The sequence below is a fragment of the Eucyclogobius newberryi genome, unplaced genomic scaffold (assembly GCF_026437365.1).
Source record: "Eucyclogobius newberryi isolate DKJ021-1_F unplaced genomic scaffold, fEucNew1.0.hap1 SCAF_5, whole genome shotgun sequence".
In the NCBI taxonomy this organism is placed as follows: domain Eukaryota; kingdom Metazoa; phylum Chordata; class Actinopteri; order Gobiiformes; family Gobiidae; genus Eucyclogobius; species Eucyclogobius newberryi.
In genome coordinates this window covers 18,545,730-18,689,908 of record NW_027316167.1, presented here as the reverse complement: position 1 = coordinate 18,689,908, position 144,179 = coordinate 18,545,730, and the positions used below count along the sequence as shown (strand labels likewise).

General features: G+C 39.8%; 1 protein-coding gene and 1 long non-coding RNA gene across 5 annotated transcripts; both read right to left on the bottom strand.

Moving 5' to 3' along the window:
• Positions 1–27,500: 27,500 nt before the first annotated feature.
• Positions 27,501–29,536, bottom strand: LOC140381728 (uncharacterized). Its single transcript, XR_011931263.1, has 3 exons — positions 29,339–29,536; positions 27,932–27,993; positions 27,501–27,665 (listed from the first exon to the last, which is right to left on the bottom strand). It is a non-coding gene; the product is annotated as an uncharacterized lncRNA (long non-coding RNA).
• Positions 29,537–42,741: 13,205 nt separating this feature from the next.
• On the bottom strand, positions 42,742–139,876 carry sox6 (SRY-box transcription factor 6). Of its 4 annotated transcripts, none has more exons than XM_072465407.1 (18): positions 139,768–139,876; positions 135,877–135,985; positions 124,421–124,491; positions 119,804–119,854; positions 108,508–108,748; positions 106,337–106,547; positions 93,932–94,021; positions 85,370–85,542; positions 83,373–83,441; positions 73,950–74,073; positions 70,884–70,963; positions 65,121–65,267; positions 63,534–63,711; positions 63,132–63,316; positions 54,429–54,534; positions 49,434–49,607; positions 48,500–48,716; positions 42,742–47,561 (listed from the first exon to the last, which is right to left on the bottom strand). In XM_072465407.1, exons 4-18 carry the CDS (start codon positions 119,836–119,838, stop codon positions 47,249–47,251), a joined length of 2,343 nt encoding a protein of 780 aa, XP_072321508.1. In that variant the 5' UTR covers positions 119,839–119,854; positions 124,421–124,491; positions 135,877–135,985; positions 139,768–139,876; the 3' UTR covers positions 42,742–47,248. The 4 variants fall into 4 exon arrangements, with proteins under 4 accessions (XP_072321508.1, XP_072321507.1, XP_072321509.1 ...); XM_072465406.1 differs by lacking the exon at positions 139,768–139,876 and adding an exon at positions 138,079–138,176; XM_072465408.1 differs by lacking the exon at positions 139,768–139,876 and adding an exon at positions 138,079–138,175 and having other exon boundaries at positions 73,950–74,070.
• Between the last annotated feature and the right edge of the window lie 4,303 nt (positions 139,877–144,179).

Sequence of the window (144,179 nt, the reverse complement as noted above, 5' to 3'; positions counted from 1 at the left end):
GATGATGTTGGCATGATTTGTCTCTTATGTTGTTTATGTCTGAATGAAGCTGAATAAGTAGGCCTCATGCCCTGTTTGGCAGAGACAGTGCTTCTGTGTACATCAATCACACAACTGTTGGAACGATACTGGGACAACTGAATTCACCACGGAAAACTGACTTTTACCAAGAAGGTGGTGCACTTTCTCCAAATCCTTCCTATTTACCACTCATTTAGATCATCCGCCCTCTCGCCCTCCCAGCCCGGCCCCACCTGAGCGTGATTAGGAAGAGCTGAAGTAGAGCGTTGAAAGGCTGCCAGCAGACACTCAGCCCCAAATCAAAAAGAGAATCAAAAGAGTGGAGTCTTTCTCTGCATAAACATGAGTGCTGTGGAGGTGGTGGTGAGCGGCACGACGTGAACCACTTCTGATATCTCTCTGTGCTTTTGGCATGCTGTGTTGTCATATAGCCTTCCTCTAAAATGAAAATCTACGACTGAAGTGCAGACAACATAGCAGGAAGTTCTGGGAGAAGTTTTGATTTAGTGAGGTAAGACCACTTTCGATACATTGATTATGATAAAACATATGTGAGAAAAGAGATATTTTAATGTAGAAAATGAACAGAATAAAAAAAAGAGGCCTTTGGAGAAAATATTTCTCAATGGAAATGATTGCCCTGACATGAACTCAATTAAAGGCGTCAATTACTCTAGAAACACACAATCTTTCGGTGAAGAAATAACTATATAATTTGTTCCTTTACAGATATGTACTTTATATGGTTAATTAGTAATTAGTATTGTTCCCCTATAATACAGATCTAAATATTGACAACTGTTGCACACTTGGCTGATCTCTACACATGGTCTGGTTTGTGTGGCAACGTTTGTACTTTTTATGGCAATTACTGTACATAATTCAGTGGCCACATTTATAGTTGCATGACTTGAAATCAAGTTCAGACAATGTTAATGTAAAACACCCCTGGACTATACAAGCGTTAACGTACAAATTTCACATTAGCTCATGCTATGTTGCCTGTCATCCAAAGAGACAGCTCATTTACATTTTTGATAAAATGGTTGTGCATTTTTTATTTGTCTTTGAAATTAAAGACTTCTTTAATCATTGTGGATGGGGGGAGACTTGGCCGACGTACTCATGTGTTTCTGATTGCATTAGAAGTGATGTGGCGTGGCGTGATGGATATTTAATAGTTGGTGCTGTCCCTCTGTATCATGTCAGGAGGCTCCGCAGCTCTTCAGTCCATATAGAATTGCTTTAATTATTAGTCCTATCATCTTGAGAGGGGGAGGCTGCAGAACAGTCAAGGCAAGGTGCTTGTCAGAGTCTGTGGATGACTTTATAGACATTTGAGCGTGGAGATGAGGGATTAAACTCAATCCACATCCTGTTTGCTTTCTTCTTCACAGGCTTGGTGGTGGTAGGGCCTAATTGCTGAGTATATCTTGTGAGGCCTGTACCAGAGCCCAGGGCAGCCCTGTTAGAGCCCCAGGCAAGTGTGCTGATCCCACCTCACTTCACTACTGTCATTTTCTACGCTACATGCTCTTAAGATTGCAACAGAAAGCTGATTTTGCCTGATTAAAAAGATCAAATATTGGTCATGCCAGTATAAGCTTCTCCAAAAAAGTAAACGGCACAACTGCGTCACTAGAACTGGAAAGTCTATTCTCGACAATCCAAGTGCCATAATGAATGAATATGAAATGGCCATAGAAATTTCCGAAGAATACTTTTTTGGTGGGATAAAGAGGACAGATGAGAGCAGAGGCCAGAGCATGATTATGCGAGGGGAGAACAGCCACTCTGACGCTGGCACCTCCAGCATATGGGCCATCTGGATGACAATGCTAATCACTGCCATGGAGGCCTGACTGGTGTGGATGAATGGCCATCTCCAGCTCATCAAGCACACAATGTTTTTGTCTGGGCTTGCCAGGTCCGCGAGCCCTCCAACGGCCCCGCCTCTTTCCTGTACACACTCCATCACTCCGTGGCAACATGTGTATGGCTTCCTGTCAATTCAGGAAGTCTTGGTTCAAGTCCCAGACACATTAATGGACCAGGCAGAGGATACTTAGTAATTTCCTATTTCCCTATTGAAGCGATTGTTATTGGCGATTTCCATTCATCGCAAAAATTCGGATCATTATAGTCTCTTTTTATTTCTGAAATGTTCTTGGTCAGCGATGCAAAAGCTGTGAGGTGTTTGTATGAATTTATGCTTTGTAATGGAGTCTTAACCTTTGTCACAATAACTACATAGCCATGGAGCAGCCCCAGGCCAAATCCCATATTCAAACCTAGTGCAATTGTCTGGAGGAAAAGATCAATGTAGTGACACATGTATTTTCATGACTGATCAATCAGAGGCCCAAATCCAATAAACATGCTTTCAGTAAAAGCAAACGTCTTGCTTTATTTCTTTATTTATGGATAATGAGGAGAATAAATTGACAAAGACACAATGACCTTTGCTGTAACATTGCGGGTTTGGTTGAAAACGGAGGCCTTCTGTATAAACTGTTCATTCTGATGGTTTCCAGCTGTAGCACTGAGCATTGTTACAGTGCTGGTTTGGGGCAGGGTTTTTATGGGTGTCCCCAGAAGTGAGAATGGAAAGGACCAGCTGCCTGGCACTGGGTCCTTCCCACCCACGGGGCTAAAGAAAGGGATGTGTGTTGGTATTGTAAAGGCGTCTAAAAAATAAAGATTTGGTTGATTCTCCAATGTTAAAATGAGAGAATGAGAAATAAAAAATATAGGAGATAAATACATTGAAAATTTGAACCATTTAGAAAAAATGCTATTAATAATGATTAATAGCAATAATAAGGGGGGAAATAGTGTTATAGATGATTATTAAGAAATTAATGATTGTTTCCCTAACTTGCTGTTTCTGGATAAATAGAAGTGTCCCTGTCCATTGATTTGGTCAGAAAGTTAATCTGAGTTCAAAGAAAATGTTTAATCAATGAACACGAGATTCAAGTGAATACGAAAGGGCAAAGAAAAATCATCATAAATATATCATAAACTCAATTTGGTTGTTGCTATCATTCAAAGCTGAAACAGAATATATATAGTTTTGTTCACCGCACCACTCCAAAGTTTGTGAACAGCCTCCTCCATCTTGCAGCTGGATGAGCACTGTCACAGTTCAACTTCCATGTGGCTCTTGTCGGAAGCCACTTTATTCTAATGTGCTGTGGCTTTTCAAAATCCAGACCCGAGCAAGAAATAAAAGCTGAGGACAACTACATTACTGTCCGACTTGTCAGCTTTGTTAAATATACGCCACCATCGTCCTGCCAGGGCCTTAAAAGCTGAGTTGGCAGGGCTTGAGACTGACAAAAGCAGATAGCTGCAGCTGTGAATTTGGGGGAGAGGAGAAAGGACACTTAAAAGCATTTTCATACGTTTTTACAAGGAGCTCTTTCTGTTGGTCCATGAATAAATAAGGAGCAGCACGCAGGAGAGCCAAGATACAATTATCCACTCTCCACAGCGTCCCATGTCACTACAATGAGAGTTAGAGTCAACGCGCTGTCAGGTGCAGTGGCATTCAAGTCCTCCTCACACCACTCGGGATGGTCTCACAGGGGCACAAAAGAAGAAAAAGCAGCCTGGACACATTACACATGAGGCTTTGCAGCGTAAAAACATGTCGAAGCTAAAAAGTCAATCTAGAGGAGCACTATACTCACAACAACCAAAACGAAGCACTATTAAGGTGTTTGAAAAAAAAGTTACATTTTGTTTTAAAAAACTAAGTGAACCTTTGTAATGAGAGCAGATGCAAAGGTGAATAATACGCTGGGGATACAATTACGTTGGACTGTTAAGTTTGAAGGGTGCAATGAAGTCAACACTATTTAGAGATACAGATCAAACGACTAATAAACAAAATAAAATAATGTCCAGTTTTTTACTTTGGGAAGGTCTTTTATCATTATATCGTTATCATTAACAAATGAGGTCCGAAAAGGTTAGAGCAGACGCTCTGAGTGCATTTTGTTTTAATTTGTTTATCATCTATTTAGAAGCGTTACATTTATTTAGATCAATGCATCTCTCTTTTACAATCTTTCTAATAATCAGTTTGGTTACTGAGCACATAGTACAATTAGCAGTGGTGGAAATAGGATGTTTTATGGAAAACAGTACTACTTACTTTGTTACATAATTCAGTAACATTAGGTCTTTATAACATCCATAGCCGTCTGCTTATCGACGGAGGCAGCAGTCTGAGCAGGGAGGCCTGATTTCTCTGTCCACACACACTTCCTCCAGCTCCTCCAGGAGAACCCTGAGGCGTTTCCAGGCTACAGAGAGGCATAGTCCCTCCAGTGTGTCCTGGGTCTTCCCTGGGGCCTCTCCTCCTGGTGGAATGTGCCTGGAACACCCCCCACCTCAGCTGGCTCCTCTCCAGGAGGAGCAGAGGCTCTATTCTGAGCTCCTCCCGTGTGACTTAGCTCCTCACCCTATCTTTAAGGGAAGGCCTTGTCACCCCGCAGTGAAAACTTCACCTCACCAGGTGAAGTTATTAGGAAGATAGATGAGCTGTAAATTGATAGTTTTGCATTTCGGCAGTTCCGGCAGTTCACAAGACTACAATATAGTTTAACTTCTCCACTTTGGGCTGGGAATCCTAACCCTAACCCTAACCCAAGTCCTTGACTCATGAAATTACACAGTTCAAAATTAAATTACCAGTAGATTGTTTCAAGCCACAATCTGCATATTCTCTAAGCTTTGATGAATAAGAGGAAGTAAAATTACATGAGAGAGTTATAATTCAAATTATTACTTTGTTACTTTCCATCCAGCTTATAAGATATTGCATACATTTAGAATAATGCTGCATGTCCTGTCACTTCTCATTCCCATATTCCTAATTGGATCTTAATTACAATCATTTTTAAGTAAATCTGACAAGTATACAGTTGTTGACTCCAACGGTCCACACTTCAGTAGAAAGCTCTGTCTTTTGGATATTGAGATGTTTCACGCAATTATGAAGAGCTCATTGCTCACGTAAAGAAGCTATGAATTCAATTACATTTGTCTATAGATTGTGCTGCACCACATCAATGCTTAGACATGGCTGTTCTTATCTAATGAGTTGTTTGATTGATCTGAGAAGAATAGAGGCGTGTAGTGGATATGATATGAAAAAAGGACCTGGGGGCGTTGTGAGGGAGCAACTATGGGCTGAATAAATAAATGAAAAAAATGCCTTCAATTGTATACTAGGGATACAATGGTATTCCCTTAACCAAACTGTTCTCTGTAGGATTCAGAGATCTATAAGCTCATGGTTATGGACACATTTGAAGGCACGTACGGTCAATGCATGTTTCAGTACTTGTACGGTCTCTGAAAACTTCTACAGGCTCAGTGAGACTTAGAGTGAGAAAATGTGACAAGGATTTTAAAAATAAATCCACATTTTAGTTTATTGTTGTTAAATGAAAAATTACACAAACGCATTCATCTGAAGAATGACTGAAAGCCACTCGATAACATAAAAATATAAACATTCATATTAAGAGTTCAATTCATTTGTTTAAAATTATTACATATTTTATAAGTCAATATTTATATTTCATTTTATGATATCTGAATATGTTCAGTTGAATATCTTTTTACAAATGTTTTTAAATTAGAGTGGCATTCACACAGTTTTAGTAATATAGTGGTGTGTGGCTAGTTCATATTTTCATCTTTCTTTATTTACATGCTGGCATCCCATTGAAATTGCTTTTTGAGAATTGATTTCCGCAGAAGCACAAAAAGCCTGGACGAATGGTCCAGCCACAATATGCCTGAAAGACGAGGAACTCAGCCCTTTCCAGCCATTTACTACAAACCTTTTCTCCAAAGTGCTCCAAACGGAGCCATTACACCATTGAGGTGAAAATATTTGCTTTTATCACCATCTATTTGAACACTGGCCACTGGCAGCAGAAGAACGCTCACTGTGTGGCAATCACTGTGTGCTTTGCATGTCATCATTTCCAAATAATTTACCAGCTGCAATTAGCCCAGTCTGGTTGTCAGCGCAGTGTGCTCGTCTTTACAGGAGGAGTTAATGTATTAAAGGGACTAAAATACAACGTGCATGTGCTGTACATATGTGTATGCATCACTGATTGCATATACCAAGTGAATATAAAAATGACCTCCGGCTGACATATTAGAAATAAACCTGTTTGACAGGCCCGTGTGTTAGAACAAATGTGAGACATGAAAAATTGTTTGACACACTTTCATAAAAGCAAGTGGCGGCAACCCATCCTTTAGCATGTGGTAATGGCCTCTCGTTGTTAGCTTCAATGGAAAAAGCTATTCATACTGTTATGTGATTGAAAAGAAAATTGAATCCCTTTGATGTTATAAATGTGTCTATTACCGCATTTGCACACTAAATTTCTATGGAAATTATAGAGAAAGGAGTGATTCTCTGGTGGAAATGTTTGGGAATGACATATTGAATTCTATTCAGAGATGACTATCAATATAGAGCATACAGTACAGAGCAAGTCTCAAACTATATGATTTTTCACTGGGTTGAAAGGCTAAAATTACTATATGTATGAAAAAGGTTAATGGATAGATGCTTTTTATGTTCTAATGACCAGTCTCTCCATTTACTGGTGAAGTTATGGCAAACTTTACCTCTGTATGTGATGAGGTCTGTGTGGCCTTTGAGTTCAGCTTAAGTTCATCTGAGGGACAGGTCAGGAAAGGCTGTTCAAACATTCACAAACAGACTTCATCAAAAATGATTCAATTATATCACTTCTATAATTATAAAAAACAATATAATATAACAACAACTATAATTATATACATTTCTTTAAATTAAATATAAATTATTCCTTTTTTAACAATATACTAAACGTATTATAATGATTTGGCTCTATGAATTCCATCTTATAACGACTATGTGATGACACTGAACATGGATCTGTATTGGAGGAGCTGTGGCTCTGATTTAACCTGTGGTTGAACACGAGCTGCTTTCTGATCACTACACCATAACATTATTCAATTGCCTTAATGAGTGCATTTAAAGACTATTCAGCTATGCTCACATTTGATGTTTCAGACCTGTTGTAAAACATTTTGAAGTCTCAGCAAATGGTTGTAATAGGCTCCTTTCAGAACGGTGATAATGATTATGGATGATGGTATTCAAATGAAATTAAATCTCAAAGAGAGGGATGCAAGTCAGTGTGACAAACTCCAGCACATCAATCATGCTTCCAGGACAGAGCAGATCCAGACCCAGGACTTTTGATGTACCACACAAAGGAATAATCATCTACTTCATTCAAAAGGTACAATTTCAAAACTGGGATCAAAACACTGTTTTCACATTATCTCATCTCAGGATGTGAGGAACAGATTTTTACAGAATGTAAATAGAAAAAGCAGATGGCTCGGCTATATCTGCACTCATTAACAAGTTTTACGCTCCAAAGGACATAAACTGAAAAATATAATTAAATACAGAGTGTTAAATGTAATATTAGGAAATATATATTGTAATGTAATATTAGGAAATATATATTGTAATGAGCCTTTCCTTGTGACCTCTACTTTTGGGGTCACCAAAGTAAATTATTGAAACTTTGCATATTAATTCTTCTAAGATGCTACATCTGGAGTTCAACTTTGTCCAGTAAGATTTTATAGATATAGAAGTGCCCCATTATTTTTGTCCAAGAATGCAAAATTGGGAGTATGTAAAATGTAATGTCTGTACGTATATACATAACAAATAAAACCTTCTATAACATTCACTCTGCAGATTATAGTTTTCTGAATTAAAATAAAACTTTTCTGCCACACATATCCTGATTTATTGACACATCACTGTACTTGCACTGATTTGGTAACTCCGAAAAAAAATCCTCCAGCTGGAATGGAAAGACGTTGCATGTGAAGGATTTCGAGACACTTTGTGAACATGACTGCTGTGACCGAGGACAGTGGGATATTCATTAGCATGTGATTAGCGCTCCGGTGATGGAGAGGCCTGACGAGTGGCGTGCTGTGCTGCTTCAGTGTTGTGGCGTGGTGTGGCGGAGCGCATCTCTCTGTCACACTGCGGGTTTGGGTTTAAAGCACGGCTCAGTGGCTGCAGGTGTGAAAGTAGCCCGGGCTGTGAACTCCTCGTCCTCCTCTCACTTCCTGTTCCCATGATTCCCTGCTTCATTTGCATCTGACACCCCACACCCACCACCGCTACTGTCTCCGTTCACAACTGAATCTATAAAGAGACTGTGTCATGTCAAATATGTGTTAAAAGTATGTCATGCCAGGAACAAGATGTGTTGTGGAATTTCAAATAAATATTTTGAATATTTTATCATTTATAAGTGGTGAATTTTGATCAACTGCTGAATGAAGTGAACCAGGTACAGAGGTCAAGATTTTAATGAAATTAAATTAAATTCTAGACTTTACTTTTAGCATTACTTGAATTTAAGAATAATGCTGTAACATGTTTTCTTGCTGGATGGCCTTCCAACAGTGTCTATAACTCCGAGCATTAGATTGGCAAGTAAATTATTTTGTATTTAGTTCTTTGTATTTTTCTTTGAGTAAAACTTTCTACTTGTTAGTACATTTTCCCTCTTTGAATACAGAAATGTACTTTCTGAGATATTGCTAGCTTTAATTTCTTGTTTATGTAGCATGCACAGCTTCAATCAGTCACCTAATGGAAACAAGCTCATCATTTAGTAAATGAGACAACATTATTAATCTAAAGTTATGATACAAAACCAAATGAAAGCGTTTGGGGAATTAGACCAGTGCGTCTGTGTAAAAAGTTACTGGTGCGTCCTCTTCATATTGCTTATTCTGAGTCTCTGGTGTGAGCAAGTGTATAATTGGGACTCGCTAACATATGTTGGTGTTTATTCCCAATGTGTTTACTGTGCACATTTCAGCTCGACTGCACAAAAGGAACTGGTAATCAAACCTTTAATCCAATTAATTTATCCAGGCAGCAGAATGAGCGGATCCATCAGCCTGGCTTTATAGAGCGTTATGTGTCGAGAGCACGCAAATGAAATTCAATTAAGGCACAATGTAATAATTATAAACTGCCTCCAGAGACCGAGATAGGGAGAGTTTCACACAGCAGCTTTCTTATGAAGAATGAGCCCGTTTTGTCAAGGGGAAGATATGGGAGACAAAACTGGATGTTTCAAATGTGATCAAATGGGTTTATAATATTTACACCTGTGTTTCCAAATTTGGGGATGTCTAATTTGCATGTTAACAGGAGAAATAATATTTTTACCATAAAAAAAGTTGAATGCATACTTATATTACCTTGGACCAGCTTTACTATTCGCAAAGACTTGTTGCAATGGTCTAAGATTTAGTCAATTAGAGTAATCTTATTTTTGACAGGTACGGTACTCATGGGCAAGTTCAATGTTTTTTTGTTAGTTTGTTGTCATTTGTTTCATGTTGGAGCCAAGGCTATTTGAAAATGTGACAGTTGTCTTGATTGACCCAAGAGCCAGACTTTGGACATGGCAGATACAAAAGGTCAAATCTGAAGAGTTTCAAGAGTTTCATCATTTTACAGTGAATCTTTTTCATATCGACTGCTATTCATTTTACAGTTTAATATGGTTATTGATTTATTCTAGATTTTAGTTCTGTAACTTTTTAGGAAACATGTATTCCAAGTAAAACATTTTGTCCTCATTTTGTGGAAACTGTCAGTGCTGAACAATCCTAAGCATTTATGAGTCACAGGTCAGCCTAATTACGTCTTCTTATGAGAAATAATCCTGACCCGGCAACACTCGTACAATCGCACATTGATTTTCTAAAGAGTGCACGCTTAATAAATTTAGCTACAGTAGCAGGACCAGGTGGTCAATCATTGTCCCATTCTCAAAGCCCTTGATGAGGGCCCAGAAAGATCACACAAATAATACGCCATTGTTCTGTCTAATTGCAGTGTGTCACAGACAAGAGCAGATTTGCATTTTAAACAAGCGCTCCTTCTGATTGAGCAACAATTGTTATATATTATCCTTAAACGGGAACCGCATGGAGGCCAGTTCCTTCCAGCTTCACAACTCGCAATGCCCCCATCACAAACATCTCGCTCCTATCCGCTCCACTGAGAGATATCCTCCTAGTATATGTTTGTTTGTTTTCATTTCTTTTACACTTATGCATACTTTAGTGATATTTTTCCTCCCTCCACTGATTAATTTCATCTCACAGCTCCTCTTTTCAAGGTCCCCCCTCCTCCGCTCCATCCCAGTTCAAGCGCAGAGGGTCTGAGGAGAAAGGGAGAGGAACTAAAACTGAAAAAAAAAGAGAAAAAAAAATCGAATGCGCTTTAACTGTTTTTGACTTGCTTTAGCGCTATTTTTCTAAAAGTGGTTGTGAAGCAGGGCTGGGCCGCTTCCTGAATATCTTACAGCCTCCTCAGTGTCTTTATCTACAATCCCCACTTATTTACAGATCACTGGAGGAACATCTGCTCCAACACTTGCCCCGAATCTAAGAAGTGATGTTTTTGCAATATACCATTTAATTTTTAATGCTCAAAATTCAGTTCTCCTTCAAAAACACAAGAAGTTTTCATAGATGGGGGGGTTGCCTCCCTTTTGATGACAACCAAACAACATCCCAATACCCGGGCAAATAAGGCTCGAGATTCAAGCGATAAACAAAACTCCGCCAAACAAACATGGCTGTAATGGTAAACAGTGGCGCGAAAAGTTGACAATATCCTCAAAGCTAAAACGCGCTCTTATCTTAGTCATAAACAAGTTTCAATGGGGATAATGAAATAAGTGCAAGAGGAAGGAGCATAAGAGATTGTTGCAAGTTGATGATAAGGTCACAGATTTGAACACCTGCATTACAAAGCCGTTTACAGCCATGCACCCGGCACAATCACTCTCCACTCAGCAGCCTGCATTGTTACCACTCAGTTCTCTTCCTGTCGCGTCGCACCTGCTTCTGTCCCAGCGTTCGGGGGGGATGAACGCTCTGGATGGAAGCCAAACTCCCCGCGATCGCTCCCGACAAACACACACCATATTTGATTTGCAGTGGCACATAATAGGCCATCAGCTTCATTATTACGCCGTTATCATCCTGAAGCCTTTCTCTGCGGAAATGCCGGATCTCTTAGTAATGACGGCGTTCGCGTGTAGTTAGACAATAAGAGGCTTTTTTTTGCCTGAAAACTTTGTAATTGTGTTGCTGATTTCGATGAGTAATTAGGGCTCATCGCAGAACATGGAGTACTATTGGAGCGGAAATAATGTACTCTGTTTTGAGGATTACAATTGTTAGACGGACTACACAGCAGTCGGATTGTGATAGTGGAGGAACAGAAGAATGGACTCAAAGAATACAAGATGTTTATTATGATGTTTATAATAGTGATGTTACAAATTACAACATTAACATATTTTGTTTTTTTACAGCCATAATAGAGTTTACTTTTAGTTTAGTTTACTTTTAATTGTGGGTTTTTTATTATATTTTGTTATGCTCTGTGTTCCTGTGATGTTGTTCACCTTAATGAGTCAACTAAAGAAATGATTTGTTGAATAAACTATGAATTCCTCTACGATTTGACCTTGTATCTGAACTACAATAATAGAAAAGTACTAGTAAACTTGGTATTCATGTGTAAAAAGGGATGAATAAACTCTCAATTTACTCCCAAACTCTTAAAACCCCTTAATTAGTCGATGAATAAAGAATTAGCAACCTAAGACTTCGACTGATTAATCAACTAAACGGTTAAAGACCGTCAGCTCTACTCGAGTCAAACAGAAATGGGTAAGAAAGAAGTTTGTTATTTTTGCTACTCCCTCTGCACAAAATATGTAGAAACATTTAATTATTTCAACATTTCATTATTATTAAATTAAAATGTGCAACCCTTTAAACATTTTTAACTATTGGCCAAATCTTTGTTTTCAATAGTTTATTGTGCTATAATATCTAGATCCAGAGTTTTCATTATTTTGGAATTTTTACAGATGTTGTATTAGTCTGTTGTAATTATTATATTCATTGTAAAGACTATGTGTGCTGATGAAGAGTAAAATTGTTTGGTGTAAAAGATAATTATGATTATCACTGGGTTTTTATTTATCTTAAATATTAAAATATACATAAATCTTGCCACACCAAGTTTTGATTTTGTTTTTGTTTCATCTTTCTTTTTAATTACAGCATTGAAACTGTACATTGTTGCATATGAATAACATATGACCATACTCACGCTCTTGTGTATTTTCGCTCCATATCTGCATGCGGTAAATAGGATTTATTTTGCGCGGTGCTGCTGATTCTCAGCAGTGCTCTCAGAGGCATTAGTCCAGAGACAGTGAAGCAGTCAAATCTAATGTTATTGTATGGAGTGAGACAGGGGTAACACCCTGGGCTCTGTGAATGCGGCCCACAGAGGAGTCATGTAAGGCTGTTTGTACTGGACGCAGGTCATGGAACACATTCAGAACAGTGCACAGTGTGGAGACTGTTAAACCTGCCCCACTCCAGCACCGCCTTGCACAGACCTAAATACACAGAGGCTCAGCCATTCAGGGCATTTATCTACACACAAGACTTTCACTTTGCCCTATGTCACTGCCAACACACATACCTTTACCGGTTATCAAGGATCAGGCTGTTATGTGTTTCTATGTAAGAATTCCTCTACTATGGTCCCAGATGGGCAACCAAAAGAAGGCTATATGGGCCTATGTATGTTTACCTTTTCTTCTGGTTTGACTGGCTAAACATCAGATGATCAGGATAAACAAGACAGTGAAATGTGAATGATAAATGCCAGCAATTTAAATATCTGTATACTGGATACAGACAATAAGCAATATTGTGAAAATAATAAAACATTAACAATATTTAAAATATATATCTGTTGGCACCATGCCAGGTTTACTTTGGCAGCACTAAGGCTAGATTGATCTAATTTATTTATTTTATTTTTTAGTTGATAGTACTTTTACTGATGATGTATGGTTTTTAATACAGTTTTTTTGTAAATAATTTGATGGCTTGAATCTTTTATATAAATTGTAAAAGCAAAAAAAAGTCCAATTTACACCCAATGATTAATAAATATTATATTAATATCTATTTCAAGCTATATATATATATATATATATATATATATATATATATATATATATATATATATATATTATATATATATAATATTGCACTTTGCCCCAGAGTTCTTACCTGGTTTAAAGAAAGGTTAATAAATAAAAAATAAAGCAAGAAAAGCAATTATTTTATATAGATTTTAGATATTATGGCGCTGGAGTGTTCTGATTTACATTCACAAAAATATAATAATATCAATAATAATATCAATAGATTATAATGGTCAATGTCGCACCTTAGTAGTAAGTCAAAGGTGTGGTTTTGACTTTTTTAAAACAGCCTTTAACTCATTTGTGTGGTGGTTTACCTTGTGGACCACTGTCTTGGTATTTTGGTCAGTCGTAGCTAGAAGAAGCTGATGTGATACCATGGTACTGTTCAGAAAGACTAAAGGGGAAGTGTCCGGGGAATGGGAAGTCTGAGCATCTCTCATTTCCCTGTGAAAAAAGCCAATGGATGACAAATGAACAAAACATTTAAATGACGTAAACATAGCCCAATTATGCTAATATCAAGAGACACATAAGTTTCCACCGCACACTTTCACATTTATTGTTTTACCTGCACCACTCATACCACTGAAATTCTAAATAAAATTGTAACACGTTTTTATATCCAGACAGTAGTAAAAATGTGAAATAGGCTGTCTGTTCACACATTTAGTGTATAAAACCGAGACAGAGACAATGATTTGCAACAGACCATAGACGGAGCACTTTCCTACAGCTGTAACAATCCCCTGAGGGAGCACAACTGTTAAACTGGTGTGGAAGTGGAAACAGGTGCTCCTGTGCAGCACTGACGGACGATTTACATTCTCTGAGCAAAAGTGTGGTGAGCTCTGACAGTGTTTACACTGAACAGCCCACGGGCCACGCGCATGTAAACAGCAGCTTCACTCTCCCCATGAATATACAGCAGTCGTGTGGCCACTCTGCTGTGAGTGATGTCATTGTCAGAGGCCTGCAGTTGCTTTGACAGCTCCTAATCACACCTCTTGTGTTGCTGGAGCAAGCATTGAGCCTGGCGCCAGCCCTGCTTCTTTTATCTGTCAATCACTGCCACATGTGATACTTGTGCGGGGTGTGGCTGTCTATCAGGACAGAACAGGTCAGCGTGCTCACATGTTTCCTATCAATTTCCCTTAGATTGATACCATCTCAATCTGACTGGCCCCTCAGTCTTTATTTCCCTTACTTTAGCTGCCTGTGCGACCTCACACAAACAAGAAATAAGCTGCTCGTCTGGTGTGGACAATGCAGGAGCTGGATTCAAACCAAAAAAATGACTTTACAGTTTCATCTTTTCAGAAAATGGAATCAATACATTGTGCAGCAGCAGAGGTTGCTCTCACAAAGGGGAGAATATGTAAACTTTTGTTTTACACTCTCTGTCTTTGGAAAAACTTCAAATAGAGGATACATCAAACAGTGGAGCAGAACACTTTGATCTGACTTTGAATGCAATGAAGTTACGAAACATTAAAATTTAAGAACTGGACTTGAAAATAGAATACTGTAGAGAAACCTGTATAGCAAAGAGACTTGTATGCTGAGGAGAATATTGTACAGTACTTTGGGGAAAGTTTTTTTTTACTTCAATAAAACAAGGATTGTAGACAGGCCCTGCAGACCTGAGAGCTGGACTTTGAAGTACTGTACCATACTTTGACTTTGTAGTTATACACAAAGTAAATTACTGTTTTTGTTAATACCACAAAATATAACCAGAGGGTTCTCCTTAATTGCACAGAACTTACAATCCTTTAGGCATAATCTCCAGTCGCTATGATGAAAACAGTGTATGAATTTACTACTTGAACCAACTATTAATCATCGTCGTCACAGCAAGGGATGTGGACAATAATCAAAGAGAATGGTAAAAAATGAAAGCCAATTTGAAAACTAATTTTCATTCAGCTCTTGTCGCTGTATGCCTTAAATAAAAGAACAATTTCAGGAATGTGAGGCCAAGTCCGTATGCAGATCGACTGTATTGGTCCACAAAGGTTTCCTACGTCAGCTTTTGGCAGCACGCATCAATATGTGCTGACAAATGACTGTGGCGAGCAGGACAGTATAATTTACCACTGATTAAACAGCAGGGCTCTTAACTGGGAGCCAAGGTTCATATGGTTAACACAACTCATCTTTATGCAAGCATATATTATTACCTTACAAGAGTGGCATGCCCCAATACTCCAGTAAATATGGCTGCTTTTCCTGTCATGGGGATATAGGGCCAATGAACATAACAATATGCAGTAATGCAGAGGGAAAATAAAGACGCAATGGGTCGCAGGCAGTTTGTTTAACTGGAGTGTAAATCAACTGTCAATGAGAGAAAACAAAACATGCAGGAAATAATTACAGGAACAAATATAGGACTAATGTGATTGATATGCTGACACTGTGTTTTTAACAGAGATAAGCCTGTCACAATAACAAACCTTAAAGTACAATGTATTGCTACAGAAAATACCAGGGTGAATGTTCATGTTGAAACTAGTTTATGCCACTGACACAATGACAAAGCAGGATAATCTCAGTAAACTTTTGTTTGTATTTGCTGTACTGTTAAAAGGCATTAGCTGCAAAAAATAAATAAGATGGTTGTTTTAGAAGTTACTTATTCAGTCTTAAAATAACACACATCTCCCCACAAGAAAATGTATAAACGTATGTATTGAGCCCCAAAATGTATTGTTGCATCAATTATTTACTGAAATATTACTCTATATACCAATAGTAATTATTGTAAAGTGCTTAGCTGGAGATTAATCTGATGATAACTTACCAATAAAAATATTTATCTCATAGGGCAGCATAATATTAGACAATTGTGAGTTCACATGTCATAAATACAGTTACGTGTTTGGAGATTCAATTCATCATCTTTTCACATGATCAAAATTCAAATCTAGTTACTATTAATTAACTTTTAATCTCCAAGTTTGTAAATGTTGCTTGGCTGTTTTTTTGTCAGAAATGCAGCATCAGAGACAAGAGCCACACAAACACTTCAAATTTCAAATTATATTTTTTTGCATATTATATTATTCGCTAATAGCTCTTTTTTTTACATATGAACATATAATAAATCAGCAAATGAGAGTACAGTCTTTGCCTCGCTGCAGTTAAAAGCCAGGACAGATACGTCGAGTGCATGAAGTTTACAGTTACAGCTGTTAACACGTTTGAAAATGATTAAGTTTAGAGGTGGGTCTATATTTGGGGTGGGGATCTTTTCCATTAGGGGATGATTAAATAATGATAAGCTTGTGAATATTTACTGTGATATTACTGTGAATGTAAAGTGTGACCCACTTTAGACTTTCACATCTGAAAAAGGATGAACCCTTTGATAATTCTTTGACTGCCGAAGCTTCCTGACAGTCGGTTTTGGCTAATAAAATATGCTGCTCCATTTTTTTAAGTTGTGTTTGTTTGTGTGCGGGCAGGACTGGGAGCGGAGAGGTGCGGTGAAGTGACTGAGTGATGTGTCATATAATCTGTTGGACATATCTAAAGGACGTTATTCCAGAAGAGGATACAGCCATCGTCTCATGAAACATTTATCTGGGAAGAGTGGCCCGGAGATGGAGTGACAGAATGGAATGAGGTAGAGGGAGGATAACAACAAGTAAAGTGTGTCTGTACATGCATGTTGTCCCATTTGTCACAAAACCATACAGCAATCTACGATAAAATCATACACATTTGGACTTCACAGCCTTCATTTACATGGGAGGTAAAGGAGGCAGTAACCTGGAGGTACATCCCCTTATGGTGGTGGTCCACATGCAGCTGGGGCTCAGAAAAGCTTTGACTGTGATAATTCCTAACAAAAACCCTGAGGCGCACACAAAGCTTATAATCACACCAGTGTTTGATGGGGACACGCTGGTGGACATAAGCTCCTCTATACTTCATAATGAGAATATGGACTAGTCTGTGTGGATAACGTTCTAGTCCAGGATTCTGTCTTTACACTGATGGTGATCAAATCCTCATCGTTAGTTTACTAAAAGTTGCATTTTATTTATTATTGTCCTGCAATTGACAATTTATTTTATTGATTATTTGAAAAATAAAGAAGTGATAGATGTATGGTTTTAAAATGTCCCATAGCCACTTTTCAGAAATAAAAACATAACACTCCACTGCTTGTTACAATAAAATGCCAGTATGAAGCTAATCAGTTCTGCAGTTTTGAACAGGAAGTCACTGGACATGTTTCTAATAAAGCCGTTTCAGATCAATAACTAGAGGTTTTGTCTACGGGAGTTTTTGTTTATAGGAGATCTTCTACTGAGAGTGTTTTTCAAACTTCCTATAAGTGATCTGTTCTTTTCTTCTGTATCTACCTCTGTATCTACCTGCGTTGCATCAATGAAATTTCCCCATGTGGGACAATAAAGGAATATCTTATCTTATCTTATCTTAGTTTACAATAAACACAATTCAAAATGATGATCTATTGACTGTATGTTATAGTTCAATACTGAGAACCAGAAAAAAACTTTTCTCCTTTAAAACATATATATATATATTTTATTTATATAGATATATAGAGACATATATGTATTTTTTTTTTTTCAAGCTCTATACCATCTTAAGAGTTGTGAGACAGATTTCTCCCAATGTGCTAATACCCACTGTATGTCCTTGTCCTTTACCCACTGTAATTCCCCAGTTAGAGTCACTTTCAAATTTTTGTCCACATTAAATCTGCAGCATAAAGAAACATTGAGCACAACAGACAATGCAGTGCAATATTGAATTATATATGATATTGATTGATATATATATATATATATACAGTATGTATAATATATATATATATATATATATATATATATACATATATATATATATATATATATGATAGATAGATATATATACAGTATGTATGATATATATATATATGATATAGATATATATGAATATATGAGATATATGACATAGATATATATGAGATATATATTATATATATATCTATATCTATAGATATAGATATATATATATGCTATATATAGATATATAGATATATATGACGTATATATACGTGTGATTACAACGTGTCGATCTGTGGTATGAGGTGGAAAAAGTGGGCGGGGCCGAATAAGATGACTATGAACAAAAAATATATACTTTTTGGCAGTAAAGTATAAGTAAAGTATATTTATGCTTTCCAAATTAATTCCAAACTAAGATGGCAAAACAATTCCTTTGTAATATTCATAAAATTGTGCACGCAGATTACATTTTTAATGTTATCAATGTTGTAATATTTTTTCTTGTCACCACCATCTAGACACGAGAATAAGTCTAAAAGTCAACATACACACACACACATTTGTTTATTGAGTTCCAGGGCAGAAATGTTAATCTCCAAAAACTTGTGTGTCACTAATCATTCTTACATGTACACAGCTCAAAGTAGGATTTATGGCAGGAGCTGAGAATGTTCAAGATGAATGTGGAACAGGTCTCTTCAAGACAAATACACCTTTTACTGGACTTTAAACTGAATCGCACTATATTTTCTAAGCCAACTCTTATCACAGAACAACAACAGCCTCAGAGACACATCATTTATATCACACAATCCTATTGTTGCTGTTGGTTTAGCCCAGACTGATATATGACTGTGGGCAAAGGATCATGGGAAAGCCTGACGGTGTAGCCTGGGATGCGTCTTCCCAGCCTCCCGGCCGTTGTGCTTGGCTGGCCCACACGGAGCTTGAGCCCGGGACCCTCCGACGCACCGCTGAGTCCAGACCGGGGAGTCTACTGCACCGGCCTGTCTCAGAAGAAAAACCCATCCAAGGTCACGCGGGCCTCTTGTCATTATCCTCCGAGAAGACGGGGCCACGGCATTTTCTGACAGACGAGCATTACAGCCTGGCAGAGACCAATTACCCACAGGCAAAGGCCAAACTGTAAACGCACATGAATGAAGCTTACAGGCCATAAGAAGCAAAGGCCAGTGTTGTCAACATTTGAAACAAGTTAGAGTTGTAAATAGCTGCATGGACAGAGGTTAGATTAGGTTCAGTGATGGCTGCTGAGTGCAACAAATGCGCTCCATTAAGCCTTATTGCTGCTATAAAGAAGCATTATTGCCATTATTCGAAATGTATAAAGCAATGGACTTTTTATCAAACCCTGCTTTAGATACAGTGTGTCTAGTATTATCCTTGGACAATGTCAAAAGCCAAGTACATCTTTATATAAATGTCACAAGAATATACAGTAAAAACAAACAAACAGCTACTTTAAACTACTGTAATTTCACCAGTTTCAACATCAGTGCCGTATTTTCCGGACTATAAGTTGCACCGGAGTAATGAAATGCGGTTGCAAGTGTGAAAATAACAAATAATATCACATATAAGTCGCTCCGGACTATAAGTATATAAGTATAATACAAGTATAAGTCACACCCCGCCCAAAACTATGAAAAAAGGTGCGACTTATAGTATATAGTATATAGTATATAAAGGTAGTTGTACACACACATAAACACATTCTGATACTGTGACGTACCATATCTCTTTCATTAAGTTGTTTTAGAACAATATTGCAATTTAAAAAGTCCAAAGAAATAAAATAATAATCTACTGTGTCATAGATTATGTTATGTGACGAAGAAAGAAATTGAGTGCAGTGAATGTGCACTTGTTTTATGCAGATTAGCCATGTGCTTTTATTTAACAAAACACTTTTTAAAAGCTTTTATGGGGAGGATGAATTAAACTTTATAGAGGAAGCTTAAACTAAAATGCACCAAATGAGCCAAGTCATTTTCACAGTACGGTGCTCATTTCCTGCTGTTTGCTACTGTTCCTCAGTGTTGGCACCACTTTTTGCTTTTGTCTACTGTTTATAATACTTCACTTTCTGTTTATCAGAGCTTGAGACCAGCGCAATTATGAATTCTATATCACATAAATAGGTACTACTACTTTTTTTAAAGATAAACTAATAATAATTCAACAATCGTCATGAATGTCCGGACTGATTAGATGCCAGCACGGTGCTTAACGAACAATGTCTCTCTGAAGGAGTCTGAAGAAGGCCCAGATAATGTAGTCAATTATCATACTGAAGAGCAGCCAAATCCAGGGCCCATCCATCATGATGAACATTAGGTAACTGTCCTCTTTAGTATCAAACATATTTCCAGACACCTCCCAGTCTGCACTTTGATGTAACACAGGGGTGATCAGCTGGCGGAAATCAAACCCCTCTCTAAATTTCCTCTCAACTGATTAAGATAAACTGCTTTTCAGCCATGGTTACCCCCCAACCAATCAATTAAAGTAATCAATTAAAGGCCTGCCGGCTGAGCCTTTGGTAATTGAGGGTTGAATAAACACAGGCTGCTGATCCCAACGATAAAGCCATAACAAAACCATGGGCATGAAACAGGCCTGAAAAATGTAATTGGTGGGATTTGACGAAGTCTCAATTGAAGGATATCTAAAAGAAAAGGGCGTTAAGATATTTATTTCATTTCCTAGCCAGAGCTGTGGTGCTTGTTTACCCCACACTGCCAGAGATGCTGCCCTAGGATGTTAAATATTGAATAAAATCATCAGCCAAGCCTTTCCAGTTGGCCATGGACACTATTTGAAAAAAGTGCCAGTCCAAATTCAAACATGGCTCTGTGTTCCAGCGTGTCCTCCAGTGAGCACACATCCTCAGAGGAGGGTGAAAGAGTCTTTGGCCAGCCGCGAGCCCCACTCCCCGGGCCGAGAGGTGAGGGGGGGCATACCACACAGGTCTGCATTTAACTACTGCCTGCTCTGCACTCGCCAATTAGCAAAAAGTGATAAGCACATAACAGCACAATTACGTTGTTAAAGAATATCACATTTCCTTTTAACAATCATTTCTCTGGAGCACATGCACTCACAAGAGAGCGTGTAATGGCCAAACTGTACATGATCCCTGCTGTGCCCTTGTCAATTTGTTCCTTTTTTGTTTTTACAGCCACAAGGGGGGCTCAGAGACAGTATACTTCAGACTGGAGTGAAATGTCCTGAGCTCTGTAGGTCAGTGCAGTGCACACTACACATTGAAGAGGTGCTGAGGACTGCATGTGATGGATATGACAAACTTTGATATAGGCTCAGTGTAGTTAAAACAGTATTCTCCAGAGAAGTTTCTTGTAAAAAAAAAATCTGTAATTATGCAAACAACTTTCCAAGCTTTTAACAACCATAAGCGCCGTATATACAGTATGCACACAGAATGCCTGAATGCTTGGCTGAAAGTCTATTGCTGCTCTAGCTCATTATCTAACAGCCACGTAACATAATTTAACATTTCCTTTGTGTTCAGGGACACAGCAGCAATTAGCTAACAAGTGGGTCATCCATTAGGCAGATCCATGGCCCTGGGAGAGATATAAGCCTCCAGGGCAACACTCAACAATTCTCTGTAATAGAATGGCTACGGCCCACAGTCTGTTAGTAATCATTTAGGAAATCAGTGAGAAGAAAGGTCTCCATGGGTAATTATATTACTGATTATTTACAGCAAATACACTCGCCTCTTTATTGTGCTGCTCCTTTCTCCTTTTCTCCTGATTGTTTCTGCGCTGTGTGCACTTCCACCGGCTCACACACTGATTGGATTAATGAACCAGTGCATCGTAAATAAAAGTGCGTCTGCTTTACTCACAAAACGTCAGATAGTTTTCTGAATGTCAACACTACTGTTAACTGTGTTTTGTGTGATGCATTCTGTTATTGAACCAGGAGTGGACTTATTTCCCCTGACAGTATCAGACAAAGAGATACATATTACATGTCAGGGCCTCATGATATTCTATGGGTGCCTCTTTGAAATAGTTTACTTCAAAATAAATACTTAATGCAGCATGCTTTTTCTGATGAAATAATTCATCGAACACACTAACATTTGTAATAGCTAACCAGCCGCTCACAACAGTGCAGAGTAAGACTCAAGGTTGATCAATAGAGGCCTTAGGGGTTTTATTTTCTGTTCCTTGATCAAGGCTGTCAGATTAGTATAGGTACAGTGTAAATAGGACTGGAGACGCTGGATGTGCAGCACAGATCGGCGCATCGCCGCCTCATTAATATGATTAAGAAAACTGCCTACGGGCACTGAGGATGCAGAGCAGCGCACAGAGAGCCTCGCTGGGCACCAACAACAGTACAACGGCACAATGGCAATGCAGTGTGTGTAGCAGGGCCCAAAAAACAAATTCACAAAACTATACAGATATATAGTGGACCTGTATAAAAGTGCAAACATGTAATGAAATGAACATTTTCATTGAAAAGCTTGAGTCTACGACACTGGTGATTATTTATTGTTTATGTCATTATTATATTATGATATGGTGCTATACTGCCAAGTAAAATGTAGCAGAATAAAATCACCCACATATTCTGGTCTATTTTGTACAGAAATCAACAACCTTTACCCCTCATTCCACATGGTAGTCTGTCATGGTGTGAGTAATTATCATTGCTCTGTGTCATAATCCAGGAAGGATAGTGACAGTTCTATGATCTATTTATCTTTAAGCGCCAATAACGTTGTCCCACACACACCATGCTCCTGTCACCTCCTCGGTCCCTCAGACTCACAACACTGTGATGGCAGCGCGATCCACATTCAGCAAAACCAGTGTAAGTGTGAACGTGCTTTCAATTCCACTCCTAAGCTGTTTGTCGCAGGAGTTAGGGACATTAGAGTTGTTATATTTTATATGTTTTCATAAATGTCCTTTCTATGCAACTTTTGAACTTAAATCTAATTCTAAGTTAAGTTCTTGTTAATATTGCTTAATCTTAGGTGACAGTGATACATTTTTTACTTGATGTTGTTGTAGTCTGACATTGAGAGGTAACAGAGATCTAATGCCAGGCCAGTTGTCCAGACAGTTCTACCAGTGACCAGTAGATGGCACTGTACTAAGCAGAAAAACATGCACAGAAGGTGCACACGCATAAGTGAAAGCGCAGGGCCCACTGAGGTGTATGAACCATGCAGGGTCATTAGGCTGGGTGTGATTAGGGGACTTATTTTTACAGAAGCCTCTCTCTGTTATTTGTTAAGTTGTAATAGCTGAAAAGATAGCACCCGTTCTTTCTATAGAAGTAAGTATGTCTTTACTTGTGTGTGCATTGTGTATAACAATAACAGGTGACACGTGGTACACCTCTGCTTGCCCCATAGAGCAACTGTGTTGGTTGAGGTTACTTCAGTGCCCGATGGAAACCCAGATTAAGCCTTGTCAAAAAAGTATGCAACAATGAAGGCAGCTGCTTTGTTTGGCTGCTTTCAAAGCCATTTGTTCTTTGATAAGGTAGTGGAAACAGTTAGCGACATGCTGGTGGGAACCTATATGGAAAAGAATACACTTTCTATCAATTGTGTTTTCCTTATCCCCCGTGGCGTTCACTGGGTGTGGGAATAGGCAGCATTCTGGGTGCTGGCGCTCTGAGATAGCATTCACAAGAACGAGCTGCATTCACGCTCAAGGGAACCAGGGGCCCTACATGGCAGAATTGTACACACAGATGGACAATGTGGACTATCTGTGGACTGGACACAAAGAACCAAAGCAAAAGATTTGATTGTAAGGTTTGGCAGGTCCGCTGTCTCGGTCTCCTCTCCAGACTAGTTCCTTTTTGCTGCCTTCCTGTTGAAAAACTTCATATTTTGGGATGGTTTATTGATGCCATATTTCTAAAAACGTTTTTTTTTTATTCTTAAAAAATACCCAATGAACAGGGTATTGGTATTCATTTTAGAGTTACTTTTAATATATGACAGAAGTATAGAAAAAGAGGTGGTAAAGCCCAATACTCATATTCATACTCATGTAAACATCTTGACATCTACTACTACTACAACTTCTCTACAGGAAGCATTGTCAGATTTACAGTTTATAAAGAATATTATTTAAATGTGCCTCTTTAGTTGTTATTTAAAAAAGAAGCCATCCAGACTAAAACATTTTGGGTGCTCATTTTTACTGCTAAAATGTGTTGCGAAACCAGGGTCACCAAATCTGCATGTTGATATATACATAATTGATTCTTGTTAATAATTGGCGTTCCTTCTTCTTCATGTTTGTGCTGATTTGTGATCCATTCAAAACGGGGGGCTCATCAGATGTTGTGAAGGTCTAAGCGTTTTAATAGAAGTTAGAGCCACTGCCGCCACCCGCAGAGCCAGCCCATTGCATTCGGTAAATTAGTATTATGATTTTAAGGGATAAATAGCCGTTCCACCTAATTAATCTGGAACATCACAGGAGGATATGACACCATGGGCCCAATAGATCAAGGACCTCACATCAAAGCCAATCGCCACTGTTAGAATCCCACACAGGCCACCACAAGAAGGTTGCTTGTTTATTTTTATGTAAAGATGCCCTATGAACTAATGACTAAAGAATACGGCAATATACGCAAATTTGTTTATTGGTTGTTGAATGTGTGGCGTCCAATAAGATGCATAATTAGCCTGGGGAGGGAGTGGAGGAGTCTTTCCACCAGTGCAGTTTTAATGTTGTTGTTGTTGGGCATCTTAAATGGTGCATTAGCATAACGTATGATTTTAAATGAAGGAATTAAGCTACTATTTGTAATTGGCAAATGTGATCAATATTCAAAAAGCAGTATTGATTTTGGGGTTTGCACCCTGAAGCAAATGAATGTAAAGAAACATAGACTGAGGCATTATTGTCCTATGACACCAAATGAAATGTTAGATTTGGAGGAAAAGTTATTTGTAAAGGCAAAACAAGGGTCATTATCATATTATGCTTAAGATTGAATTATGCTACAACTGATCAATATACCAAAGGAAACTCACACAAATCAATGTAAATAGGTATACTGTGCACATCTTGAAGTATACAATAATAATCATATACTATAAATTATGTATTTAATTTTAACCTTGGTGGTACAACAGTATATGTGTTCCATGATAATAATAAAAAAATTGAAATAAAAAAATTATCGTTGGTATTTTTCAGTAATAAAGAATCTGTTTCCAAATGCATCCACCTTAACTGTTCGTAGTGTAATTGTGCTATGACATAATGACACCAAATTAGGTACCGGTAAGCTTCATACAGGCTATATTCTCTCCAACATTAGCATTATACTGCAATAACTTTTTAGACACAATAAAGTAACAGGCTGGAGTTGAGGAGCCAGGGCCGTTCTGTTGCTATGACGTCTTGTTGTGGTTAATCATATTTGGGGCCGCACACACACACTCGCGGACGTCAAACGCTGGGCCCTCTCTTTATTTAACACACTGGCAGTGCTTTTAAAAAAATGTCTGTGTCCTGCCAAGTTTACCACATATTCACTGTTTACTGATGGCTGTTACACATGTGGTTTTTGCATATGCTCTGCTCTCCCACTTAAATCATCTGCGGTCCCTGGGCTTTCTTTTGACATGTGCAGCGTTGGTGCTGCCATTGCGGCTTAAATTTTTCAAGCAAAGAAAAGGCATTTGTATGAAATAATAATGACCGTTTCAGACATTTTATTTTCCCTGCATCTGACTGTCATCACGTCTTTTCTTTTCTCTCTCCGTCCACCACAATATCCCAGACCTCCTGTGTGGCTCCATCGTCCTCTCACTTATGCAGTTATGTATCGAGTGTTCAGGGCTTTTAATGTTTGTCTTGGCACACATACTGTATGATGGCATGCATGGCTGGCTGACAAAGCTTTAACTAAGAGCATCTTCATTCTTTCCATCTTTCTGCTTAATTGCAGCTAAAGTAAAAAGCTACAACCACAGTCTTTAACAAAGCCAGGCTTTGAAGGACTTTTTCTCTTGGGACCTTTTCCCAGAAGTCCTCATCCTGGACTGACAGACTGACTTGGGACCACCGTCTTGTCGTCAATAATTCATTCAACAGTATCAAGTGCTTCATTAATATACTATTACAAGCCATGCTTTCAAAACAGCCTCATCTAAAAACACAGCATCATATTTAACATACTAATACAATAGTTGTCTCGGTCAAATGTATTGACTTTCTTTGTTTAAGATACAATCTGAAAACACTCCACTCCGCCACTCCAACACTTTCCATAATTTATTGAATGCAGCATTGTGAACATTCCCACTTGTGTCAGGCTACATCAGTGTAAGTGATGTACACATGTCTTGTGGCATCTCTAGAAGAGCCACTATTTGTTTTGTCACTGCTCCTTTGTGTCAGGCGCCTACTGTCTCAGTAGAGTGTTCATGTCACAAAGCATTAGGAACTATGTGATTCAGGATGTTCCATTTAATCTCCTCTACTTCCCCGGTTAGCAGAGGAGCAGCGCGAGAGGCAGCCCAGGGAGCCCCGACATCCTGTAGAACAAAGCTGTTTGCCTGAGGGGCCTGTGCGGCGCACGCAGCGCCTCTGAGAGCAGGGAGACAATGAGGAACCAGTCAGCTGACAGATAAACTAAGCAGCAGTTACTGTGAATGACAACGAGCCTGTGAGTGTGGGAGCCAGTACAAACAGCTGTACGCACAGCTGCTATCAGTCACCAGTCTCAGCGTTCTATTGTTGTTTATCACCGTGTTGACACCACAATATTTCTGTCACTGCAAGGACTCCCCTAACCGCGCCTGTCACTTTTATGTGCTGCTTTTCATGCAGCACAGTGGCCACTCTGATTACACAGAATGCCACTGTGGCCCGGGGTTAAACGGGAGCAGATGCCTCTTTCCATCGAGACGAGAGGCTTTACCTCCAGCTCAGTTCAGTTCATTTTCCCTTTCTGAGTAAGAAGGGTCCACGGAACATGACACTTTTGACCCTGTGACCCAGACGCTTTCTGAAATTATAATCAGGGGAGTTGTGGAGACTCACCTGATTTTAGCTCATGCACATTCTAGATCTATGTCAGGACTAAGTTTACAGAGACAATTGGACTATTCTTACAGCGCTAGGCTATCATGACTTAACAAAACAACGATATTTTTAGACAGCTGTTTCAATCTACAATAAGACCCTTCTTGGAAAACATTTTCAGCACAGAAACTTTTTGGGTAGGCTGCCTGTGTCAGGAGCCAAAGAAAATCATACCCATTTCATGTCTTAGACTAGAGCCCTTGATATTGCAGAATGAAATGAATGTTATCTTACTTCTGCAGTTGGTATTTACAAAATGATTAGTTCTTTATCGTATAGTATTAATATTATTATAATAAATTAAAGTTATCAAGATACAAGTGTATGCAGTTGGACGTTCTCTTACCAGGTAACAAATTTCTTGGCTTGTAGAGACGCTCTTGTGTCTCTCACGGGACAAGAGGATTTTGGGCATCAGGCTCTCGCTTCATTAGCACAAGCCGGGGCCGCTAGTTGCTGCGACTCAATCCAGGGCATGTCAGGAGCCACGTCTAGGAGCCACTCAAAACGGCAAGACGATACTGAGGGCCAGAGAATAACATATGGTCCTGATTAGCAGTCAAGTTTACACGGTGCTCCATCCAGAAAATATCATCAGAAATACACCAGCATCTTGCCCACCGCAAATCTCAACACTCTCCATCGCCTTAAATCAACTACATGACCCCCAAAAGTCAATCATGTTCTATTATTATCAACTTCAAAAACTTACAAATGTGTTTGATGATTTTCTTGTAGACAGATCTTTTGGAATTAATCAAAATGAAAAGCAAGATCTCGGACATACCCTCAGGGACTTTGCCCGGTGTTGACGGATTCCTGTGCGCGCTGACAACTGAAACGTCATATCTCGAAAAGAAAAAGAAAAAATATACACAAAAGTTATCTCTCTATCAACACGATTGGAAAGTGCGTCTCACAAGTCCACCAGGAGCACACGGCACAACTCCCCTCAAACAAAACTTGGGTGCCACAGTCGAAGCAGCGCATCTGGCTCCTCATGTAGACACTTATTAGGATCAAATTAAGTAGAAATGAATGGGATGATACATGACAGGGTGCAGATGTTCAAAGATGTGGTGTGAAAATCCGAGGGCAGAAAACAGCTTAATGAATTCGGCTTCTTACAGCAGGGGTGAGTCTCGGGGTTCACGGGTTACACAAAAAAAGGCTAATTAAATTCATGAGCAGACGCGCACCAAAATAAATGTTTGTTACTTGTCGCTTCATCTTATTTACCCGTGGCACATTGGGGGACAATGTTATGATTTGCAATTAATCATGCAAAATGTGGGCTTTTTACCAAGTGCCCTGCTCTTTTGTGAAACAGATGATAAAACATGTCTCGCAGATAAAGGGCTTGACTCTTTATTAGCCGGACAGTTTATTAATTTGGATAATTCATTTGTGCTAATAAGAATAACAGAGATATTTCAAAAGATTTAACTATTCTGGGCCAATAAATCACAGGTAAAATAACTAAAGATGGACTTTGCTTCAGCCGATATATTGGACTGATATAGTTATATATTCTAGAATAGCAGTTATCAGATTTATTTGTTGCAAGCGCCTGACTAAATAAAATTTACAACACTTCATATTTATATTTTTGAATTAATATATGATTGTTTTGTTTTTTATTTTTATAAACTGAAAAAATATGAATAAGTCGCAAATAACACAAAGAACAATCCTTTTGTTCTTTACCTCAAGAAGCTGCTGCAGTGAAACACCTGCCCCACAGGCATTGTACTGATTCACAAACTGAATGTCTAAAGAATTGCATTTTCAACATAATCTTGGATAATCAACGTAAACTATCCATACATTTTCCAATTAGATTAATAATTCCTTAATTTTGTTGACGGATATTAACAAATGTAGGATTGCCAAGGTCTTTGAGTGCCAACTAAACCTAAAATAATCATTTACCACTGGGTTCTGTACATCAGCTCATAACATGTCTTGCTGATAAAGGGTTTGATTCTATTAGCTGGAGTCTTGAATTGGTATTCATTGTAACTGCGCCCTCGCTCCAGTGCCAGGAGTGAGCTGCTGTTTGATAGCAAGTTGGTTTCGGAGCCGTGAGACGTTGTGCCAGCCAGGGGAAAATTCAACTGAACATAAATGATGTCATAACACATTTAAACATTACTTTTAGCTGCCCGTTGTGGCTCGACAACTTGATAGTTACCTCATTGTTGAATCACAATTCTCCTAATTACATCCTTGAGGTCTATTATTTGGGTGGTGTGGTGCGGGGCTGCTTCTCGTCTCCCCTTCCTCGTTAACGTCTGCCGTCGCAGGAGCTCAGAGCTGCACAAGGCCAAGTCTCATTTGCACATTTTCACCAGACGAATGTTTAAGGCTGTTTTTCCCCTCACTGCCTCCATTGACTCTGTGCAGAAAGAGAGAACTGTTACATGGGCGCTGTATGACACTCAACCCCAAAGATATTGATTTTCTGGGCTTTTTGAGCATGCCTCTGTTCTTCAGCATGAACAAATAACACAAGCAACTGAAATTATTGACTGTCATCAATTTGTTAGACATATTGATCCATAATACAAAATTGTATGCTGTTTGTACAAATAGAATGGAAACAAATTGAATAGAAACATTTTGAAAGTACATTCGCGAGTCTATAACATATCCAGCTTTTTCACCATCACAATTGCCTTTCTGTGGTGTTTGATCACTTGTTTTAGAATGTGCATAGTATATATATTTTTTTTAATTAATAATAGATTTGACAACAACCATATTAAACTTACAAGTCTAGATTGCACTGTTAAATATATGATGCAATAAAATTAAACATCGAAATCACATAATTAGCTAGCCGCAAACTTTAAAGTTAGCCAAGTTATTTTTAGCATGAAACACACCGGCTAAAATGCGTGAAACATTACATAGCATGTAAAAATACCACTTTAAACGTTTTTGTGAGCACACACCGCGCACATATATCCATTAATTAAATGTCATAACTTACATTTTGAGTGGTTAAAATGTCAGAAGAAGCTATAGTTTTACCGCTGAGATAAGAACTTACAGTGATGCGTTCAAGAACGAGTGGGAAATCTGATGTGCGTAGTGAATAATGGTAAAAAAAATATGTTCCTTAATTAATTAGACGTAATCATTATTTATTTATCAAAGCATTGATCAATTCATTTGGTATTCACTCTATTCATTCTGGGCATCAAGCCTAGTTGAGTAAGTTAGCATAGACAAATGTTTGGGCCAACACAAAGCCAAAGGTAAAGTAAAACATCATCTGTATATGGCCCCACCACAAACAATGACTAACTTCTCAAATTAGATCATGAGGGAAAATTCATTTTTAGCAATCAAAGTGAGTTATTTCATTGGCTGTGTTTTTACATGATGGTGTTAAGCATATTATAGAGAAACCTATAAAAAATATTAAGCACCAGCCCTTTCACATACACTGGAGATGCATAACACTTTATTTCCAAGGGTTCTGACACATAAACACACATTTTTGAAAATTTACAGCTGAGGAAAATACCCAGTAGTGTATGAATACCAATGCACATGAATCACGCTGAACGCAAATGGATGGAAAATCTGCTGTATAATATGAAAAGACACAAGAGTAACAGAAAACAATAAGCAGAGCATGCAGTCAAACCTTTCTGGGGAATATTTATTCGGTGGTGTTGCTATCAAAGAGGCTCTCGTCATCTTTAATGTGCAATATCATAACTGATTTTGCATAATGGTTACAATCCGGAAATACAGAGCTGATAATTGTCAGTTTATTTATTGGCTGGTGAGTCATTTTGTTGTGTTCGGCAATGCAAAAGTGATTGAAAAGCACAATCTGACATGCAGTCTGTGTTCATGTTGGATTAGATGCTGTTGCTTGCACAGTCTTTTCCATTCAGACTTAACCAGGCTTTGAACAGACGCAAACAGTAATGTGTCTTGTGCTTTCCTTGCTTTACACTTTCACATTGCATAATACATTTTGGAAAAGCCACTGCATAGGAGTGTTAAAACTAAACAAAACATGTCTATGTGAGTTTTAATGTAACATGAAGGTAGACAAAGGCCTGGCACTTCCAACAGGAAACTGACAGTATTATGTGACACCATGGAATGTAGTCAAGGCCGCAGTGGCGGGCTTCTGACCCAAAGGCGTCAACAATAGCTCCTTTTGTTCGCCCACTTCTCCTCTGCTTCTAAAATGCAGGTGTGGTTCAACCGTGCATGCTTTTTTTCACAAGTCTAATTAAATGAATGAAGTAAATCCTAAAGTATAAATCAGCTCAATCCAAGCTATGACACAATTCTTTCTATGCAGACTTTTACAAGAACACCATGACGCCGTATACGTGCCTGTTTAAGGGTAAGCTGATCGAAAGAAAATGTCATTGTTGACCCAATAAAATGAAATAAAGTTATGATGGAAAGTCTCATGTAATAATACTGGGAACACCCAATAGTCTGGCTCCATGTACCGTGTTGCAGTTTAAGCAGTGAATATGGACAAATAAATGCTTAAAGTGAAAGATTAATGCATAATAAGTGAGTTCAAAGTGTAACTATGTCTTAATATAATCAGAGTGGCAGATACAGGAATTTGAATTGAAATACATGTTTTGTAAGACATTTGTGCGGTATTTGATTTGCCAGGATTTCCTGGCAAATCAAGAAGAGCTTCAGATTGGAGTTGACAGTGAATGTTGTAGAAATCTTTACATAGACCTTAAAACACTCTCAAAGTTAAGTTATGAATGAATGGACATCGAATAATATCTTCAACAAAAATGTACAAATTAAAATGATGCATGCTTACTTTACACATGTGTTAATAATAGTACATGTTTAGTCTTTCTCTTGCAATATAGAGGATTTGGGTCTTGACTTCACTGGGGTTTGAGCCGCAGCAGGACAGAGATGAAAAAGGGGGTTGGAGCGAGGAAGGAAAAAAATCTCAGCGCATTAAAAACAAATCTAGTGGGGGTTCACCAGCAGCTTAAGAGAGCCAAGACGATTAAAGGGTCAGTGGTCAGAGACGGCAGGTTGAACGTACCTGATGCCACTCAGCTCCATCCACCAGAGACGCTGCCAAGAGCAATCTCTCAAACTCCAAAACATACACAGGAGACGAGTCAAGGTCAACGGAAACTTACTGTACATGCACACCCGTTTGCCCCATTTGTCTATGTACTATTTATTTGCTATTATGCTCAAGAGCTCTTCATTAAATCAAATGTTTGTATAGGATAAATGGGATATAATAATGCTTTCATAACCTGCAGGCACTGAGTATCTGCAAGTGGACTCGTAGAGTAAGCGCTGAGATAACAAGTCTTAATAAGTACACATACATTGAAAAAAAAAAAATATATATATATATATATATATAGCATACTGTACAAATTGCACTCCTTTATGAAATAATATAGTATAATATATAGCTGTAAGCTTTGGATGTCCGGGGTTAATGCCTCTTGGACTGCACATAGAGTATTATAGTATTAATCCATCCTGTTGGACTTTACAGTGAAGCAGTGACTCAACATTTGCCTGTAGCAGTTAGTGAGGCCGTCTCTTCTTCAGCCTGGTGTCACTGGTGGTGACTGTGAGTGGCTCTCCGGCCAAAGGCCTGCTTTATCAGGCAGCCAATTTAACAAGACAGCTCCTTTCATGCTTGTTGGCTTCTCACTGGTAATGGATTCCCTTACTGAGTGCTCTCTTTCTCCAGGTTTCACACTTTCCTTTCTGTACCGCTGGGCCCACTCTAGATCAGATGTGCCGCCACAGACTTTGATTTCCTGAGGTAAATGATCCGTCGCTCCAGGCCCGAGCAACACTGTTGAAATCTGGTCTTCTTCTGGCTACCCCTGTCTCTGATATTGTACACTCTAATGTAAAGAGAAGTGGGACGTCCAAACCAAACAGCCCAATCCTGGACCAACTTCATCTCATCACCTCCCACATCAGACCATGGGTCGAGACGGATTACAGAGACATTATATTGACAGTGTCTTTAGAAATGAATAAATAAATATAAACAAACTGTGTGTCAGATGAAGCAAACTCTTCTTAAACATTTAAGTGAGAATTAATATATGTAAGAGATCATTCAGTCATTTGGTTTAGGAATGTGTGTAAAGGAGCTTTACTCATCGCACCACTAAAGACTCATAAACATTCCTTCTCTCTCAAAGAATTTTTCATCTTATCAACTTTTGGTCCCATAGTCACAAAAACACACTTTAGTCTTACATAAACATATGTTATTTTTTCCAAATTATGCATTTTATATATAACACGTCTTTTGCACAGCATCTATGTCCAAAAAGTGTATGCATATTCCATTGTTGTCTAATTAACAAAGATTATGCACTGGATTCATACAGCGTTTTTCATCTCACCCAAAGCGCTTTATGTTAGAATATTCATTCACTAAATACTGGGGCATACTACAGCCGCTCTGACCCACACACACAAACACATCCACTTGCACTCGACACCAAGTCACAGGGATCTTTAATAGCCTCTCTAATAAAATAAAATGAACGCTGACATTTTGTTGGGCAGTTTGGAAATGTAGGTGTATTTTTTTAAGATTGTTGGCTTATATATATCTGGAGTATATGAAGAGATGTGACTTCCAGGTGCCACAGTGGAGTGTCCTTGTATGCTGGTGTATGAATGAGAGTGAGAGAGAATGCAGGACAATGGATGGAAACAATCTGGCATGTTAACAGCATGTGTCATGGATGTTCATTAACATGCACTGTCCCTATCAAATAAACAAAGAGAGAAATCTGTGCCTGCAAAAGTAACACATGTGGAACAGCACAAACTGAATGTGCTATTTATTTCTTTTCACATGTCTTTTGTGTTTTCTTTATCCAGATCAGTTCCTTTGCCCCACCACAGTCTAACTAACTGCACATTGAGGATCTGTGTTTACAAGCTGGCTGTAATTGCTGGTGTTGCCTGGCAAATATGACAGTAGGTTTTTCGGTTATTTCAGGAAACATTCATCTTTAAACTTGATTCCCTCTGCCATCTTCCAGCTGCTCTTTTCCGCCCAGCGCTAACGTCATTTTAGGTCTTTTTTTGGGCGACTTTGTCAGAATAAATCCTGCGGTTGAGTGGAACACAAGCCCTTTGGTTTCGGTGTCCCCTTGTTTAACTATAGGGCTCGTACAGAACTAATCCTCCGCCCTGGTAGTCATCAAGCCGGTGGGGCCGTATGTGCGCCTGTGTGATTCATCCATTACACCACATACTTTCCACTGTGGCACAAATCAAATTATTTGTAAAAGAGTTTGTTTCGTTTCATTGGTCACAGCTCACTGTCAGCAAAAAAAAAGGAGGGAGGGGGAAATGGTTGAATTTGTTTTGGGTTTAGAAGTGTGACCTGGATGGTGCCAGAAACTCTATCCTGCAGTCTTCACTTCATATATAATGGCAAACGCGTCAGAGGGAGGCCTTGAAGAAAATCACGAGAAAATCAATGACAACTGGTCAGTGCAGTCAGTGTTTTGTTCCCAACCACACACATTGCATCCTTAAGAACTCTGGAAAAATTGCATTACCATTTAAAGTGCTTTTAAAACTATTTTTTTAATGTGAACCTGACAGAGAAGGTTCCACTGCAGCAGCGAACATGTGTTTGTACAAGGTGCCAGACATATGACATATCAAATATTCAGGGCAACTGATTCCCAGAATTAACAACATAAACGAGTTGCAATCCAGAAATTTAACTGTATAAAAGTTACAGCTTTGATATTTTTTGGAGCGAAACCACAAGAAAGATATTATTAAATGTTCAGATTAAATCATTATATTTAACTGTTAAACCAATAAAAGGTTCATTCAAGTTTTTACAAGATGATTTCAGCTCTCTCTTCAGGCCTCACGTTACGGAGAAAAGGAACTATTCCTTTGTTTATTGTGAGTTTTCCCCCATCATGTTTGATAATTAATCTTTTTTATCACTCTTCTTTAAAAAATGTTAACTATATTCAGGCAATTTCTTCATGTAATAACAATACTTGGACTCTTTCGAGCAAAAGAGGGATATTTTTAACCAGCAGTGCAATTGCAAAGACCTCCGATGTTTGATTGTATTATTTTGTGAGAAATAATGATGTGAGTTGTGCCCTGGCTCTAGTCCTTTGTACAGAGACTAATTAGCTATAGAATGACATGTGAGAGGCTGCAGTGTATTTCATACTCGGGTTAAGCGTTGTGGACGCTCCTGTGATCTTTGGTAGCTTTAATGTTTTGTGTCTGAGACAGTGCAACATTAATGAGACATTAGAATTACAGCAGACATTTAGAAGGTCGAGCTGAATCAAAAGCGGTGCCACCTCTGGGTGAAGATAATTGAGGCATCTGCAGGAGCGGGTGCACTGTGGGACCCAGAGACAAAAGCTCACTAATCATGTTTCCATAATTGATATAAGACCATTTCTTACTCTGCAGCTTGTGCCAGCAGCATTGCCCTAGTCTCACGGTGGCATTATTCACACCTCTCTCTCCCAATCCAATCATGCTCATGAGCTCGGGACCATAATTAGATTAGGATAATAAAGATCAGAGCTCTGTTCTGAGGATTAAACTATGAGCTTATTGTGCACACATTTGACCAGGACCAGGGCATTTAACCAGGGTCAGAGAAGGAGCAGTAAATGTGGTATGAACATCTATTATGCGTGTAGCATGTGTTTATAAGATTGAAATAAATTAGAACTGAGCACCAGTTCTTGCCTGCCCCTTAATTATCTGAGGCCTTATAAATATCAGCTTTGGGCCTTTGTCATGTGTATTCAGAATAACAGTATACACACTCCCTGCTTTGTTCTACAGGAACTAAAGGTTTCTGCTGGCATGTGTTATAGTATAATTGGAATTTTCTTGGAATAAAATCACAAAAAACAAAATAATTAGCTGCTTTTTATTTAATCTCCTCAAAGCAGCAATGATTTAACAAGCCACCAACTCTAGCTCTTCTAGCACAGCTCTGCAGAAGGTCAGAGAAATGTAAGTGTCACAATTAAGCTCACTTTGTTCTTGTGTCAATCTCAAACTGCATAAAGGTGGATCATCAGTGTGGACTGATGATCCACTGATATCCACTGATCCACTGATGACTGACAGAACAGCCACTGCATTGACTCACTGCAAGCCTTGAGGTCTGTCTTGTCTCTCTTTGGACTCAATAACATGTTCCAAATGAAATAAGAAAATAACTTCCGAGAATAATTCCATCAGCAATTCACATTCAATAGTCCCACATTCAATATCACTCATCACCTATTTAATCTCTATACACAATTATTCCTTTAGTGTTCTGTCATTTGCATCTTGGTCAAATTTGCTGCCTGTTAATACCCTTGTAAATCACACTGGAAGCAAAAACATTTAAACAAGATTGTTCTTCTAAATAGACTAAGTGTAAAACGTAATTATTCCTTTTTTTCCTTCTTTTTTTAAAATTATTATTATTAAAACATTAAAACATTGAGGAAACCAATTGCCCCAAGCTTCAACTTTTATATTCAAGATGCACTTTTTTGTTATGGTTCAAATTGCTTCATTTTGAGCATGTCTTACCCTTAATTCTTGTTACTGTAATATAATCCTTTTGTGCTGCAGTCAGCCACACTCAAAGTAAAACACCCCGACTTCATTCACAGTTTGTCCACGTCAGCTGATGTGGACCCTCCCCCTACTTCCCCTCATTATTTAGAGGCAACATAGTTTTATTCAAACAATCCTGCTGAATGATTTAATGTTGTGTTTGTGATTGCTAAAGTGCTATATGTTATTATGATGACACATGTGTTTGTTTCTGTTAACCCCGGCCATCACGTACACTATTTACTGCAGTGAGTCCCTGGGCGCCTGTTCCTCACAGCTCACAGTGTTTCCAATGAAGGGCTCTCCAACATTTAACATACTTATGCACCAATGGGGGGCTTGAGACAGAGTGGATGCCCTTAGAAGGTAGAAGACTCTATTCCCAGTGGGAGGCTGTAGGATTGTGTGGGTCATGTTAAATTCATAGTGTTTTGTTGGTCAGAACTGGAGATGTGGTAGACTGTTCTGTACATGAACAGAACTGTTTAACAAGAGCCTCATTTGAAAGCCACATGTTGAGGAAGTCCCGGCACGGCACTGATATTCATGTCAAATATCAGGAGCAGAGATGAGCTGCTGTGTGCAGTGGTATAGTATTGACCCAGAGTCTTCACACAGAATCAATGTGACTGGCTCTATATGTAAAAATGAGATTCTAGACTGTAGTCACACTTGCACACCATATCAACATTTTATCAACTCAGAGTAAACACGGAACTCAGGACAAATGTGAACACAGCCTTATAACAGGATTTCAATAGGCAGGTGTTTTTCCAATACTTTTTTTATACACTTTATTACAACCTGTCACTGTGCCGTCTGTATGTTATCGTCTTTATTGTATTTCTGAGGTCATATGTCCTCGTCGACTCTGTGACTTATTGACCATAGCACGAGCCAGAGGCTCATACTGTTGAGATTCTGCATCACTAAAAGAACCGAATAGAAGGTGATTGAAATGAATGTCATCTAATGTTGTCTCAGTTAGTGTACTTGTGTAAAAGTAGAATCATTCTCTTGATGAAGTGAAGTGTTTCATTGTGAGTAATGGAGATGAGCTCACACAGTGATCAGTCTTCATCTCCTCTGACTGTGAGTAAAGGATGTTCCCACCAGCAAAACTATAGGATTATTTCATCAAACACCCATGAGTGAGAAACTCATTTGGACAGATTTTGAGTATTTCAACCCAAATATAAAAATATGAGCAAACATCTAAGTGATGAAATATGCCTGTTAACATTGTAAGTGCAATAGCACATTCTACATCCATAGATCACATTAGGAGACAGCTGCAGCAATAGCAAATCATATTCATTGAATTACACAAATTACAGATGTAGCTCAAACCAAGTGAAAATGGGATGAGGAATCCTTTCTTCCACTTGTGCTGAGAATTCATAAGACTGCACTAGTATCGAGGCTTGTGAAAAATGCATGAATTACTAATTAATGAGGCATTCTGAAACATTTCCATATTCATAAAGGTGTGTGATTCACATATGCATGAGGGAGCTGAGTGATAGCTCCGCCACTAGAACACATCTCCAAGAAAGGGGTCTTTATTTTGTTTAATTCTTCAAAATGTGCAGGGAGCTGGGGCACTTTTAAAAAACGTTAAGCATTTATTCTTCCCTACAGAAATTCAGTCAAACGCTTTGGGAGACAAATGCAGGAGAGGCAGTCATGTGAAACAGTATACAAAATTACATTTTCTGAAATATTGTCCCGCGTGGATCTGCAAAGTTCATTTAGCAGCCCAGTGTTCCTAACAACTGCTTCAGAGGACTGATTGCTTTGCACAGATACTAATGTGTTTTGACTGTTATCACAACCTGCATTCATAAAATATGCTTGACATGTTTTAAATGTTAAAAAGGCTATTCTCATACTGGGGATTATGAGATGCTCGTGTAACAGTTTACGCTACGGCTTCAAAGGAGCATATTAATAATATTCAGTAATAAATTAAGGTAAATTAATTCTATATTTTAATTTAAATTCTAATCCAGAATTTTGTTTAGGCATGGGTGGACAAGGGCTTGTGCTAACCAGAAACATTACATTAATCCTATAGCTGTAATAAAAGCAAGGGTCAGAAGGACATTTTGTATAAATGTGGCAGCCAATATGTGTCAACAGCCTCTTCTGCCACCATCAATTTGTCACAACATACATTCAAACTGGACAAAACAAACAAACAAACAAATAAACAAACAAACAGCACATAACAAACAGGACGTCTGCTCTCGTTCATATAGACGTGTCAGAGCATCTCCAAAATGGCAATTCCTGTGGAGTGTTTTCATCTTACAGTGGCCAGTATCAAACCATGGTCCAAAGAACAGTGGTGAATAAGGGTCAAAGGTCACGGGGGCGGCAAACCAGCATGTTGACCAAGCTGGCAGCAGTTGGCTTGTGTGGTTGGAAGCAAGACATATGCTGAAGGAGTTAGTTCACATTATGGCCATACTGTTTTGGATCTGTCAGAAATAAAGCATCAAGAAGAAGACTCACACACAGGAAAGTTGAAATTATTAGGCTAATCTACAATTGTGATTATTAATGTCATAATATTATGTAAGTACAATAAAGAAATGTATAACATGACCGTTTTAGCTTTTTATCTGGCTGTTTATGTCACATACACTACTTAATAATTCAGGTGAGGAAAGGACTATAACTATAACTATAATTGATGATAATATTAATAATAGATAATTGCAGAAAGTTTGGACATAATCATAATTGTGACCGATATCTCAGATAGCATATTGTTGATGGTTTTATGTTACATTTGACCAATAACACATCAAGAGGTTATAATTCACATGAAGCCTAAAGTGTGAGATGCTCAGCCAAGCGCTCTATATTGTCTGACCCTTCTCACACTGTCTGAGCTCCAAATATGGGTCAAAAAAGCACAAATAGCATTCAGATGGTTCCTAGGCTCTCTTCACTGCTATGGCCTGAAGAATGACAAGTGAAACAAAACCATGTCGAGTTTTTCACCCAGCACTATTGTCTTTGCACATTCAAACTCCCAGCTGGGGCTTTAGAGGCAGGCCAGAGCCGTGTCAGGGAGCCCGGACACAGCCAGCGCGAGCACCAGCTTTGGCCTGGTCAAAATAGCATGCACAGTCTGCTCCTCTCCTTTATGCCTCAAACACAAAGAATGCTGCTGGAGGCATTGTACTAAATGTCTAATTTGCAGCAACAAGAGCGGTCAGTGCGGCCAAGTGGACACACAGTGATTTCAAAGAGAAATGCTCATTGTTTACCGGGCAGCAGAGATGGAAAGAAAGTGGTTCCCAGGAACTTTTTAAACACATAATGAAGCTTGTGTCAAAATAAAATGGATGGACCATCAATTTATGGTTTTCAGAAATACCTTTAAGTAGCGTCTTAAGTATAGTTTGCTTTTTGAATTCAAATATGTGACAACTTTTTACCATGGCCATCGGTGATCCTGACAATGGTCTGAACACCACAGATTATTTGAGTTGAATGAAAGCTTAAAGTGAACTATATGCCAGAGAGAGTACAAGAGGAGGGAGGTGTAGTTGAAGAATAATGATGCTGCTGCAATTGAGGTGAGAGCCGTGCATGTGTCTGAGGATCCTTAAGTTTGAGTTTAACCTTGCAGGACTTTTGGAAGGCACTTGTGTGCATGAGGCGCGGGCTTTTGGCAGCTGCACAGGGAGCCTGGTGGGTCAGGCCTTCTCAGGAGCCGCTCCTCCACACTAATCTATTTTAAACCATCTGTGAAATTAGCAAGATTTTCTAAGTCCTTCACCTCTAAGGATTAAAGCACGGAGAGGATGTGTATATGTTGGCGGCTACAAAGATTGAGAAACTTTTTTCTCCTTTTACTGTATACCTAAAGTGTCTATTGTCTATTCATTCAAAAGAACCATGCTAAACAAAAAGCTCATGTTAAGAATATGTATATGTAAAATAGACAATTACAGAAGAAAACATAGTACTGTAATTGTAGAATTTAGAGTTATAAAGTTAGATCAAATGTTATGTCTTTATATTTAATTTGATTTAATATTTTTCCATTTAATCAGAATTCTATTGTTGACATAACAAACAGCTTGAATTGTAAGTTCTCCAAACTCCCTTGAGCCAGGCAGGTTGAACTATTCTTTTTGAGCGCATAAAGTACAACTCCCAATGTGCTGGTGTAACATGTAGTACATGCAGTACACGCAGTAACACAGGGGGAAATGTGAGCGAGCTGTACCTGCGTAGCGTCTGCCAAAGCCGCTACAATAAAGTCATGAGTCAATCCTAATGAGAAAATCAGATAAATTGCATCTGCTCTGGTGGAAACACATTCGCAGAGGCTGTAGCCGCTCTGAGCACAGGAGTAAAATATTGTTCCACCTCAATGTCCTGGCGATATTTAGTCATCAGAGCCGTGCGAGAGCTGCTCCGACCGCGCACCCGTCATATTAATTATTATTTGCTGTTTGGAACATACACATCTTTGTAGGGCTCTGGCATTTCATTCACACAGGCCACTTAGGAGCACCGACATTGCTTCCCATAGCTCATCCGCGCCTCGATAAAAACCCTCTTGCAGACAAAGAGATGAGAAAAGAGTTGAAAATAAAAAGGCCCAGGTCAGCAGATTCAGCTGGGTGCGCGTATAGTCGCACAATCATGCCCATGCAAACACACAAAGCACAAAACTCCTCACCCTGCCATTAGTTGTCACGCTCGCTTGGAAAATGACTCTGAGATTTATTGTGGCGAGGTGTATGTCTAGTTTTCCATCTACTGCTGCTGGTGGAAGGATTGTCTATTACTGACGACGCTGTTCAACCAGAGTTTTCATACGCTCCTGGGATGGTACCAAGCTGCACAATAGTAAAAGACATGATGATTGATGAATCTGTGGAATTAAAATGGTAAAAAGACACTGGTTTACCGTTTTGGAATAAGCATTATACTGAATAATTAAAACAATATTTACTTCAAATGTTCCTCCTTATGAATTTTCAAATGCTCTTCTCGACAAATTGTCTCCAAACCAATAATATTTTGACATGGTAATTGGAATATAATTAAATTTAATACAGTGTTTTTTTAATAACCAGTAAGTAAACATCAATACACAAATGCAAATGTACCAAAAATGTGTGGATCAATTTGAAAACTCAAACTTTAATATGTTGAACGCTGTGAAATTACGCCAAGTCAAATTAAGAATGCTTGCTTGGGTAATATTCCATTGAATTATTTAAGTTTATTTCAAAATTTACTAGATGGTAAAAGTGCTGCTTGTAGTTTTACAGCGTAGGTAAGACATGAATAAGCATGCTAACTTATAATAACAATTAATTTAGCATGTTGTACCTGTGCATCCACTGAGGCATTATTTAACAGGAACTCAGGCGGAAGCGCTCATTCTAATTATGATGATAATGAGCAGAGTATGGCAGCCGTCCAAAGAGGAGTGATGGACGTGGTCTGGGTGTGGATGACCTCTGGCACAAACGCAGCACCAGTGGAGGCTTCATACGCAGCTGAGATGAACAAGCAAAAACACACCACGTCTGTGTGCATTTGTCTATGAAATGTAAATATGTTTAGATCATTTTAAAATGGATTCCTAATATCAGTGTTTCTGGAAACTACTGTGAATAATTGGCAAAATTATATTTTTTTGTTTATTAAATATTTGGAAACGCTTCAAGAATTTCAAAATAATTCTAACTTGGACAATGTTCCAATAACTAACACGTTTCATAACATCATTAGTGTTGTGAATTTGTTGTGTATTAGATTCACCTTTAATTTCAATAAATATCAATAAAATTCATATTGTAAATTACTTCTGACACAAAATTAATAATATCAAATGAATTATAACGTGTATAACTACTAATTTAAGATGATAAAATGCAATTGTAAACGTAAGCAATAACACATGAAGTCACAAGCTTTTTTAAAACAAAATGTTTCTTTAATTTGTGTCAACAGCAGTACAAAAGATGGAGTGATGTGAGAATCTTGAGTGTGTGTGTGTCTCTTACAGAAAAGGAGGAGGTTGTTGAGGTAAATGAGTTGAACAGGCAGTTGTTGAGCCTATACCACTGCACAGTTTACAATGGAGCGAGACGTGACAAATGCTTTTACATTATGTTCTGCCTGAACTGTCCTCTGGGCTCGTCTCACATACACATGACACATCAGTCTGTGTCGCTCATTGGTTTGTATCGACTTCTATCTGAGGCCGGGAGAGTCCTCTCCACACATCACTGTAAAATTATTCACCTTACGTCAATACTGCACAAGGAAACCAAATACTTGCTTGTTTACACTTTGAAGCCAAGCAAAAATAAAACTAAAACATAAAAAGTTTTTTTTTTACATTGTCTTTTTTCTTTTCATTTGAGCAATAATACCCCTAGCAAATGATTGATCTTTTGAGCTGTATGAAGAATGTGAACACAAATGATGGCAACATTTTTAAGTTGAATTAAAAACTTTACATTGGACTGTACAAGATATTATGATAAACTATTTACATATTCAGACATAAACTTCTTTAAAAGCAGCAACAGACACTATGTATTTCATTTTCTCTAATGACACCCAAACAATACTTGCCATGGGCCTAGGTACCTGCCAGAAAAAAAAAAATACGATTTTTATACGCAGAAAACTGTATCAGGTTACCAGCAATTTTGAACTCAGGCTCCAGTGATACAGAGCCACACAGTGTTGCTTAAGAGACTCTAAAAAGCAAAGTACCAAAGGCAACGCTAAAAGTCGCCCTGAACAACATATTGTACACTTCTGAACAGCAGCTAGCATCAGTCCAGCATGTCAGTGAATTGTGCTGATAAATTAACACAGAGAACATTCCCACCAAAGACATTACATAGAAATCAAATACAGTAAGTTGGGTTTAACAGCATCCATGTCGTCCTATGGTGCATTAAGACCATTTCCATGTCCAACAAGTGAATCAAATCATCAGAAGTTTTGTGGATGGCTGGATAGTCATGAAACAGACAAAAAAAAGAATAGAAGAGAAAACTAAGACTAATAAAAGAGGCACAAAACTTGCGCATTGGACACATGAAAAACAAATAAATATTTGCACACTCCCACGTTTAAAAACATCTAAAAGCATCACTAAAAACAATCATTCTTAAAACACATTGTGGAAAATATGCAAGCCAAATGCATGCAAATTATTCCAGATGATTTCAAAAACTTGAATTGATAATTTTGCTGACCAGAATTCAGCATCAGATTTTATGATTTGACATTATATTTAACGCTGTGTCAAGTGCATGTCGTTTTAAATAGTACCTTAGTTGTAAATATTTTTTTTTCTTTCGTTTATTACATCAATTTGTCTATTTTGTGGAAGATTATCAAAACAAATGAGGTGCTTGTCCTTGTCTCCGGTCCAAACCTGCCTGCCTCCCAAAAGCAGAACATTTCAGCATCAACATGAGGTACAGTGACTTGTCAGGTTTGAAAAACATGAAACCACTTACAAAAAAAATAAAAACGTACTGAAAATAAAATAGATTAGCCAAAACATAATTTATACTTCACTAAACACACATGAACAAAAATATATCCCCTATGTTGTATTTACAATAAATTGCTGAGATGTTGTATTGACTGATATTTGTAAGCTCAAATTTCTCCAATGGGTTAAATTTTGTTTGTCCTTTTTTATTTCAACTGACAGTTTTGAGCCCGCTGTGGCTAATAAATACTATGTTGATACAAATACAATGTACAATGCACTGAAGTCTGGCGTTCCATGGTTAACTGAGCTTGGCTGTTACATTTTCTGCTCGCTCTCTTGTGCTCTACCCTAGGCAGCCCTGAAGCTTAAACAAAGTGTTCATTCATCACATGTGTCTTATATAAATAAACAAAATAAGTAGACAAAACCGACTCAGATCTGGCAACTGTGAAAGCATAATGTCCGGCTGGGGAATTTAGATTTTTTTTTTTTTCCTCAAACAGCTTCACATTAATCAGCATTGATAAAATTACAATTTAACTGTATATCCAGTGCTTACATCATTATGAAACATTGTCTCCTCTTGATTTTTTCTTCTTTTGTCTTTTCCGCTGTATGAGCACAGTCAGTTCTGCGAAGAGTTCATTTTACTGCCCGCCGCACTGGATCAGTGGGGCCTGGTCAAGAACATATTTACATCACATACAAAGCAATCCATCCACCAGCAAACAGGAGCAGACAGCTTACACAAACTAAACAGGAGGGTCTTTGTCAGTGTCCTGAAATGTTTTGTACCTCAACAAACAATGAAATGCAGATGATAAGAAATAAAGAAGGAATTACAGGTCTCATAGACTCTTTTGATGGCGTTGATGACAAAAGCAGTAAAGTTGTAGCTTCTGTATCAGTATTAGAGAGCTTTAAAATGCAGTGACCAGCAGTGAGGATTTTAAGCAGCTATAGGAAGAGACCAACCATCCAGATCCCTCTAAAACCAGTGGACTTTGTGAACTGGACTCAAGGGCACGAGGGGAATAGCTGGAGTCATACATTAATAATGGTGTATTTCAGATGATATCCAGTCGTCAGTCATTTCAATAATCCCCCACAGCTTGATATACTTGTTCCATCTGCTCACCAGCACCTGGTGATTGGAGCAGGGTGTGAGCCCTGTTGAGGCCTTACTTCAGGCACTTTGATGAAGAGCACAATGAGGGACACACACACAGCGTTTATTGTTCCTCTGCCCTCCCCGGTGTGTTCCTTTGCCACGGGCCAGATGGTGCCCCCTGGGTGCTGGGGTTGCACTGGGCAGGGGTCAGAGCAGGGCATGGCTAAGAGGGGAGCCACTTAGACCTTCTGCCCTGTAAAGAGGATCTGAGTCGCAACATCAAGGCCCTCGAGTGCTCTAGGAGCTTTATGAAGCTGCAGCCTTCAGAAGGTCACCGCTCGTCAGCTTTATAAGCCCAAATCAGAGATTTGTGCCCCTTGCATCTGCATGTTGCATGTTGTTCTCTTTAAATGCAAGAGATAAGTGCATTCAGGAGCTAATTAGATTAGAACTACAATATACTATAATGAGCGCATGATCATTTGTCGAAGTGCACTAATGTATGTTAGCATTTACCAAAATCATGTCAACATGACAAGGTAATTTAGGAAACGAACATTTGATTTAAGGCTTTTCTGTTTCGGAACATCCTCAGAAACTGTCCCTCTTCTTAAGACTGCTGCAGTAATCAGGTCATTACTTCAACCCAATGACCATACTCTGCTTTAAGACTTCTTAGTGTCAATTTAAGATTTACAATGTCTCAAAAGAATTAACATTTAAAAATGAAGCTTTAAGACCGAAGGCTTTAAAGTTGCCATCCAAATGGGGCTTAAGTGTTTAACAGAATGTACTGTAGTTCTACATTGTACATCATCAATTTGAGAATGTAATGCCCCAAAGCTGCCTTTTGCTGCTGTTCCAATCCCACAGATTGAAGGCCTTTGGCCCTTTAGCATGCTGGCCTGATTACAATCACTCTGATTAAGAACTTGGTGAGTCGGACAGCGTGGCACACTAGAAAAGAGTCAGGGATGCGCCGCTGCCTCTTGTGAACGATAAAATGAAAGAGTTGGCCGCTTCATTGATGATCACTGCATTGGACTCTGTGGAGCTCCATGTGCGTCTTAAACTACCACCCCAAGAATCTCTCACTCCCTCCCGCTGACTTCCTGAGTTTCATTTGTTTATTCTGTTTGGGTAAATTAAATAAAGACTGGATAATGAAGCTGCATTAAGAGATCAAGAGATTGTCTAAGACTCACTAAGTCTCCCACAGAAGATCTGACAGATTTTAGGAACAACTTGAAAGATTTGGCACTTCTGCACAAAACCATGCAGTTTGATTTTGTAATGATAATGATGATAATAATAATAATAATAATAATAATAATAATAATAATAATAATAATAATAATAATAATAATAATAATAATAATAATAATAATAATAATAATAATAATAATAGTGTCTACTTTGTCGGAATTGTGTTATATTTTAGTACTGGTTGTCTATTGATTAAAACATTCACAAGCTGCTGGCACACTATACCTGAGTGACAATATTATTCTCATCTTGAAAAGTTCTGTCATTTATCACCTAATTATTAAGAGGAAAATTATTCCGTTTAATTTCAAGTTCTGACGGTTTTTAGGCATCAACCTAACAATAATAATATTAATAAAAATGTCTATGAAAACACCATGGCAACAAAAATAAAAACCAAAATTAAAAACAATGATAAAAACTTAAATTACCACAACCAAACTGCTTCACACACTTAAGACCAAATAGCTTTTAGTTTGGGAAGCCACAACTGCATGCTAGCTTCAAACCCTTGTATGAATCAGTGTTCATTGTTAAAAAACACTAGGATTTTTCAGGTGTAGCTGTCTTCCTGTTCTTCAGTTGTTATTTACCGGCTCCTGCGTTTCATTTTCACTACTATAGTCCGATTTGGGGTCATCCTCGAAATCCTCGTACATGTCCATATCCTCCTCACCGTTGACCGCCACGCTGTTGTTCACTGACATGGGGTTGGGCTCTAGCTTCATGTTGTAGGTGCTCTGGATGACGGGGATGGTGGGCTCTGGACTTGCTGACGCGCTCGAGCACTCCGATGTCATCTGAGGTGAGGGTGTGGTGGTCGCTATGGTAACCGCCCCAGGACCGTAGACCATACTGGCAGTGGTGCTGATGGGGATTTGCGGCGGTTGTCTGCAGGGACCCCAAAAAAATCATTAGCTATGTAGTCTTTCACCACAAATGTGAGCATATGAGTGTTTGTGCAAAAGGCTTCAGTGTCGAGAGCTAACGCCAAAAGATGGAAAGAATTGTTCAGTTCTAGAGAAAGTGTGAGTGTGTCAAAAGTAATTTTCCTTTTTGTTGTAAAAGCATTTGAAATTAGACTGCTAAACAACGGTGCTTTGTGCCAGAGTCTCTGTGAAAAGAATTTAGAGGAAAAAACCAAGACAGTTTTCTGAGTTCAGAAACACGAGCCCGTTTATTGGTGACATAAAACCAGTGCATGGCTTGTGCTGCTCCTGCGCTCGGTGATTGATACAGCAGTCACTGCTGCTTATGACTGACATGGGAACACCTGGAGAAGGACTATCCTGCTAACCACACACAGTAAATTCAAGTGTTAAACTGCAGACTGCTGCCCTCCGGGCTTCTGTAAGCCTATACTTACTGCTTATATCCTATAATAATGGCTCCACTTCATGCCCCATTTGGGCAATACAATTCTCTAAAAAAAATAATTATGGTAAAAAGAAAAAAATTAAAGGTCCGATCTAGAAAACTTAAGTTAATAACTGGGTAAGGCTCAAAGAGGGAAAATATAATCTACAAAGTAAAAAAAAAGAGTTATTAATATAGATAAATATAGTTTCAAATCAATGAAAAATGTAAGAATATTTTTGCAAGCAATTACATATAGTATATATGTTTTATTATAGCTCAAAGTAGTGTGTAGAGCAATTCAATTCCTATGCTGCAACTGAAGCAAATATGACTTTAACTTTGTGCCAGAAGTCATCAGCAGTTACCCGTCATCTGTCTAAATTTTAAAGATGTCCAAAAGTTTTTAGTGCATTTCTTATGTTCCTTTTGCAGTGTGGTTAGTTTGTGGGATTTGTGACAGCAGGCCTTACCCCACAGTGAAGAACTGTCTCATCTCTTGTCGGCGTGAACGCATCAACTGCTTGTACTCTCCAATGCGCAATTTCTTCCCGTCAATAATGCAGGTCCTCTTAGGCCTGGGCTTGTACTTGTAGTTTGGGTACTTCTCTAGGTGCTGTTTGCTCAGACGGGCCTGTTCCTCGTAGTATGGCTGCTTATCTTGGTTTGACATTGACTTCCACCGAGAACCTGTAGAACAAGTTACATATTGTATTATATGGAAAAGAAAGTCAAAATTGTGTCTGGAAAAATAGTCAATTTAACTTGTGTGTCATGTGTTTGTGGGACCTAATGTCAAACAGTATGCTAAACACTGCAGCTTTGTGAAGTGTCCCGAGAGGTAGAGCATGACAGCACTTTTAACAGCGCTGATGTATGGACTCCAACGCAGAGGGGACAAGACCCATTTAGCCTCTGTCATTTTTCATGACAAACACTTATGGTAGTGATAGGTTATAAATCCATCTGTATGCAGAGCTGCGCAGTCTGATAATAGTGCCCCTTTTCACGCACAGGAGCTGCCCTATTCCGTTACGATGAATGTAATTACAAAGACAAAATACAAACAATAATATACTTGCTACATAAATATGTTTAATGTTACAATTCAAAGATAGGCTGGCTTTAAAAATACTGTATTATCAATTTGAAAATGCAAACATGCTATCTTACAACATTAAGTCAATCGATTTTATCAGTGTCAAAAATAAACTTAAAGGAAAGAAATTGAATTAGTGTAAATATATATGTTAAATAGTGTTAATGATCCTAAAGGTAAGTAGAAAGCTCTCAAGATGTTTGTGTGCATGAAGAAAAGAAGATCTAAAACACATAACATAGCATTTGCCTTTAAATATGTAATGTACCTCAGGGGTGTTGTATGTGAATATATCTTGTTGGTCTTACCTAAGATCTTGCTGATGTTGGAGTTGTGCATGTCAGGGAAGGCCTGAAGAATTTTCCTCCGTTCATCTTTTGCCCATACCATGAAAGCGTTCATTGGCCTCTTAATGTGAGGCTCATTGTTGTTTCTGCCTCTGGCTTCCCTGAAGACTCGTGCCTCTGTAGGTCCAGCTCCTCCTGTTGGCCAACAATAATAGGGTTTGAATTTATCTGAAGAGCCATTGACTTCCCTGGACCCTGGCCAAGCCAGAACAAGAACAAGAGGAGAGGGCAAGGCAAGACATTGATTAAATGACAGGCCATGTTCAATCTCTCTGTTCAACTCTCTGTCATTTGCCGTCATTGCCATTATCAGTCCCAATGTGAACATTGTTTCAGACGAGTGCAAACTGCAGACCCCCTGAGAGCTGCACGTTTCATTGAGGGGAGAAAGTGACCAGCATTTTATGGGCAATAAAAGTGAACAGCCAGTTTAGAAATGACAACCCTCTCTCCTTCATTTTCATAGATGATAATACATAAATCTAATGACAATGGCTCGTGTTCCATAAGTAGATAATATAGAGTCAATAATACACAAGGTTTATCAAACATAAACCCAATAGCATAAAATATGTTTAGAAAATAAATCTATGTTATAATTAATCTTTTGGACTTTCTAAATGATTCAATACTCATTGATTTAGCCATACAAACCTCTCTTTTCTCCTCTGTATATGTTTTATTTGCTCGAGAGCACAGACAAACAAACCAACACACATCTGGGATGAGAGAGTATGCCGATTGTGCAAAGTGTTGTTTTTCAATCATGCCAGTCACAATCAGCATGAGGAGAGAGTATCCCTCAGAATTAAACTGTACATCAGGCTGATCATGATTTCTGTTTGCATGCGCATTTGCTTCCTTTTATACGTAAGATGTGAAAGAATTAAATAAAAGCAATATGAATATTTAACCAAACAAAACATGTTGATAAACAAGGATTGAAAAATAAGACAAAAAAGCCTTCCATATGCCACGATACATCTTTAATGATCTCAAATCTGGAAAAGAAAGCTTGAGATGACTCATGCATATTTCATCATCCACATGTTCTCATTAGACCATTCCAGTTGCAGCTTTGGCATATGGTACCTGGGGTTTGATTTCTATCATTATTTCAGCTGATAAACAAATTCAAACTCTTAATGAGTAACAGAGCAGAGCAAACATTTTGAAAATAAACTAAAATTAGGTGCAGTTTGCATCACTCAAGACACCATCGCTGGGTCAATATTAAGAGCATTCTGAAATAATAATGGTCCAGTGTGTGTGTGTGTGTGTGTGTGTGTGTGTGTTCTAAACTGAAACACAAAAAGATAAAAGTGTAAGTGTGCAATATATTGTTCAGATTAGATGTGTAATTTCAATCCATATGGTCAACTACAGCATTCATGAATCCAAAAATGATACTGTACTTTTGCTATTATCGAGGCCACAGTGTGTTAATTTTATTTAGCATGCACTCACTGTAGAGAATGAATTGATTTTACTTTGTTTGGATTTGACAACCATGTTTATTGTGCAATGAAATGTGGTGTGGCGGAGAGCTGACAGTATCCATCAACACGGGCCAATCTGCTGACTGCTGGGGCCAGATGAAGGTATTCATTAGCTCAGGAGCGCAGCGCTCACTCAGACACGACAGCCAGTGTCTGCGCCCTGGGATCACTCGCGGTAATTTACGATGCTCCTGTGCCATTACTCTATCACTGACACTGATTCAGCAATTTATATACTGTGTGCATGCATACGGGCAGAGGTGAGCTTCTCACAGGGAGGGACAACAAGCAAGTGCCATCAGCAAGTGCCACACAGCCCAGAAACCACCAACGAGACTGTTCATGGGAGGGAAGCCCGATGAGCCATGGGATATGAGATTGAGTAAAGGCACGAAAAAGACATCTGTAAAAGGAAGGTGGAACCAAACAAGAGGTCTCCATCTGAGGTTAGGGTTTTAGTGTGAGACTTTCTTTGGGAAAACCAAATTGAATCTGACATTTGAATGGGTGAATTACTGGGTAATTTTACCATCTTGTCACCTGCGTGCGATCTCACGTAATCAGAAGCCTCCTGTGCAGGGTAGCAGGCAATTTACGGCAACATTGTTTCTGGCTTTTCATTAAAAATTACAACAGTGCTCTGACATTTTGCAAGTGAACAGTAACATTTATCCAAGAGAGACAGGACATTTAGGAATCAGTTAGTTAGCTGTGTAAATAAACACAGATGTTTAGCAGTGACAGGCCCCTGGGTGCAACTCTGGAGGCGGTGACACAAGGGAACATTGTTTAATAGAATTTATTGTGATTCATGAGGCCTGCTGCTCAAGTGTGACAGAGCGATATGAGAATCCCCTTTTAATTTGTCTCTCCTGGAAACACTGCTGATGAGCGCATGAATTATGTGAGAAAGACTGATTGTGTGTGAGATTCAGAGGGGGTTTGAGATACACAGCACAAAAGGAGAAGAATAAAGAGAGAACAGAGCAGGGCCCGACAGGCTCCACACCTGTGAGCTACAGGCTCAGACTTGACCCCATTTTCTTCTGCGCTCAGTATCTTTGTTTAGGGCAGACACAGAATGTCACCCAGGAATCTGTTGGAGAGGAAGAGCCCGTGAGGAGGAACAATCATGAACCTGCCTAGCCCTCTGTGTCAGGGGTACAGCTAACACCTCCGACTGCAGGCATTTAGTCTGACAATAGAGCCGCTCCCTGAGCAGGATCAGGCTAGACTAATGTGTTTGAAGAGACAGGCCAAAGAGCAGCGCCCTGGCATTGGCCTCCACTCAGCTCAAAGCATGCTAATTAAACCATTACAAATTACAAGAGATATAAGCCCTATTATTACAAGTCAATCCCCATTTTAATTTGAGATCCCACTGAAGCGTATGAGCTTTAGCACGCTGCCACATGCACATGGGAACTTGGGAACAAACAGCAGACCTGTTTCAACTTGATCCTCTCTTGTGTATGCATTTAACTTAAAGTACAACTTAATCCTTTACAACTTCCAAGCAAGACTTACAATGTCAGTGAGGGATTTGTTTAACAACTTCAAAAAATATTTTTATTTGATTGTATTGATCAGTTTAGCTGTTGGAGATTAATCATTGCCTCCTCATCTCTTTGTTTTTGAGGGGCACTCCTCGGTGATAAAAGGCCTCGCTGTTTCCCACGCTGTAAGAAAAAACTACAAACTACAAGCTCTAAACCTTACTTTTTGTTCCAAGAAAAATATCTCAAAAGATTTATAATCTAAAGATCTATATAGAAATGTACTGTACGTATGTAGTGGGTCTTTTTTTTCTATCAGAAGGAACTCTTTGATGACACCTCATTGTTTCCCACTCTTCACAGATCTCATATACTGGGCATTTGGATGAAATCTGTGTCGAATCTAGAAAACCATTATTAACATTGCATAATTGGGGGGAAAAGTGTCATCTCAAGAGCACCTATAATGTTTTATTTATTAGTTATATTGTTTCTTTGTCATGCCTTTTACAGTCAAAAGCAGATATGTTTGCATAGGGCATTTGTCTCATGTTCTGATGCAGCTCTAACCTCCATCGTTTTATTCCTGCATTCTTTGTAAATATTAACCTAAGCTCCCTGAGGCATATCTGTAGTGCAGTGATTACAGAAGTCCACTGTACTGCAGTGTGGCTGCTCTGTTCTGCGACTAACCATGGGGCTTTCACACCCAACATAAGGCTGGGGAGGTACACCCAGTAATTTTCCTTTTCTGGAAATGCCAAACTATTTTCTGAGGAAACGGGCGGTGAATTACAGAGGAAACTCGACAATTCGACGTTTGAACTTGAATATCCAATGAAAAAGCTTAATTACATACACTATTAATTGGGGGTCTTGTTCCTATTCAAATAAAAACAAGAAAACACAATTTACAAACATTTACCCACTCATGTTTATGGTGTCATTTGTGGCAGCGTTACAAAAAACATAAAGTAAATTGTGTAAAACCAAATAAAACTGAGTCTGAAAACACTGCACATGTCTTTATGTAAAGGTATGCAAGCAAATGGCGCCTTGTTGAGCGAGGGATTGAAGAGTAAACATGTTCTCAGCAGAGTAAACACTTTGTGGTTCACATCATAAAACTAAGTTTCTCTTTTGCTGCAGCTCAAAGAGAGGCACAACTATATTTGAAGTTAAAAAAAAGCAGCTAACTGCTAACTGTTTTGAGTTAGGATTGCTACCCAGACTCCCAGCCATTTCCCCCTGGGAAGAGGACCTCTGCTCTCCTCTGACCTCCACATGCCCTGATCCATTGCCCACTGGGAACACTGATGTGAGGCGTCTGGAGCCTGCCTCTGCCTTCAACAGTAATGGACTTAAAAGGACACAGCGTGTCGTATGTGCACAGTTTCAGAGCTTCCCTCAGGAGGCACTGAGAGCTCCCAATGGGAGAGCGCTACTGTTTAGCAAGGCTGGGGTAAGAACGGCCATGAAACTTATATGGGAAACATCCCTTTATTTACTAAATGCTGTTCTTCCTGTCAGGACTGTAATACTTTGATTACCTGAATTTAAAAATATGAAATTATAACTATCATTCTTCAAGCATAAACATCTATTTCCAATATTTATGTCAGACAAACAATTTTGCATTAAAGCACGTATAGTTACTATGTAGGATCCAGGGTAACAAAAGGTAATGGTGTGTCACATAGGGGCAGTTCAAATGTACACTCCCAGGATCTTAAAGAACACCAGAGGCTATAGAGGTGGAGAAGACACTTTTGTCCTGTCTTTCACTCACCTGCCTGTGAAAACCTCAGAGCCAACAAAATACTGCTATGTTTAACACACACAGGCACGTTGAGGCTCTTTCCCATTTGATATCAGATTAAATTTAAATTTGTGTCCATATTTTACATGAACAATGAACATAAACATTACATATAAATTGTGTAATCAAAATGTGTCTTTACCGTCGAGATCCTCTGGTCTGGTGAGGTCAATAACTCTGTGGCCAATTTTCCCCTCCTCACTCAGTTTGCTGAGGTGATGCCCAATGCTCTCAAAGTGAGCCCTTTCCTGTGGAGAAATACAAACAGGCAGGTAAAGGAACAAAGATAAACACAGTTTACTGTGGCAGAATTGTAAAAAAAAGAAAAAAAGAAGGAAAAAAAAGAAATCAGGAATCTGAAATTTTTAAAAGAAAAAAGTGTATTTGATAAATGGAGGTTCTTTTGATAAGCTGCTCTTTTGACATGAGCTGGATGTAGCTTTCTCCCTCTCTCATCTCTCTATTCAGCCGCTGCTATAATGGATGACAGGAGGCAGAGAGACAGTGAGGGCCAGGGGTGCTGTAAATAGATTTACAGAAGGATACTTTGTGATCCTGAGCGCACAATGGAGCCGTGGCCCTCTTTGCAGTGCTCAGATTTTCCTCTGTAATCTTCTCCTTACATCCTCCCTTCAAGTGTACAGCGCCCACAGCTCAGCGCCCATCATTTATTCAGACTTCATGCTTTGGAGAACACACCGTGTTTTCCCGTTTGTCATGTCGCTTTGTGCTCAGATTAAACTTGGCATCATGTTGTACTTGACACACAATGAAACCCTGTCATTCAGCGCTCAGTGACAATATTAAATGTCATGTCAGTGTGCATTTACAGAATAAAATAACAGCTTTCGGGGGGCACTGAATAGTTGCTGCACATTACACTTAATGTATTATGCAAGGGGAGAGTGCCGACTGCTGCCGGCTCCATTGTTGAATGACCTACTTCCTCAGTGAATACACAGGGCATTAGCAAGGGGCTGTCGTCCTCTCTAAAGACTCCAGATAGACACTCTGACTCGTACAGTACAAATAATCTCAGGGCCCTTAGTTCTGTCGGGATGACAGTAAAAGCAGGCCTGTTGCAAGTATTCAAAAACACATTTGTTTCACTCCCAGGGCAAGCTCTCGATCTCTGCCAAATGCAGTGTCTGGGTTGACCTATGGCACTTTCCATTGTAAACGGGCCTATCATACGCAGGCTGAGCACACTTACAGGTAGTGCTGATACACAATAGAAACAACTGCCCTGGGACACAGCAACAAAGCACATTCATATTTTAGACCAGTGTTTAGATTGTTTTGTTTTTCCTCAAGGAGCAAGTGTCAATCAACAATACAGCAAGAATATTTATTTATTTCTTTAACATGACTGATAATGGACAATGGCAAAACGCAATATTTTAAAAAAGAAAAAATCACAATTTGCAATCACATCCTTGTGTTTTGTTTTCAAAATGACTGTTGAAGACCATTTAAGACGTTTCACACCATTTAATGTGCGTCATGCTTTTATTAAAAACTATTCTTTGAATTAAAAAAAACCTGACACAAAAAGAAAAAAGCCCTGCAATTTTCCATCATACTTGACGGAGCGGTCATTATTTATGGCCAGTTGAGTGATTTTGATATACAATTAACCACTACCTGCTTGTAGCCTGTGATTAAAGCCTGTCTATCTGACGGCCCTTTGCTTACTTAAGTGTTTTATAATTATGATATATGTGGTGGACCCCGCTGGGCAGGACGACACTTTGTAAAGGGAAGATGCAATATGGTGCCTCTCTGTGTGTCACATTTTGTGCAAAACCACAACACAGTGAATGTGCGCATAGAGTTGTATTCATCAGCGCGCCACATTATTGCTCTTAATGAAAGAAGCCAGCAGCATGATGACAAAGTGACTGATGTGTGATTAGCTGCACGGGCAATGGGGCTGCTTCAGACGCTCCGTGGACAGTGTAGTGGGAAGAAGACATTCAGGGAGCACTGTATATCCGTAATAAAGTAGTCATGTCATCCCTCTTCTGTGCTTGGTTGGTCCCCACTGATCAATCAAGTCCTTTTATAAACTCATGATCATTAAGAATCATGTTGGACTGAGAAGGAAGAGGAACAGGGGCCATCCATCACTGAGTTTCATTAATAACCAGCTTAGGTTTCAACTGTTTCCTTTTCACCGCACAAAGTCGCAAGATTAGTGAGAATTGGCACCGTAGAAAAGTAAAAAAGAACCGGAGCTCTTGTAGATCAAGTTTGAAATGGTGGATTTTTGTGTGAGAAATACACATTTGAGCTCATCCTTTTATGCTGTTGGCTACGCTAATTAACACTGTACTTACTTCATCTCATCATGCGCTAAGTAATATGGCACAACAACGTTTAATACATTTTTATATACTGAGCCTAATATACTTATTGGTTCTAACTTTGGTCATTTATATCCAGGAATTACAATTATACATTAAATTAAAGCAATAAATCATCTGCCCTGCATCGGGGTTTTGTTTAAAGTCATGAAAATATTCAGTGAACTAATGCTTTCCTACAGCCCACGCATCAAGTGCTGTGATAAATTAATGGCACTTTTATTATTTTATAGTGTCATTAAATTTTTACTGATCACTCCGACACACAGGGGTAGCAAAGGACAAGCCGTATCTAGGGAAATTGGCTATCCTGCCAGGCAATGATGAGCAGAGCACACAACAGTTTAGCCTAACATGGTCCAAGAAAATGAATGAATACTGAGAGCATAAATATAAGTGAAAATGAACACGGCTAAACGCTGAAAGCAAGTAAAGCACATAATGGCACTAATGCATGAAGAGGACAGGAGCGAAGCATAGCGTAATAAGATAAAGACATAGGAAACAAAAGATGTGGACATTATTCCCCTCCTACTTTAACCACGAGTCCTGGCAACAGACTTGTACCTCCCTCAAATGACTTCAGCATGCAGCGCTCTACGCCACAACTAAAATTATAGCAGCACACTCCAAGCTGTAGTGGAAAACTGCCACCCACAATAATTTCATCTGCCCTGCCTGTGCGGTCTTTTGTCTTTCAAGTTTGGGTAATGGATGGACTTTAGTCGAGCTGCACATGGCTGTACAGTTAAGTCAGTAATGGGGGAAGGAAGACCTAAGACAGTGTGTGGATCTTCTTGTGAGATGGAGCCCCAAAGAGTCCCCTGTTGGAGCGGGGCAGAGAGCTTTAATCTGGCGGCCACAGAACATGTGCCGGAGGCCTGCCACAGGGCGTATTCTGGGCAAAAGGCGGGTGGCGGATGGCTCTATGCATTGTGCTGACTCCTGCCCTATATATAAACAGCACACAGCCAATACACTCACTTTACTCCACTCTCCTTTGCCACCAGGTGATGAACTGTCCTGTGATTGTTCAAAAGGCTAAAAACTAAAAAGTGCTGACGGATATTTTTTTTTTACTTACAACTGTATCACTCGATTTTCGAAACACAAGAAAGGAGAATGTATGCATTTAAATCAATCTATCCTAGCTCTTGCTCTTTGACATGTTCTTGTTTGTAACCTCGTAAGAACTTGTTTTCATGGGGAGATGTGAAGCTGGGGTGGACCCGCCAAAGCTCAGTCATTCCTCTTACGTCCCTCACGTCTGGGCTTATGATAGATGAAATACTTAATTATTAGACTCAGACAGTGCACAGCAGTCTCCAACAAAATTCTGCTTTTAAAATATACTGGTAAATAACTGAATTTACTCATTTACAATTTTTTTTTTTAATTAACCTTTATTCAACCAGGTGGGGGGAAAAAAAAAACATAGATGGTGTCCTGGGATAAAGTATGCCAGTCTTGATATTTGAATGCACACTGCTTGAATAATATTTCAACGTTTCACTATTTCCAGAATAAAATAGTGCTTTCCAAGGATGACATTAAAAACATGAGTAAAGTGACATTCAATGCAATTGCCGTGATATATTTTTTTTTTTTTTAGTTTAATAGTGTGTTTGTGTATTGTTTTAATAACGTTCCAACTGTGTTTCATCTGAAAACCCAAACAGACCCAGATATGTGATGTCTGATATCCTGGTGGTGGTTGTATCACACACCTGGTATGTGGAAAGTGAAGTAAGGCAGTGTGACCTGGACCACAATACAGTTCTTTGTGTATTGAGTGTCAGTCATCGCTCTGGTCGTGGCCCTCAAGAGAAGACTGAAGCCCTCAGCCATGTGCCCACCCCCAGCGCACAAAGAGTGCACTTAACATGGCTACTTTCAACTCAACGCCTCATCTGTTTTGTATTTTATGATAATCAGTTGCAATGTTATTTATAAGTCTATGGTGTTTCTGGAGTTTTTGTTTTAGTTTTGAACCATTTAAATGTTAAGTACATCCAGCCATGTGGTGAACCCACAGTTCCTTTAAAGCAGACTCGCTCCCTTTCTCTCTGTGCTCTTGCTGTGCTAAGGCTAATGCATGGAGCAGAATCAACAGTAGCAGCCACAAAAGGCTGGCACTACTTCAGTAGCAGTCATTTCCAATATTGCATAGAGCAAAGATGGTTGGATATTGTGGAACCATTTGTACTGCCAGGGCATCACCTCATTTGTTTGAAACACGGAGAAGAAAGATCTTTAATTCAATTAAACTATGGAAAGACTGGTGAGCTAACCCTGGTCTGGGCTTTGTGCCAAACAACAGTTTATTGTTTGTTTTCATCAAATAATTCAACAGAAAAAAATAATAGGTACGAGTGAATGAGTGAAATCTACTAAAATAGTTGGTTTATTGTGGCCGTTTCAAGGATATGGTTTTGTCCTCTCTGGACTCAGCCCTTCTATAAATTATTAGACTGTTGTTAGAAAAAGTAGGATATTACGTCTCTGATGTGCTCTTCTGTCCTACTGGGCCCATTGCATTGGGATCATGTACTTTCCGATCCTCAATGATCCAGAACGGTCCACGAGGCCCTCAAAGAAATCTTAAGTTGAGTTAAATCTCATGGCTTATCAGTCCCTCCAGGATGCAAACAGCAGGATCAGAAACTGCAACATTACCACAAGCTCTTTCGCATGTGGACAAAGGCTCCTTCTGTCAGACACCAGGCCATTATGGGCAAACTGCAACTGTAGCGTAGATATAAATGCTTCTGTGAGGCCAATTCTCTGGCTGCCTTTTGTTGTGTGAGCTTTGTGGTCAGCATGGCATCACAGGTTTGAGCCATCCTGGCCAGCGGTATTCTGGGCTACAGCAGCAGGCCAGAAACTCTGTTAAACGGACAACAGCAGAAAATAATGGAGCAGATTCTGCCAAATGACCAGCCATGATGGAGCCCTTCTTCTGAGTAAAACCTTAAACAGAGCCAATGCCTTGGACACATCATGAAACTATCTTTTGTTTTTATTTATAAATGAATGAGGACAAATGGACAAAGCATTAATGGAAGCAATCTTCACAATAGCTCTTGCTGGCCACAGTTAGTGTCTGGGTCTGAGCATAATCTAATTTGGATGGGCAAACCCATGTATGCCAAGGATTTACTTTACAGCCAAAACGCCTTGGTTTGCAATTTCCAAGACAGCAGTCGAAAAGGCGCAGAAAATTGCTTCCAGGGCTGCAGACCAGACAAGATTATATTCAAAGTCTTTGTGAAGCTTTGCTTGAATGGGACCCTGGCAGCGCACACACTAAGCACACACATAAGTGAGCAGTACAACCACTAGAGCCAATAAGTTAGAAGGCTGCACCAGTGTAAGCTCTATTTGAATATTTACAGGCTGAGCTGTTGGCTATGTGAACAGGACAATTGTGGTGGTCAATACTGAGAAGAGGAGATGTTGTAGGGCAGAAAGGGGCAGTTCAATAGGTTAATACACTGGCCTTTCACCTTTTGATTCCAGTTAAGGACGTGTCAGCACTGGGATATTTTATCTGTGAGCCACAAGGGCATGCATGGGTCTGAAACAGGGATGCGACACTTGGCCAGGGACAGCAGTAAAGTGTTAGTTTAAGAAACATTTTCTGTTGAGTCCACATATTTCTGTTTCAGAAGTTGCTTTTGTCTGTTGAAAACCAGCTGAGCTGCTTTTTAAGGGTAATTTACAAATTACTAATTCATTTTACAGGCAAATTAAATGTTTATTGTCTCTAACAGGGTCAAAGAGACTCAAGTGTATATGATGACAAGATGTGTTTCCCATCCGTCCAATTCTACAAAGGCCTAAAACTGTCACAATACCATACTTTTCTAACTGTTGTTGATAAGATGTATAGCCACATTAATTAATTTAAAAAGGCGCATGACAGCCACTGGTCAAAAGAAGGCTGCTGTGTAAAAACACAGATACAAATGCTTCATATCACTGAGCCTAAAAAGCCCACATAGCAAACAGAATAATAAAAGGAAACAATTCAAATGGATATAAATAAATAGAGATGCAGTGTATTTGACTGAAGACTGTAATAGGTAAAAGCCTCTCTGAGTGATGGGAGCGTGGTAAATAATGGAACAAAGTAATTGCCCTCTGCAGACAATAATGCCTTTATATTAATATTTCAAAAATAGTAAATTGCACAGGGCTTGTAAGAGGTTTCATTGTACGGATGGGATGTAGTAAAAACAGACAAACAAGAAAAAATATCTGTAACGCATAAATATTTGACATTCTTCCTGGTTCAAGTCTGATCTGAGCTCTGGGCTCTGTTCTCCTCGGTCACTGGCCCAGCAGTGAGTGAGCAGGCAGAAATACTACTGACAAAGGCCAGTAATGAAAGCATTGTGGTGCTCGAAAAGACTTTGTACAAAAAGATGAATTGATCTATCTGTAAGCAGCACTTAGACCCACTTCTCTTGCTGGTCATTACAGGGGGATAAATCAATATTTAATATCCCCTCTAACAGCCACACTGGATGATCTTAACCTCTCCTTAATCCCATTTATGTTACCTTTCCAGAATCTTCTTCATACAAGCTCTCACTATGATAAACTTCCAAACAAGAGACTGGGAGGGAGCTATTAAAGACCACACCATATTTATGTCAGGTGAGGTGCTTTCGTGAAATATTAATATTCTGAAACTGACCAAAGTGAAAGCTTTTATCCGGGGCATTCAAACGTTTCTAGTCCCTTGGCTTGTATCAGCAAAAGGCTCTCTCTCCTCCCCACGTTCCACCGCTGAATTACAACCCACTGTTCTTTATTGCGGCCGAAAGGATGAAGATGATGGGGCAATTCTTTTAGCTGACTTGATAAAGCGTGCCTCTAATTTCACACCGTCCTAATAGAGCCAATGTCACTGAAATGAAAAGGTGACAATATCTCACCATGATTTGCAAGAACCTCGGAGTCAGGCGTCACAAGGTGTAAGGCTTCGTTAAGGTGTCATTCAACAAGGCATACACATTACTACAGTCATAAAACACACTCTATTAGGCTTTCAATTATTTAAGTCTGCTATAAATGCATACATTTATTTAATTTATCACAAGCAGTTCACCAAGAATGCAGAACTCATTTCAGTATTATAAAGATTACAAAAACAAAAGAGTTTCAAGAATTTACAATTTAGTGATTATTGTATGATATTCAAATTATATGATGTGAGATTTTTTTCTTTAAATGTAATGACTAATACTGACATCAGTTAAGAATGAATTAATATTACTGAGTGATATTTTTTCCCAGTGGTATTTTTTTATTTCAGTATTTCATTTTTAAATCTAATCAAAAACGATGGTGAATGTTGTTGTGCCAGTGCCACCTGTACACACAGTGATCTCCTGTGAGAAAATTAAAGAGAAATCAAAATTGATGTTGATTCACTTTTTTACATATACATTGACCTAGTTGAGTCTGTTGGTTGAAAGTGTCAGGTACTCAAATATTAATGAGCATCGCTCCCAGTTCCTGCCTGTTCCTCACAGCCAACTGGCAACATGGCATCAAGCTGAAGCGAGGAGGACAGCTTTTTTCTTTCCTTGATTGACTCATCGATTGAAGATATTTTTAAAGGGAATCCCTGGGAGTGTGTGCTCCTGGTACAAAGCAGCACCATCCCGTGTCAGGGGACAGTGAGGACTGTGAGTCTACTTTAATTGGGCAGCGACTTCAGAGAGCGCTTGGGCCGCACCGGGCACTGCCATGGCCTGTCCCGACCCTCACACCAGCATCAACAACACCGAGCCACTTCACGTATTTAAACATGGCTCATTTGAATAAACACACATTTATACACTTCAATGCCAGCGTGTATCGATGTGACCACCCTGGACTAGGATTAAAGAAGAGATATTAGTTTTAAGAATAATCTACACATCTCTGTTCCACTTTTTGAAACACTCCTGACTAGTTTAAAATAAAAATGGACATTTATTTCCCCCCCATGTGTTTCTTAACCACTTTAAATTAGAAAAAGCTTTATGGCCATTAAGATCGTGATACTGAAGAATAAGTTCAATACTCCACAATTCTAAACAAAATAAAAAAATACAAAATTAGACAATAGAAAGTAACATTTTTAGTTTCTTCAATTGTTTGGTTCTCATACAGTTCAAGTCAAGTTATTTTTTTTTCTGGTATGGATACTTCATCAAATGAGTACATGTTTTGATACCAGTTTTAGGTATTAAAATCTGGGCATTAATACTTTTGACAATGACCTTTTGACAAACTAAGAATGTGCTTTGATGATGGTGCAACATATAACAATGAGTACTAATAGTAAAATATTGTAAAACCAGAAAATGTGTGCTTTGTCGATATGGTGCAACATAAAATAATACTACTAGTAAAATATACAATAATATCACATAAAATGCGGGCATAGATAAGGCATTAGAAATAAAATAAAAAGCGCTGACCTTATCTCTGCAGTTATTGAGGCCCACAGACGCGAGGGCGGACAGCTTTGCCTCCATGCCCTGCTGGTGATGCTGCAGCTGCTCTCTCTGGATCTGCTCTCTCATCTTGCGAGCTTCCTGAATGGCCTTCATCACCGTGTCCTGGTCCCCAAACAATGCAGTCGAGTTTAGACTGGAGAGGATGTCTGCACAGGAGCAAGCAGAAGACGCACACAAAAAAAGGAGTCAGTCATTAAAACTCTACCCCAAACAAAACATTATTAGATGAGAAATTAAACAGAAGTTTGCATTGTATAACAGTTGCACTAACACATGGCTTTATTTTGCATTATAAATTGTTTATACCTAATCATATGCAAATCATTCTACACTAAGACGTACTGATCACAATATCTGACTCACCTAGTGATGAGGCTCGGCCCATTCCTCCGAGAGGGCTGGGGATTCCTCCTTTGCCCAGCAGGCTGTTTGGGCTGGGTTTACAGCCAGAAAACAGGTTTTGTGTCGGGGATGTGGGGGACTTGACCAGTTCTGTGGTCTTTGGCCGGGCCGACAGGTTGAGCGGCTGTGTTCCTTCCTCCTATGGCAGCAGCAGCAGCAGAGATATGAATGAGAAAAGGCAGAAGTTAAAAAAGGTACAGTACTCCTCCCATGTTTTGAGTCCAAGTTTCCCAAACACCACAAACTTCCTGTGTCCCTGGTCATTCTTATCTTGATTTGGCTCTAGAGGCAGGCAATATATCATAATTTAGATAACATTATACATATATATATATATATATATATATATATATATATATATATATATATATATATACATATACAAAAGTATATTGTTTTTGTAATAAAAATTCTACAAGAAGAGCTGCTAAAAAAAAGAAAGAAAAACTAAACAAAACTTTTCAAAAAAGGGTTTAATGTGAATTTTCTGAAATTTTGTGATTAATTTGTCTGATGATTAAACCTCAACTAATATGTTTAAAGACATAACTTAGCACATTTCTGTTGGATTGACATAATATTATCAGAATACTCCTCACATTTTTTTTGCCCCATTAATTGTTTTTAAGTTTTTTTTCACAAACTTCAGTAGAATTAAAATACTGAAATAAGTAACTTCTAAAATAACTTTGCGAAAAACTGTTTTCATTTTCATCCAGCAGGAATATTTGTGCTTTGTTGAACAGTGACATCTAGGTCTGGTCTTTTCCTCCACCATCCATCCTTTGACAGGAGCTGCACCGCTGTGATCTTCCTCACAGTTGCCCAGCTCCTTTGTTCACACTAATTAAAGCTGGTTCTGTCTTTCAGTACATCTTCATCTGCTCTCGCTCTCCTCCAGCCAGCACATACTGTCTGCACTCTGTCTCCAAGAATAAATAATGACCAGATAACGTGGGCGCCAACGATCAAAGACAGCTGTTTCAATCCATCAGACACTGAGTGACATTATCTACTTCATTAACTTGTACTCATTTATATTATTAATGGGGTAAATAATTGTGTATCTAATTGTGTATCTAACTTTCACCTGTCATGGAAATGCCACTTTGACAAGATTTGGGTAGAGAAATGTATTACTAATCAGCATTAAATATATAGTTAAAAAAAGAAGTAAATGTTAATTTGAAGACATTTTAAAGCTTACTTATATAAATCATATTGTGCAATCATGTGCATATTTTTTAAGAAAACATGAATTTATCGTATTGTATGTTGCTCCTTCTTTAGGAAACATATGGTTGGAACTGAGTTTTCCCTCAGGCCTTCCTATGTAACAGAAAAGCATACAGTGAACATAAAGGCAAACAAACTATTACAGATGGGGCCTCAGAAAAGAAATGTCATTTTAATTTTGCATCTTGATAAGTTTGTTTGCATTGTGTAAAAGCATTAACCTGTTGTATCAGTTGTTTGTTCTGTTAAAGGCTAGAACTGGCAAGCAGAGATCAAGGCTTACGCTGTAAAAGTTGAAGGGAATAATAGTACCTTGATTTGAGTGATGGGGCTGGAAGAGCTCTTGTCGTTCTTCATGGAGGGGGAGATGGGCCCACTAGCATTGAGAGACTGGGGGAGTGGGGGCATCTTGGCCCCAGGAGAGACCTGCATGTTGGCAAGCTGTGCGGCATACAGTTGCTGTAGGGAGGTAGAGAAACCCACAAGGCGTTAACGTCCAAATCCAGCAAACAGTTTTATATTCTATTTTCCCCCTCTCTAGAACTGAGTGTGTGCCTTCATCTAAAGTTCCCTCTTTCACGTCGCTTCTCTCTTTCCATGAGGCTGGCAGAGAACCTCCATCAAAGGTCTTAACTGTATTTCAAAGGCTGAACCCAGAGAGAGAGAGACAGCAGTCTTACAAACCACACAGACATGGCATTCATTCAAAATACTTGGAGCCCCTATTTTCCACTCATCACACAGAAAAGTTTGTCGACTGGATGCAAGTGTGTTAGCAAAGATCTCTCGTTTCTCCAGATCGACACTACCTCCCTATTGAAGTGTCTGGCCTATGATTTGTCATTTGTCATCAGCGACAGCCCCGGTCCACAATGCAAACCTAACCTCAGCTGGACAGACATCACAGAACATGTTAAACACAAGCATTACTAAGGCGCAGAATCCTGCAACCAGCACAACCGTGTAATGATTGATATTTTCATTGGCATTAAATCCGTAAGACATCCAGCGCTACGTTTACAGATTAGAGGTTGGACGAACTGACAAGCAAAAATATTTATATCTAAAACATCTAAAGACTAATCTAAAAAGTCTGTATTTAATATATTTTATATTGTTCATTCTGTCTTTGAAATGAATGATAACGAATGTTTTTAATGCCTTTTCACCTGGAAAGCCTTGAACTTCTGCAAAACTTTAATTTATTTTCACCATGCATGTTCAGCTACCAGTCAGAAATAATATTTCTATAATACTGTTTTATTCAAAGAAAATGTATCAGAAAAATTAACTTTTAATGACCATCACTGACTAAAACGTCTTTAGGTTCAAACGCATTTCTGTGCAAAAAAGATTCATGTATGTGGTCCTGCAAGTAACCGTATCAATTCCACATGAGTGGCAGTACAAAAGCCCTATTCTTCCAGGCGACGTGAGGATAACAACGGCATAGATGCAGAGGAAATGACAGACTGATTATGTTCCCAAATGACAGCACTGCCCTCACCTCCCTCACAAACACCCTTTTGTCTGTGATGGACTCCACACAGGAGCAGACCAACTTCATTTTCCTCTAATCTGAACCGGAGTTAGTTAATGAGAGCAGTTAACTGCGTGTGTGTTTTATAGACACCACTGACAAAGACAGAGGAAGTCTGCAGACCTGTTTGTCACTGTCTGGCCCCAGTCTGTTGTACAGATGTTTGCTAACACACTGTCGACAAGCATGGCCCTGACCTTGAGTGGGAAGAACTTTATTGTCCCGGAAAAAGAGCATAATTAGAATTTACCTCAAATTAGAGGCAGCCAGGATGCCCCTTTTCACCACTGATTAGCAGGTCAGTGCCATGGGGTGAGAGGGAATGGTTACCCTTGTAACAAGGAACAGACTGACTCCAGAGCTAAAGAACAATAAATATAATCAGAGGGAAGACTGATGAAAGGTGTCTTAACCTGTAACACATTGCCCAAGGACACACAAAAAACCCATCTGTATGTGAACTCAAAATCTTTATGTGGTCTACGATTCAAACAAAGTCACACAAATGACACGAGAGCGGAACAGTATACCAACACTGACATACAAGATCACAAAACAACACAGGAAGTATAAATATAAGTGGGATTACACAGCCAAAGGTTGGGGATAATATGGCCTCCTTAAGAAGGCAGCTGCTGTTGGCTTGTGCTGTTTTCTTGCCGGGGGTTCCTTGAATCTATAAAGTGCAGCCTATTTTTTATTTGGTTTTATTATGCATTGTGTGTTTTAACACAAAACATTTGAACAAACAAAAAAACCTGTCTGACCCTAGCCATCCCCTGTGTCCCTGATGAGCAGAGCAGTTTTCAGGAAGCATGGGTCTGAGTGAAAGCAGCACATTCAAGGTCAGTGTGTTAGCCTCTGCTAATTAAAACAAGCCCCCTGGAGGCAGCTGAGGTTAAACCAACAGACATTTAACTGAAACACATACATACTGAAATGATTATCATAGATGTAACTCTCTACAGGAAATAAAACTGTAACTATTATGTATTTAAACTATAGTGGCATTTACCAATTGAATACCGTATTTTTTTAGCACTGATTAAAGCATACATGTTCAGTCTGTCAGTGTCTCATTCACCTCTCTTTGGCCCGAGCGTAGAGCACTCTGCTGAATATGAGGGCATTAATTGTGCTTCACTGCACCACACCATTTAAGAAGCCGCCCATGCGCCAGCCCCGTTTGCCACAAGGCTTGTACAGGCTCATTGCCCAGGGCGACTAGGCAGGCTGACCCAGGCGAGGCCCAGATGTCAGGATTGGAGGAAGGCGTCCTGGTGCACTGTGCCGAAGCTTTCCAGTATGGCCCAACATCTGTCTCATCTGCTTGCAACCAACCTGGTCTGCTCCAGCCCTTCCCCCGCCCTCAGGCTCCACAATGTTTTCACTCTTTTAAATAGTTGAATCCTTCTCTTGCACTTTCTGTCCATGCACTCTCATTTCCTGACACAAACGCCGGGCGTGATGTGTGTGAGTGTCTGGGATCTTGGGAGCCTGGGACTCAGGAGCCGGCACTCCCATTCAATGCTGCTTACTGCATTATCCACTCTATCTGTCCATCTGTCCCTCTGTTCACCACTGCCTCCTCACAGCTGCTCACCTAGCCGTCCTATTAGCCAGGCTTCCACGCACCCCAAGTGTGGCTTCCCTGCGCTGGGTTACCTTCAAAGACCGGACTCCTCTGCTCATAAACACAGAAACAGCTGCTCTCTACAGTTCGTCTGTTCTACCATTTTCCCCTCCTCCTGTCGCTCTGTCTTTCTTTTTCAAAGTCACAACTTATTCACATATTAATGATGGGATTTACACATCTGCACTACACAGGTTTTCCTACACATCCAAACGTCCTATTCACTTTTCAAGGGGAGTAAAGTGTTTCTTCAGATCAGTCTGCTTGGAATAAAGAGTATGTGTTCTTCAGAATGTTTAAATTATTAACATTTGTGTATTTTTTGATTGAGAACAAAAGAAAACATAACAAAACACTTGTCCACGGGGACATAAATGAAGCATGGAATTTGCCTTTTTGCAGCCGGCACGAACAAATGCCTTTGTAATATTAAGAATGCTCTCCTCTTCAGTGTTATCAGCCAATAGCTCGTTGTAGGTGTCTACATAAATTGTGGAACAATCCGAGCACAATTTCCTGTGTGAGGTGAGAGGTGTCACTTGTAATCAGAGACGGACAGGCCAGGATGGAGGCATTGTTTCCTGCTGGCCCTGGCCTCATCCCAGCTCAGTGTGGGCACTAATGAAGAGGGGCATGTCGCGCTGGGATAGTTTACGCGCCTCCTCTCCTGTGAGTTGAGAATGAGAGCCAATCTGTCAGGAAAACATTGAGTGAAATTGCCCTGTGGTACAGCAATGCCTGGTGACAACCACTTGCTGACTGCCAGCCAGTGGAGTGATGCTACCACCCTGTATTGACAAGCAAATTACAGTCCCCAGCACTGAAACGCATCCGCAAGAATTCATTTACATCCATCAGCTTCAGGCCTTTGTTACCTTGTTGGTTTTTCTTCTCTTGAAGAGAAAGAGGGGAGGGGCTTAGGCAGAGAAATTGTGAAGGGGCTATGTGGTCGACATTAGGACTGACAGAACTGCTAGCCTCTCTGACTGGATGGCTGATCACATTACCTTGGCTGCATTGTGGGAATTAGTTCTTCCAACAAGGTTATTTTAAGGTTCATATATTGCACAATCTAAACTGGGTAAATCGATAGAAATTATACCTTGCCATCACACTGACAGGATATATTTTAATTAGGGTGGCTGGTCAATTCTGTGTGTGTGTAAGGAACATAAGATGTCACAAAACGCAACTCAAACTGGAAAAAAAAATGAGAGCAGAATTTTGTGGGATGATTGCTCAGTATAAACATTCTCTGATAGTTATTATGACCACTTGTGTAAAGCAACAATAGCAACCAAAGATGTCTAAGTTTTTATTCACATATAATCGTAGGAACACTTTGTAATACCTGCTTTAAAAAGAACCCTCTTTCTTCAAAGCTATATACCTCTCAATCATTTGATGCTAATGGAGGGTTTTGGTGCTATTATTGCTCGAGAGGGAGGAGATAACTAACTTTAATTCCACGTCTAGGCTGATACGCTGTTTTTAATCATGACGGTCTCCCTGTGCTTTGTAGAGGAAGTGGTGGTAGTCCCCTGGTTTGTGTAGAAAAGGGCATGTTTGACTTGACTTGCTGTTTTAAGGGGACTCTCTCTCTCTGCAGGGTAAATAGCAGCCAGCAGGCAGAAATGTGACAAGACGACAGACTTCAATTAATGTGGAAATGCACCTCTTTTTGTTTACAGTGTTCTTTCTAAAGGTCGGCCAAGTCATGGTCTTAGATGCAAAGTTTTGCCTATTCCCAGGGTTAAATACATCATCAGAATGAATCATTCCAATCTGTCTTCCCCTCCTCACCCCAACCTTTAGATATATGACTGTCTTATCTGACCTCATGCACAAATATAGACTCGGTGTGCCTATCTTGAACTGAACTTTCAAATGAACTGAGAGATACTTAAGCATAAAAACTCTACATGAGAAAACTCATTGAACACGTTGCATGTTTCTGATAGCTCCTCTCATGTCTGCAGAACAACACAGAGGCCCAGCTGCATGCATTGTTACAACTTGCCAAGGCTTGTTAACTCTGACAGTGGGAAGGACAAATGCCACATATATCAGAGTGCTGTTTTTCTCTCTCAAGCTCTGTTATTGTTGTTGTTCAAATGTTCTCTGACTTTTCAGTATGTTGACTAAGCAGCAGTGAACAGCAACCATGAATCTGAAAAATGCTGTTGCTCTTTATTCTATTTCCAGAGATAAAATCTATGTGAATTACATAACATTGTTTGTTGTTTTCTTTTAACAGATCTATCACACGTGTTGGGTAGAGTCTTGGCACTGGCAGCCACTTTTGAATAATAGTTTTAATAAAAGAATCCGATAAATAACTTTATTAAAGAGCATGGCCTTGGGTTATGCCCTGACCTGAGTTCAGCGTTTTAATTGCATGTGAGAATAGTCTTGGAGGAGCCTGTAGGGCTTAAAGCATATTTCAACCTGCATCAAAACATACAGTTTTTAACCACACCCATAAATTAGTTCAACTTTGGAACTTTTAATAGAATGATTTAAACCACAATTATGCTATTATTAGAATTAAAAAACAATGCTATTGAAGTAGAATTTGAAAAAAAAGAGGAGGAGGAGATTCTTTGCTTACATAGCCAAGAATGTTCTGATAAATGTGCTGGTAAATGATTAGGGCAACCAAAGTGATTCCCATTACCTCTAATAACTATTATCTTCCCAGCTCTGTCTGACGGTGGAAGTGGGGATAAATCCTCAATAAAATGGGATAAATTACATATGTGCAGTGATAAGCGTGTGTGAGCTGGAGGTTCCTGGATTATTTAGTGTGCGGCTCATTACTTAGCGTGCAGCTGCTTAGCCCTCGCACTGCCCTGGGCTTGGCGGGCGTCCCTTACATTCTTTGTCATCGTACTATACATACCTGAAGCTGGAGGGGGCTGAGTCCTGACGCTGCTGCAGCTGCCATTGTGGATGGAATGAACTGCACTGGGTAGTTATCACCTGTCAACGAGAGGAACAACAATGCTAACAGGTTCAGACAATGCGCCAGCCCACAGCCACCAAACAAGTGCCAACATGGATCTCAGGCGGCCCAAAGTGCAGCGCAGTGGCACAGCAGAACGAGACCTCAACATCTGCATTAACAAAAGACTGAGCAGGTCTGATTGGAGGAGGATTAGATGAAACGATTGGTCCATACACGTTGACTGCAAAATAAACATGTATTTTAATCACTCAGCAGTTGTGACAAGTCTGTTGTATTCCAAATGTTATTATGTGAAATGAACACTGTGTTCCCTGTGTTCATAAACCTTGACTCTCCTGGCTATTGTTCAACATCACATTGTTCTGAAGCCAGATTTTGGCAGTAGATTGAAACCACTTGTGCGTAGGACTAGTTACAACAAGTGTGCACTCACAATAACAGGAGTTAAAGAGTGCAAGGAAACTAGGCTGATCAGCTCACGTAACGCTGCGATCAAGCAAATGAAAAAAAATTGTCTGTAAATAGCGGCACTATTCATTACAATTCACTACTGTTGGTCTGCCATCAGCACATTTGTCAGACGGGGATATAAACATGGCTGCTGTGTGAGTGATATTCACAGGGGTGTTTAACTGACTACCAGAAGCTTTCACACACTCGGGCCAGTGTGTGGAACGGGGCAGCCCTTGACGGGTACATGTGTCTGAGGGAGGTTTCAGCACAGACGAGGTTAAGAGGGGGAGGAGGACTTGGCCACGCTCACACCCCACTTCTGCCTGTCACTTCTCTTCACAAACATATGGAGCCATTAAGACCTAGACAGGGTAAATGTATATACCTTCTCTTTTACTTTGCCCTCGCCCGCTTGCCTCTCTTTACAATCTTGTACAGCACAGCACAATGTGATACAAGCCATGGAAATTCAATCCCCATTTAGAAGCAAATAAAATCACACAGGAGTGCTGGTTTCAAATAGTGCTGGCCTGTATGCACTGTGGTTATTTCTACGACTCCTCTTTTTGGTATCATTTTCCTTCTGTCTCTGTCTGTGATGTAGAATGGTAATAAATGACTGGGTGTCTTTAGATGTTATGTGAAACCACGGAGGGTCATGTGCTAAGTGAGTGCGTCCAAAGTGCTGGGGTTCCTGCTTTTCAAGATGGGGTGCGACTTCAGGAGAACGGGCAACAGGCCAGTTGAGCTTTTCAGTGCTTTTGTTGAAGCAAATTAGACGATGTTTTATTCCAGCACATTTGTTCCCTTGTTGAGAAATGTGTTTGTTATCGAGGGAACACTAGTGACTTTAGATGGATCACCATGGGCTGCATTGCTGCAATCATGTGGTGCCATGAAATATAAGTCATATATTTGCTGAGAGTTGACAGACGTACCAGTGACCTTTTCTGGAGCAGATCAAGTGATGATGTATGTCCTCCCTGACTACAATTCCCACACTTGATCTAGTCAGAGGTCTGGTTTTGAATTTACAGTGTATTTCTTTAACTGGCTTATACAAAAACAAACAAACTGTTCTACAGAGACAGCAAATGTAAGATAAACATTATAAGTAACTTTATGTCTATATTGGACAGTGGCTGTTAGAGGTCCATCGGTCTTAATGCTTCCAGTTGGCCACAATCTAAGTAAATAGTCTGGGAAGTCGATTGCAGATCTATTTGTTTAAAATATGAGTATGGTAGCTGTTTCTATGGCTGTGCTTGTCTACCATGCAACACCAGGCCATTGAGCACAGACGGTGGACGGACTGATGACTTAACACTACGGTGCAGGAATGACTGTGTTTCCATGTGAACACCACAGGGTCGCTGTCTAAAGAAGTGATCCCTGGGAGCTGTCTCATGATGATAACATCAGATTAGAGTGTATTAGTCTTGGAGTGAATGCTTGGCCACTCACTTCATGAAGAAATACGCGGCAGCTTATAGTTCACTCTGCAGGCGGTGATAACATTGTCGTCTGTTTATTGTGTTGCATGGCCAAGGTCTCACAAATATGTACCTTGTGTGAGGAATCATTTTCAGACCCCTCCTGGTATTTCTTTGTGAGCTCATGAATAATGCACAAGCCGTACACAGGACGACCCTAACCATGATTCCATAATAGCTCCTGTTATTTGAACTAAAACATTTTTCATGTCAATCCTATTTCATAAAGCGCACTGGTAAAAGACTCCCCCTCAGGCACTTTGTTTAAGCTGTCATGCCTCCACAATTCCAAAAGAGCTGACTTTCTTTTTTTCCCTGTGTGGTTTTATAGTTAATTCATTAACTGCTCAACCACTCCCTTTCATATTTTGCTGTAAGCATGTTGACTTCTTTGTGTTTCTAGTTCCTGACAACTTGCCAGTTTTCACACTGTAACAGGTAACACACACACATATATATACACACACACACACACACACACACCAACATATATATAAAAAACATGATTAAAAAAATTTGAACTGTGCTGGAAGTTGTAAATTTCAGGTGTCTGTAAAAAAAAAAAAGGTGCTATGCAGACAGAGTTATGCAGAAAACATATGTGTGTGGTACATTTTAAAGGGCAGGCCTTTGGTGAGGCCTTCTTGACTGAAAAGACAAAGGAGAAGCAAGTTGGTGCATGAAGTAAAAGCAGTCTCTGAAACGTAGTCTGTCTTATACCATTATAATTTGATTATCCTTTAATTATATAATTTCTCTATTAAATAAAATTGCATCGCGTGTCATGAGACTGCCATCCTGGGTTTTGTAATGCGATCAAAAGTCTCCCATAAGATACTTTTATGTAGAAGAATAGTTTACATTCCTGTCAGGTTCTGCCCACACACCTATTGTTGCACATGGATGGGGGAGCTCTGCCTTTGCTTCAGGTTTAAGTTCAGACTGAACATGGCATGCCACTGTTAGGCATTAATCAACTCTTTACACCTCATTATAGTCCAATTAAAAAACAGATGATTCCTACAGTAAATTAGGAGTAGATTTGAGAACATACCTGGCTTGTAAGACATTCCTGGAGGGAACAGAAAGCCTTGCTGGGCAGCGGCTGCTGCTGCCAGAGTGCGTTGGTCGTGTGGAAAAATGGGGATCATGAGCGGAGGCATGTGACCCTGGACCTGCTGAACAAATAGGAGCAGAGATCAGAGAGAAGCCTAAGCACAGACATGATACACAGAAACAGAGGCATCACAGGGGGAGGCCAGATCACAGCTCTTGCTAACGCGGGTTGACAGGAGCTCTGTCCCCCTGACGGCCCTCGTGTGCACACACAATACCTGGCCAAGCCATGCTCGCTTAATCTGAGCCACAATTTTACCTGGACACATCAAAGGCTGAGCATGGACACATTGTTACAGTTAGGGTAAATTAAATGACATGCAGGACAGAGGACAGAGGAGCTATAAGGCTCTGGCTCCCATTGAGAAATATGGCACTTACAAAAGCATTTGGCCTGGCTGTTAAACTCAATAGGACATGTCAGCAGAGGATTGTTGAATGCATTACACAGGTGCAGCTATGGGGCCGATTATCATGTACATGCACGCACAGTCACCTCGGGGAAAGTTCACCAGCTCACATAATCACAAAGATCATTTATACAGGAGATAAAGCCTCAAGACAATGTGGTAATTTCCTGAAGCTATTTTCAGAAGGAGAAGCAGGCGGGAGTGCTCATTGCCCGCTGTATTTCATTTTGATGTCATTCTCTGTCTCTTCCACTCACAGATTAACCTTCAACATCTTGCCTGTTGCTGACTAGCGCCCTACTGGGAATATCAGTGTGAAGCCTCTGCCGTGAGTTCAACGGTGGCTCATATTTTTAAAAGTACCTTTCGCACACACATGTTGCGCCGGCCAATCATACTGTCAATGTTTGCTTCCTGAAAGTCAGTGATGAGGAGCAGGGCCTGCAAGGGTTAATCTAGCACTGGGCCAGGCCACCTCAAGGGAACCAGTCTGGAAAATGGGTTAATAAAGGTTATCCCCCAAAATAAACACTTTACAGAATGTCCCCTCATTCATCCCTCTTTAAAATCAACTTGCAATAAAAAAAAAAAAAAGGTCTGGGTGCAATTACTGCTGCTGCATTGGGGCATGAAATCAACCTGCACAGAGCTTCTCCACCCACACAGTGTTCTGGCTGAGGTCTGCTACCATCTCCCGCCCCCAGTGTACCCTCGCTATACCAGGTGCACCCCTTTTCTTCCACAGCAAGAGTGCTACTCAAAACGACTTTATCGATCTGCCAAGGGGTGCAAAGCTCGACCAAAAACGAAATAGATCATTTATGTCCACTGAGCTTTTAGAGAAGTGCAGAAAGTGCATTGTAGAAGAATAAAAAGTGTGTAGTTCTTCAAAGAGTAATTCTGTAAAATGTGCTTTGTCCTGTAAAAAATAAAAGCCAAAGAATCTGATGGCAAATGTTTAAATAAAACCACATTGCTTTATAGGGGATTTGGGCTCCATGTTTCCCGGCTGAAAGGATGAAAGATGGCTCTTGGCCTTGCATGTATGGAACATATGGAAAAACACAATAATTAATGTCACAACATGAGGTAGGGCCGGTGACAGGCGAGGGACACAGGGGAACATAGCATTTCTCTGTCTGTATTTGGACTGTAAAACCAGATGGAGTCTGAAGCTAACTGTGTGGCAGTCACGAGCAGAGCAGTGTGTTTGCAGTGTGTTTGCAGTGTGTTTCCTTTGAGCTTGCAGTGTGTTTCCTTTGAGTTTGCAGTGTGTTTGCAGTGTGTTTGCTGTGTGTTTGCAGTGTGTTCGCAGTGTGTTCGCAGTGTGTTCGCAGCTTGTTCGCAGCATGTTCGCAGTGTGTTTGCAGTGTGTGGCTAATCCTAAGCACCACACACCAGCAGTAAATAACACGGTTAGAGAAATATGCTTGTAAAGAATAGTCATTATTTAGCAACAAAATGCCACTACAAATATTTGGAAGGGTTTTACTGCCTTTCTGTCACTAAAGTACTTATTTCTGAGTCCCTTGTTGAAAAATGGTTGTTTGCTGGTTTTATAAATCCATATAAACATAAATAAAATACATTAAATTGTCCAAAAAAAATTCACTGTGCTACTGTAATTATGTATTGATATTAATTAAATGGCTTCTGATTTGTAAAGTGCCACAATTAATTATAACATTTTAATTAATCAAGACAACCCACAAATTTATAGGGAACATTTTATTAAGCGGTTTATTATTGCTTTCCTCTTCCTACAGCAGAGAGTATGCCTGTATTTTTATTTTATTTTTTCCTTTCTAAAATAATTAAATGAAACAGATTTAGAAAGTTAAATTTCCATGAAATTGTAGTACACAGAATTGAAAACAATAAATATAGTAGGAACATGTAAGACTTTCAAATGAAAAGTTAACTTGGGTTGGCTGCATACAGGCTAAGTGCCGAGGATGTTTCTATTGCAGGGCCGGTCTTGAGCAGTCGAATAGTGAAGTGGAGCAAATGTGAGTGAGAGTCCTTCCTTCCTCTCGTAAATACAGCCGCATTGTGGCACTGGCACTGCTCTCCCTTTGTCTCAGCATTGCTAAGTACTGGATAATGTCATTTCACACCATCTGCCCGCAGGCTTCATTAAAGATACATGAATGGGCAATCTTATGAGGAACAGGTGCTATTGTTTGTCCCTCAAGACCCGGCGCTAAGAATCTGACTCCGAATACTTGAAGAGGAGCATCTGTAGTGATCAGTCAGACAGACTTGGCCCTGGCCTTTGCTCCACAGCACACGCACCAACAGAGGTTTCCGGGGAACTCGGCATCTTTACAACATGTATCATCAATTCATACGGCCTGATGAAGCCTGGTGTAGGCCAGCCAGCAATCTGTTTGACTCACAAACACAGCCGGAACTAACTACATCATGCATATGTATAACAATAATGCTTTTTTCTTTACTTTTTAAGGCGATAGGACAAAAAACAAACTTGTTTTAACTGTTCCATAAGATGTACATTTTTATCCTGGTCTAAGTCCTACAATCAGAAGGGATATAGACACACAAATCATATAAAGATGTACATAGCTCCGAGCAGGGCTTCTGTCAACACGCTACTCATCACTCTCTGTTGGAGCCTCTGGAGAACTCCCAGGAGGCTTCGGGACCCCTGCTGGCACCACGTCTAAAGCAAAAACTGCGACCTACAATGCAACTACAATACAGCCGTACAAAGAGAAGACAAAGAGGAACAGCTGCCTATTTTACAGATGTGTCTTATCAGTTTTTATCCACAAAGATCGTCTGCCTAATATCCACATGAATTGCTACTTGACACCTTTCTCTCACCTCTCACAGCTGCTTGTCACTGATACAATCAAAAATCACTGCAATTGTAAATCTATATGCATGCAACCAATTGTGAAGCATCGTATATTTTGTGGCACCGGAAGATTTCTTTTTTTTTTGTCAATTCAGATTTAAGAATGCGGTTTGACTGATGCTTCTTTAAAAAAAATCTCACACACGTTTATAGTACTCTAGCTGCAAGAACTTTCATTTTCACATTTTTTTCTACATATCACACCATGAGAAGAGGCTCCAGCTGTTGTTCTAGGATCTGGTACTTCACATACTTTTCCTCGCTCCATTGCGCTGCAGCCGGAATCACCTCTTAATGAATTTGAAAGAAATTATAGCTAAAGTATGAATCCGATCACAACCACACTGTTATAAGCTGAAGGGTAGTAACGTATTACCTAAAAAATATAAGCAGGAACTATTATTATGTTATATACATTAAACATTCTTATTTAGGCAATTCTTTGGAACCTACTCCCAAAACTCACAGCTCAAAATCCACCTGTTCAAACTTGCATTTCCTTGACTTTTATTGCATAATTGTTCTCTTAGTCACTTTGAGTGTCCAAATAGTGCAATATAAGTTTGATGCATTATTACTACCATGACCCTGTATTTGCACTGATGGGGAAAACAATTGCAGCAGCCCACCAGTAACTTTCACAAAGACACATACTTCATTATTACTATCAATGGTCCAGTTACACTAAGGGGCAACCAGACAGCCACACATCATATGGCACACTTACACTTTGATCCAACAGCAGTGTGATGCTGTATGGATTTGTCTGTGGCTAATGGTAATAAGACCAGTAGATCAATAGATTTAAAGCAGACTTTGATGCTTCAGACTTGTGGCTCTAAATGAAGGTCTTTATATTACCACCCACTAGACTGAAGCATCCAGCGGTATTATTCCTGACTGTCTGCTGCCGTGGACTTGAGGGTCCTCAAACAAGGAGAACACAGACAATGGAGAGACGGACAGGCCCTTGTATGAACTGTGTCTGACCTCTCTTCTTTCTCTCAGGGGATGAATTTTTTCAAAAACACTGTAAGATTCATATAATTCTGCGTCATCTTACATCATTTGATAATTTCCTCTACATTTGAGGCTGATTTGAGTATTCTTTGAATGTATACATACAACATTAAATATTATTTGGCTAAGACCTTTATATTATTTATATAGATCATAAAGCTATTATGTTATGTTATCTTTATTAAAAATATTTCTATCTATAAAACAATGAACACTCCTAAAGGCTCCTTTGTGCATTAATGTGGACAAAAGGCTTTATAGAAAAGGCAGTAAATGTAGACACAGAGTCGGGTTGTTCCTTTGGGACTAAGCAATAGATGACTTCTTGTTCCTCTAATTCCTTACACAGTAAAACAAGCTTCCTTGGAAAAGAGCCATTCCAATATGTCTATATTAAGTCGGGAGCTTGAAAGAGGGGACAGTCCAGCCTTCTCGCCCGCCTCACTTAAAACCCTCTGCATAGACCAATCCAAACATCCCCAGCTCCTCCTCTGGAATTATGGGTTGTTCAAAAACACAGCTTGGTATTTTGAACATTAAGAAAGCATTTATAAGTAGATTTCTTGTGATAATGAATGCAACATAATTGACATTCAAAGTCAATGCCATGAATTTCTCTCACAAATGACATGCTGACAAGAGAAAAGAGAAATGATAGACAAACGTACAATGCTCCACCATTATCCCCTACAAACTCATGCCGGCAGGACAGGATAGAGGTAAAAGAGAAAAGCTTAACCTTCGTTGCGGGGGGTGAGAAAGATGCTAAAGAACATTAGACATGGATGAGTCCTATAAGTACGACAGACTGTGTGTTACTAAAGAAAGGGAGACGTGTTTGGTTTAAAATATATAATGTTCAAACTGGCACTCAACAAATTGTAGTTTTGGGATAGTTAAACCATATTCTGAAGATAAATACTGTTAGATATTTATATTATTTTAGAAAGCAAAAGTTAAAATACTTAATTTACGACTTTGCTTATTAAGTTGTATTACAACTAAGTAATTTGTCTTAATTTGCACTGTGTTTCATTTAATTTCCAAACAGTGATAATAATTGAAGATCAAATTATATGAAAACATTTGTGATCACACAAAACCCTCTCAAAACTCTACTCTATTTTATGACAAAACACTCCTCACAGAGCCGGCTTGGAGCAGAATATTCCGCGTGGCCAGAAGCGGCCTAAGCAAACAGTTTATGTGGCTGTGTTTCTCTCTGAGAGCGCCTACCGCGGAGAAGGAGGACGGACGTGCCAGGCAAGTGTAAAGACAAAACAGTTTGCAGAGAACATTAGCAGAGAAAACACACAGGGGGGAGACTAAATTAACAACAGACCACAGGGCAAGTTATGCTTTAGTAATGTAGCCCTAAAAGTACTGTGTAAAAGAGAATGTTTCCCAAACAGGGGGTGGGGACCCTTAAGGGTTTACAAGCCATTTGACAGGGTTTGTTTAAGAAAAAATAGTCTTGATTATAATCATATTGTGGGACTCAATTTCAGAATAAATAGCTAAAACAATAAGTGCGCGTATAAGGGAGGAGGAGCCAAGCCGAAAAAGCTGAGATTAGATGAACTAGATGAAGAAATACGATGATTGTTTTGCATTTGTAAAAGTCTTATGTCTTATGCCTTGCAGATAAAGAGGAGAACGCACAAAGCTGGCCTCATAACTGCTCCTGAAGGACAGTTTCACAAAGCCTGCAGGTAACCAACCTATTCAAAATCAGACCCTCAAGAATACTTAAGAAATGGAAAAAAACTATATATTTTTTAAGTAAAAGTCTACCCAGAAATCTTCCAACCTAAATAATATGATCAACTGCAACCAACTATAAAGTCATATATTGTAAGGACTTGTTTTACCAAGGCAATATTTGCATAGAAAATGTCGATTGAATTAACTTCATTAACAGATGGTCACATGAGCTGAGGTAGTGCTCGTTGTGTAACATTCACTCTTTGTTGTTTTAAATGCACAACTTCACTAAACGTCAGCATTTATTCCTCGCTTCTTGACAAGTGGTCCTATTTCATAACTAATTCAATTTCCCCCCCCACTATCTCGTCCCAACAATCAGGTCCACTAAATGGAATTATTTGGATCCAAGTGTCAATATATTAAATCACAGGGGCTAATGAGTCAGGCCGTGTCTTTCTTCTATCTTCGGTCTTGCATGTGCACATCTTCATCAGCTAACAGTCTCTTCAAATGGACCGAGCCTTCCTGGGTGGGAGCCAAGCCTCGTCTGACTGGGCTGGTAATACCCCACATAATCCTGCTACAGCGGGTTTGCACACACGGGGGAAGCGCTGGCGGCAAATCACAACCGCCCCGGACACGCGCGCATACACACATTACAATATCCCTCCTCTATTATTCCCTTATTATCGTGCTAACAGTTCCAATCAAGCTGCGCTAATTAGGGGACTTACACATTCTCTTTAACAATATCTACTTTTTGAGCTTTTTTTTCCCAGTGCGTTAATAAGAGGCTCATACTGTGAAAATCATTTGTGCCGGGAAACAACAAAAGCGTCAGAGAACACACAAATTAGCCCAGTTATCCTTGTGCAATTACCATATCGCTCTGTGCTGGTCTAAACGCAGACGGCTGGTTTTAGATTTTAAGCATGTCCTTTTGGATCTGAATCTTTTGGATCGAGGAACAGAATCATAGTGTCATTATTAGATGGCACAATCATACATGAGTGTTTTCGAATGTATGGCTGGATATGTCATTTATAGACTTATTTAAACAATGCTTATATTAAGAGATGGCCTTTTTGGAGGCAGTTTCTTTTGAGAACAATATGATTTTTTGGGGGGTAATCTTTTCAGCTTTATTTTACCTAACTTAAATTATGAATATTGTTGTGTACACAATAAAGGCTAGGTCAAGGTTGTACAAACTTTCAGAAAATTGTGCTTAACAATGGCCTCCAGAAAGTTGTTATCTGTCACCACTTGGTTCATAATGTACTCAGAGGTGATACATCAATGCCACAACCCTTGATAAAGAACTGTTTTATGATATTGTAATAATAAAAATCTAATAAAATTGTTCGGCTGTTTCATCTTGGCAGCACTACGTTCTCCAGCTGTTTGTGAAGATAAAGTTCACCATGACCTTTCAGCCAATATTTATTCTCTTGATGTGAGTCTCCATGTGAAGGTCTCTGTGAAGATACTGTAGGACTGTGGATTTCCCTGGAAGGAACCACAGCTATGATCTAAATGTCCAATAGTTTTCAATGAACACAAGATAAATACTGCGGTTGATTAATATTTTGAATTGTGACAAACTCAGAGGGGGCTTTCAAAATGTTAGATACATTTACTCAAAACTTAATCTCATCCTGGGATTTAACAAGTGCCAGGACCATTTCAAAGATGGGCTAAATAAATAAAAACAAGCTGAGAAGAAACACACAAAGCCTTAGGCTTAGATAAGCGCCTACCACTGCAATCAAAACATCTGCTATCTTAAGACAAGTGACATTGTAATCCGGGAGGACAAAGAGTAAATCTCTCTTTCTTGTGGGAGTGATGGGGAAGGATAAATGAAGGCTGGCTCTCAATAGAGGAACGTAATTAAACTGAAATTTCCCCTTTACAAACATTTTAATACTGCCTTTCTTGTGAAGCCTCTCTTTAGAACACCTCATAATCCATTACCAGAGCAACAACAGTCTCAAGTTTCACCCCCAATAGTTTTACAGACTTTTACTGTTTGACAGTGGACAGTGACCACTGATGTCCACAGTAACATTTTCTCCCCTCACATGAGGCCACAGGCTCTTAAACCAGAGCTTTTCTCCCTCCAGCCAAAACAGATAGGCTTTGATGGTCAGAAGGGCCCTAAATAAGGATTAGTGTTCCTCGCACTAACAGACACAAACGCACTGGCTAAATAAATCTGTTTCAGATTAAGACCATTTTACACAGAAGCCAATACTTTAAACATGACATTTGAAAATGTTCCACACTCTAAATTATAGTATGTTTTATAATAAATTGTACAAATAGTGCTGCCCAGTGGTTGAGTGGTTATGGCACAGCTCACGTATGCCAGGCTCCAAGTGCAGCCGGCCGCAGTGTTGTGAGTTTGGGTCCCGACTCTGCTTTTTTATTTTTACAAATAACTGCTATGCTACAGAAAATAGGGGTTTGGCTCAGAAATACTGTATGGATATTGCTGTTAATTCACATTTAGTTAAAATAACAACAAATCAGTTAAAGCAACTGTATATTTTCTTGATGGCAGACCACCTCAATCTAAATGCCACTGCTTTTATAGAATAGATGTAGAGCAATTTCGAGAAAGACTGAAATAATAGCATTGGAAAGGGAGTTGTCAGTAAGAACAACGAGAGGAGGCAGTGGAGAGGGATGTGCCTGACACGGAGCACGGCAACAGGATAACGTGGGCTTCACTCAGGCATCCAGCCCTCAGCCTTGACCACTGCCAGTGACCGCTCTGATGATACTGTGCACTATCACACCATGTCCAGCTATCTTGTGCCTGGGTGGTCCGATTTTGGCTGAGCGCAGCATCATGCACACTAATAACAAAACTTAAGAGAGTAACAATGCTGGCCAGATAATCAAAAGCATGTCAGAGTACAGTGTGAAGGCTGCTATGTAGGCCTTATGGGACTGCTGCCTTTCAGAGGCATTTACCAGCCTCTTTCATGCCCCCCACCTACAAGCTCCTCCTCATTAACACTACTCATTAGCTCTTGTTACTTTCCCCCCTTTTTTGTTCATTAAGACGTGCTAATTATTCCCCTCCATATTTCAAAGCCCCCAGCGATTACCAACAGGTAATTAACATTTGATGAGTGTTGATGGTAGATTGACGTGAAATTAAAGAAAAGATTACAAGAACAGTCCTGAACAGAAGTTGGTAATAGTGAGCGCTTTAAAGTTTAATTGTATTGATCTTAGTAACAGTAGGTGTACACTAATTACACTAGAGAGAAAGTGTGTGGTAAACAGAAAAGAGGAAATGTTACCAGTCTACAGAAACACAGTCACTGACCTGGATCTGCTGCTGGAGGAGGTTGATTTTGTGCTGCTGCTGCAAAAGCTGCTGCTGTTGTCTTGCAATCTGGACAAGAAAAACAAATCCCGGTTACAAAAATGACAAAGATATACAAAATTATAAATACAATAAAATAATAAATATATTGTGGATATTAGTTATTTCGTACCAAATGCCTTTTTGTGAATTATCTTTATTTAAGGGTTTGTTAATACAGAATTACAAAATTATTATAAATATTGCAATTCAATTTAAAATGTGCAGTTTTTAATGTAAACTCAATCAAGTCCAAGAAAGTAAATGTAAATGTAAAAGAATTTTAATGTGGCAAAGACACAAAACTATAGTTCTCAATTTGATTCTCACTTGACTAAACCAGTCAAATCAAATCAAAGCAAAATCATGAAACCACACAATAGTAATATATAAATAAAATAGTAATATATAAATAAAATAAATAAAATACATTTATCACAATAACTTACTAATACTTTTGCATTCAGAAAGTTTGATTTCAAAAAGCCACATACCATTTGAACAGTAACTTTTGTTTTTTCATTTGTCAATAATTGTGAATTATTGCTATATTGGGACGTTTCTTCTCACAATATTTGTACAACTAAAATCAAAAAATGTGACATCTTTATAAGTGACAACACAAAATCAACAATGGTAAATAGACAAAGCCTTGCTGCGGGACGCATGTCATTTAAAGCTCTATAGCTCCGTGCTCATCCCCGCCGCCTTTACTACATGTCCACTTCATTGAGCGTGACAACCCTGTTTTAAGTGTCATTTCATTTTCATTTTTAAATATAATTACAAAGTGTTCACCGTAAGATACCAGTCGTCTGCAAATGTGTCAAAATTAATTTGCGCCGGCTTCCTCAAGAGTGTCAACAGTTAATTACTGCGTTGTATCTTGATGGCTTGATGAAATTCTGACTCTCAGCGGGCTAGCACTCTCACTTTTATTAATATTCGTCCCTTTAAAAAAAAAAAAAAGGGAAAAAAAAAAGAAAATAATGAAACGTTTGCCATCACTGTGCGTTTATGTTGCGCTGATGTCCCCGCGGCACAGCACAGCGCGCAGAGTTGAGGGGTAGTTTGCAAATGTACATCATTGATTGAAAAAGAAATCAATACTGTTAATGTATTATTAGTGTACTATGACCAAATACATCACTCCAAGGTAGATGGGGTATCTCTTCATTTAGCCGGAGAAGGTGCGAGCGAGCAGAGAAAACTCTGAGTGAACTCCTTGCTGATAATTGACTCATAGCCATTAGTGTGGCTGCTGATAATAAAAGTGTCGCCCGTGTGGATAGTTTGTGTCCTTATTTCTTCCCAGACATTAACACACTTCATGGCCCCCGCTAATTTGCTGATTTGTACAATATGGCTCATTGGCCTGATTTGTGCTGCAAATCTAATGCCAGCCTTGTTCTAATAGGAGTCGATTTATAAGATATAGAGGACTTCCATGTTTAATATAACGTTTCATTCTCACATTCCCTTGCATTTGTTAGCATAGTCATAATAACGTTTTTCCATCCACACAGCATAAACGCGGGCGAGAGAGCATGACAGGAGAATCAGAGGTAATGCAGAAACTCTTAAATCTAATATTATTTCTTACAACTTGTGCAGAGCAAGATTTTATTGGCAGCGGACGCCAAATAAAGACATGCCGCAGAATTAGAGTAGCCACTTCAGAATGATCTATGTGAAATGTCTTGAGGGAAACCAGACAACACACAATGGGACACACATGTTCAGAATGTTTGACAATGTATACAAATTACACAAAAAAAAGGACTATAACAAATACTCTGCTCAAAACCCACTTTTTTATTGACTTTTACACCATTGATGTTTCTTTTTGATTGTCAAAAAAGCACTGTGTAAGTTTGATGCATTGTTTAACATTCAGGATTTTTTTCAAGCTTTGAAGAAATAAACTAAAAAGGAAATAAAATAAAATAGGAAAATACCTGTTCTTGCTGCTGACGGGCCAGCTCCATTTGCTGTCTCTGTTTCTCCATCTGTGAAGCGGCCAGTTTCTTCTGCTCGTCGTGGGCCGCCAGGAGCTGCTCCCTCAGGCTGATGAGCTGCGTGATCATCGTGGAAAGCTGGTGCTCCTTCTCCGCCAGGCTCTCTGGAGTACCTGGGCAAGCGGATGGAGCAGACATGAGGAGGCAGAAAGACAAACACTGCTCCAGGAAACCTACATTTAAAGCCTGGTTTTCGGTATCCCAGAAGCTATGACCAAATAAGCAACAAGAGGGAGTCTGTGGAGGGCCTTGGCCATTGTGTAAGACTAAATATAGAGGGAAACCATGGCGCACATACCAATCATCATATTGTGTTATTGTACCACTCACAATGTAAAGCACAAAGAGACCCGCATGGGCAGCAACCGACTGCCGTGATTTCACTTGGAGTGTTAAGGTCACACAGCCTGAAGTTGTCTGTTTCAGTGTAGCTGGTGTTCACAGCTTTCAGGGAGAGAAAGGCAAGGAATTGTTCCAAACCCGTGGACAAAGAGCTGCAGGGCGCTGTCAAACTGAGCTGGCAGCTTATATCAAAGTACTATAGCAGGAGGCTTTGTTCAAATGTGCGTCCTCTGCTCCTAACTTTGTGTGATGTCAGTAACACATCAAAGACAAAAAGCTAGACTGGAGGTTTTCAAACTGTGGTGTAAGTGTTAGGTCTATCATTGTAATTACTATATCGACTTATTTTTCATTACATGATAGATGAAACTGTTATTTTTGATATTTATCGTGGATGACTTTTCTTTGCTCTAGTGGGGAAATCTAAACCACAATAAGCTGTAGACATTTTAATAAGTAACTTCATTATAGATATAAATTAACTACTTAACTGGTTTATTCTGCCATTTGTTTATTGCAACTCCTTTTTTTAACAATATTAAACCCTTTTAGAGTCAGTTTAGCACAAGTTAAGTTAAATATCATAATTTCTTTTCTATTTTTAAAAGCAATATATCACACTTCAAAATGTTTGACAGCCTAGTAAGTACAAGTGGTGGTATACAAGCTTCTAGTGTTAAGCAGGACTATTTCACAGTTCTAGTTTTGATTTTGTTTCATTCAGGGTGCTACGTGATAATTCCAGTCCAGTTTGTTCAGTGGTTTATTCTGATAGTTTCAAGCTGTATTACCCCACAATAGACCTGGTTTAGTCTATCTTTCCGCTCTGTTTTGCATCATACTGTCTGTAGTATGTAGTGTATTGCATGCATACCTAACCAGTAAGAAGCAAGTCACATGTCGGCACTGTGTGTGTGTTATCAAGAGCACCACTCGGCTGCACCGCTCTCTCTCTCCCTCTGTCTAATCAATGCTAAGTGATCCTACCATTGACTTACACAGCCAACATAATTGCCTGTGAGAGGCTAGACAGTAACTCACTCTCCTCCCACTCCACTCCAGTGTGACAAGCTGATCAGGGAGAACAACGACAATGGGACAGAGGCAGAGAAAGGGATAAAAGCATGGTAGTAGTCCTGATAACAGTCCAGAGAGCACTGGCGCGGGGCCAACCAGGGGCCAAGTCTTTTCTGGGTGTCTTCCCTTGGTCTCCGGACACATCTGTCTTGAGTTCTCCTAGAGCTCCCAGGGGCCCTCTCCACTCAAACTATTTTAATTTGACTAAACACCTGATTTATTTTATCTCTCTGATGAGGAAAGCTGTTTGTCTTAATAGGGCCTGTCAACCTCTAGAACCCATTCAGAGCAATTTGCTGGCAGCATTCAAGTCTGAACCTCGGCCCGGCCTCTGCTGCTCGCTGCAATGGAAGAGAGCGGCAATTCTTCAACGAAAAAAGCATCTAAAAGCCGCTATTCATGGGACCTGCGTGTAGATTCCAAGGCCTGAATTGACTTTTTATTCTGCCGATTACACTTGTCGTAAAAGCTTATCTATCAAATTGAGGCAATCAGAACAAATTTTGATTAACCTTTGGTTCTGTCCATGTTATTTCCAGGTCATAAGGTGTCAACAATCACTGTCACAATAAATTACTATCAGTACAGTGAAAGAGGCACGGACAATGGAAAGGAGGTAAATGGGAAAACCCCCACAATGGAAACAATCTTCAGGTAAAGACTGAGACCACCAGGAACACACCAGACACGGCTGAACTAAACATCTGGAACCAATGGCACATTTGCACTAAAAGCCTAATTATAAATCGGATTAAACATATGTCAAAATGTTTATTCATGACCCGAATAAAATAAACTCCAATTGTTTTCATTGAGGAGTATTTACCAGGATTTAAGCATTTTATATTAGGATCTGCTGAGCCAGTTGAAAAGCGGAGAGCTTGGCGTGGACACTTAGAGAATGCTAACAGAGGGGCCATTGTCTTGAGCTTGAACTGTGGGAAGTCCCAGCTGCCCTTTTTGTTTGGGCTTTTTGTCATTTATGTATATTATTCTCACCCAAAATGTTTTATTTTAAAGCACTTTTTCATCAGAATTTTCTTGGCAATCAAAATGAAGCCTTTGAACATTATGAAACAAAATCAAATATATATGTTTTCAGAGCTTGAAATCTCTTTCTTTCTGTTCTAAATTATGGATCAGCTTTAAATTGCGGATAAAAGTTTTATTGAATGGTGGTAAAGGGGAGAGTCACGGTCTATGTCTAACCAGCGTGCTGACAAAAGAGGCAGTTTCCTGCATATTGCATGGCTTTTAACAGTTGTGGGGCTGGGTCCGCCTGTTAACGTGTCTCCTCACATTGGGCTTCCGATGGCAGACAGACAGCTCTGAACTACCCAGGCCGTGCATAAACCCAGCAGCCAGTACAGATGTAACATATAGTGACACTTGCTCATGACAGTCCCGACAAAAAAAGAGTGAAAGCAGTGGAAGGTCCTTGTTAGCTAAACAGACAGGAGTTATTAGATTCATTAGGCTTATTCAGCATTTACTTACAGAGATTTCTACTTCTTTCAAGCGTCATAAAGTGGGACAACAAACATCACCGAGCGACTAAATAAATGATAAGCGGAAAACAAGCAGAGCCACGGTTGCTTGGGGAGAGATGGGGGCATTTGAGCCTCGGGTCTTTGGATAAAAGGCACTTTGTAGGGGCGCGATTTGTTCTGTCCAATACCCACATCTCCCTCTCTCTTGGCTCCCTCCTCTACGCTCTAATCAAGCAGTCTCTAATTTGGGTTCCAAGTCCAGTACCAGGGAAAAGAAGGAGGCTTGTTACTTTGAAGAGTCCCGAGTGAATAACACAGATAAAAGATTCAGGCACAAAAAAGACCAAAAAAAGTGAGGGAGGGTGAGGGTAAAAAGGGGGGAAATCACAAGGCACCCTATTCTCTTCTGTCCTTTTGGTTGGGACAGCTGAGCCATTATGACCAGATCTGAATTGAGTTTTTTAGCGCCTCAGGACTGGAATGTCTTTGTCTCAATAAGGTCGGCTTGAGCCCATCCTTAGTAAATTAAGACTTGTCCAAATGCTGCGATTGTACCAAGCGGTATCCTTGCACAGCACACACATAGCTTAAATGCCTGAGATGTTGAGGCACTTGCTACTCCCTTCAAAAAATGTATGTAGACAGGACTTTGTACAGATGTAGTGTATCACGCTGCTTCGATCAATAAAATACATGCTCCTGAGTAACACACGTGTGAAATCTCAATTCATTTGACCCTACAACCATTTTGGACCAAGCACAAAGCGGACTGAATGGACGCTAATGGTATCTATTGACACCTTTGCGAGTCTTTGACAACTTTTAACCCAAAGACCTTTTTTATTAAACCGTTCTCGAGGGAAACTAATCTACAAAGAGATGTTTTAGCTAAAGGTACATTTATAAAATCAAATAAAAACAGATGTTGTTTTCCGGTCACATAAAGCCACAAAGTCAATGCACTGGCAGGACATCAAGCTACAATAACAGCACTATCTACTGGCTTTTAACCGCTGAACTACTCACTCACTCCTCCATATGTGTGTCCCATAATACAGTGTTAACATGTCTCCTTGTCCTACAACCCAGACAATATGAGCAACAGCTGTTTTACCTGGCCGACTGCCTCTGCCCTGATATAAAATGCTGTTAATCTTGCCAATAAAACTCCAACAGTAAGCGTGAGCAGTGCCTCACAAGTGCATGTCAGACTGGCAGCTGCGCCCCCTAATCCCTTACCCTTCCAATACAACATGGCAGCACACTATAAGCCAATTCATGCTCTGAAACCTATTACCTTGTTATGGAATACCTGTCGGGACCCGAGAATAGCCTGCATTTCATTTACTTTTAGGAACCTCTTGCTGCTATCCACTTTATGTGTGGTCTTAATTCAGGTTTTCATGCATTCATCAACATATGTTAATGCATGAAGACACTTATAGCCGGGGAATATCATTTGGTCTGAACGGGTTTCAGAATTTTATGATTGGCATATGGAGGGGCTCTTAATAAAGAACCCCTCGTTTAGTGTGGTTGTGCTGTTCATGCCAAATGGAGATAGAGTCTAATATTTTGATGATGGCGAAAGATTCACGCTGCACTTTAATTATGATAATGTGAGAGATGCAACATTTTAATGCCTATTCATGACACTGGACAGGTACTTAAGCTAAGATAAAGAAAAAAATGATTTGCTGGCGTAGAAAATAGTGTCTAACAACACCGCTTGCACCTTTCTGTGAATATACAAAGCAGTACAAAGAACCAGACATCTTAGCACGTCTTAATTGCTGTGCGTGCAAGTGTCACATGGAACTATTTTATGCAAACAATATTTTTTGAAAATGTAATGATTCGTCTTTTGTTGTGTTTTATAATAAAGAATCTGACCCCTCTGCCCTCAACTCTGAAAAGCGTATAGACTTTTCAAGGTCCGCACTCACAAAGTACTCAAGAGACAGTAGTCAAAGAAAATATAAAAACATTCAGGCAAGCGCACAATTGAACTGAGGTTTTAATGTGATACTTGTCTATTCTTTTCACACTACATTTCTTTTTTTTTATTTAAAATTAAAATTAGAAGTTCCTTTTCCTTGGCCTGTGTCAAAAAGAGTCTTGACGGCTTTATAAACCAACAATCCCTGACATTTTTTGCAGTTAGAACTAAAGATAACGCCTTTATAAACTCAAAATGTCTGCATGGTTAGACTCATGAGATCTGATCAAAGAGCAACAGTGTTTCTGTGACATTTTGTGTTGCCTTTGTCCCACCATAGGATACCTTATACTAACACTTCTAAACGGTGAGTGAAGATTTTCCTCGGGTAAAACAGTCCCAAATCAGGAATTTCTCAAAAATACACATATTCTGTAAACTGTAAATTTATATGACAAAATAATATATTAAAAATGCCTATCCTTACTCTTATATGTGGGCTCACACAGGAGAACAGCACTTCCTTTTTACCGGTAATGCCACAAGCTAAATTCCTCAATTCATTAGAGGAGAAAAACACACAGTCCAACACTCTCATACATTCATCTGGCAAATGTGGCCTGAGGAATAATGATTTACTGTGTCTCATATTTCACCTGAGTGCACAGGGCAAACAGTTGACTAAAGTGTTATGGAGAAAATGCGAACTGTGGCATTTTGGACGGCAGCAACAGGACAGATGCTGTTTTGTACCAGTTGTGAGTACATACTTTGTGAGTTTTGGTAAATATTATATAGAATAATATTCATATGTAGAGATGGAAAACTACAGGGTTATTTCATGCAAAAATGTATGCTGGGTAGAAGCTTTTCGACATAATTAGATTATTTAATGTGATGTCCCATTCGAGAATGGGATTGTTGTTAAAGTGAACTATTGTGTCTTCAGATGAGTTCTTTCTACAGGGCTTAAGCCAGCACAGGTAGAGCTAGCATCAAATCAGGCCTGAGCCGCTGCCCTCTGCTCTACGGTCCTCCTAAAGGGCTTGCACTTATCTTGCCGCGACAGAACTGTGTGTGTGCCCCCAACACTGTCATGTAGTCTCCATCCTGTAATCGATTGTGACACTCCACAGCCCTGATTTCTGCGCTTCAGAATTCAAACTGCCATTTCAATGCCAATATACAATGTTAAGCTTTTTCTCTTTTCCATTAGAATGAATACAGCTTGTGTTCTGATTTAAAAACAACATATTTTCCTTCAGTTTGAGTAAATGCTTGGGCATTTTCACCCGCAATGGCCCCCAACAGCGGGCCGGGGAACTGGCACTCAGCAGGGAAACTCAAACAGATCTGTTGAGTATGAGACCCTGCACGCAGAGAGCAGCATAAACAAACCTTATCTTCCTATGAACAGTATACAGTATGTGACACAATGTGTGTTTACATACACACAGGGCATTCACGGTAAGATGATATATGCCTCACAAATGTGTTAAAGTGTGTAATGTCTGCTGCAGTGCACTGTATATTATTATAAATGGTCAAGTCTAAATACACACATCTAATATTTCTTTCCAGCTCTCTTTGAGCTGTCTGCTGCTCCTCCTTCCTCCTATTATCTCAAAGTCTCTGTGGTTTGGAGCCCTTCCAATGGCCTGCCTCACCGCGCTGTGGTTTTGTTCAGGAGATTTCATCTCTCTCACATCATGCCTGCAGATTGACAGCTAAGATCAGGTATGAAAACAAACAGTTACCTCTGAATCGACTGGTGAAAACTCTGCTGGCCCGGCTGATGCTAAGCCCTTTCTTATATGGTGTAAGAAAGGCTCAGCGCAGGATTTGAAACCATCAACCGTAAAGAACACTATCCTGCATAACAACTTTCTCTGTTACTTTAGCTTAGAATTTAGTCAAAAAAGTTTACATTTATATCTTGCATCCTTAAAGCGATTATGTATACTTATAGACTTTAGGACAAACAGACCCAAAATGCCTGATGTTGATGATAGTATTGTATTCTTTTGTTTGTTTATTCTTTGAACTTGTTCACCGCTGCAGCATTCAGGGCAGGTTCGAACACAACTTCAGTAAAAGAATGTTTTTCTTTTTATGGTTTAAGCCTCGGGTCAAACCTGTCATTTCTATTGTTTAGGGCCTTTTTTGTGCTTTAAGACCCATGGAATAATATTAATACATATAATCCATCATGTGCCAACAATATCCCATCATCTGGTAAACCACAACTACTAAGATTTTGACTAAATATTAAAAGATATACAGTATTTATTTTACAATGTCAGATTACTGCCCTATAGCCTTTATGACAGCTTGTCCTCTTTCATTCATTTGGAGATAGCGGAATGTCTTTTGTGCCAATGTAAACCTAACAATGAATGGAGCCTTGCATTCATCATAACACTTTAGATCTTAATCATGAGGTGCTTTCTGCTTGGTACCTTTGTTTGTGTTTTAATTAGGCAGACCTTGTGCATCTCCGACCCTGGGCTTCTTTTTAATTGCCCACATTTACATCAGGCACACATCAAACGCAGAGAGAGAGACATTTGTAAGGGGGAGCACAAAGCAGCCCTTTGAAATATCTACAGTCATATGAAATGGCATGCTAATTAAAAATCTGAGGGTGCCACTGTGATACGAGATATATCTATATATTGGTAACTGGGATGTATGGCCTCCATAACACACACTGGTGAGTATTATCAGACTCCCTACCTGTTTATAGACCACCAAGTAACCTTCCCATCCCTATTCATCAAACACTAGAATTGCCCTGCCTCTAAATTAACGTTGTGGCTTTCAAAAGGCCACATCATTTTAAACATTTCCCGCTGCACTTTGATGTACCACAGGAGATACTGTTCTAGGGCAGGTACAATCCCTATGAAACAAAACTGTGTTCGTCACAAAAAATATATTTTTTAATAAATAACAAATTGAATATACATTGTTACACCATAGATGCAAAAGCCAACCGCAGAGAGGACATCATTTTGACTTAAACCCATTTTAAAAGAGATAGTTAAATCAATAGATTATTTGAAAATGTTTTCTGTGAGTGCTTTGAAATTATCATTTCAAATGGAATCCTTTTCCTTTGGGGAATTGTGGTATTTGGTGGTTCAGATACAAAAACAGACTTGTGTTATCTGATGAACAGTACAACAGGGAGAGAGCATGAGTGCCAGTGTTATCAGCCAGCTGGTATTGTGCTGTGCTGTATAAACATGGATGTTCTCAGTAACAGTCAGTGCTGAGGTCCGAGGAGCCCTGCCCATCCTCGGCCCACCTTCAGCCTGACTTAAACACATGTTCTGAGTGAGTGCTCTTAGCTTTTACTGCTCTGCACTTGTTTCACAGCATAAGGTGTCAAGTGTAGTTTTTTAATCATTGCGATTCATTGAGAAAAGACACTGATCTGCTCTCTTCATTTGGCTCAGCTTTGGACTGAACAATTACTAACTCATAGTCCCCAAGAGGAAGCGTAAACTAAGATTTGTTGACAGTACTAGAACTAACAATATTTTGTTAAGCCATAGGCTTATTTTAAAGGCAAAGCAGTCTCTGACATGATTGAACCTGCTGTAAAATGTCTTTAAAAACCACATATTTAGTGTAGTCACTGTTTCCTACCTTTAACTTCTGCCAGAAGCTCACTCGTGTTGAGCCGTTCCATCTTTTCCTTCCAGTCTTTAGAAAGAAGTTTCTCCATGCATGAAGATTCTGTAAAAGATGGGGGGAGAAAGATTAAATAAAAAAGTTCAAATCTCGATTGTTTAAACTTTTCATTTGAATAAAAAATATCAGTGAACGTAGGTCAATAAAGGGCTTGAATAAAATATTTGTGATGACAGGATGTTGCACAGCAAACATAAAATGAGAGTCATTCTGACAGCTGAGATAAGCTGTAGGTGGAGTGGGGCATTGTGCGATAGTGTAAGGGCAGAGATACACATTAAGGAGTGAGACTCTGTATGTCCGAACATTCACATAGTTGCCAAAGATTAAAACAATTAACATTTGTTCAGCAGACAATGAATCAGAGGAGAAATGGCTCTAATCTGCCATGCTGTCGCTTGGGCAGCTGATAAAGAACACAGTGGGCTTGCTGACCCAGACCTCCACCACCCCAGTGCAGTTGAAGGGGTCAGCCTGTTCTCATCAAGACACAGACACCCTGCTCCAACCTCCGTAGTGTGAAATGAACCAGCAGTTTAATAAAAGAGCGAGCGGATACTCATCCAAAAATGTACATTTAGTGATCGCAATATTTACTTCCGGCATTATTATTCCCTGTAATGCTTTGTTTCATTGGTTTTTTTTTGTTTTATAAAATGAAAACAGTGTGAATGTTAAAAAAAAATACAAAAAATAGCTTTATTCTTTTGCTGAACAAGGATAAGGCTAGTTATGAGTTGATGTGGTCTGCTTTAGGGATGGCTTTCAGATGGATCAAGCAGAGCGACCGTTTTGTTTGATTGTCCTCTTCCTCCAAAGTGATGGGGGTCGACAGGACATCTAGAGCCCAGGGTCATTATAACATTACTTCTGCTTTATTGACTTTCCAATTCCCATCTCACAGTTTGTCCCCTTGACCCAAAGAGAGGGGAGAGAAAAGGCAGCGTGTTGTTTGTGTGTGTTAACTCCCTGCGTGGCACAAGAATCTTCAAAAGGGTTATGTCCAAGGGAGCATAGCCCAGCTTAACTTCTCTCAGCCCCGGGTGAGGTCGCATCCTCTCCCTGGACAGCAACATCCCTTTGAATCCTAATGCAAACAGACAGTCGTTTTGCCTTCAAACCCAGAAAAGGCTTATTTACAGTGGCATAAAGGAATTAAACAAACATAGACAGCATATGTTAATATGGACACATATGCTCCGTCTCACACACAGTTTCATCACAGATGCTCCTCCGGCACTTGATCATTAAGGAATGTTCCAACATTTGGAGATAATCTGGTGCCAGCTTCCATTCTGCTCCAGTCCTCCCCCTATGCTCCAGCTCCCTCACTTCTCCATCCCTGCATGGGCCAGACACGATCTGCCAAGTCCTCACCGGCACACACTACAGCTGGAATGCAGCGCTGTCCTCCCTGCCTTCCACCTGGGAGAGGTGAATTATGACCTGGATTACGCCGTGAAATAACTTGCACCTTCTACTGTCAGAGATGGTGGACAAAGCACAACCAAAAATGGTTTGAACACAAAATAAATATGTTTTGGAGAAGAAGAAATGTATATACACCCTTTGATTAAAAAAATGAAAAAGAAAAAATAAGAAAAAAAGGAATAATGTTGTTCTTTGGAATTTCTTTCCAATGGAAGTTTTTTTCCTTTTATCATTCCATCCATTCATCATTAGGGCATTGCATAGAAGGGAATCAAATAGATGAATAACCAAATGAGTTTATTTTTATTTTTCATTGGGGCCCCTAAATCTCCTTGAGCCTCCTTGTTCATTTCTTTGCCTCCCCTCTGGAGATAAAATGCTCTGTAGCTGGGAGTCGGCCATTCAGCTGGGATGAGAATGGAATGAAAACAATAGCCCTTATCAGGCTCTTATTTACATTTTCCCAGCGTCCTTGCAGTAGACAGCTTGGCTTGTCACCAAGCCCAGACCGCCCCACTGGACCAGGACCAACTTCCTCCAGCCCCAGTGATTCCAACGTTCCCTATGGACCCTCGCCTGGCACGGCCCCTGTGCTCTGCAGCCAGTGCAGATAGCAAACATGCAAGACAAAACTACTGGAGAAAGTGTCCAAGATATGCTCCCATCGAGAAGGAAATGGAGTGTGGCCGGCTTAGGCCAACGGCGTATTATTGTGACATTTCCTGCACTGGGGCTCAAAGCTAGAAAAACAGCCTAAAACAAGTTCCTTTTCTTTGAGTCATCAAAAGACGGTGAAAAAGGAGCACTCCAACTTATTACTGCCAAAATGAAAGTGTTTATCTGCAATCGGCTCTGTAATCAGGTGTACAGTCTTCCTGTGCAGGGATGGTGCGATTGATGTGGCTGAGGAGGAATAAGGGAGACACCTCAAGCCAAGATCAGCTTCAGATTAGAGTACACTTTTTCTCTGTATTAAAAACAAAGCTAATGATCCTCATAAATCTGTACAAAGGAATGTCTCTAGATCAGTGTACGACATAAACAGTGTTTTCAGCACCTGGTCGTCAGCGCTGCCAGAGAATTCTGTAAACCACAGCTCAGGCAGGTTACAGTCAACAAGCTGCCCTGATAACTGCAACATTCTGCATTATCACAGCGCCGCTATATGTGAGTGTGTGTATTTTCTGTATGCTGATGTTAAAGAAAAAACTCATTAGAAATCATTAGAAAAGAGAAAAGAAAAAAAAAAGTGTAATTTAAACAAAAACAGTTAAAATATAGTTCTTAACATCAATATTTTTCCAAATGGCTATAAATATATGTATAGACCAGGTTTTGGAGAAAGATTATCTGCCCATTTTACACCTCTCATCTAACCAAATTGACTAAATGTGTTGATAGATTTAAACATGTTATCATGTTTCAAAAGACTGCCAGTACAAAAATGGTTTGTTATGACATGCAGCAATGGGTGTTATATTACCCTGTGTTGTCAGCAATGAAAACGTTTCAACTGTCTGTTGCCACATTCTGACTTTCTGTGTCTGTTCTATTCTCCAGGGTGAAAGATGATACTTGTGTTTGAGTGTTTGTTGTGTAGAAAAGCCATTGGCAGAGAAAATAGGGCTATCTCAGGGAGTCAAATTAGCTATAAGTCATGGATAACACACCAGGAGTCTTTCCCTCCAGGCGGAGCCCTGTATATCAGTGCAGCAGCTTCAAGGGGAAGTGTGTAGTCATAGCATCAATAATTAGATGGCAATGAGCATAAACATTTGGTTAAATATAAAGTATAAATTGCATATATCAAATATCCAGAGAAATTTGTATAGGCTATTTGCTTAACTAATAATTAAATATATGTATTAATATGTAATTGTAAAACATGTCATTGTTGATTGTTATAAATTATTGGAATGGAAATGGTTCACTATTCTACCCTCAACTTTACGGTGTAAATCTGGATGTAAAAATGCCTGTGTCTCATTGACTCAAATTGTGACTCAAATTGCTTTTTCAAAACTCTCTTCATTCAGAGTGAGATTTGGTGCATTTGTCTAATTTAGTCATACATCTCTAAAACTCCCTGACTCAGACAATGATAGGCTGACGTCTAATTTCCCATCCACTCCGCACTTCGAGGGAAACAAATCAAAAGTCGAGAATGATAAAAAAGAAAATGACTGTGGCACACTCCAAGGAGTCCTTTGAATATCTTAATCACAGACACCCTAAAAACAAGACCCCATCATCACACCAAATAAAACATAATAATTACAAGAGGCAGTCAGGGAAGTGAAATGCAGAAAGAAAACATGTTTTTGTCATTCAGCCGGTAGTTCCTGAGACAACAGCTGTTGGATGCTGCAAATACTCCTGAAGTCTCCATAATCATGGTGTTATTGAAGTGAGGACAAAAAGGGCACTAATTGCAAGGGAGCAATCGGAACGCAATAGGTTACACACCCGGGTGATGCTGCACAATGCAAACGCTAAAGAGGGAACTGAGGGGAAAAAACACTTGCTACAACAGAGCGTTGTCGCTCATTTTCAGGCAATTACCTTTCCTTGTTGTCAACAATTTTAATAACCTTTACCATTTCCAGACGACTTTTAGAGCAGTAAAATAACCCCAGCCTAGGTGTAATCAGGAGTGCTGGCATGCATACATAAAAAGGTCCATCTTCTTACGACAAGTCACTGTATACTGAAGGAGCACCTGCACATGGAGGTGGGCTTTCTTTAACTGACACCTATTCATTATTCCACTTGCTGAACAGCTCACTTAGACACCTTCAGACCATCCTGATTGGTCACGTAAACAGCTGCTATTATTATACTCTGGAACACTCAATATACAAAAGACAGGCTTGTGTGGGGGCTCAAAAAATTCAAATCACAGCCCCAGGTTTTAAACATCAGATACATTATGAACATTTAAATGATATATCTTACTAAAGACTGTTAAACACATAACTTTTTGCTTTACTTTTCATCTCCTCTGATCAGCGTGTTAATCCTCCAGTGGTGACCTGACCACTCACGGTAGCCACAGTCCCACACAGCAGCCTGACCTCTCTAAATAGGACACATGTCTATCAAGCATATATGAATTAACCATCCCCAAGAGGCTTCACCTCCTGAGCTGAGCAGCATGTGACCTCTCCCAATCCATTTTACTGCGGCACTCTGTGGCAATCAGGCTTGAATTATTAAAGTGAGCAGTGAGCAATGATCAATTCATTGTGGCCCCTGCTCGCACACTGCCTGGTCGTACTTCAGAAGGAATGACATTGAGAACACTTGAGTATGCTTCCAGACAATGCACATAAATGTGAAATATGTCAGACCCGATATGTCAATAATCATAACTGTACAGGCCGGGGCCATGTCCAGGCTAATCCTACAGAAATGCTATTAAATGACTGGGGGTTAAGCAGCTTCCATTGATGTGATTCCTAACAAATGCTCGCTTAAGAGAGGAGGAAAAGTTAAGGGTCGCAAGAGAAGCTGTGACAGTCGGCTGTGACAGCTGCAACACTGGACCAATTACCATACTAAAAAAATACAATTTTAAAAAATATAATATAATCTTTCCAGACTTTTAATGTAAATACTTCCCAATCAAATGTAGAAATGTATCCTAAAGATAAATAATAAACAAATTAAGAAATTAAAAAATATTTTTCAAGAAACCAAAAATCCCATCCAAACTTAGTGAGAAGATGAGGAGCTGAGATAAACAGCACTCAGAGCCCCCAAAACTGCAATCTCCCCTTAAGCCGGAGAGTGGCAGCTGGCAGAACAGCTGGTGAATAGGATTAATGTCAGAAGAATGAAATAAAACTCAACATATGTCCGAGCCCGAAGTGTTGGGACTGTGCGTGATTGTGCCCCCGATGGATGCCATGTGTGCAGCTGGAAGGAGCTGCTGTGCTGCTCGTCTCTCCACCCCACAAGGTCACTTTTAAGAACTACGGCCATTAAATGCTTAGATAGCAAGATGAACTTTTCATCCACTGCACCTCTACCTCTCTCAAAGTAGCAACCATTCTTGCACCAAGTCTCGCAAATATCAAAACAATGTGCAAGGAATTATATATATAATATATATATCATATTTCACATCAAAAATATCAAACAGGAAATTATGTAGAATGCATGTAATATTTGCATAATGAGCATTCATGCAGAGAACAGCATACACCAGGAGAACTGGCATACTAGACTTCAAAATATAATTTGATGCTGATAATGATTAGTCCACATACTGTAATAAATTATCATTTCTTTTGGGAGGGTACCCTGTAATTTAACTGTCAGATATAAACGTAATCAATGCAACACATTCACATTTATTCAACTATGTAAAATTAATAGATATGTGAAGAAAAAGCACTGTGGCTGTTCAATGTGATTTAGTAAATTAATGGGTGTCTGACTCGGTGAGGACAAAAGACTAATACCTGTATATGAATGCATTCTGTCTGGTAAAAAAACCCTGCAACTATTTTTAATCGTTAAGTGGTCACTGACATGTTACAATTAATTTGTGTAATATAGTGTAACTTCAGTTCGGTAAAGTTTTCTTTTCTTTTTTTTCTTTTTAACAGAAGGATAAGGTAGACCAGTGAGTCAAAAATGTATAATTGTTTTTCTTAAAACTGTATTAAATTAAAAAGCAAAATAGCTTAGCCATAAATATAATTGTAAAAACACTACAACTTATGACAATCACAGTAAATCATATTAGAGACAGTTTCAATGGCAGGATTTTCAGACATATTAAACCCTGACCTGCACAGTCTACAAAATGACAAAGAGGGTATAACCAAAGGGAGATGGCATTCATCAAATAATTATCATCATTGGCAATAAAACTCACAGAGCAATAAAACAAATTTCTATTCATTTCAGCTGACATTCCCATCCCATCCTCTGGCACATGTAATGTTTTTGAACAAGGAGAAAGACGGTGCGCTGCGAGGGTGGAACATCTGTTTAATCGTCCTGATTAAATAGACTCTTTGTTCAAGAGGCAGCTCATCACAGTTTGTGTACCACATTCATGCTTGCTGTTAAGAAAACAATGCAAATATGATTAAGTGTCTCATCTGCTAGTTGTCTTGTTTGCTTGTTTCATTGCGGATACGGGCGCTGGATGGCTGACGTACCTCCGACTTACAGAACAAGCCTGCAATGTGTGCTGAAATCATTAGCAGGCCACAGGGGCTCGCTGTGCCTGGGTGTGAGTTACATTTGCACTATTTTGATCCTTGGTCAGATGACACCAGCTCTTTTGTCAAGATATGTGTGGAGAATGCTCCGAGCTGAATGCCACAGAGAGGACAGTGATACTGAGCTGGCACACAAGTCTGTCATGTAAATCTAATTCAGGCATTCTCCCACAGACACACACACAGCGGGAAAGCCTCAAAACCTCTCATAGCTTACAATCTGGGCAATTCTTTAAAAAAAAATGAATAATGTCACAAACTGATACACTTTTGTTGTTGCTTTTCAGGCCTTGTTCATCTGCATCATGCTCATCACAATTGCATTTTTTAAAAGGACCCGAGGAAGACTTGCGGCCAATGGGGATCCGAATCAAACAATCAAACAATCGCTGCATGGGATGTTTAATGCTGCACTACACTGTTGATGTTTGTAAATGTAAGTCTGAGCATTGTGGAGCAGATATTTACCTATGGTCATTGTGTGTGCATGTGAGTGTGTGCGAGTGAGTGTGTGCGCATGAGTGTGTGTGTGTTTGGGTGAGCAAATGTGAGGACAAACAAGGCTCTGTGCAGCCCTGGCTGTGATTTGTCTCCCAGAGACACCCGTTTCCTCCTATCAAGGGGTTCCTGTGCAGCCACTAAGTCAGGATCACAATGGGAGTTTTGTGCTGCATGGGTGCAGGGGGACCGACTCAACAGCTGAAACCCAGGAAGATGGCCCCTGGAATGCTCCACAGCAGTTGCTACTGTTGACTAATCGGAATATGAGAAGTGGGGAAGGTGATCTTGAATGCAAAGAATGGCACATTGAAGAAGCAGCTGTTTGTTTTGTCATCTGAATGACGAAGACAGCAGAATGAGAGCAACAAAATCTATATCTCAGATAGTGTAACAAGAATCCTTCTCTGGAGATGTGCCTGACTTATTTGAGGCTCCATTTGGAATCGAATAGTAAATACATAATGAAGACTGGGCCCACGTACACCCTATAAAACAGGCACCCACTCAGGCTTGGCCAGCAAGCGCAGACTGGCACAAGGGCAACATTGCCCTAAGAATTGACAAAGTAACAGTGTTATTGCATTATTGTCCAAGAAAAGAATATTGATGTGGTCATGTACATAAGCAACAGATGAAAACAGAGAAAAGGCAAAGGTCAGAAAACTCTCAGAGAGACAAATGTAAAGGCCTGTCCATCTTTTGTGGAACGGGCTGGCAGGCTGCCCAATACATACAGCCGAAAATCTTAACGTCTGCTTCCCGGGGTGACTAGAGGGTTGATTGGCAAAGAGCAAAGAGGGGCTTTTGATCATGTGTTCTAACAAGCGATTCCAGCTCATGTCTCCTCAGCCTGAACAGATCTACATTACCTATTCAAACAAAAGTGACAGACCATCGCGCCGCTCTGCTGGGCCGACGAACCACAGGCCAAGACCCTGCACATTCAGACAGCGGAGGACCCCCAGTGGATTCTGAATAAACACACGTGTGTGATAACATGTACAGTACACACAACTAGTTTAATTTAATCTCATTTGCAAAAAGAAGAAAGAAGTAAGAAACGTGTGTGTGATCCTCTCTACTGTTGTATTAGAATAGAGAAATCAAACTGGAAGAACATTTAAATTTACAGGCCTTGTTGCGTATGCATTGAATTAGAGGTGAAAATCGCAAATTATTGGAATTGATTATGTGTCAGCGGAGATGAAGTAAAAAAGGGTGAGCCATGAAAAACAGGTGAAAAGAATTAGGACGAGAGATTCAGGATTGTTTTTCTTTTTATATAATACAGTAATCATGTGCATAATAGACATATCCCTGATCCTATGTCCACTATTCTGACAGAAATTGGAAATGTTCTTTTGTTGGAGGGGAGCCCCTGGTGCCCGCGTGTGATGCTCTGTGTGGAGTCAGCAGGAGCAGTGACACTGAGTCAAGAGTTCACCAGTGCTAGTTAGAGCACAGGCTTAAAGCTGATCTTTTTCCCTTCCAAAGCCCTCGGCCGGCCCTGAATCTCATTACACGGCCCGTTGTAATGGAGGATAATGACCCAGGGCTACAAACACAATGCTGATCAGTGCTCCAAACTCAACCTAGCGCTCAGTCATTACAGAGTGATAATGCACACCTCCAGCAGCGGATTACACTCACAAATAGATAGAGGTAATAAAGCCACAGGCAACAGTAAATACAGCCAAATGCTTCAGGTTCAGCTCTGGAACAGGCAACTGTGGATTCACTTCACACTGCTCATTCTGTTTCTACCTTTGTTTTGAATGAAATACATATAATTGCATAGATCTTTAGTGGTTTTAACAATAGCCATAGAAAATACAGCCAAGCCCCGTCCTTGTTTTGGGGACGGTCATAAAGACTAAACACATACTGCTGTCCACTTGCATGGTATTGATTACTACTTGAGTGCATTATATAAAATTGTTCTAATTGCATGTGATTTAAATCAAGGTCACCTTGGGTTTTTATAATGGTGGGTATATTTTCCCCCGCTAATACTTCATACTGACATTTTTAACTCTTGACAAGGACTGTCGGGAGACTTATCCATAAATAATACATTTACAATACCTAGTAAATAAACATGGGGCAACAATCGTTAGCCCTCCTGGCAACTGGGTCTAATAGAGCTTTTACAGCAAAGGTGACTATTCAGCTAAATGCGTTTGCTCACTGCTGGGAGGACATTTTCATTCATTAGCACAGTCAAAAGCACTTCAAGCACTTTAAAGCCCAGAAAGGAGCTGGGAGGTAGAAGGAAACGCAGGTTAAAGGATACTAATGAATACTTGGACAATACAGAATGACAGGCTATTGTTAAAAAGTATAATGCAACATGATCACTAAGGCAATTGGGGTATATCCTATTAATAACTCATTAATGAATACAGCATTTTTATTAACATATTAGACTGCACCCGCGCCACTTCTATAAAATGAAAGATGAATTTGAAACATTAGTTCCACTTTATTACGGACTTGCACCAAGGTTTGTTTTACCTAAGTGGCTGCCCACGCACCATATAAGAGCAATGTACCGAGTGAAAGTGTAACACAAACCATTTGCTTCCACTCTTTCTTTAGGTCAGCACTTTTACTCAGTGGGGACAATGAACTTTCTTGACCAGACAAGAAAACCCAGAAAAGAAAGGCAGCAGATGGTGAAGAATCTCAGAGGACCTCAGTGATCCCAACTAGGCAGCAGAATTAGACACAACAGTTGTCATGCTTAGATAAGCGATATATTTAGCTCATCTGTTGCTTGTGCTACATTAGTAACATCATTAAGACAACGAATGGCTCCTATTCCTTATGATCGCAATAATAAATGAATCCTGTTCTTTTCAGTTTCCAAGCACAGGCAATCACACAAACAATCACACACTATTGTAACTTCCAAGGGGTTTTTGGGAGCCTCTTTTGACTTTTTAGCCCTTGCCAATTCTGTTTAGAGCAATCATTGATCATCACAGAGGCTTCCTAAAGTGCCCTCGTACAGAGAGCATCTCTCCGCTTGAGGCTTTGGGGACAGCCTGCTGAACTTTGTGAGCCTCTTGTCTAGTGTCGTGCTCCCTGCTCAGAAACTAATTTCCTCCAACAAGGGAGTTTATTTTGGTGGTGATGATGTGGCGTACATGAGACAGACCCAGGCTCTATTATTAACAGGAGATTAAAACAGCTGTATGGCACTCTAAAGCACCCTCTCCTCACTGTGCTAACATACGGCCCTGGATTACAAGCTGCACTTGACCATTTAAATGACTGCAACAACCAGCCTTCACCAGCTGGGGCTCATTACCATAACAGCCGCCATCACTACACAGCTCTGACAATCCTGTCTGAAAATTCAGCTCATCAGAAATACACCGCAAGAATGTGGAGAAAAGGAAAGCAATCTAGCCAGACATATAACACTTTTAAAAGTTTGAAGAATAACTTGCCTGTGGATCTCAGCAAAAAATACAGTGTGCTTCTTAAGAAACAAACACTAAACACACAATGTAAAACTACTAACTTTGTAAACAAGTAGTTATAGCAAATGGGCTTGCAAAATAAAATAAAAAACAACTACAAATACATGCAATAATTATTTTTTTCAACAGATATAATCTTGTTTTGGTTAATTCCTAAGTCAAATCATGTTCTAACAATGTCTGACTTAAAGAAAAAGATGGTGTGTTTAAGCACATTCATAATCTTAGTGTCTGGGTAAATACATGGTTAGAGACTGATACAAAGATCAGCCAACGAACACTTACAAAAGAAGAGGGAAATTATTTTAGGCTAACAGAGGTCTAATTTATTCATCTGATGAAGTGCTTAAGCAAAGAGCTCCCCAGACACTAAATGAGACACATGCATTCCCGAGAGGCTTTAACATTTGATTGGATGTAGTTATATTACTACAGCCCTAATTAAGAAGGGAGATGTGTTTCAGCAGCGCTTTCAAATATTTGTTTTTCTGCCATATACTCTTGATAAACTGCAGGCGGTGGGAGGAAGAGCCAACCAGGGTAAAATATTAATACGGCAATGTTTAAAAAGTCTTATCAAATATGTTCCAGATTGTTCTTTGTATATGTGAATAATTTGGAAAAAATGCATTTGATAGTTTTCTGACTTAAGGTGGTTTTCGGTGTGATAAGTATTCAGTGGAATAATAAAGGGGCAATTTTCCTGGCATTAACTTAGCTTTATATTTTTTACAGTGGTAGAGTTTGCCTTGGCACGAGGGCGGACCACATTTCTGCCGCTGTACTCGGCTCCATAGGATTTGTCACATTGGAAAAGGTTCAAAACAAACACTGGGAACACGTCAGAAATCCCAAATCATGCTTTTGTCAGTTGTAGAAAAAAACAAAAACAGACTCACCACCAGAGGCACTATGAAACTTAAGAAAATAGGAATTACTACACATTACGCTCTGGAAAAAAAAAGAGAGAGAGGTCGCTGCAATTTATCCGTAAATGAAGAAAAACTTAGAGAGTGGTGAAAGTAGGGCTGCGAGATAAAGACTGTAATATGGTATGTGATAGAGCTGTTAATTACTGCGATATAGATATTATTGCAATATTTGAATGTACTTTTTTGACACGATCATTTCAGTTGCGATGAAGCTTACAATCAGCCAGACTCTGTCAAAACAAAAGCTTAACGTTGACTAAAACAATGCGCTTTTTCCATTTCAAAACACATTTTTAATTATAAAACTGCACATTTCTGTCAGATAGCAAACTTTTGTGTTGATTCTATAAATTTACTTTGTTGCGATATAGATTATTGCCAATATAAAATAGAATGGAATACATGTTATTGTCCTCAAGAGGCACTTTGTCTTTATCCATTAAAATACACAATCTAGACATAAAAACATGGCCGATACTTTTGTGATGTATTGAAAGTTATGAGTGAAAAATAAATCATTGGTTATCAAGCAAAACTAATTTAAGTGATTCTTTGGAAACCCTAATCATCAATTTGTTTAAACGTATACCGGGATGTATATTATTATAATGAATAAATGCTAATTGCAATTTTCCTTAGAGTCATTTATAAACAAGGGGAATACATGTCTGCGGGACACAAAAATGCTGTGATATTACAGTAGTGCAGTGTAATGATGAGCCTGCAGCGCGCACACACACACACACACACACAGCTGGAGCAGAGACATACCGTCTTGCTCTGTCTTTGTCATCTCCTCCAATTTCTTCTGCTTCAGCGTGTCCACGACGTCGGCCAGGCTTCCTTTGCGCCGCTCCGGAGTGCCAAAGGCCGATCCACTCAGCAGGTCGCCCCGCTCCCGGGCCCCCTCCTCCGGCTTATGCGGAGAAGTGGAATTGTTCCGGAAGGAGTACAGGGAACATACTTTATTGCTGTCAGATTCCTGTAAAGACAAACAAATGTTGGAAACGGGATAATGGCAACAGGGGATGAAGGTTTTATTAAATGATAAGTGTGTTCCTTTACGCTCCATCAAAGCGCTTTTTGACAGTCCGCTATTGAAACACGGTGATTGCTAGGTTTTTGCAGCTCAGAGTGATTTGACTTCTGTGCGGCTTTTAACAGTATCTTCAACAGAACTAGCTGCACTGGTAAATGAGATATGACATGTGAAAAATGGAGATGAAATGATGAGGTACATTTTCACAGGCCATATCCATAATGTGCTCCGGCTTTACTTTTCACGTGCCGAGGCTACACAGAGAAACCTCCCAACTGTAATTTCTCAAATTGCTTTTGAGTGTGCATTTGTGTTACGGTGACTGCTGTGTAATTTGTTCATTTTCTACTAGAGAGCTATTCTCAGCTGAGTGCCTTGAGCCATCATAAATCTGTATCCTGTCTCGGGCTGTTGTTGTTTTTCAGTCCCACCTGTGTATGGTTTAGTATTTAACTAAAGGCCCTGGCTCTGGCTGACTGGCTAAGAGCTCTCGGTGCACAAACAAAGATATGAGGGGAAAGAGGACAAGAAAGGTGGACAGTTAGAGGGATTCTCCACACACAAGAGCACTATATTTCACTACATCAGCCTCAGACCAAAGCAGGAGACACATCCTAATCGAAGCAAAAAGCAATGCAGTAAAAAATTATTGTACAAGCAACGAATGATTAATTTTTCCATAAGGAGATACTGATAATCCAAAATGAATGTAAGGAAACAACTAAATGAGCGGGAATTGTCAGTGCTGATTTCTCAGCCTGCCGTGCCATATTGAGCAGCAGAGGTGTGTTTGGTGGTCACGCACATGTGCCAGAGTGGCAGAGCAGCACGGCCCACTACCCCAGCCTCGACGCCAGAGTTACTGATTAGGGTGTGTGGCAGACAAAGTGGAGGGTGCTCGAGGGGTGCAGCGACAGCGGGTTAATCAGCTGGCTCTGGGTCAGGACACAGGCCACACAGACGCACAGCCGGTAGAGGGTTTATATCTGATTCACTTACTCATCTGTCATACTATTATTCTCTGTTTCAACCCTTTAGTATTGATTAATTCAACTGTGTGTTGTGAAATGTACAACATACACCTGTTTAAGGGAATGGATGTCGGCAGCATACTTTGAAATTGTTTAACTAAAGACAAATTTAAGTGAAAACGCTTGTGCACAAGGCTCCTCCCACCACCTCATGAGAGCCTTTTGCCCCGGACCTAATGATGTGGATGTGTGTGATTGTGCTGCAATGTTCAGATGCGGAGGATCGCAGGAGCCAACTGCAGAGCTACTTCAGAGGCCCTCTGGGTCTCTTTTCCATTGAGCCGTCTGTCACAGACAACCACCTGCCTCCTCTGTCTACAGCACACAAGTGCCTAAGCTCTTCCTGACTATAGGCTTATATCAAAGAAGCCCCTCACTTTCCATGTACAATGTGTCTATATAATGCCAGCAGGAGAAAACTAAACATGTCTTTTGCACGTGACATTTCAGAAGAAACAAGACTTTACTCAAAGCAAAGAAAACAGGATTGTAAACATTTGGGAAACAGTTAGAGGTCCTCAGTTTAACTTAATAATAGCTAATGGTTTCATTTTTGGCAAAGCCGCAAATGGGCAGACCCCTGAATCCCTGAGGTTTCACAGCATTAAGGAACTGTGGAACTGTTTGATAAACAGATTTTTTGGATGAGGAAAGTAACAATGAGCCCCTGCTGAGAGGGAGCTGGAACACCCACAGGACAAATCTTTAAAGACTATCTTTTCCTATTTCTTACTTTGTATGCTTTTACCCTGTTTTAACAAGAAATGCAATAAATATATATTTTTTTAATTATTTTTGTACATTTACATTGCAAGTACATTGATCATAAATAGATCATTTTAGATCTAATTCTTATGTGTACATGTTCCTACCATCCGTTGCTGTGCGGACAGCAGGCTGTCCCAGTCGCTCTCTGGTGGCACACTGCTGAGAGGCTGCACCTCTTCAGGGTGGCCTTTTCCATGAAGGAGATTGTGCAGGGGCAGCTGTGGCGTGCAGTGGGCCTCAGCACTATCATCTTTCTCCCAGGACAAGTGCTCCTGGTTCATGGGGTCTTCTCCATCCACCACCGAAGCGAAGGGAGACGTGGCTGCTTTGGAAGACATGACTCGGCTGTAAAGAGAAAAGTCATATAGATTAATAAAGTCACCACATAAAAGTGTATCCACCTTTCAACTTTAATGTGCATTTCAATAATTACTTAAATAAGTAATGGCTACGGCAACAGACTGACAGACAAATCAGAAATAAATATACACATACATACATATATATAAAATATAAAATAATAATATATATAATTATTATAAAATGATATAATTACATTATTAAAATTATTATTATATATTTATTTTTAAACTTTTGTACAAACCTAGGTTTTTTCACAATGACTTGCAATGTGCCGCAATTAATTACATTTTGAGTTTGATATATTAAATTAAAAAGGGGATAATCATGGCCTTATCAATTGCAAAAAGACTATTTGTTACAGTACAGTACACTTTTTAAGGGCTGCACATTACCACTCTAGTTTAAAAATAAAGGATAGTTGAACAGTAATCACTGTTCAATAGTGACCTTTCTCTTTACTCCAAGGGGATAAGAGCATTAGGCTTATTGTGGTGACTTTTTCCTTCATGCTATGAAAACAACAACAACATCTTTACAGTCTGCAGTGAATCACAGTTTGAAAATAAGTCTAGTAACCTCAGACTACATGTCTGTTGACTTCCAAGAATCTCAATGATTCACAGTTCAAAAATAATATCTACTGCTAAAATGTAAAATACAGTGAGAATGCATGGACACAGTTGCACAGTAAGTTAGAGGTGAACAATGATCCAAGATACTCTTGTGTGTCAACTGTCAAAGAGGTCACTGGTACATGCACTTGTTTGTCAGAAAGCTATATTATGTCTGTAATAATAGCTTAAGTGACTACTGTCTGTGGTATATGGGGATTTCTTTCTTTTATTAACACCTTCACCTAAAATGCTTCGGCTCACAGAGCAGCTTGCACAGTGTTCTCAATGGAGTGTGTGAATGAAACAAAGCACTGCTTTTGTATTACACAGGAAGTCAAGTGGTATTATTTTACCGCTTAAATATTTAGTCTCTTTGGCACTTTTACTTTGGTCTCTATCCGTCAGTCAAACTGCTGAGGCATGAGTGAGAGAATAGGAGAGAGCCCGATCCTCTTGTAACATGTGTCTACAGCAATCTTGTTAAAGAATGCAACAGATCTGCAGCAGTCTCCATAACAGTATTTGTCAGCAGGAGTTAATAATTTATTGGTAGAGCTCAGAGGGCTGCGCTCAGGCAGCTAAAGAGTGCACCCATCCCCACCTCTGACCGGACCAATACAAAACTATTCATGACATGTGAAAGGGAAAGGGGCAATGTGTCAGTCATACACCAGAGACATTACATTCAAGTAAAATTTAAATCCACTAAATCTTAACGTCATATATTCAACAGGGCACCATGAGGTTGAAATGCAAATATATAAATAAAGACAATCTAAATGATTCTAAAATAAATAAAATGCTCTTGACAGAAACATTAAAGTAGCTTATAAATCCTAGGTGATGCCTCCCTTATGCTTGATTACACTATAACAATAGACAGCTAACAAACCAAAGTAATCAATAAGGCCATGAATCACTGCTCTGCTGTCGCTCTCAGTGAAACACACTTAGTGCAGTTCACATCAAAATGAGGGCTATGCTAAATATATCTTACAATATTACAGACATACACAGGCTTAAGACTAAGTTCTCTAGTCATGGACTCATATGACCAGGAATGCTTTGAGTCATGAATTGTTCCCGGTGATAATGTTTCATCATGTTGCAAAACAAGCTCTGTTTAATTGGCTGGGCATTAGAGGGGTGCTGTGTGCCGCTCATCTCAGGGTCTTATGACGCTCAGCCATGTGTCCTGAGCTATCCCGTTTCCTCTTTCAGCATAAAAGGGTCCAACTGCATGTCACCCACACTATCTGCTCTGTTAAGCTGTTTACCTTTTATAGACAATGGTGCTGGGTAACCTCACACCGGTGAGCCCCTGCCAGCCCACTCTGCATGCATCAAAACTATACTGGTCATGGCAGTATTCGTCTCATCGACAAATTTAAGTGAAACTGATTCACAAACATTATTCATTATGTCTTTGAGAAAATCTTGAGGCACTGTTTCTCAAAGGATCTGACACCTGTTCTCTTTCATAAGAATAGTGCTGCAGGAGCTTTCGAAATCACCCCCCGCATAATGTTTCAGTATTTATGGAGTCACGAACATAAAACAACCCAATAATCATATACTTTTAAACAGATTTTAGGATCATTTAGATTTAAATGAATTATGAGGGTCGAATGCTAAATTGTTTTACACAATAAACATTGTTTTTTTTATCTCGTAAGCTTTATTAGACGGGAGGACGTGTGCTGTGCCATAAATCCACTTAACCACCACACAGTTATCATATTGTATGCATACAATATTTATGACGTTAATACAATGTTTTAATGTTTCACACCTTCTCTTACTAGATTCATAAAAGGTTGAAAATAAAGGTTTTGAACATGTCTAAATGAAAGTGAAAGGTGGTGGTGGGGGGTAATGCACAGCCGTGTGAAAGTCCTCCGGGGCCGGTCCTGTTCTAACAGGTGCCGGGGCAGGCTTCCTCTGGGTTCTTCACCTGCCATAATGAGATATTACGACCTGACAGCTCCCAGCTGGAGCAGCACTGACACGAATCCACCATTTAGCACAATTAAATTATCACCCTCTATTGTGATTGTGCCATGCTGTGCAGCAGCCAGCTTTCTGGATACATAATCAACACGTAATAACTGCTGCACATAGTGCACTTTTTCTGCACTGATACATGTACACAAATTAATATTTGCTTAAATACAAAAAAAAAAAAAAACCTTTACATATCAGTTTCCGTTATACTAAATAAAAAAGAATAAGGAGACCTAACCATTATCTGAGTATAATTGCAGATAATGATACAAAAATGTCACAAATGGCTGTGAAAATACAGACTTTTCAACTAACCAGCCCACAACCCAGCCACTGGAGACTTGTCTAAATTAATTTGTTTGAATTGTTCCACCATTATTGTTGACCTTCCCCTGCAAAAAGTCAACTCAATTACATGAGCACTCCATCGTCTCTTCACACCCTCTCCTGATGCCTTTTCTATTAGAAAGTGCCACAGTTACCGCAGCTAAAGCCCACACTCGAAGGCTAGTCGCCCAGAGCAAATTAAGCAAGCCACCTGAAGTGTACACTTTACATACTGAGCAGAGCAGTCATAATTACTTTGGCGGGTAAATTATTTGCAATAATATGCTACGGAGAGAACTGCCTTGTGTGTCACTTTAAACACTCGTACAGCTGCTCGACAGTGTCGCGAGCACAGCACGGCGCCTGCAGGTGGAGGTGTCCCAGGCTGCAGCTCAGGGGGCTCCCACAGACTGCTCTCCTTCTGCTGCTTCTATACCTGTGTCTGATCTCGAGGCACAGCATGCATCAGGTGCATGCAGGCTTTAGCACATTTAGCTCATTTAAGCTCACACCAGGTTATTCTACTGCTGAGTATATCTTCTGTAATCTATCCAGTTACAAAAGGACTAAAACCCAGTCCCAAGCCTGGAGAAATGGGGTAGTATAAGACTGGAAATACAAAATACATGTTCTGACTGTATCCCAAGAAGCAGATCATTTTCAACAAAAACGCTATTCCACAATTTTCCATCTCTGAAAGTTAGTTGTCTTTCTTATTTAGCTTTTGCTGTTGCCATATTAAGTAGAATCTCCAGCTAACACAAGTCTATTTGCGGAGCTACAGTGGAGCTTTGTAACTTGCCTCATAGTTGACAGTAAGTTATGAGCCCTTTGTGAGCACAAGAAGGAAAACAGAGATCGGAATTTGGCAAGAACATAATAAACCAGAAAACTCCTGTTCATGGAACCTGAAGTTTTAGGAGAAACCATCAGGCATTGTTAAAGCAAAGAAAGGCTGCGGTGACAGATGAAATATTGAGGGGCCCCTTATGTCAAAGAGTAAACAAAGCACTTTTCACATAGAGCCGTTTTGTCATTCATTACGTTCAGGGGGAAAATGTAGAGGTTTTTTTTTTTGTGCATGTAACAACAGAAAGTAGTTTCTTTCTCAGTAGTAAGAACTAAAGAGTAAAGAGTCAAGCTTTAGATTGATGGTTTTGGGACAATGCACCTCAAATTATCTGAGACAATGAACTTTATGTATTTATGCTTAATGTTGTATTTAATTATATGTTGCAAATGGGGGCTGAGGAGAGAAAGCCATATGTAAGCAGAGAATTATGGCACTGTACATTGTGGTAAAGACTCCGAAGGCGTCTCTAGTCTTGCCATGATGAGGTCATACCTGGCACTGCAGCCCAGGACTGGTGTTGGTAAAACCGCTGCTGGTTTGGACACAACAGTGGCCAGGTTTCTGCACCTCCACTACCTGTTATTTTTTAAATTTGTTTGTTATATTCTTAGCTGCCCAAATGACACATTTGTAATGTTGACAATAAGAATAGTGGTAGTAGCTTTGTTACCAACTTTGTCACAGGGGCAAAATTACCTTCAAACTAATACAATTAATATACTTATTTTTTTTTTAGCCAAGGGACATCTCCTTTGCTACAGTTAAGCAAGTCACATCTGCAGTATCTTTCTTGCCCTTCTAATTAAATTAATTGCATTGAATGGACTCAAAACTCCTTTTTGTTTAACTGGATTTGGTCTAACCTCCTTTGTCTTTGGCTTCTTGAGTACTTTTGGGCTGTGAGAATCGCTGTGACTGAGTGGAAAGGGTGCTAAAGCTGTGTTTCTTGTGACATGTCAATTGGAAAATCAAAACAGGGGTAGTTCATTTGCTCCTCACGGATGAGGCCATCTATCCATGCCGGGATAAATAGGGGTCAGGCAAGCCACACCTCAAAGATTTATGATTAAGGCTTATTATGGTGGGAAACTGACATTGATTGCTGATTTAAAGCAGTGAAACCAATTAATTTACCAGTGGTGAATAGAAAGCATGGTCAACAGTGTGTGTCGCTCTGACAGGTTGGACAGGAGCGAGAAGAGCAAACGTGAAAGCCCAAATGAGTGTGTTTGGAGGTGGTTAAAAGTTACCAAATGTGATTGACAGCTGATACAAAAAAGAGAGAGACTGGTGAAAAATGAGATCTAAGAAGCGGACCCTGGGCCCAGGCCACTGATCTGAGTAATTGCCCCAAAATTTGGTTCAGAGCAGACATGTACAAGCTGCTGTTTTAGCAATGCTAAGATGGTTTCATTCACAGGCTAGTACTGAGAGAAGCTGGGTAAATGAATGTGAAACATCGTCCTAATAAAATCAGAGGGCTGACAGATATGGTTGAACAGAAAAATGTGCAGTTCTTTTACTTGGGAGAAGTGGCCACTGTAGTGGATTAGACGCTGACTAAAACACAAAAAGCAGTGTGCCTGCAGGAGCTGTGTCTGACAGCACCTATAGCTGTTGGACAACATATTAAGGGGCTATGCTCACGACCTTTGCCATGCTCTGCTTGGTTGCCTGTTACAGTTTTTGGTGACTGTTCAGTGGGAGATGTGTTGACAAACATCATTTACAGAGAGACTTCCTGTTTTAAACACTTTACCAGTTCAGTCAGAAGACACACAATGACAGTGCTTCAAAATGAAATCATTAACTAAATTGCTTTCTTAAAAAGCCACAAGTGTGTGGCAGGACTTGTGTGTGTGCTTGGCGGTGGGCCATGGGCCTCTGGTTCCCAGGCCGCCTCTGGTCCGGCTCTGTTGTGGTTCCCTGCTACCGCACTCATTATGCTCAGCCTCAGCTCAGCACGGCGCAGGGCTGCGGCTCGCCTCGCTTCACTCACTGGGCCGCGAGGAAATAATCTGGTAATCTCAAACTACTCCTCCATTTCAACCGGGGCCCCTCCAGACAAAGAAACTCTTTGTCCTGGGACATGTGTACCCACCCTTCCCTTTTCAATAACTAAATCAATCAAAAACAAATATGTTTCCAAAGAGAATGTTAAAATCCCACAAATGTTACTGTATATGTCCCAGAACAATACACCCCATAACAGAGTGAAAATGACAAAAGAACTGACAAAACTATAAAAAAAATTTTTGCTATGCCAGAAAACCTAGTATGGGGACAAATAGAGAGTGAAGGCTACACAAATATTTGTTAAAAGCTAGAGATCCCAGGTGGACTCAGTGTGGATTCAAACATAGTGGACTTCACTGCTGTTGTTCAGACACACTATCTGGACACTGGGCAGCAGATGTCTCTTTCACAGCAAACAAGGACTAGTACATTTGCAAACAATAGTCACAATATCACAGCACGTAAACCACAGAGAAGCACAGTATGGCATTTAAGAGGTAGGTTATAGTTTCAAATGTTTTTATGCAATCAGTCTAAGGTTTTACTGTAAGTATGCTTCTATTTATTCAATTCCTTTTGCCCTTGTGGAAAGCTAACTGTTAATGTAGGCACACTCAATCCTATTAACTCAATAATATACATGCTGCCTGTTAATGTGCCATTTGCACACACCGACTCATAGCCCTAATTACAGAAGACAACCATAACAATGAGTAAGAGCCCACAGTATTTCAGTCTTGTACTGGCCCTATGCCACCACAATACACTCATGTGTGTCATCTAAAACTGAAATGTTTTATAGCAGGGGTCCGTGTTTACAAGACATGTATTACTGTATGTATTACTATTGTACTATTGTAGTATCTCAGGCTTTAGTTTTGTATGTCCACACAAGCATACAATGAATGCCCCTCACTAAAAAATGTTATTCCATTTGCATTTGTAAACCATTTCTAAAATGTATCAAAACTTTCCCACATGGGTGTGCCTGTTAAGTGTTGCACTCCCTGGAAAAGCTCTATGGAATTGCATCATGGAAGAGTGAAGAAGGCGATGCATACTGTAACATGGGGAAATACCTACTTTTGGTTCCTTCTTTAGCACCTTCAGTACCAACAGACAGCCTGCGAAAATTCAAGTCCCTACAATAAACTTAATAAAGTGCACAAGTACTTGTGTACCCAGTAAGAGCGAAGTACTTCATGGAGTGAACTTGTTTGAAGACATAATGCTATCTGCTATTTGGGACTAATAGTGAGCATTGACCCTCTTATATAAGAAGAGCAAGTCTTTATAGAAGACCCTTAGTTGATACGGTTAGTGCTGAAGTATTATGAACCACACACCAAGAGTGAGCAGCGATCTGCATATTCAATAACTTCCGTAATTATATGTGCAATTCATCAGATGGGATGTGATTGCAGGGGAAGTGCAATAGAGTGGGTTAGAGAGGAGCAAAGAGGCCTGATTCCTGGAGGACTAAAGTCTAATCACAAAACTAACATGATAATTGAAATCTAAATTGAAAGGCTTCGCTCTGAGGAAGAGTATGTCAGACATGGAGTGTACAGACACTGAAGAGGGCTGGGGAGAAAAGAAATTGTGTTCAAGCGACATGTTGGAGGTGTCAAGCTCACATTCAGATTTGGTTTATTTGGGCATATTCTCCAATACCATATCAAAATTCATAGCCGGTAATCAAAAGTATTGTGTGAGGGCAATGCACTTAAATACAGCTGTCCTCTATTTCACCTCACATTCAAACTCATATTATAGTATCTGTAAATGTAAGCCAAAGAAAGAGGGATGGTCCAGAAAAGTCTTCAGTGCCATTCTCCTTTACTGCTCTCTTCACTGCTGTCTCCTCTGACTACAGGATTCATATTCATCCCTCAATAACATTTAATTAGTAATGCCAAATTCATTAACCTGTACTGCTGTTACGCTGGCCTCAACCATAAATTAGCTTAATGTGAGCCGACGTATCGCAGCTGTAATAAGGGACATAAAACTCAAAGAGAAACTACTGTTCCTCCCGGATCATTATAACTCAGAAGTGTTTTACAGAAGCACTTTTTAAGCAGCCATTCAACACATTTTGTACTAAAAACTTGTTTCCTGTCAGACAAACTACTATTGTAAAAACCTGGGACGACCTTCGCTGTCCTAGGATTACACAGGACCTTTCAGCTTTTCTATCCCCCAGTGATCACGCCTAACATCTCGCACCAAAGAGCCTATTAGGCCTGGAACTCACTTTGTTGTTAAAAAGGGTCTTGTCCTTTCACAACACTCGCTTGCTTGGGTTTTTCAAGCATAGGTGGAGGAGAAACACAAGTTCATTGTTCCCTCGCAGATGGAAGTTGGAGTTACCAGGGTAACAGCTCTAATCCTGCTTTTTTGTCCACTTTTTATATTAACAGCCTATCGAGTGCTATACCTTTCAAGACACAGAAAACGCGCTCACTCATGTTTAATTAGCAATAGGTCTTTTTGCCACTAGACAACAGGATGAGCCGATCGAAACTTTACAAAAATAATGCCATACTAGATACACACTCTTCCTTCGCCAGAGGCCTGCTCCAAGAATAACAATAATGAGGCCGTTATGGAGGACTACACTTTAAAACACAGCCCTGCCACCAAAACAGAAGACATAATTGTTCCGGTGTTTTCCATATAATCAACTGCCCATTGTTGATGACTTGAGAACTGATGGAGGAAAGAATGGGCTCCATAATGATTAGTTTGTGCTGTCGTAACATCTACTAAAGAGTGTCCACTGAAGACGAACCTTCATAGACTACTGATTTGCTTGGGCATGAAGACAACTGTGTGCCTTTATAGAAAACTGTCCCTTTGCTTTTTGTCTGTCTTGACACACAAATAGCCCCCAGGCTGCATTAAAGCAGCAGCATTCATATGGTGAAAGACTGGGAGTCACACAGGCTCATGTGAGGGGGCCACATCGTCAGAAGAAAGAATACCCTTTTATGCAAGCCCCCTGCAATTCGGGCATAACCAGCCTCACAATCATAAAATTTGTGTTGGTTTTACTTGGACAAAGTGACATAACTGGGAACATGGATACACAAAACAACTATTATGAAGCGCCCCATTGCTTAAATACTGCAATTGTCTTAATAAGTTGCATTATTTAAATTACATAATAGAAAATGTGTTCAAATAGAGAGAACCAAAGAGTTAGGCCTGTAAAAGTTGCAGGACAGGAGCTTGTTTGGGGTTGTACAAACACGGTACGGCACCTATTAGCAGAGCTCCATTGTGAGGAGTGAGAGAGACAGAGCTGGAGGGCAAGAGGAATGCTAAGTGGGCCCCTTAGCCTAGTCAACCTTCAGTGGGTTTCATTTATCTTCATCTTGTTAGACTAAATTAATTAACAATCTCAATGCTACACACTTTCTCCTTTCATTACATCAAATAATGGCAGAAATGTAGGGGGAGGTCCTGTCCACTGGGAGCTAACGCACACTCGAGACGTCTCTCTGTTTATCACGCTCTCTCTCCCCCTCCCAATCTGCTGCAGGAGGACGGCTTCCTGCTCTGTCATTGTTTTAGGATCCCAAAACTATAATTCACGCAAATTCTATCGAAAATAAAATGTATATATAAAATGTGTTTTGTGCATATTATTAACAAAATATACATATGGAGTTCATGTCAGGCGTCGTAAATGTCATCTGTCCTAAATCTCAGTCCCTTTGCCCTAGATCACTTACTTACTTACTTGCTGGTATTCTTCCCAGCAGGAATGCCGGACTGTCACATCCATACAGTCCCTGTCCTCTCGCTCCTCCTGCCCCCTCCACACAGCCCACTACGGGACACAAAGCTCTTCCAAACAAAATGGCTAACCCTAAAGCGAGGCTGCCTTTAATCTCAGGCTGATTGTTGTGGTCTCCAATCTTTAGCCGGCATGCGTGATACGTCTCTACAAGCGCTTCTTCTTTAATTAAAACACACACTGACAGAAGGATGTGGATTAGGGCTAAAGTAATGAGTTTACTTACAATAATCGCTCTGTTTTCTCTCTGTGTCCCGAACAAAAAGAAGAGATCAAAGCAGGCCAAGGGCAAAGGTCATTTTCCCCTTTTTTAAATTCTTTCTGAATATGGGAATATCCAGGCATAACTCATCTATTTGACTTGTTAATAACTAATGCACGGTACATTCTTACTGTTATTCTAAATTATTGACATCATAAAAAGTATGAATTAGTTTGAAGGAAATACTGGATGCGCCACCAAGAAAAAAAAACTTTTTGGATTTTGACTTAGAGCGTGATAAAAACATCAAGAGTTTCAAGACTGGAATCCAGTTTTATGCGTGTGTTTTTAATGGATTTCTTAGATAAAATAAAATCCCTTTTACAGCATAAAGGAACTTCCTGTTGAATTCCTGAAGGACGATTTGACAAGCGAGTGTAATCATATCAAATTGTCCTTTCTTTTTAAAATGCCCCCAACAGTTACGAGGAAAAAATGCTGTTAATTTAATCAAATAAGTGACCTTTTGAAACTGAAATCAAAGCAGATTCATTAGCTTTAGTAAAGTTTGGCTGACAGAAGCTTTGAAAGGCAGATGCTGCTGCTGTGGCTTCTAATGAGCCAGCCCTAATTAGGGAGCAACACTAGAGCCTAGAGAAGGTGGTTGACTAGGAAAGGAGCCAATGGTAAATAAACTCGCTCCTATTTACTTCCTCTGTGTGTAATGACAGCACCCATTTTTAATTAGAATCACAGTAAGGGTAAAGACTGAAAATGTAAATCTTTATGGTAGGTTGAATACAAACACACAACACAAGAAGAAACAACAGAACATCACAAGAAATGAGAGGCCAGCCCCAGCCTTACCCCTGATTAGGGCAGATCCGGAGGCAGGCCGAAAAAAAAACATGCAAAGACACAATGGCTGGCCATTTAATAGTCTATTTTTGCCCAGCTATTTTATGTTGTTTGTTTGTTTGGCTTATGTGAACATACCAGTTGGTCAGACGCAGCATGGTCATACATATGGTCTAAGTAAATATGCTCTAATCCATGTTGACCAAGCTCAGAGATAAAGACATGTGCATACACAAACAAGTGTACACTGGCACAGGACAAAGTCTAAAAACAAAAGAAGAAATGTGTCTGACGCTTTGGCCCGAGTGACCCAGGACTGCTCCACCTCCTGAATGGCAACAAGGTAAAGGAAACTAACCTCAGTAAAAAGCTGCTACGTAGATAGCCCTCCATGTCAGCGTGTGGGGTTCTGGCAGGGAAAAATCACAGAGAACCATTTTCACTTTGGAATGAGTAATAATCAAGAAAGAGAAAAGGGAAAGAAAAAAGAAAGAGGGAAAACACACAGTACATATATCTTACTCCTATAATAAGGCATGTCTTTAATTAAGGCAAGAGTATGGCTACAAACCCATCCTCTCTTTTATGAACTGACATCATTAATTATACCTCTTTCCATGGAGGGAGTGGATTTGCATACAACATTGGTTTTGCACAGAGAGCCTGATGATATGTTTGCATCAAATAAACCTTGCCTACTGATGTCTACACAGGCCTGTTCCACGGCTGTGTGCAGATGTATACATGTATTAAGTTCTGAGTAGCCAGCGGTGGTCCAGCTGCAGCACACGTGTGGTTGCGGAGCGCGCCGCACAGCTCGAGTGAAGCCGGAGGATGTGGTCATGATGTCAACCCTTGCAGGGGTCGCTCAGAAGCCGAGCCCACAAAACACTTTTCAGTTTTATTCGGTTGTTGAGACTTTTACTGTTCTGGTATTGGTGTTGGTATCGATATTGTTGAGATCTTCTGCGTGTTCTCACTTGGTAAAAGGCAAATGTACTGTAGTTTTGGGCTGTGATTACTGTTTTATATTTGATTAAGTTTATAAACATTATTTCTTAGCTCTAAACTGATTTTTAGGTCCCTCTGGAATTATTAAAATGTGCAAGGTAAAACTACAGTTTTACAGTAGAGTATTTATTCTAATTAACACGTCGGCCCTGAACACCTAAAGTTTGAGGAGCATGAGTGTAATTTGGCATTTCTCGTCTTGCTCTCTTGGCTCCTAAGACAAAGCCTCTGAGAGAATGGAAAGAATGAATGGCGCCAAGGACACTGTGCCTTTGAGTTGGTCGTGCACTTAGCGCTGCAGTGGATCCACAGGCCCAGAGGGCTCAGCCAGACTTTTCTCACAATAAGGTGTCTGGGGAGGCAGGAGTGGCATAGCCAGGGGCACTGCTCTGCTCTTTTCTCCACTCAGCTGGGCTTGTGCACATAATACCATCACAAACCAGGACACACCAGGCCAGTGACAACGTGAGAAAACAACCGTCAAAAAGAGCAGAGCACATCAAGCGTGTCTCTTCACTTCTGCGAGTGTAAAAAGCACACATTCCTCCAGTGAGCGCTCAAAACTCAAACTACAAAAAACAGGTGTGAATGCACAAATATATTGTGTTGGAAAAATAGTATAAAAGAAAACAATAGTAGTAAATAAAAGTAATAACACTATAGTTAAAAAGCATGCATATGAGCTCATGAGTCTTTCAAAGCCGATTGTTTATGGGATACGGCAGCACTCAGCTCTATCTTTATCTTTGGTTGGTCTCCAAACCCTTGTTCCCTCTCCTTCGCTCTGCTTGTGTTTCCTCAGCTGTGCCTGCTGTCTACAATCCCATTGTGGTCAGAAAAACTCAACTTAGTCCATCGAAGCAAAGGTGCGGTTTGGAAAGCCAGTAGCAACATTTTGGAAATAGTGACTAAGCTCTATCCTTTGTGCGCAGAGACAAAAAGCCTGATCAGGTTTAAATGATATTCAAGGGCAGTGGTTTGATGAAGGAGAGGCAGAGGATAGACGTAGTTTGGCCCGATCCAGTGTGAGCAGCACAGCAGCCCTTTCGAAGAATGAGTCCCTGCCAAAATGTGCCTCTGCCTAACCAAGTCTCCCACCATCTGCAACAAATGTGCTCTATTAAAGCAGTACCATATGGACAACAAGCTCACTATTAACACGGCTTCAGCACATCCCCTTAACCTAGCCCAGATTTCTAACTTGCAGTCAAATTGACTGCTGATTTAATGCACCGCCAGCAGCCATGTAGGTCTTGGCTCAGGACAGCACGCTCGGCCTTCAGTCATTTTCATGCTCACACAACACAATGCACAGAGACAGACAGGCTCCCACTAACATATTAATCATATATAAGATAAGACAGAGGGAGTTGGTTCATGAAGAACCCATGAAAAATTCTATCCAAAAGTAAACCAAGACGCCAAATATTTCTTTAGAGACAATGGAGACGCTTTCAAAGCGGCACTGCCAGAGTCAGCTTCAGTTCTTCCAGGGTGATGGAGAGTTGGTTTTCTCCTCTGTGTGGATCCAAAATGGCAGTGATTAACCCTGCAGGGTGTGATGGGGGACACTTTAATCCCTGTGGGCCCAGCGGCCATGTTGAAGCCTCTCCCTTCTCCGAGTCATGTGGGACCCACCCACCGCACACAGAGCTGTGTTCTCCTCCCCTCAACCATGACACCACAACTATTTGCTTTCTGTAGTAAAACTCACAGACAACAAACCCACACAAACAAATCCACTAAATTAATTTCCTTCTTCTTAATCTCTTCTTCCGTAATTTCACTTTAAAAAGTCATCCTTTTTTAAACATCATCTTTTCTATTCTTTTGATCTCCAGCGCATACTTTAAAAAGTTTAGAAATGTATTACTCCCTTGGCGCTATACAACATGGCAGCTATGAGACATGGCTCATGTGTATCTAGACGGTTTAAGTAATGCTTGGTGTCATATCAGAACTGCTTGACAGGTAATGGTCCAGATCTGGGGCTGTGTAAACCGTGTAGGCGATGCTCCCTGTGTTACTCTAGTGCCAAACCGTAGTGCCCTCCTGATCCTGGCTCTCATGTGGAAAGCACAAAAACACACATATACTGTACAGCGTACACACGTCAAAGCAGCCGCCAGAGAAGTGAATTAATTTGTGTGAGCCACTCCAACATTAGGAAGGTGTGTTGAAAGGTGTCTGCTCATGTTTCAAATTAAACGCGCTGCTGGTCAGCATTAGCACCTCGCCACCCGTCAGCAACTGACACTTAGGGGGCTGGGGGAGGGGAGACCATCCGCCGTTCACACTGGAATAATTAGAACATGTCAGGAAGAATTAATTTCCTCATTTTTCAAAAGGATACACAGAAATTACCATGTTATTATATGACAGGGTCCCTGGGAGGATTGGATTAAATTTGATTTCTTGCGCAGCCCACACAACAAATTAAAGTCATAAATAAGATGGAAGGAAGCAAGGCACAGAGCATATGTTTATAGCAATGAGTGAAGCCAAGGGACCAGAAACAACTATCTTCATTTCATTTTATTTAAATGGGACCGACGCCGTGTGTCTGAATGACAGCAGTTGCTAATGGGTCAAGATTAACACAGAGACCCACCAACTTGTAGTCAAAGCCAGTCAAACATTTAGTACGCATATGGCATTTACTACCACTGAGGTCCAGACACAAACATCACACTTTGCTTAAAAGATGACCATAAAATGTACTTATTTTATGCAATGACTGGCTGTATTAAATACTGTTTTTAATAACATGTAAAACTATCATGACATGATGAGGTTATCTTTGGCCCCCAATTTAGACATGTTACCTTCCTGTAACAGTTTAATAAGGGCTTGCAGCTAAGAGTTTTGAAACGCTTTCAGAAAGGGCTGTCATTAGAGCTAGCACTCCCCTGGGCACTACAAACTTTAAATAATTTGCGAATCAATTAACTGGCTACTCTCAACGCAACAGGGATTTCACACTCCAGGGTCGTGGTGCATTATCAGTGTGAGACGATTCATGGCGTTTTGGGAGAAAAGTTCATGGTTGAAATCATTAATTCATTTTGCTGGACTTTAGTTATGCATTACTTTCCACAGCTGGGGTAGCAGGAAATTAATGGCATGTTCTTTAGTCCTGTTTTCAGTCTTATAAAGCCATTAGGTGAAACTCCGCCCTGTACTGCAGGGTGAGGATACCAGCCATATATTAGTTATTACAATTTATAATAAAACAAAAACAAACCTATGAAACATTATAGTCAATTTGTTGAATGTTTTATCATTCTTATAATAATGGTTATTCTTATTATCTTTCTGTTTTGTTAAGTTAGATTTATTTCTGGTTGTATGTATTTGATCTGGTGCAGGGGGTTTCTGTGCCCGTGAGGCTGCGCGCTATTGGCAGGTGCGTGTTCATGAGAGCAGAAGAGTGTTTGATGTGAAATGTCACAATTACACAATGGTAAATGGCCATGAACTTTGGATTCACCACAAAATCTCATCTGTTTTTAACTACGGTGATATATCTCTGAAGATATTTTCACTGACATTTGGGAAAAAATAAGAAATTCAAATAAGATATTTTTTTTATATTTGCCTAATATCTTAGATGCATATTTTAAAGGTCTGTTTTTTAATCTCCTCAGAAAATACTGTTCAAGACACACCAAAACTATAAACTATAGAAGTAACAGGTTACACAAAGGCAATATTATTCCAAATTCTTTACATTTATGGGGAAAATAGCTTACTGCAAACCCCAGCAAAATGCTATTTCAAAGCGTCGTACTGAAAAGGTCTGTCTAACTTTGAGTGCATGGAACTGGTCTAATTGTGCATACAATGTGAGCCTAAGCATTTGTCCACTTCATTTGATGCAGGTGTTCAGAGTGGGAGAGGACAGCGGGGGAGCACGACACATGTGGCAAGACAGAAACAGCTGAAGGGGCAAATTGATACTTACAAAAACTGAAAGACTCAATCCCCGGCTTCCAGCGATCACTGGTCGGTTGATTGTGAATTCATGTAAGTGACCTAGGACACAAAAACAGACGAAAAGAGAAATAAGAAAAATGGTATTGATCCTACAAACATCTTTTTTCACATTGTTAAAAGGGAATCATCATCAACATGAAAATAAAAAGGCCAATGGAGTGACATTGACTGATGACCAGGGGTTAGTGTAAGCCAAAGCTGACCCCGAGTCCACACAGCTGTCACCAATAGAAATGTTTCAAATCACTGGCACCATCCAAAAACATTACAGGCTTTCTGTTGCTTTGGCATGTTACTTATGACATATACTACAGAGGGGACTTAGCACTAGTGATGTGGAAAATGAAAATGTATTCAGGCTGACCAAACAACAGTTAGAGACATTTCCTGCGCACAGAGGCTTCATCCATGCTCATTTTCTCACATTATCTTGTTTTCCACAATAAGCTTGGATCTCATTAGAAGCTGATTTATGCAATTAGTCCAGCGCAGCACTGCCAATTAAACAAGGCCAAGGGTTTTTAAGGTCACGCTTAACTGATCTGAAACTAATTTGGAGTACAGACCCTCAGACTGATACTGCAGGAGCCAACATGCTCCCAAACAATAAAGAGTGTTGTGGGAGAGTGGGGGGAGCCACAGAGCAAGGGAGCGAGAGGAGGTAAAGTCATGTAAAGGCCATCGGGGTGACAATGGGCAAAGAGGACTCTAGAGGCGAACTGAAAAGTAAACCTCTCCGACTGAATGCACAAATTAAGATCCAAAATAAAACATAGACATTGTAATACACACACTGCTTTACTTTATAGATTTATAACCACACAACTATTTGCAAAATATGAAATCTACATCCTGGACCAATTGGAGAGTTTAAAAACGTTCTGCTCAGTTCAACTCAAATACAATGACTACATATTAGAAGTGAATACAGATGGGTTGAAGCAGGTTATGTTAAAAAAAAGACCTACAGGCGAGAAAGACAAACCATGCTCTTAACAATTCACGTTAAAACACATCTCAAACATCCATAAGCAGCCCAGTTAGGTGTGATTTAAAGGTTATGGTTTTGTCAGTTGTCAGAAGTTGAAATAATACAATATTTCTGTGTCCCTGTCAGAGAATAAGTGGGGGTGTAGTTCTTAGAAACAAGAATCCAAAGACTGGAATCAAAGGAGCGAGGTCAGAGCTCACAACCACCTGTGGCATTTCTGTCAAAGAGCGCACTTTTCTGCAGCTCACAAGACACAGAGATCACACGCAAATACAGGCACAGGCAAAATCACAAGAGGTACAGTGTGCACTAGATATGCAAATACAATGAATGTGAGGATTTAAATGTTGTTGAGTAAGGACATTCTTCAAATTATAAGAAATATATCAGAGTTCAAGCCTCCTGCTCCAAATTAAGGCGATAAGAAATCACTCTTACGTTGAGATGGACAATGTGACGTGAACCTAACTTTATTCCCAGTTTGCATTATTTAGTGTCAGCCACCAGTATCAGTCATCAAAGAGACACTTCAGTCTTCTATTATTTCAACACAACAGGCAGTGAAGGTGAATCATGTCTATAATACACTGTCAAGTCCAAACTTGCACTCCGGTTTGGAATTTGTCCAGATCTGCAATGTGTAAAAAAAATAAAAAATCACCTGCCATTTCTCTTTTCTGTTCCTCTATTCCAAATCCTCATTCCTTTCCGATCAAACATGCTAAAGTAGGAATTCTGCAGAGTGAGTTATTTGTACAATAGAGGTAATCTGTGGCATCAGCCGGCTGCTTGTAGCTGGTGCTGAGTGGTTATCTCTGCAGCAGCAGGAGCACAGGCCTGGTCTGGAGCTGTCCGGGACGCGCCAAGGCTGTCACTGCAGTCCCAGAGGAAATGAGGAAATGGGCTGAGGGCTGATTCGGTTTGACGTGTGAACCACAGAAAAACTCTGAGAAGTCACTCGACATGTGATTGTATGTTAAAGCCCCCACCATATGACGGCAATTCTGCGGGCAGCAGCATCATCTAAACATCACAGTACTATTTAATGTACTATTTACTATTGTCACTATAATCAAATATGTGACAGTCAACCTTAAAAGCCTTCTATTTCAACCTCTGGTCATTGTCACATAAGACCATCAGCGAAAATCCTCGGTTTTATGCACATTTCTACTTCTTGCAATTACCGTTTTTTATCTCTACTGTCCAAATAACCGTACGTCTCAAAGACTTCTTCTATAAAAACTGAACAACACAAAAAGTGCTGTGGTATGTCAAAATAGCTCTTTTTTTCTTTTTTTATATCAATCATTTGTGTTTTCTTTGCTTTTTTTCTTGTTTCTTTTGTGTGAAAGTGAGTGTACATTGAGAGTAGACTCTGAAAACAAGCCCTCCTCACAGGTAATGTGTTTATATTGCGCGGCCTATCTTCTAGTTTACTGTGCGATGGCGTTTCTGCCTCTTATCGCCTGGTCCTCGTGGGGCACTTTAGCCCCTCAAATCCTGTTCACCACATACTGGTTTTAGAATCTGTGAAATGAGTGCTCAAGAAGCATGGCCACAATGTGAGCTGTGTTGCTACTGGACTCAAATGGGCTTGGTGCGTTTTTGTCCAGGGAGATGCATAAATGGAAGTTTTTAACACCTCAAAGGAGGCTGGGCCATTGTGGAGCCACACTGGAGAAGGCTGCCAGTCTCCCAAGGAGCCCGACACACTGAGTGCAGCCGGACAAAGAGCTGGAGGAGCGAGTCAGCAGGGGCATCACTCTGCTGTGGGCACCGTCTACAGACACAAACATGCAGTATGTCTGTCAGAGCATCACAGAGTATAGTGTGGGCCTTTAATCATAGAATAAACAAGACATTTTCATTTGTTTTCAGCGCTGATAATAAAACACAACATAGTTAAAGTTATCTGCAACTACAGCCAATACTAATACAAACCATAATAACAACAAAAGAGAATCCATTTGAATATAAAGTGTGAATTTCCACCAGTTAAATACACATGCAGTAGCCCACTGTAAATAGATTCATATGTGAGCGTTACACAGCCTGGAGACACAAGACAAATACAACCATTTCCTTGTTATTGATTTCACTTCCACTGTTTGAAAATAATTTCCTCATTTCCATCCCAATTTTCCTCATAGAAATTCTTGTTTTACTTCTGAGTGCGGCCTAACAGCTGGCATTTACAATCAGCCTTTATACTGTTTAGATGTCTACAAAAAAGCATTTAGATGCAAATATTGCCTCGTACAAAGAACATGCAACTTCTGACAGAAGCAACATAATCAACCTGCAATTGTCTCTGAGCTCCAAGTGCTTTCAGTGACAAGGCCAAAGCTGTGAGCATCTGTATTCAAATTACCCTCAGTTTCAGACCAGTATACGGAGGGTATATTCTAACAGCACCGCTCTGCAAATCAATCACATGGTGAATTAAACTAGAAAGAAAACAACTGATCCATAAATGATCAGGTTACAACAAGGTACTGGTGTTTTTTTCCCCTGGGAATGAGGAAGAAGGGACCATTTTTTTTCATTCTGAGCATTAGAAGGTTAAAGATAAGAGCATTGTTTGTGATGGTTTCAGTGATGAAATCTGAAAATATTTTGTATTTAATTTTAAAGATATAACATGTGCACAAAGCGCTGTGCGTAGTCTCAGAAACAAGCATGTCGTGGCCCCTTTGAGCCATTGTGACAATTAACAATATGACCTCTTATTTTGCTTTTATTTACAGTTATGGGCTCATTTGTCTTTTTCAAACCTACAATTAACAGTAGCTTTTGCCAATGCAAATGAGCCATTTAGGGGAAGGGAAAATGACCAGTTTGAGAATATTCTGCCTTCTTAATTTTCTAAAGAGGGAAATGATTTAAACAGAGAACACAAATCTCCAGTGACATGGCAGGAACTCTCTTGCCCCTCCTCCAACTGAGCTCCTGGCTTTGCCCTGGTGGAGCAGAGCTGAGAGCAGGGCCTGAGTCCGCCTGGACCCTCACAGGAAACAAATGTAGTGTTTCAACCACTGATCACTTTTCTAATTGAGTTTAACACTCCTTATCTGGATTAAAAAAGAGCCTTTGAAATGAAAGGTCAAATTACCTCTACCGTCAGGCAATAAATACAGTAAGTCAAACAAGGTAAGAGGTTCCTGCCAGCATATGTTAGTGGCAAATTTAATTAGTAGGAAAACAGAAGGCTCTTTATAAGATCCTCTTGATCCTTATAACGTGGGATTCAAAAAGGCAAATGTCTGTGCGGTCAATGCAGTATATAAACATTTACATCTTTTATGCATGTATACGTTTAATACGTACATTTAATGCCTTCCACAAATATGTAGAAGTTAAAAAGTGTCCATAAGCAATTAGTCTGGACAAAAGTGTCTTGAATAGATGAGTTTTTCCATTATGTAGTGTATCCATAGGGCCATTGTGTATTGAGAGCAGCACAAGAAGAGGAAATGGGCCTGGGTCTGGGCTGAAATGTAGAAGGTGAGTGAGCAGAGCAAAGACAACAGGCGTACAGCCGCACACCTACAATGTGCCCTTTGTGACATAAGGCTCTCTGTGCCACACAACATGGAAAATAGCCCAAAAGTCACTGTATGGATATCCAGCAATAACAAGTGACATCACAAACTAGACTATACTATATCTCATGTTGCAGCCTAATTTTATATTAAGCTCAGAATAAGGGGGGTAAGGAAAACATCGTTATTCTGTACCCATCATGCCTTGGGAGCCCATTACAGCGTGGCACAAGGAACAGTGAAACTGAGGAACTGGGAGTGTACCACACAAAAATGTATTTCTGACTGCAGCATTGAAACTATTGCCATGTTTATTCAGCTGCTATATTTAATAAAACATGTTATAGGTTGTCAATGTAAAAGATTTCTTCTTTAATCATTTAAAACACGCCAAACACACTACTCATTCAACACATACTACTCAGGTATCTGTAGAATTTCATTTAAATATACAAAGGACATGTTAGCACTTCATTGGGACAAAAGTCATATAAACACATGAAAACATTATGACAGGAATGCAACATTTATCAAATAAGAAAAGAAAACACTTTTAATGAATGGCTCAAATGGACTGCTCAGGTATTTAAATACAAGACAGAATACAAACTGAAAGAAACATAGACCAACTTATCCATCGAACTATGACACTTTTAGTGCACTACAAAAATGCTGCAGTTTTGCCATATTGGTTTCTTAAAAGGTTTCATGTCTGTGTGTGTGTGTGTGTGTGTGTGTGTGTGTGTGTGTGTGTGTGTGTGTGTGTGTGCGGATGCATTTGGGTAGAGACTGGGCCAGCAGTAAAATGTTGAAATTGGAAAAAATATGAGTCTTCTTTCTGTTGAATGGAAAGAGATAAGCACCATATAGCAATGAAGCCCGTGGAGTTTAAGCTTATTATGAATACCTCTCCGAGCGCAGAGGCATGTACTGTAGAAATCAAAGAGGGTAATAGGCAGGTAAGCCAGTGTCATTTTAAGGAGGAAGTCAGTTGTGAAATTGTAAAATCACAAGGCTCTGCTGACAATCTCCTGCCCTCAGAACACTCCCATAAATGATTTCTAATGGCAACGGCTATCACATGTCTACCAAAGTTAAAAAGTTTGTGAGGCAAAAAAGAAAATCTACTGCTAATCTCTCTATTGAAGAAGGGTAATAATAGTGAGTCCATTTATCTCTGTGATTACACAGCGACCTGCCTCACAAGAATGTGTGATTCTTTACAAGGCTATAAGCCTCCAGAGTGGACCTGGCTTTGCACAGCATTCCTCATGGTTTCATGTTCAATTGAATGTGAGGCTTCTATGATGCTTACTTGACTTTTACTTGACATTTTTTTATTACATCTTAGGCTATTAAAATGAATAAATTAATACATACAAATCTCAAAACTGATGGTCACGGGATACAGTAAAGACGATAAGATTGATCTGAGCAGGACCGAAGCTTCAGTGTCTGCGCTGAGCTGGAGAAGCGTCTTCTCGATGTGTATTGTGACAGAGCTCACAGACACATACAAAGACTTTCTTAGCTTCTGTAACTGAATATTCATCCATGTTCCACATCATCTGCAGGTCTTCTAATCACACGCACTTCCCCTTTAATCACTAGCTTCTAATTAGGTCCTAATAAAGCATTTTGCCATCCTCTCGGAGCGCCACTGTGTCACTCACACATCAAACCATGAAATACTATATTAAGGGCCTGTCAAGCTCAAAGGAAAGCTCCTCCATCAGCACTGATACAGATACGGCAGGCACACCCTCTTACACTAATTGAAATTATCAAAAGCCTCACTTACATGTGACACTTGGCTATGTCTAAAGCATGGCCAGAAGAACAGCAGTCAGAAGCACCAGGGTTGTGCCAGCGCTGAGGCTCCACTGGTTCCTCTGATGTTGGGTAATTGTTTAAACCTGAGTGGATATGGCACAGGGCCTCATGCTGCTGTTCTGCCAAGACACAGAGAAAAAACACTCGCACTAGCACTTTTCTCCTCTGTTTCTGCCTTTCTAATTCAGTCCAGCATGAGCCTCACAAAAGCCTCAATGATTCCATGTTCATCTTGGAGAACCACGGTGGGATGATGATCACTGACCACAAGTTGATAATGATGACTGTTTAATTAGAAGCCTTTCTTTGGCCTGGCCACAGCCCAAACTCCTCCACCCTGCAGATGTTAACCAATAAATTTAGCTTTGCTGAGTATGAGGAGGAACATGTCCCTCCCCAGTTTACCCTCAGTCCTACCCCCCAAACCAAGGACGAAGCTTTTCTCTGCGCTCTAACAAAACACAGGCTGTAGCACCACAGCCTGCGTTTATATACAGCAAGGAGCCTCCACCAGCCACTCCACAGAGAAACACATGTTTTATGGAAACAACAACTCTTTGGACAAAAACGTTTATGGATGACGTTTTCTTTAGTTTATTTCTCTGGGTGTATGGAATAATTACATGCACTTGGTTTGGGTTAGGGAAGTAGCGTGGTCACATAAGTATTATATGGTTTAGGTGGTCAAACTGAGACACTTGGATAAGGCGAAAGAACATCATGAACATTATAAAAAGATCTTCTTTGAATGCAAACCACAGCCTCCAACATACAATAAAGAGCATACAGTATAATACACCCTTGGCTCTGATCCTCGACGGTGCTGTGTAAAATATATCTCTTGTACTACTTTACAACTTCTACTCCCTAAAGCAAACCAAGAAAATCAGTTGTTCAAATCATTACCTTTTCTTTCCATGGTCTTTTGCTACTTTTGCCTATTTCTGCTATGTACGGTTTCTTGTGGAAAAAAGAGATGCGCGTAGAGTCAGATTGCCCCTCCCCTTCTCCTCGGTGCCTCCTGTCAGTCACAGAGCCCGGCTCTCGGTGCTCCTTGTGAGGAAGAGGGGCGCGCTGTGTGTTTACTGGATGTGGGTGTGCGGCGTGTGCCAGAGCTATCCCCTCAGATTGTCTGTGGAGGCTCATGGGAAATTTACAACACAGGCCAAACCCACAAGGCGTTCTCTATCATTTCAGCAGATTCCTCTTTTTAGTCCATTCAAGAAAGTGATTATCACAGTCACTACTTTCTTTAGTTTTATGCTTCCAGCTCTGGTCCGGGCTTCCCTCAACATTTCTCCCCTTCACTTTTAAAAGTACAGCTGTTCAAGCTAAAAGTGTAATTTTAGATGACAACGTATTCTCCATTTCACTCATCAATAGTTTCCTCTTTTCTCATTACATCCTTGATAATTGTAATTTGTCAGTATTTTAAATTTATGTACGATGTCGTGAAATGCTTTTAAACTGCAGTTCAGTTGTGTATTTCCAGTAATATAAAACACATGCAGGCAATCTTTAATATCATCAACAGATCCCATGTAGCCCATCTTTTATTAAGAGAATGAAGAGGTGCGGTGGACAGACCAGAGCTAGTGGTTGCATCTGTTGAAGACATTTCCATATAATGCACTTTTTGACCACAACCACATCATAGTCTGTGAAAGGACCCTGGCCTCGAGGAGTCTTCTTCATAAGACTATCCATATCTAATCTTCAAATACATTCGTAATGTACTTGATCACGGTAAAATCGCATCATAGTCAACAAAACATCTTGCACTTCACTTATTCATGTAGTTGAAGGGGAGATGTATACAATTACAACAGAATACCATGAACAGTTTGCATGATTTGTAATCGCTTGTTACAGTAAACCACCACTGATGACTACTGTACATTGACCCTGAGATGAAGCACTAATAACTAAATAAACTGACTAACAACTGCCAAAGCACTCGCAACAATCCCTTTTGAGTTTGTAACTGTTCATGTGATATTTATACAGGCGATGGGCTTACACAGAGGCAGTGGTGGGCCCAGAGGAAGGCCTGATCCAGACACAATGGACAGATCACCAGAGAATGGTTGTGATGAGGATGAGCCGTGTGAAACCCTGAGCGGAGCACTAATCTGCTTTCCCTGGTGCCTGCACATGACACAAAGTCAACCGAGAGACAGCGCTTTGGGGGTGACTTAAGTGTCCACAATAACACCAAAGAGGGATTGTCAATAATCACGTCTAAGTACATGTCAATCTGCCACACTCTATCCTCAGTTATTCATTCATCAAAATAATAGGGATGACAAGTGGAGCAAATTTTAAGTAGTGATACATACTAATTGATACTAAAACTAGTATTGAAACTTGGTAAGCCATATATTTTAAGTATCAATGCGAAAGAAAAAAAAACACATATATACAGGACAAACTTTTCTGAATAGTTTTAAAATGGTCTTGAGCTTGTATAAGAGCAAATGGTAGTTTTTTTGTTTTGTTTTTAACTACTGAAATTTAAATAATAATAATTCTTATCATTAGGGAATCAAAATTGGTATTTTCAGATGTAGTCTGAAATGTTAGGATTGCAACAACACAAAAAGATGCCACCGTGATATCCGATTGTGTGTCACATTGCCAAAATACCATCGCATTAGTCTGTTTAAATTCAGTCGCTGCACCTGCACTGTTTCCACGGTGCCCTGTGTCCATATGCTGCATGTGTGCGCGGGGACTCCAAATCCAGCACATTTTAATTACTGCCCGACAGTGCTGTGTGTGCCTTTGATATGGAAATAAAGCCAACCATCTTCACACAGACACTGTACAAATCTTCTTCTGATTCATAAAAAACAATGAGGCCCACGGCTTCCTCCACCTGATTACAGTCCGGGACCTGTGTCAGAAGCACATGGCCACCACAGCCCTCCCAATTAACTCTACATATTAATGTGACTTAAAAATCAACAGAAGCCACCGCCGCCGAAACTGTTGCATTTTGAAGTCTGTGTTGATTATGCACAACTATTCTATACACTATAGAAAATGTCCAATTATTTTGAGAAAAATATTTGGTCAGACGGACTGCTACAGATCAAAATGAGCCACTTATGTTACTTGTGCAATTATGAGTTTCTGTGAAGATACAAATGTATGTCTTTTTTTCATCCACAAGCCTTTAATGTTGGCAATACTGTTCACTAACTGCAAGCAGGCCTCGTCCAGTCGCTGCTCCGCACAGCTCACACACAGAGGTGCTATTTGTTACTGGTAATGTGTCCTCAGCTCAAGTTTAGTCAATGACGTTAGGGGCAATGACACTAAAATGCTAAAAATAAAATGAAGGCTGTTTGCCCATAATCACTGACATCAGTGAAATACGTAAATGTCACTGTTGCAAAGCAAATTGGACCGCTTTTTGTGACAGGTCTGAAATCTGAAGAGCTCACAATCTGTGAAGTCCAAATTCAACATTGACCCAACAAAACAAGATAACGTCAACCAGATGTGTCTTGTTCCACTAATACACTTGCTTTACATGCCCAGGAGTTGTCAGTCATATTGAATTACATTACTCGAATCATGATACTGAGTGAATAATATGTTACAAATAATGTCAGCCACTCTTTTTGCGACTTTTTGCGACTCTTTTTGGCATGTGCCCATCAGTTTGGATCATTGTTGAAATATTCCACAGCAAATTAGATAACACTTAGAAAGACAGATGTCACAACATGTGCTGCCACATTGATTATGTTGCCCGTCTGCCGCCCCCCTCCTCTACCTTTATGCGGCCGGCTGTTGTTTACTCCTCACATCTTGTTTATCATCAGGTCTTAGACACTCCTCACCAACATGAAGAGAGCTCACTGGTACAGCCTCACATACGCCCAGCCTGGCTCTGCCTCAGCCCAGCAGCTCTGCCACTTCAAACCAAACCAAGACATATGGAACTACACAAAGCTTTTGGTAATGAGCTCAATGACAATATTTCTAACACTGCTAGATGTGATCCTAACACAGTGTCAAATATTAAACAAGCCAACAAACAATACTATAACAAAACAATTAAAAGCCGATAGTTTCTTATGAAGTCTCTTTGAAACAGCAATAAAATCAATAGCATCTCTCCTTTACAAAAAAATGATATTGCTCCTCAGTAGAACCTCCTTCAGCTATTAGTAAAGGGGAAATATTTCTACCACAAAGCAACAAGTAATATAACTGAGAAACTGTTGTTTTAAATAGTAAAATGCCAGGATAACAATACCATAAACACACAAACATACAATATTATAAAATCAAAAGCACATATAGAAACGCTTAAACCAGCAGGAATATTAGCTAATTTATTTCTGAAATTATAAAAATTTAATGCGTTTTCTGGCTGTGCTGTGGACTCTGGGCTGTCGCTCCCTTTTGCTCACTGCAGATTAAATCAAATTGTGTTTGGATGTAGCCGAAAAGTATGCTCTGTATAAAGATGAGAAATTAGATAACGGCTCACTGTTTGTCATGAGGCAGATGAGGCTTGATAAGTTCCTAAAGGCAGTGTTTTTGTGCTTTTGGCCAACTCAAAGACCGATCGTAATTTATGGATAAACAATGACCAAAAGTTTTTAAAGAATTCAAACAGTTTCTTAAACCGTGAACATTTTATCCCTTCATTTATTGCCCTCATCGTCTCCATTCTTTCTTCCCCAGCGCTCGCTTTGATCCCACTAATTGCTGGCACATGAGCTTAGTTTAAACAAATCCTACCTGCAGAGATGAGGACAGTTAAAGGTTGCACAGAAGTAAATTTGCTGTGTGACACCTAGTCTAAACAGTTTAAAGTGTCTCTATCCTGCACATTTGTCTCCCACCAAATAGATAGTTTTTAACAAATAATCATTATAATTCAAGCATTAATGTACACACGCAGAGTAGCAGTGTTGCTTTTACAGCGCAGTAAACAGTGTTCTTGGACAGAAGCAGGATGTGTTTAGACAAGCGAGCCAGGTGGCTTCTCCACACATGCCAAAATAAAAAGTGCTCAAATCTTTTTGAACTTACTGGTTCATGAGCGTCACAGAGTCTGCGTGTTATGTTGGGGTCCAGGTGGGGAAAGCTTTCTTTCTCAAATACTTGCAAAAATGTTCAGGCCACCAGCAAAGGTCCGGTCCTTGAAGAAACAGAAAGAAAAGAGGAAAAGCTTATTAGGATTTTATAGAACATAGAGTTTTGAATAACATGTACAGGTTTTTTTCCATAATTGTAAGAAACTGACTGTATTAATCGTCATGGTAAAATCAAACAACAAAAGCTACATTAAAGTGCAATGATGTGAACAATAAGGGTTAATTAAGACTCCGAGGGGGGGAAACATTTTGATTAAACGTGAAATTGAGTGTGTACTGTCGACTGTTGGCGCTTTTTGCTCTTTGCTCTCCTCTTTTCACTGTTTTGAGGTTGGGCAACACCACAACACACACACACACACACACACACAGCTCCAGGTCAGTGAGACACAAACTCCAGTGAGGGACAGATCCGCGTGTCCCTGTATAGCAGCAGCCGGGACAATGTGCTGAATGGGCAGTCGGTCTAATTATAACTGTGCCATTTAGTCTTGGGTGCGTTTGGTCTTACCTTATCGGGAGACCTGCGCGCACAGCTTCAGCAGCAAGTGTAGGCTACAACTCAACTACATACCACAAGGAATAAACGCCTGGACACGGCACGACACGACGCACCACGGCAGCTTTTCATTTCAGTTGTTGAGACAAGTGCAGAACCTAAACGCCCCCCCCCCACCCCCCCTTCTTGGATGGTAATATCAGGTTCAAGGAAAGGTGCCCCAAGTGTCATTGCGCTTTAATTAATTAGTCAGAGGTGTGTTACGGCTAAATTCCTTCACAATGGCGTGTGATGAGCCAATTTATGCACGTTTTAAAGACCAATCATAACTCTTCTTCGCGTTGAATTACCTTTTTTGTATTCGTCTGTATCTGAGATGTTGCAAAATAAGTTGTGTTGTGCAATTTTGAAGACATGAAAAATATGTAATTGCCCTTTTGATTTGGGAATTAAACAATCCTTCAATTCTTCATTGTACTGAAATTAAATTGTGTTGAGGGGGGAATTATTCTTAAAACGGCCATTACTATTTTTAGATAATTGCCCAAAATTAATGCGCAAAGGCTATAAAATAATGAGCCCGTATTGAGCTCATTTACTCTTGGCACACAGAGGGAAAGTGTGGCGAGCCGAGCGCACTGCTTAACTGGGAAACTGTTCAAGTGCATCTTCTTCTCTGAATGGACAAGCGTTTCGTTGCGATTGTTGAATTTAATTTATGGCTTATGCATTCTTCAAAGGTCAATTCCCCTGACCCCACCGGGAGAAAGTTGAGGGAAGAGCAGATTCCCAGGCTGCACGGGGCCCCAACTCTTACTCTCCTTTTTTTTTTAGAAGGAGACAACAACAAAAAAATTAAAGTTCTTGTTATAGTTGCACGCGGAGTGAGACGAGGAGATAAACTCGTCTCACTTGGCAGATCGGAGCCCTATAAGACACGCGTGCGTCACTGTCAACGAATGGTACCCCTTTGTGGACGCGAGTGAAACTGCCGCCAGCTGCGTTAAGCCTGCACACAAACCAGGCGTGCGAACATGTCTTTATTTTGATTTTGTTTTAACTTTAAGCGCGGTGCAAGTTGAAACACCAATTAACCACGGCCTATATATAAAAGTCTAAATTAATGCGCGCCGCGGAGTGAAGCCCATTGACAGCTGTTCAAACTCACAAAGTTAGGCGACCCAAGTGTCCGGTTACGCGCACTAACGTAACCTGTCTCTGTCCAAATCATATTATTAAAAAAAATCATTTGAGCCCGTCAGTAAAGCGTATTAAACACTAATCTCCGCGTCCGTTTGCTTTGGTCTATATTTAGCGCGCGACTGATGTTATTTCAGCGAGTCCGCGTCGGGGACAACGCGCACCGCACTCGCTTCTAGTTTGTTTTGTCTGAAGAAGAAGGCGCGCGCGCACAGACCAAAAAAAACAGGATTTAAACAAAAACAAAAAAAAGGTTACACACATGAATAAACTGGTGTTAAAAGTTCACACGTGATTCACTTCTTTTTTTTCCTTTTTTTTTTTTTTTTGTGGCTGTCAGAACCGAGCGCGCGTGAAGCTCCGCAGTGACAGCGGCTTCATCAGCGCAAAGAGCTGAAGACGCAAAGTATTGGGGCAAAAAAAAACGTGATTGTTTACCTTGTCGGTCTCAGTCGTGGATGTGCGTCCTTTCCTCCCGTGCGTACAGACTTAAGAAGACTTTGTCAAAAAGAAAAAAAGCGCGTTGACTTTGATTGTATCTATCTGTGCGCGCGGAGGGGAATAAAAAGTTAAGACCGCTTTAATACGGGGCCATACGAGGGGGGTCCCGCGAGCTCACTCACTGACAGACGGCCGGAACGCTGCGCGCGCGAGCCAACTGTCCCAAAAAAGAAACAACTACAACTACCTTTTGTCGCGTCGCCCCGCGCTATCTCTCGAGACAAGTGGGAGAGGAAAGACGGTGCGTGGAGCCGCTGTCAATCTTGGCAATCAATGCGCGCAGCCATGTCGCAAGTATTCAAAGCATTTCCCGTCGTGCAACATCAGAAAGTGAGTGGCCAGAGAGCATTGATCTGAGGAAGGCAAAGAGGCAGGGCTCCCCTCCTCCTCCCCCCTCTGCCCACCCTCTCCTCACCCCCCAAGACAAGAGAGCGAGAGGAGTGTATAGAGAAAAGGATATGCTGCTGCCCTTTTACTTCAATAAACCACACGTACTTACGCAGGGAAAGTTGAGGAGATTAGTTCTTCTATAGTTGTTTTAAAGTCACACGTGTGGGGGGAAGGAAAAAAAAGCGCGTTTCTATTGACGACGACGACGCTCCCGTTTCTGACCCGCTCAAACTTCAGTGAAAGTGTTTGAAACTGTAAATAATCAGCTGCTGCCTCCTCTGCTGCTGCTGGGAGGGATAAAGAGAGCAGGTGAGAGACGCGCAGCGAGAGCCTGAAGAGTTTGCAGAACCTGTGCGGACTTGTGCGTCTGTGAGAACCACTGTGCGTCAATTAAACCGCTGCAAAATTATAGACAATTGCGCGCCGTTTTTATGCCTTTTATAACCGATGCAATTAGTCGATCCCTATCTTCCGTATCTAAATGTGTGTAATTTGTCAGGGAAAAATTTAAATAGTAGGAATAAAGAATAATAATAATTTGGAAGTTTGAAAAAAAAAATCGCAATACAATTTTTTGAAACGCTGGACGCATGTTTGTGAAGATAATGCAGATGTGCAAGGGTTTTGTTTGAATGAGCGGAAGAGGGTTTAAATCCGTTACTTGCCCGTCTCCTGTAAGTACATTTTATTTGAATTACTATTCTGTATTTTTATTGCGCATGTTTTTAATTCCTTTATAATGCTTATTGGTTTTACGCGCGGCTTTCTTTTCAGCGCGATAAGAATCTTCCTTGGTTGGATTTATTCATGTTATGTTTTAAGACATTTGACACTACCTCAATATTTCCCCTCGCATATTAGAAAAGTGCCTGTATCTGATATTAAATCAAAGGTCCAGCGGTTGACCCAGACAAGCCACCGGTGGAGAGCACTTGCCAAAACAGAAGGCGTTCACAATGAAACAATTCTGTGCGTTGAATGAACATGTGCTTCAAATTAAACAGTTGAAACCTGAAAGAGGCCCGGCGCGCGTCAAACCAACAAAAAGTGCATTGAGCCGCGTGCCTTATGTCCAGAGCAGAGGAAAAAGAGAAGACACAAGCCACACAACTGGGAAAATGAGGAAAAGTTGACATCTATAAATCAGTAGCACAAGGTAACCAGACAGGAGGAAAAAACAAGTCAACACTTAAAACATGCATAGCCTAAAATAAGACAAAGAAGAAAGTTACTTACAAAAAGAGGAGACAGCTGAAGGAAATTGTGATTGTTAACTGCAGATACACATAAAGCTAAAAGAGGGAGGAGAAGCAATGAGAAAGAGACAGAGAGGAAGGGTGGAGAGAGATGGGGAGAAGGGTGGAGGGACAGGGAGAGAGAGCTACATACAATATGCCCATACAACGCTCTCCTGGGCGCCCCGCTCCTTTGGCTTTGCTCTCTACTCAAGGTGAAGTGGGCCACAAACGAGCATCACAAATATACAGTGCGCCAAATGCTTTTCACGCACTTTGTCTTCCCCAACTTCCTCTGGTTGTTCTGCTGTGAAAAGAAATAAAGACGCAACAAAAATAGACAATAGAAATACAACTTTGCAGGTACTTAAACGTGAACTTGAGCTCTTTAAACAATAACGCCCTTTAAATGATCATAAACGTAACATAGATTATTTTTGTAGGTTTTTAATATTTTATTTTGGATTGGAGAGTGAATACAATTTTGTTTTTTGGTGACATATTCTATGGCACAATTGCAGTGAGGTGGCTTCTGTGTTACCTTTCTCCTTGCGCAGATTTCTTTCACTTTTTCCAACCAGAACGAGCTGTTCTGCGTGTCCCATACGCCACCTTTTGGCCAACACTGGAATAGCACACAAGGTGCGCACAGAGACTGAGGGAAGGCACTGCAAGTAAGTTATAAGAGACCAAATGATAAATCCCTATAAGATATAATTCCATTGGTCACAATGAAAGTGATTCAGCACTAATCAATTAGTCCAGTAACAATTTGACATTAGAAACATATTATAATAAACACTTCATAAATATGTTATGCAGGATGTGTCTTTATGAACAGGTGCCACATAGTGTAGCCCTCCAAACAGAAATAGGACTCATTCTTAAACAGAGCTGGTAATGGCTTCCTCGTTAGAGCACTGAGTTGAAGCCAGCGAGCAGAAGACAGTCCAACTTGTTGGGGGGTATAAGGCAGAAGCATTTGCATATCCTGTGAGTCTTTGATGCATGTTGAAATTCAAGTCTATTCCATAAATATTTGAAAAGGATAGTGCATAAAAATCAACATTTTTGTTACATTAAATTAACATGTGTTCTTCTCCTGTTCTGCATGCTTAATTAGAGCACCCCAGTCTCTGAGTGAATGCCAGGGGGGCGCGGGCTTCATTATGGGACAGTGATCGGCTTGGGAAGGTGCACAGAGCTGAATCATGGTTCACATTTTTCACTCGGTTCAGACAAAGTAAGACAAATAATAGATTTTAGAAAACATTTGTATGTTACTTATCTATATATATATTTATCTATCAAATGTAAACTATTTATTTGAATAACAAACTAATGTATTGAAACAGAGCAAGGAAAAAAAAATACTATTACAGAAAAACTATTACAAAAAAAAGAAAAAAGACCATTGCCGCTTTGCCAGACATAATCAATACACAATGACACACAAAAAAAGTCTTCTCTGAATGCAAGTTATGCAATTAACTCCAACAGTATTTACATACATGCAAATCACTCTCTCCCACTTGGACTTGCAAAGTGGGGCGCTCTGTTCTCATTACTTGACCCAAATCTCAGACTTGTAACTCTGGATTTCATCAAAGTTTAGTCAGGATCTAATATTTCCTTTCAAGTGAACACAGAACCACTGATTAGTCATGTTGGAATAAGGAGTGCAACATGCCAATTCTAATTATATACTTATCAGGAACATCAGTACATGGCCTGTGCCAACAGCATACAAATATTATACTAATATAACTGTGGGTCAGACTCTTTACTGTATTGTCTTTGGGAAGAGCTTTCTGACTATTTAGAGGGTATAATATTATTCTACATGCTTAATAATTTAACATACTGGAACATGTTATGCTTTATGTGCTAATTCATAATCCATAACATGCCTGATTATTGTAATATGAAAATGCAGAATATTTCTGAGTTAAGAAATGGGACGAATCATTGTTTCCTCCAAATTAATTATTCATACACACATCAACAAATCACTCACTAGATCCAGTTACTAGGTCTTTGAATCTGGGAAGTAACAGACAAAGTAAAAACAGCTATAATATAAGCAAACAAGAGGCCTTTTAATTTATTAATGTCTTTATTTTATTGTTCATAAGTTTAGTCTCTTTTCACACCCTATAAATAAAACTGTATTGTTAGTTCAGTAATCTAATTTGATAGACTAATCCTTATATTGTTAGATGTGTTGGTTCATTCTTTCATCTGTGGAAACAAATAAAGTGGAAGCCCAGGGGCATGTAATTGTACAAAGCAATCACCTCTATAACTGAAAGCCCATCCCACTGTAGGCATTGTAAAAGTGGTCTTCAAGCGATTGTTTTATGCAACAGAGGCGCTGAATGATTCATGCAGAGAATTGTGTTTTCTTTATTGTGCAATTTAAACAGTTTCTCTTGCAATTAATATTAAACGCTTCTATTTTGCTGCATTTCCCAAATCACAAAGCCTTTGTTTAGTTACAGCAAATAATAAAGTCAGAGCTCGCCTCAGAACAGCCCCGACTTCTCTATTCTTTTTATAGCAGCACACTGGGAAGACTATTCACTGATTCAGTGAATACCTCTTCAATTATTCAACAAATCACCATTCCATTTCTTACATATTAAAAAATGTACTGTGCACGGAGCTTTAAGATGATAAAACAGCATAAAATACTGTTTTAAAATCAAAGCACCTATTGCATTGGGCTTCCTTAGTTTTGTGTTTGTACAATTGGAGTACAATCTGGATCCCCACAGTGTGCAAAGGAGGCGCCGGCTGTCTTCTCCATTCTATCCTCAGATGATCGCAGCCAAAAGCAGTAATATTATTTATGTGATGGAAATAGGTATGACTGGGAATGAGTGTACCAGGGGAGCAGGAAAGGTCTTACAGAAGAAAAGTTCAGAACAATGTCTGGTTTCCAATCCAAATGTGAACCAGGGCTGCAACTAACAATTATGTTTTTACTTAGTCAACAAGTCAAACAATTATTTCTAGAGTGAAATGAGATGTATATACTGTACACAATAACCATTGATTGCAATAGAGTGACTGAAGGCTTCCATAGAAATGTTATTGTTAAGTGTATAATTGACAAAAATCAAGATTTTTTTTTTTTTACTATTTGATTTAATACTTTTTTACATTTTGATTTAATAATGCCGTCTTTTGTTATAAAAGGTCTTTTTGCATGGGTTTTAGAGCCTGTATAGTTTAAATAACAATAAAGATAATTTGCTATTACAATCAGTGGACTAATTGTCCATGTAAGGACTCTTGGGTTTGAATCCGGCTCTGATAATTTACTGCGCATCCCACCCCAGTCTCATCCCCATTTCACGCCATACTATCCTATATAATAAAACCTATGGGCTAAAAAATCCTTATAAAAAAAAACAAAAAAAAAACTATTTGCCAACTAATCACAAATATTCCGATTAATTGTTGTAGCCCTAACGTGAACCCACTAATAAATTAAGGTGGTTCAGGTTTAACTATAACTAATTATTTACTCAATATAGGTAGGATCTCTCTATGTCTTATTTCAGTATCAGCATGTCTCCTTTGAAAGCAGCATTTGTGAAGCCAGTAGGTATTCAGTATTTAGCCTTAATGCAGTAGGTCTTGATTGCGTTTAACAGAACAGGACACAATTAGCATAATAGCCCCTCTCTCATTCCCTTTGAAGTCCGCAGCATAGAATAACAAATGTATATGAACGAGCAGCCAAACGTCAATACATGGAAATGCCACAATCCTCAGCGGAGGCCATGGGGTGAGTTTTCTCTTTTCAGGGAGGAGGGAAAAACATACCCATTTTTATTGCAGAATAAGCAGAACGCGAGGATGCTGTGGGTGATGTAGCCACCAGGGCCAGTGTGCGCTGTGGGGCCTCGGCTCCTGGAGGACACAAGGAGGCAGGGGGAGGATGTGTGGGGGCTCATGTGGAGCACAGGGAGGTGCATCCCCTTCTCTCAGGTGTTTCAAAGCACACCAGGCCGCCAGCCAGGGAAAGTAATTACTCTCCAATTAAAGATAAAGATGTCACGCGGGAGGGCGCAAAACAACAGCAGACCCTCAGATGAGTAAAGAAGTCAAGGCAACACCAGGAACCACAATCATCTCTCTCATAAGTACAATGACAGGCTTTTCTTTGTAAAACATTCTACCTTTTGAAAGCAGAAATTCAATACATGTTTTTTGTAAAAGGCTTCTTTTACAATTGCAATGAAGACAGTTCAAAATTCAAAGATATGAATGATATACTTCAGAATCCCGAGTTATTAGTATCCATCTTCTTTCTTGTGTGAAAGTACACGGAATTAAAAATGCCCTTTTGAGATGGAAAAAGCTTTGAACTTACTCACATTTCAAGAACCTTCTTTTTTGTAT

Bases quoted from the DNA above. Each gene is read 5' to 3' on its own strand.
- sox6 (XM_072465407.1), bottom strand. From the start codon at position 119,838: ATGGAGGGCTATCTACGTAGCAGCTTTTTACTGAG. The intron at 83,442-85,369 runs GTATTTTCCTAT...TTTCTTGTCCAG, and splicing joins CCCGTCAGCAGCAAGAACAG to ATTGCAAGACAACAGCAGCA. The intron at 54,535-63,131 runs GTCAGCGCTTTT...ATTTCTCCACAG, and splicing joins TCAATAACTGCAGAGATAAG to GAAAGGGCTCACTTTGAGAG.